This window comes from Phlebotomus papatasi, chromosome 1 (assembly GCF_024763615.1).
Source record: "Phlebotomus papatasi isolate M1 chromosome 1, Ppap_2.1, whole genome shotgun sequence".
NCBI classification, from domain to species: domain Eukaryota; kingdom Metazoa; phylum Arthropoda; class Insecta; order Diptera; family Psychodidae; genus Phlebotomus; species Phlebotomus papatasi.
In genome coordinates, this window is record NC_077222.1 from 60,684,962 (window position 1) to 60,811,640 (window position 126,679).

The 126,679-nt window shown below is 33.8% G+C and overlaps 5 protein-coding genes across 7 annotated transcripts in view; 1 reads left to right on the forward strand and 4 right to left on the reverse strand.

Annotated features, from left to right (window-relative positions):
* The first annotated feature begins 468 nt into the window (after positions 1 to 468).
* LOC129809555 (protein AF-9) lies at positions 469 to 13,871 on the forward strand. 2 transcript variants are annotated; one of them, XM_055859480.1, is made up of 5 exons: positions 469 to 1,008; positions 1,334 to 1,531; positions 1,602 to 2,665; positions 6,071 to 6,557; positions 12,615 to 13,871. In XM_055859480.1, exons 2-5 carry the CDS (start codon positions 1,351 to 1,353, stop codon positions 13,013 to 13,015), a joined length of 2,133 nt encoding a protein of 710 aa, XP_055715455.1. In that variant the 5' UTR covers positions 469 to 1,008; positions 1,334 to 1,350; the 3' UTR covers positions 13,016 to 13,871. The 2 variants fall into 2 exon arrangements, with proteins under 2 accessions (XP_055715455.1, XP_055715456.1); XM_055859481.1 differs by having other exon boundaries at positions 6,074 to 6,557.
* Positions 13,872 to 32,889: 19,018 nt separating this feature from the next.
* On the reverse strand, positions 32,890 to 72,629 carry LOC129809548 (uncharacterized). Its single transcript, XM_055859471.1, has 5 exons — positions 72,252 to 72,629; positions 51,232 to 54,037; positions 50,977 to 51,160; positions 38,954 to 45,460; positions 32,890 to 35,158 (listed from the first exon to the last, which is right to left on the reverse strand). Exons 2-5 carry the CDS (start codon positions 54,029 to 54,031, stop codon positions 33,118 to 33,120), a joined length of 11,532 nt encoding a protein of 3,843 aa, XP_055715446.1. The 5' UTR covers positions 54,032 to 54,037; positions 72,252 to 72,629; the 3' UTR covers positions 32,890 to 33,117.
* Positions 72,630 to 76,880: 4,251 nt separating this feature from the next.
* Positions 76,881 to 113,021, reverse strand: LOC129809559 (uncharacterized). 2 transcript variants are annotated; one of them, XM_055859486.1, is made up of 7 exons: positions 112,824 to 113,003; positions 90,954 to 91,100; positions 90,258 to 90,818; positions 86,582 to 86,730; positions 85,533 to 85,780; positions 80,524 to 80,745; positions 76,881 to 78,255 (listed from the first exon to the last, which is right to left on the reverse strand). In XM_055859486.1, the coding sequence occupies exons 3-7, from the start codon at positions 90,725 to 90,727 to the stop codon at positions 77,422 to 77,424; spliced, it is 1,923 nt and encodes a 640-aa protein (XP_055715461.1). In that variant the 5' UTR covers positions 90,728 to 90,818; positions 90,954 to 91,100; positions 112,824 to 113,003; the 3' UTR covers positions 76,881 to 77,421. The 2 variants fall into 2 exon arrangements, with proteins under 2 accessions (XP_055715461.1, XP_055715460.1); XM_055859485.1 differs by having other exon boundaries at positions 90,258 to 91,100; positions 112,824 to 113,021.
* Positions 113,022 to 119,408: 6,387 nt separating this feature from the next.
* On the reverse strand, positions 119,409 to 120,940 carry LOC129809565 (ras-related protein Rab-18-B). Its single transcript, XM_055859492.1, has 4 exons — positions 120,726 to 120,940; positions 120,486 to 120,623; positions 120,069 to 120,366; positions 119,409 to 120,002 (listed from the first exon to the last, which is right to left on the reverse strand). The coding sequence occupies exons 1-4, from the start codon at positions 120,791 to 120,793 to the stop codon at positions 119,892 to 119,894; spliced, it is 615 nt and encodes a 204-aa protein (XP_055715467.1). The 5' UTR covers positions 120,794 to 120,940; the 3' UTR covers positions 119,409 to 119,891.
* A 4,902-nt stretch (positions 120,941 to 125,842) lies between these two features.
* Positions 125,843 to 126,679, reverse strand: part of LOC129809550 (serine-rich adhesin for platelets) — a 34,198-nt gene continuing 33,361 nt past the window's right edge. Inside the window, 1 exon segment of the mRNA XM_055859473.1 lies at positions 125,843 to 126,667. The gene's annotated coding sequence lies outside the window, so the exon portion shown is untranslated.

Here is a 126,679-nt window from a genome sequence, read left to right on the forward strand (position 1 = left end):
GCGCGCGCATATTGTTGCAAAACTTTGAAAAAAGTTGTGCCAAAAATCGAAAAAAAAAATTTAAAAATACTTAAGCACGAGCCACATTCATATAATATATCCTAAAATAAAACACTAGTTTTATGGATTTAAGATGAAGCTGCTAGAAAAAAACGTGGCAATGGAAAAAATAAGGGTGTTGTGTTATCAGTGTTATCATACCATTTCTCAACGGCTCAATTTTGAAAATTTTCCAAAAATTTTCTAGTGAAATTATCTGCCAAGGCCTACGGCCTACTCCGCCTACTCTATCAGATAGGCGAAAATCTAAATTTATGAAATTTCATAGTTCAAAAATAAAAATGGACAAAAATTGATTTTTTTCCTATGTCAAACCCGCTTATTTAAAATTATATTTTAAATCTTGAGTTTACAATATTGAACGATTAATCATAGGACATGTCTACTGGAAATTTCCCGTTCCGATTTAGTCGAATGAGTTTTTGTTGGGTTGTTATACAGGAGCAAAAACATCCTCCAAATATTGCCTTTTTCACGTATTTTTACCCAAATAGAAGCTACAAGATGCCCCCAAAGTACATTGTTGTCCACCCACTGAGCCATCCACCCAATTGGCCATGAGAACTGTCGACTACCTGAGTGATTATATGTGTGTCAAAGTTTTTATAGTTCAAAATAGTTGGGCTACTATTTTGATGCAAATGTGCGTTCGCGGAGCTGTCAGAAGGAAAATTTTGTGAAATTTAGCGCAAAAATGTAGAATTATCCGGGTTAAAATGTATTTTACAGTGGACATTGTCTAACTGTGTGCAAGTGAAAAAGTTAAAAAGACGATAAGAAGCATTAATTTGGGTGGATTTTGTGGCAATATTGCGGAAATTTGTGGTTATAAGCCTCCCCTTTGGGCTTGAACTTGACACAAATTTTCCATGGAAAAGAGATGCTCTTTCCCATGAAATTCTCGTGAAATCACATGCAGTGCGGTTTACCAAGTGATTGCCGGATACCGTAAGATTGCACAAAATTCTATCATTGATAAAAATTCACAATTTTTCCTTATTGTTGCCTCCTGCATAAACAAACAAATATTGCTTCATTCTGTTTTTCATTTATTTTGATTTTGTGTTCAGGGACTCCTCTACTTCACTCAATACTTTTCCATTTGTGGAATATTTTCTTTCCCCCAAAAAAAGAATAATAATTTGGTACCAATTATTGCTGTACCCCCCAAGGGAATTAAACAATATTGAATGTAAACTGAGTGGGTCAGGGAGGTTCCCGGGGGATAAATGGAAAGAGTGAGAAAGCAGTAAGCATAATAAAATTTTCACAGGAAAAACCAAGTGAGAAATGTCAGTGAAAGTTCTCTTTGAAATTGGACACGATTCGTCCCTGAAGCCTAAGCCAACTCCCGAGGGTTTTACCCACGACTGGGAACTCTTTGTTAGGGGATGCGATAATCACGATATCAGCCACTTTGTGGACAAGGTGGTCTTCAATCTGCATGAGTCATTTCCAAAGCCAAAAAGAGGTAAAAACACAGCCGGAATGAACTTTTTTTCAGCATCAGGGAAATTGAATTTCCCATTTTGTTTTTGCAGTTATTAAGGAGCCACCTTACTCTGTAAAAGAGTCAGGATATGCAGGATTTGTCCTCTCTATTGACATATACGTTAAGAATCGCGAAGAGCCCAAAAAGATCACATTCTCATACGATCTCGATCTCCAGTCGACGGGTCCTATGATCCAGCGTAAACAGTCTGAAAAGTATATCTTTACAAATCCCTCTGAAGAATTCAGGAGGAAATTGCTGAAAGGTGGTGGTGTATTGTTGGCAAATACCACAAGTAATTTGGATGATAAAAGTAGGGATTTTGAGGAACGTGCCAAGGGTAAAATGAGTGCAATTGGGGTGAATGACACAGTGAAGAAGCACAAAATGCGTCCAGAAGATCCCTTTACGAATCTCTTTGGAACACCCATTACCAAATCTTCAACAAAAGTATCACCGGATCCAAAGAGCAAAGCCTCACCAAATCGCATCAGTAAGCCACCACAGCCACAGATTGGGGGTAAATCAGCTGGTGAGAAGGCTCCGGGTGCCAAGGAAAAAGGCGACAAGGAATCCAAATCGAAGCACAGCAAACACAGTAGTCCGTATCGGGAGAAAAGTAGCGATGCAAAGGAATCCCGGAAGGGTGAGGAAAAGTATGAAAAACGGGAGGAGAAGAAGAAAGACAAGAATCATTCAAAGGATCGAGATAAGAGCAAGGAGAAGTCAGTTAAAAGGCCCACCAGTCCCAAAAGGAGCCCCAAAAGGCCAAGTCCGAGTCGCAGTAGCTCGGCTAGCAAGACAGAGGACAAGAGCCAGGTGCCACCGGTGGTTGCCAATGAGAAGAGTGGCAGCAGCAAGAAGATGAAGAAGGAGAAAAAAGAGAAGAGTCATGAGAAGGATAGGGATCGAAAGGAGCACAAGAAAGACACTGTGAGTGCAGAGAAGGTCACAACGACGAAGGCAGTGAGTGAGAAAAGTGATTTGGGCAAGAGTGTCAAGGAGGTGAGTCAGGGACCAAAGGAACTCAATGTACGAGAGAAACTCAAAGACATCATCAAGACACCGCCAGAGATCACAGTCACTGCAGAAGTCCCCAAAGCTCAGACACAGGTAAGCATTTTGAAATTTTTTTTTCATGCGATCGGTTCTGACCGATTGGAACCGATTCAAAAATTTTCTCGAACTAAAATATATTTCGATTTGACCTTCAGAGACACAAAATGGGTTTTTTTTTAATTCATGAATGGACGAAATGTTCACCTGGAAGGGAATTCTGTAACAGTATGACAGTGTCATATGACAAATTTGAGAATTTTTATGTGATAAATTCGGGAAAAAATGAAAATCAGATTTACATCACTTACTAAGAGCCTCATAGAGCTCCTTGCAGTGTCTATTTTTGATGCTCATTAGCCTTCAATGTTGTCCTATTCCAAAATTTATCACGAAAATTTGTCTCATGACTTTGCCATATCGTTACAGAATTCCCCTACTGGACCATTATTGCTAATATTTTTCACTATTTTGGTGGAAAGGAAGGGGAGGAGGGAGAGGGAAAAGAAGAACAAACATCTAGAAATTAAAAATCACCGAGACCGAAAGTTGATATCACTCTTTGTAAAATAACAAAAATAGAGGAACCTAGAGTAGGGTAGAGTAACCACTTATCGCCACTTTTAGGAAAAACTGAAATTAATTTAATTAGGGGAGACTGGGGCAAAAAGTCACAAAACGGATATTTTATTTTTTTACAAGCTACTCGAGCGCTTCAAAAATTTCTAATTAGCTCAGTTTTATAGGAAATTTACCGCTCTACAATTTTGTGAAAGTAATTTTGCTTTATTTTGTAAGGAAATACGTTTATCGAGCCAATTTCTAAAAGGTAATTTTGTGACTATTCTCAAAAATGCTGGGGCAAATAGTACCAGACATTGGGTATTATCATTACAGGCTTCGGTAAATTTGAAAAAATACTTAGAGGACATATTTTCATAGAAAATTTATTCATCTACAGTTTTTTAAAACACCGTTTTCTCTGCGAGAAAAGTGAGAAAACGAGAAAAGCGCTTTTCAAGCTATTTTAGAAAAAACACACAAAATTTGCTTCGCATTTTTGTTACTTTTTACCCCAAGTGCCCTTTTTTAATAAAAGGATTTCTGGAGAAAAGAATAGAGAAGTGGGTCACTGGCGAGGTGACACCAGAGTTGAGTTGAAAATTTCAAAATCCGACGATATCGTCCTAAATAAAAAAAAAACGAGTTTTACTGGTTTCAAATTTTCTTTAAAAAAGCATTTTTTTTTCATAAAAAATGCTCCCAGTGTGTAGAGGATTAAACACAATTAATTTTCTGATAAAAATTGCTTACCGTTTATTTCCGGTTCAGAACCGATTGAAACTGGTTCAGAATTAGTTGTTAGGCCATTGCCAGGCTTTAGAATTCGTCAGTTAAATCAGCATTTGTCGTAACTTCATTTTTGCGATTTTGAGATATATCATTGTCAAAGACAATGGATATAGGGGAAACTGGGGCACCACCAAACACGGGGTACCACCAAACACTGCGATTTTTTAATCGGATATTGGATATCAGATGATAAGACCGATAGGAATTTATAGGCATTATAGGGATGTTTGTCCACTGAAGGAATGGTCGAGATAGTCCAAGTAGTTTAGAAATAAAAATTACTGTTTGGTGGTACCCCGTGTTTGGTGGTGCCCCAGTTTCCCTATACATATTTGGAATCGGTGTAATTTTGTTTATTAAACGCACTTGAGAAAAAGAAACTTTTATAAGCTGAATAAAAATTATTTTAAACAATAATTATCGTAAGTGCCCTTAATTAATAAAAAAATGTATCAGAATTTGTTGTAACTTCCATTTTTGGTGAAGTTACGATAACTTTTCATACAAAATTTTCTCTAATCAGCATTTGTCGTAACTTCTTTTGCTCACTAGCGTGGCTTGTAATTTGCAGCAAAATTGTAATATTTCTCAATAAAACGTTCATAAACTTTTTCAAATATCCAAAGACAGCGCTAATCATGCGATATTAAATCTTTTTAATTCAATATTTGGAAGAAAAAAGTGAGAAAAAATCTTTGCCCATCTGTCATTAATTCAAAACAAAACAAGCAACGCAACACACAAAATTTATTCAATAAAACTTATGAAATAAAAGCTTTTTGGGTTATGGCTAAAAAATTAATTGCCTAATTTAGTCAAATAAAGGCTCTTATTAACACTGGAATAATTTAAACAGATATAATGCATTTTAGAAAATTGACCTAACTTCCAAAATCTCCATACCTTGGAAGTTACGACTTTATAAACGATGGAAGTTACAACAAAATATTATTGTGTTTCATCGAATATATATCTCAATATTTCAGCTTTTGAATAATTTTATAAAGATTTTCTTGAGTCAACTTACACTTTATTAGTGCCACTTTTATTATTTTGACTCAAAAGTATAGCATTCGGGGCTCATTTTTAAGGAAAATAAAGCTGAATTGAAAATTTCGTCTCCTGAAAAATTGTCAAAAGGAAGTTACGACAAATGTTGATTTAACTGACGAATTATACGGACAAACAACGAAACGTCAAAAAACGCAAAACTTCAGATTTTCAAAATTCTACCAAAATACGTCCCCTTAGGGCCCTTAGGGCCCATATAGACTCAGGCTGATCCTCGAGAATATTTAGCATACGAAATCTGGCAGCAAAGGATCCGGTAAAGGAATTTTACGCAAAGGAGTTCTAATTGATGATCCTAAGCCCACATTGTTTGATAATTTGGGATAGACCTTTACTGCTGACTTTTACAGAGTAAATATTCTCGAGGATCAGCCTGAGTCTATTTTGGCTTTTAGGGGGTAAGGAGTCGGATTATATACATATAACACAAAATTGAGGGATTATAATGCTCTCTCTGTGAAAATCGAGCAGAAAAAAGTCCCCTTTCTTAAATATTTTTGCATTAGTGAGTTTCCAGAATAATTTATGGCAAAAAACAAACGATCAGTAAAAAATTCTAAATGGGCAGTAAAAAATTAAAAATGAGCACTAAAATATCTAATTATGGTCGGTAAAAAACTTAAATCTTTTCAAAGATGGGCCTAATCATAGTTTGCGAAATTCATAACACCATATTTCTAGCTCCATTTGATCGAAAATAATCCCCAGCGCACAATAACTTTTGTTTGTAGACATGTTTTCAAAATTTACCATGAGAGTGAGCGAGATGACTAGATCTATCTAGATGCCACTCACTCTCATTGAAATGTCAAAAAGATGTTTACAAAACAAAAGTTATTGTGCGTTTAGGCATAATGGTTCTAAATAAAATATTAAAACTTTCTAAAATTATATAAATATAAAGTTCATAGAACAAATGCTAAGAGCTAGGGGCGCTAAAATTAAAAAAAAAAGAACTTATAAAATATAACTACAATTTATAATATTTTTGCAATTATTTACACAAATTTCAAATTTCAATATTTAATTTATCATTAGCAGGAAAGGCGAGTGGAGAAGCACGAGAAAGAGAGTGAGCGAAAGCACAAACACAAGAAAAAGGACAAAAGTGGGAGTAGCAAGGAGAAGAAGAAAGATAAAGGTGGCTCAAGTTCAAAGTCGCGAGACGATGTCAACTCCACACCCACAAAATCTTCTTCCAAAGCTTCCCAAGAGAGTGCAAAGCCTCATCCGGCTTTTACTGGCCAGGATACTGGAAAGAAGACCACAACTCCACTGGACAAATTGTACAATGAGTTGGGAGAAGGAGGAACCAGTGATTCGGACATGGATAGTCCAACGTCGGAGAAAACTGATGTAACGGCAACAGGGATTCATGAGAATTCCAATAGTAGTGCTCAAGATGTAACAGCTCCCAAACCTGAAGAGATAAAGAGCACAAAGAAAAGGGGAGAGAAGAAGTCCAGTGCTGAGAAAAAGAAGAAACGCAATCGAGAGGATGGAAGTGAGAATCCAAACACTACAGGTAAGTTTTGTTGTATTTACTTTAATTATTTTGAATGAAGTAATTTTGAAGAAAATCATATTTCTAGTAAAACATTTTTAGTAAAAAAAATATAAAAATGAATTGAGAATGGTTCAAATACTAAGAACTTCAAAATGATCCAGAACTTTAAACTTCAAACAATCCAAAGAATTTTCATTAAAAAACGATTTTATTAGCGACAAAGGAAAAATCTATGCTAGATCAGCTTATTGTAGCTGAGATTCTTAACGTGAGCAAACTCGGATTGCATGCAAATTCGATATGGAACTAAAGATGAGAGATATTACAGCAATTTGGAATCAAATTTCTGAAAAATTGCAAACATTTAATTAGATCAAAATATCTAGGATATAAAGGAACTAACAGAAAGGTGATAGTGGTGGAATATAGACCAGAACTTTCTCTAGGGGAATGTTGGCATGGTTCGCACAGAGTGAACCTTCAAACAACGCAAATTTTCTCTTTGTTTACAAAGAGCTAGTTCGTCATTTCTTAGCCATAAGACAGATAATTATTACTAAGCTCATGAGACGAGATGAGAAATGGTAAGTCAGCTCTTTGCAAACAAGGAGAAATTTCACATCGTTTGAAGGTTCACTCTGTGCGGACCATGCCTACATTCCCCTATAATTTTGCCCCAAAACTTGATCTTATCGATTGCTCTGTTGCCGAGATAATTCAATTTATTTGTTATGGAACACGCTTTTTGACCCCAGTGGGCATTTTGTCCATGTGATGAACTACAACAACATCGAAGAATGATTAAATTTTATAAGGATTTTTTTTAAACCATATTTTAAAAATAACGTAGTCGAGTAAAAGCGGTCATATCAGCACCTGCGTACTTTCGCAGCATTATTGTGGGAAAAAATCATGTTTTTTACACTAAAACGACAAAGTCGGAACGATGGCATAATCTGAGGAAAAAAATAACGTCTGGACGAAATATAGATATACAGTGGTGGCCAAAATTATAAGATCACCTTTGATAAGCCTGCTTTTTTACCTTTTGTAATTTTTTATTCCAATGCGTTGAAATAATTTTGATGTAGAAATGTTCAAGTAATATCTATTCATCGAATAATTGTTGTTTTGGCCATTAGAGATCTCTATTTTGACATATAGTACGTGAATAGTGATAATGTGTTCGGACAATAAAATAGGACCACTGGAATAAACTCAAATTTATTTCAATTATTTAAAAAATAACAAAATTTTAGTGTAATGTCAATAATCATTTAGTGTCTTGACAATTAATTGTACAAGTTTGGATAAAGAAAACTATGAGAAATTTTATCTATAACATGGTGTTCTTTTTTTTTTGCCTCGCGTTCCTTTATTTACTTGGAGGTAGTAACAGCGGTCTGGACAATCTTTATTTATTTATTTGCCTGGGGAACCCTAGTTTTTTTTTTTTAAACTTTTTTGTTGTATGAATATTTTTTCTTGATATGCATTATTATTTGTTAATTCTTTCTCTATTCTGCAAGCTGACTTCTGTTTCGGGGAGATAACTTATTTTGCAACTGCGATCTCCTTTTCTGGGCCAGCTGGGGGTGATCTGTTTGGAATGTTTTTTTTTTTTTCCAAGCCTTCAGCTAACGGGTTCGATCTGTTGAACTTAAGATGAAGTTCTCTACCTTCACCCGCAAATCCTCTCTGGAGTCTCTCTTCCTCGGCTTCACCGAGGTCTCTCTCCCCGTGAAAGGTTAAATTGTAAAGTGTGGATCTGCAAAACTGAAGGTGGGCAGGTCGTTCCTGGGACCATCTACTTGCGGGTCTGGTGGGATGGTCGTGGAGCGGAGCCTCCCTGATGCATTTTCTTTTTTTTCATAGGCAATATTTTTTTTTTGTTTTTTCTCTGCGTTTTTTTTTCCAAATGGCTTACAGCTCAGTAAGAGCTAGCTATTTTTAACCTCTCACAATGCTGCAAAGCAGTGCAGTTTCAACGGAGCAAGATCTTCTGTTTTATTTTTTCTCTTTTACCTTGGAATTTTGTGTATTCAGAAAAGAAAAAAGTTCAAACATGTTTTTACATGACTGGCATATACAACCTGAGAAAGAGCTTTTCCACCGTTTTGCTCTGGAGGTTGGTCACCAACGCTAAGACGGCGGTGGACGCTAAGAATTGCACGGGATCTCAGTGAAACGAAACTGTACTTCGAAAAGCATTGTTGATGAATAAATTTATCTATCTAAAAAAAAAAAAAAAAAAAAAAAAAAAATAAAAAAAAAAAAAAACGGAGCAAATATAGAACTTTCTTGTTGGAGGCTCTATTAGATTTTTGATGCTACGAAAACATATGGAATGATCGTGAATATCATAGCTGACTACATTAAATTACGAAAAACAATAATCCATAACACAATATGGTGTTTACGTAAACATAATGCCCAACGCACAATCGCTTTTGTTTGTAAACATGTTTTCAAAATTTTCTATAAGTGTGAGTGAGACAACTAGATCTATATCTCACTCACTCTCATTGAAATGTCAAAAACATGTTTACAAAACAAATGTTGTTGTGCGCTGGGCATAAGACTCGGAATTTTGGCGGTCATTGGTTCCACGGGCCATTAGTATAAAGAAAACAACAACAATTCAGGATTTTCAAATAGTTCAATGTGTCGAAATCAGTCTAGCACGTCATCGTAAGGTTTTCTATAGGATTTTTTTTTCTAATTTGAGAGGACATTTAAAATGTCCTCTCAAATTAGGGAAAAATGGTCTGCCTTTGAATGCGGCAGCCTTTGAATGTTCCAATTTTTCTCTTATTTTTCAAAGCAAAAAATTTTGTGAAAAAAATTTGTGAACAATAGTTAATGCTATTAACTATTTTCGATTAACTTCGATTAACAAAATGGAATTTTATGGCGCTGGCACACCTTTTCAATTGAGTGAAATTCAATCGATTGAAATTTTACCTCTTACTCTTTCAAACTGAGATCAGATACAGCTGTCTCTTTCTGTCAAATGAAATTTAAAATTGAAATTGAAAATGAAATTGAAATTTCAATTTTCATTTGACAGAAAGAGACAAGCATATCTTATTTCAGTTTGAAAGAGTAATAGGTTAAAATTTCAATCGATTGAATTTCACTAAATTAAAAAGGTGTGTCAGCGCCATAGTTTTGAGAAATAAGAGAAAAATTGAAGCATCCAGAGGCTGTCGCATTCAAAGACAGGCAACTTTCCCCTAATTGAGTTTATGTAATATAAAAATTGGTTTTTCAACTGTGGCTCCTCTATCGTCGGTCGTACTAAGTTCGAATATTCTAGAAAGTTGTAGGGCGTTGCGAGACCTTTAATTTGCGCTCTCACACTTCAAAATTGGTCAAATAGAGCTGAAGATATGGCGTTTTGAATTTCGTGTATTTGACCCCTTATATATCCGGTTCTATTTTAAGAACAGCGGACCTACGCCACTTTTTGGAAACTTTATAGCCTAGACTGCAACACTCTAAAATTTGATCAAAATGCTCAACGGTGTTTTTGAGGAAAATGAGTTTGAATTTTGACGCAATCGCAGTGCAACCTGTGGTGACTTTTGGAACTTCCATCTTTCTTCCATGTTAATTACAACCGAAGATAGAGGCCGGTCAGTTTTCGAACTCTGACCCCTTATAGCTCAGGTCAGGGGTTATCGATCGACTTAAGTATTTTTTGTTTGATAGGTATAATCTGTGACTACAACATACTAAAATTTGAGCTTGATGCACAATGAAGTTTTTGAGTTATTTAACTTAGAAAATTGAAAAAAAATCTTTATAATAGCGCCCCTAACGGTGGGTTTATGAACTTGCGATGTTAGAAGGGGAAGTGGCATTTCTTATGGCCAGTTATGGCCATTTAAAAAAAATTATGAACCCTTTTAGCTGGAGTCAGAAGGGTCACGGACTTTAAATTTGGTATTGATCGAAAGCTCTAAGGCCCAGCTATAACATACTAAAATTTGAGCCCGATCGTTGCCATAGGGACAGAGCTATTGTGAAAAGAAAAAGGGGGGTCTTCAAAATGGCAGAAGGAGGGGTGGGGGGTGGGGGGTCAATGCACCATGTTGCAATTTTCACCCGATATATAACCTTTGCTGAAAAGCGCAAGTCGATATCTCTCTTAGTTTAGAACATATAAGCTCCAAAGAGCGGCCGCACGGACGGACGGACGGACGGCAACGGTTTTTAGCCATTCATATACAGTAGACTCTCTCTCAATTGGACATTTGGGGCAAAATGTCATCCGGTTTATCGATAGATTTGGGCGTCAAAGCCTTTGTAAATTCCACAAAAAGCGTTCAAATATAAAGAATCACGAGAGAGGATAATTAACACGAGGCTGGAGGAAGGTATGTCGCTGTGGTGCGAGTTACATAAAAAAGATCAAGAATGGGTCGATCAAGAAAGATATAACGTACTGTCAGATGAATACAAAATCCTATGGACGCCTTGGATGCCGAGGTATTTGAAAAGAGGAATGGCAACAAAAATACTTGCAAAATACAGATGTGAAAATGGGGAAAGGGCATTAGAGAGATGGAGGAGTGAGAGGGAGAAAAAATGCGTATTTTGTAACATAGGCCTTGACGATCTAAGACACATCTTAGTAGGGTGCTGTAGAGATATAAAAGGTAGGGAAGATAGGAGTGAAATTTTGTGTGAGGATGGAAGAGGAATAGATTATCTGAAAAAATTAGAGATTGCCAGAAATACCAATGTTGACAATAATGTATAAACAATGTATTTACAAAGGTCCAAAATGGACGCAAATAAAGAATTATTATTATAAAGAATCACGATAAAATAGGAAGAACTACAGCGAATTTGAGCAAATTAGCTTCATAATTAAACGTGAAAGGAGAATGGTCAAAACTATATGGGCGCTGGTCCCGGAATCGCCACAAACGAGAGTAGGCGCATTTTGTAGGTACTAATATAAGATTAAAAAATTGCCGGAACCCAGAACGATAAACGCTGGTAAAAAAGCGTTTATCCTTCCGAAATATCGCTGTTTTGACAACGAATTACTTAAGAACGGCTAAAGCGATCTTGATTAAATTCGGTATAGGGTCAGTGTATTACTAAAACTTTTTATTTATGCATACCGCCCCCTCCCCCGACCCTCCATTCTTGTAGCCCCTGAGCTAATTACATTATACAATGAGGATATGTTTTTATCTTTCACGTACCAACAGATCTTAATGAGGCGAAAAATGAAATATAAAAAATCTGGAAAATGATTGTTAACGTTATTACTTATGCATTTTTTTTTCATTCAATCAAGCTCGATCAAAAAGTTCTTCGTGAAGATTGTTGAAAATACCTCTTCTCAGAAAGGAGTTCTAAAGTAAAATGTTCTCATTTTGTATGGGGGCTATCAAAATGGAGAGTGGGGGATGGGGGTGGTATGCATAAATAAAAAGTTTAAGTAATACACTGACCCTATACTGAATTTCATCAAGATCGCTTAAGCAGTTCTTGCGTAATTTGTTGTCAAAATAGTGATTTATCGCAAGGATAGAGGCTTTTTACAAGGACTCCCAGCGTTTATCATCCTGGATTCTGAGATTTTTTTTATTCTTATACCAGTATCTGCAAAATGCGCCTACTCTCATCTCTGGATAAAGATGAATCGGTGCCCATATATACTTTTGACCATTCTTCCTTCTAAGAAACTGTTTTTATGCTCTAGAACTTTTTCTCCATGGTTTAGAACATTGGTCTCAGAACAAAAGTTGTTACTTATACTAATGTGTATCCAATGACATAGGTCCCATTCGTGACGATTCCGGGATCGGATTTGACCATTCTCCTTTGTAAACAAAATTTTTTACCCGATTGAAAAAGAGCCGATTGAGTAAGAGTGTACTATATTCGTGAACAGGAAGTGGCCAAATACATTTTGGCAAAGTTTGGGACCGATCGGAGGACATGAGATTTTGTTAGGATTATAGTAGGGGAGATTGTTAAGAATCTCACCTAATACTTACTAAGAAATAGATGTAAAAATAATTAAATTAGCTAAAACCGGTTCGCAATTAGGTGGCAAGGATAGTCCAGCAATCAGCAAGATGGACCCTCCAACTAAGATTCCCAGACGCAGTGGTGATGATCTGTACAAAAATGGCGATGCAGGCACACCAAACTTCCCAGGTACACCGGCCGATGAAGGATCATCCTATCGGTCTGGTAGTGCAACTTCCGGAGGCAGCATATCCAGCACTGGAGCTAATCCACCGCTCTCCATGGACTACATGTCTGAACTGAAGGATCTGCAGCACAAGATTATGACACTGCAGGACAACAATGAGCTGCAGCAGGTGGTGGAGATGATTGCGGCAACTGGTCAGTATGAGATAACCAGTAAGACCTTTGACTTTGACCTGTGTGCCCTTGATAAGGACACAGTGCAGAGATTGCAGGAATTCTTTGCCACGTCGTGACGTACAGAAATTAATTCCTTCGGCGGAGACTGAACATCTCCCATGAGAATTCTCCAAAACTCATTTCATTTTCTGTTTTTTTTTTGCCCTTAACTCTCGAGACATAATGTTTGTAAAACTGATATTTTTTGTCTTGTGTGTTTGTGAATATTTTATTTGGCAACTTTTTTTTTAAATCTTTTTTTTTAAACTTTAGCATCACCTCTATTTATCACCATTTTCATGCACCTTATTTTTTTATTTTTTTGGTAAGCAAAAAAAGAAAATTACGAAAGTAATTTTTATGGTAGAAAAGTTTATTCTGAAGACAAATGTAGCATTTTGCGGTAGAAAAAAAATTCATCTAATTCAGGGTACAATTCTGCGTAGAGAAATTTTTTATGCCTTTTTGTGAATTGCATTTTTTTTGTATTTGCAGTTAACATAATTACAAAATGAATATTGAAAATATCGCTGATGAATAAAATGATTGCAAGAGGCAGGTTAATTGTAAAATTGGAAGGACATAAGGAGGTTTCACGAAACTAAAATGTTTCATTAACTTTGTGAAGTAGTTTCGTTTCTTTGAAATTGAAATATTTAAAATTTACTAAAAATTGTCACTTCCATGCTCCTTCAGTGCTTTCATACAAATCAATGAAATATTCTAAATAAAATAGCAATATTTTTCTTGTATTGCCAAAAATATGTAAATGCTTCATCTCACAATTTTTTTTTGAAACAAAAATTATATATGTGCTTGAAATTGCTCCCAACCAACAATTGTATTGTCAAAAGTTTGATTTATGTTTATAATTATTTTTGTGAAATAAATTAGAAAAAAAAGATTACAAATAGTTGATAAAAGATCTTCAAAGGCCCTTATTTTTTATTTGGGATTTAGCAAAAAAATAAAAGACAAAAGGTTATGCTGCTCAGAAAAATGATCTTGGAACATAATTTGAAATTGACAAAACCTAATTTCTCAAATATTTTTTTGAATTTTTCCCAACTTAGGGAAAAAAGTTACAGAATTTTCAGGAGTTTGACAACAAGGAGAAGGGATAATAATTCTGTTACACAGTATTATGGAATATTCCGTATTTACAAAGAGAAAAACGTTCTCTTTTTCAAATAAAGTTGAAACGGTTGGCAAAGCGTCCGAGGCTTTGTGAGCTGCTCGAACTCCCTAGAATACTGTGAAAAAAGAGGCTGCGATTAGCTTTTTTTCGTCAAAACTTTAACACTTTTTGGGTGTAAAAATATATCAACATTTTTAATGTTAATTTTACACCTTTTAAGGGTAAAATCAACATGAAAGAAGGGTAACTTTAACCCATAATACACCTAAAAAGGGTAATATTTACACCGTTTTCGGATCAATACTGCAGGGTAAAATTAACATTTCCGGAATGTTATTTTGACTTTTTCGGATTTCTCTCAGTGAAGGAGCTCTGCCTTATATTTCTTTTCGGATTTTTTTTTGGATTCTTATACAAGATTAATTTGTCTCTAAATTACCACAAAACCATCTTAAAGTCGAAAATTGTGCAAGAGGGTATTTTAAAAGAGATGGCAAAGCGTCCCAGCTTTGCGGAATGCTCGTACTCACGAGATAGAGCTCACCGCGAATTAGTTTTTTTGCATAATCTTTTGGTATCACTGATCTACTAGAGATCAAATTGAATCAAATTCAATAATTCAAAATGACGAATTTTCCGGTCATAGGTATGTTTGGGCGAAATGTTCGCCTGGACTAGCTCTAAAATATATCCAAAAATCATTGAAAAAACTTGGGCCAATTTTGAGAAAAAACCGAAAAAATATTATTTTGAGGAAATATTAATTGTTGGGGATATAAATTATTCAAAAATCGGTACTCAATCGGTTCATTACCGATGCAGCCGGGTTCGAAATTTCAATACCTTCCTAAAAAATCCAAATTTAACCAAATCGGTTGAAAAATGAGCTTTCCAAAGTGTTTGACCTTTGACCTTCAATAATGCAAAATGGCGAATTTTCCGGTCATAGGTATGTTTGGGCGAAATGTTCACCTGGCTAGCTTTAAAACATATCCGAAAATCACTGAAAAAGCTTGGTCCAATTTTGAAAAAAAAAAACCAAGAAACATGGTTTTTGAAGGGGATAGACGGGGAGTGGGGAGGGGAAAAAAACGTCGAGAGATTTTGTTTTTTATTGGGGGTCATCGAAGACTGGAAGTCGATATCTCTTACCGTTTAAGCTCCAGAACTGTGACAAGCTGAAAAAAAAGACGATTATATAACTGCTCTCTCTTTGAGTTCGAGCAGTAAAAATAATTAATATTTTAATTAATATAATTTAAACAAATCGGTTCAAAATTAGGCTCTTTGACCTTGAATAATTCAAGATGGCGATTTTTTCGGTGATAGGTGTCAAAGGACGAAATGTTCAGCTGGACTACCTCCAAAACATATCCGAAAATAATTGAAATCGCTATAGCCAATTTTTTGTAATCTTAGAAAAACCTCATTTTTGACCTATTTTTGGGGGATAGGGAACGCATCAAAGGGGAGGGGGAAAACTAAAGAGGTTGGTTTCGAGGTAAGGTCATTTGAGGAGGGGTCATCGAAGACCGAAAGTTGATATCTCTTACCGTTTGAATTTTATATGGGTCAAAAGACTGAAAATGTTTAGTTAAATTAAGCGACATTTTACAAATAAGACGCAAAATTATGAAAGACAAAAAATAGCGACAAGATTTTATTAAATTTTCAACAAAAAATGTGGTCATAAAACGGATTTTTCTGATCTGATATTAGATTATTTTGGTAAAATTTGACAATTTTTTAGATAATTTAAATTTATAAACCAACTTACAGATTAGTTTGTTTAGAGAAAATTATGGGCATAAAGAATTTTTCCTACACAAATGTACGCAAGTTTCTTCAATATGAACATAAATTTATCTAGCGTGTAGAGCCCATTAGTCTTCAAAAAAGTTATTGAATAACTTTTAACATTTAACAGCTTGCAAACGGGATAATCCAATAATGCGCTTGATAATAGTAAATTTGGGGAATATTATCGTTTTTGTATTTTTTTAATCTTATAATAAAAAGAATTTGTTTTCAAAAATTTGTCAATTTTTCAAAGGATATCCTAAAAGAAAACTCCTTGACTTTCCTTCGAAACTTGGATATTTTAAAATATGTTTTTGTGTATCAGAAATTTAATCTACAATTTTAGAAATTAATCCAAAAAGAAAAAAAGACGTTAGGTAGAAATTATGGGCATAATCACATTGACAATAAAATGCTCGCCGTAGCCTCACCGTATTTCGTTAATTTACGCATTTTCATTGCAATTCTTACGCAAATTTTCCATTACCGCATTACCTTATCTCATACTCGGTGGCACTAGGTGAAAATAATATAAGAAAATTGAAGAAATAATAATGAAGAAACGAAAATACGATAAACGGTGAGCAAAACAAACTGTATGATCAATTTCTCCCTACAGTTTGTTTTGCTCACCGTTTATCGGATTTTCGTTTTATTTCTTCAATTTTCTTATATTATTTTCACCTAGTGCCACCGAGTATGAGATAAGGTAATATGGTAATCGAGAATTTGCGTAAGAATTGCAATGAAAATGCGTAAATTAACGAAATACGGTGAGCATTTTACTGTCAATGTGATTCTACCCTAAAGGAGAAACTCTTTAAATATGTACCGTAATATTTATATTTATTTTATTTTTTAGAATTATATAGAAAAAATAGATTTTACAATTAGAAGAATTCTTTTGTAATCATTTTCCAAATTTTCTACTTAATTCCCGAAAGTTTTAAATTTTATAAAGTTTTAAATCTTTTTAGATCGGGAAAACTTCATTAAATCAAAATTTTTATACCTTTCACCAAGGTATTGCATTGTATTCCATTCTTTTGCACCACTACACTGGCAAAAATAAAAGGCTCAAATTGATTCAAATTTGATCTTTTTGCAAATGATGGATCAAATTAACATATTGTATTATGAAAAATGTGCATTCAAAGTTTGACATTTGATCCATCCTTTGCAAAAGGATCAAATTTGGATCAATTTGATCTTTTTATTTTTACCAGTAACACAAATTAAAATTGATTTTTTTGATTATCAAAATCACCAAAATAAATAGAGTACGATTAATGTCCAACGCACAATAACTTTTGTTTGTAAACATGTTTTTGAAGTTGCCTATGTGAGTGAGCGAGATGACTAGATCGAGATTACATTCACTCTCATTGAAATGTCAAAAACATGTTTACAAAACAAAAGTTATTGTGCGTTGAGCATAATGCTCAGCACACAATAATTTTTATTTGTTAACATGTTTTCAAAATTACCCATGAGAGAGAGCGAGATAACTAGATCTCGGTTTCATTCACTCTCACTGAATTGTTAAAAACATGTTTACAAAATAAAAGTTTTTGTGCGTTGGGCATAAAACACACAATACGTTGAATAAGAAAGGGAAATTTGATTTTATGAAATTTTATTCGTGTGACAATGGGTACTATGCACAGAAATCAGCTGGTTTATTAATTCGATGATAAATAAGAATACCTACGCACAGAAACCAGCTTATTATTTATAAATACGCTGTTAAAATCTTAATTTTGAACTAATAAGTGCTCCTAATGTCCTAATGTAAATACCTTGACATTTTATTAACTAATTTTTGATTTATAAACATGCTCTTCGAAAAAAATTTCTTAGCCCTATTATCGTCAGATTAAGTAGGAATAACATTTAAGATTGATAAATTTCATGCAGTAAAGCAAATTATGTTTTCTAATGCAGTTTTACTTGAACGTGTTGGAAGCAAACAAATCATTTTCGACGAAACACCTTAAGAAAATATAAATTTTAAAGTGTAACAAAAAGAGACCTACTGATTTACTTAAAATAACTTTTGAACGTCATTTTCTGTGTGAGCATAGATTTTCTAATAAATCAATTAATAAATCTAATTAAACAGCTCGTTTTTGTGCATAGTGCCCAAAGACAAATATTAAAATTATGAATGAAATCTACCTGTAACTTGTAACTAAAATATTACTCTCCAAATTGGTATCACTTGCAGCAAAATGTGTAGCTTAACCTTTTGTCTTCTATGCATAAAAATTTTCATCATCATCAGGAATGGTTATGCCAAAATAAGAGGTTGTGTTAGAACTAATTTTAAAAACATAGCACTTGAGGTCAAAAAGGTCACAAATCCATAAACTCATTATCTGGATGTGATTTATATCAAGTACTGAGATTTTTAAGTTAAAGCATTTTCTACACTTTGATTCGTCTATAATTGTCTATGGATTTAACTCTTTCGTCACTTTTGGGACTCTGAATACCCAAAGCAGCATATGAATGTTCTGTGAAAAACAATGTTTTTTAATTATTCAGAACTGATAAAAATCCTATTCTTGTGGATGATTACAAACTATAAGGATGCCCAAATGTAAGATATTTTTTGCAGGACCTCAATTATTTTCTGAGCTTAGATATTTTTGATTAAAAAATGGTGAAATTGGCTTGCAGCATAAGCTGCGGTCCGGAAAGAGTTAAAATTTAAAAGTTTTAATACATCTTAACTCTTTCGTCTCTTTTGGGACTCTGAGTACCCAAAGCAGCATATGAATATTCAGTGAAAAACAATGTTTTTTTTAATTATTTAGGACTGATAAAATTCCGATTCTTGTGGATGATTACAAACTATAAGGATGTCCAAATATAAGATATGTTTTGTAGGACCTCAATTAGTTCCTGAGCTTAAATATTTTTGATTAAAAAATGGCGCATTTGTCTTGCAGCATATGCTGCGGTCCGGAAAGAGTTAATTATAGCGCATTATTCTCTATAATCTTTTGATAAAGAGATTTCTATATTTTATGGAGTTCCAGTCAAAATTCCAAAAACCAAGATCCCGAAAACCCAAATCCTGTAGGCCAAAAGCCGAAAAGTCAAGATCCCGAACGAGTCTAATTTTCGAAAGGTCGAAATCCTTTTTTAAAGCGCTTTAGTTAAATTCAACTTAGAAATTTAATGTTTTCTGAATTGCGAGAAGAAAATACAAATCATCTTTTAGACCACTTAATGAAAAATTTGCTGTATTATTTTAAGGTTAGCAGACTAACGCAACCTCATATTTTAAAATTGAAACATAGGAGTAAGTTTTCTCTTTGATTGTCCATGTCTTCGAATAATGTGAATTTCTTTTATTTTTCCAAAGAGACTTACACATAAATATTATCAACAATTGATAATAAGCTTAACTAATATTTAATAGAAATGTGTAAGTCTCTTAAGAAAACTAAAAGAAAATTCACGTTATTCGAAGGCATGAACATTCGAAGGGAGTGTACTTTCCCCTACGTATTAATCAAATAGGAGAATTGAGGGAAAGTTTGAGATTTTAATGTCACTATTTTTACTTTAAAAGTTTTTCTTTTTGTATTTTTAGATGTTTATTTATACTAAATTTTTAGTCTGAGAATTCCAGTAAAATGATGTCTTATAGAAAAATGCTCTCTTCAGGCTATTTTTTATATCAATTTTATTTAATCAATTATTTCTGTAAAATTAATGTAGTAAAATGGTTGGTAGGTATAAATGAATTTACTAATTTTGTAATTAATTATCCTTCTCAATGACATCAAATTTATAAAGTTTGGTAAAATGTAGCTTTTAAATTTCTGTATTCACAGAAGGGCAATTTATTGGACTAATTTTATGTAGAATTGGGCCTATTTATACTGATCAGTGTAACAATTTCAATGAACAAGGTTATGAGAAAAAAAGGAGCATTTAGATTTATTTCATTTGATTAAAAATTTTTTTGAGACTGGATTATGTCGATTTTTTTTATTGCTAAATTAATTGTATATCCACAAAAATATTCTAACTATAGGCCTCTCCCCTCTAAGAAAATCATATATTTGTAATTTAGTGAACAACTTCAATTGTGAATTGTATCACAAGAAAAAAAAAACTAGTAACCAATAATTTTAAGAGATGAAGAAATACATCCAAGTCAGAGTATATTGATAGATGTAGATGACAAAAAAAACAACTATTTTATCGAAATAACTGAGATAGAGAGGATAATTTATTTGTAACATTAAGAAAACAAACAAATATTCATACACGATCAAATATTTAAGTACGTAGTACAAAAGTTGTGTGTACTAATAATTCTAGTTCATTGCAATTAAATTTCACCATTTTTTTTCTATGTCGAAAAGATAAATATTTAAATGATTATTTATGAATTCTTTTTGGTACAAAAGATACACTTTTTTGAGTATCTTGCTTAAAATATTATGCATGCCCCATTTTTTTTATTATATTGAAATGTGACGAAATTTTTAGCCCCTTTACGTATGCCTCTATGGAAATTTCCTTAATTGGATTTATTGCTGGTTATTTTACTTTAATGCTGTTCGTACATACATTTTAATTATAAATAATAACTACTGTAAAAATAATAAAATATACCTGATATTTGCAAATGTTGTGTTTGATTTTTTTCGAAATTGTTTCAATTTGAAAGGTTTTAGTTCTCACTCCCTTCTAACTTTAGGGGGAAGTGGGGCAGCTTTCTATTTTTAAATGAAACTTAACCTTTCTGTGTTATCACACTTGCACATTAAAATTTTAATATGATTCACATTAATTGTCGCTGGTGAGAGTCCAAATGTGTAATTTGTGTGCTTGAATCTTTTTATAGTCAAAATTTGCTCTATTTGTTGATAAAAAGGTAGACTTGGCCCACAAAATTTGATATAAATTGATTTATAGCATTAATGCGAAAAATAATGCGATTTTCTCTTTAATTTTTTAATGTGAAAAATCTTTATGCTTTCGGTAAATTTAAACTTATTTTTGCAGGCCAAGTCCACTTCTTTATCAATAAATAGAAAAACCCCAAATATTAAGTGACTCAAAGACACAAATAACATATTTAGACGCTCACAAGCGACAATTAATGTGAATCACATTAAAATTTTAATGTGCAAGTGTGATAACGCCGTTATTATGATACAATTTAACTCAGGAAATCAATTGCGAAGTTAAATTACTTCATGATAAGGCTCAATGCTCAATTCCATTTAACAATAAAATAAAAAAAAGTGGAATTTCAAAGTTACCCTACTCCAAAAGTACCCTACTACCCTGTATACTGCACCAGAGATAAGAAGAAATCATGATCTTTGAGTAAAAATCAATCAGGTGGGTCAATTAATGAAAAAAAAAACATCTATAAAGTACATTTATGTAGCCGATGTAGTCTTACAAAGAATTTAAAAGTAAGTATAGATATGCTTTTAAATTTAAGATCTTAATTTGAAGTCTGCTATTCACTACCTTTAAGTCACATTCTCCAACCAAACTGTATTACCAAAGTAAGAAAACATTAGGTTTAACCCTTTAACCCTTTAAGGACGATTGGGTCACCGCTGACCCAAAAATGAGATTTGTCCTACGATCTTCTAAAGTTATGCTTTGCTCTAAAAAGTGATTTTTTCTGACCCCCGATTTTTGACCTTCTCGTCCTTAAAGGGTTAAGGACAATTGGAACACCGGTGTCCCATATAGAAAATATTTTTTCCTGACTACCTAAAGTTATTCTTATGTCTGTACATAATTGTAAAGTAGAAAGTTGAAAGAATCTAGAATATTTTTTGCAAGTCTGTAGCTATTTGCAATGTAGTAAATATTTAAGCTCAAAAATGGCGAATTTTTAAATTCTCAAATTCATAATTGAATTTATTTATTTTTTATACTTCGAATTTTTTTTAAGCAAAACCCTTTTGGCAATAAAAACTACAGTACTCATACGTAATATTTTTCATTAAAGCGAAAAATTTTATTCATTGGTACTGTCAGAAAAATTACTTAAATTTTTGGGCTATTTTTGTCCCTATCGTTCATAGAAGCACAAAATACACCGAATCAAACTCTGTTGGACTTTCCAAGGTTAGATGTAAGGCTTATCATTGATTATGTTTCTCAGTTTAATTTTTATTGTTGATTTTCAGCCCGTAAAAAGTGTTTCGTCGTTAAAGGGTTAACCATTGCTTTGAGGAAAGCATGAAATGCAAGCCGAATGCCTTGGATTTGGAACAAATCGTTCTTTTCTAAACTTATTTCTAGTATTGTTGTCAGATTAGTCATACCGGTCAATGTATAATAAATCCAATGATAAATATTGACTAAAAGCACCATTTTATGTAGTCTGTGTGAATGTCATCACGAAATATTGCGAATTACGGTTCTTATGACTCCAGCACACCTTTTAGATCAGGAAAATTTCATGAACTCGAAATTCGAATCCCTTTCTTTCTCACATGTTTTGCATATGACCATCTCATTCTTTCGCATACCAAATTCGATTGAGCTAAATTGAATTTGGAGTGATGTTTAAAAGAAGAAGAAGAGTACAAGAGACTGAGATAGACATATTCAAAGCATGTGAGAAAGAAAGAAATTCGAATTTCGACTTCATGAAATTTTCCTTATCTAAAAGGTGTGCCGGAGCCATTAGAGCAGATTTTCGATTTTTGAAAAATGTGAAGCCTTTCTTTTTTTTAGGTCAATTTTTTGTCAATTTTGTTAATTTTCATATATTAAATCCAGTTATGTTCCTTAATGAAATGGATGATAAAATAAATATCAAGGGAGTCTTCTTGATGTTTTTAGTCTCAATGTCTGCGCCTTTAGGGGAATGTTGGCATGGTTCGCACAGAGTGAACCTTCAAACAACGCAAATTTTCTCTTGAAAGAAAATTTAGTTAGGGAATACATCTAAAGTGCGTATCATTACCATAAGGTCACACTTTGCAGAACTCAAAATTTTTTTCTGTATTCGTTTTATTTAAATTTTTTCTGCAAAATACTTTGAATTGAATTAATTGACAATAGATTATTGTAATTTTTTGACACTGCAACGGCTCTCCCATATTTCCATTGAAGAAATGCTGATTTTTATGGTTTTCCAGTGTATCAAAACCATCAAAACCATAAGGTCACTTGTCAATAATCAGATTTTCTTCTATATGTATATATTTTTTTTATTTTTTTCCACAAAATACTTTGATTGGATCCTATTTATGATAATTTTTTGACAGTGAAACATCTTTCTTAAATTTGAATTGAGAAAATATCAATTTTATACGTTTTTGATGAAATTTGAATGAAATTTTAATGTTTTGTGACCATTACTTACTTAGGTAGCTGCAACGTCCCTTTAAGATACCGGGCCTCTCGCACTAACCTCCTCCAATCCTGGATATGTTTTCTGAGGTTGTGAGTTATTCACGTGAGAAATTCACGGCTCTGACATTATCTTTAGTAAGCGTTTTGTGACGTTTTTGCAAGAACTAACATGTAAATTATTAGGTGTTGTAAGTGATTCACATGATATTTTTTGTGAAAGCTTTACGAAATACTTAAATACAACGAGCAATCTAAAAACCGTGAATTTCTTAAAAAAAAACTCACGCATCTCAGAATTCATACCCTGTGGTCCACAGGCTGTGGACTCTCCCTCAGCTCGCTCCAGAAACTTAGCATAGGTCGCTGTCGAAAAGTCCATCCTATCGGAGGATTCTTTCGAGTTTTTGTATAACAATCTTGCTTTTACGAGGAGGAGTTATCAGCCCCTCGCCCAACCATCTCTAGAAGGACCAGTACTCTGAAAAAAATGTCTTGTTAAACGAATAAATGGATTTTGATGAAATTTTGTCAAAAGGATGTTTGTTCAAGGATGAACATATGGATACACAAAATTCAAATATTTTAAGAAATTGTTCAATGTTCATTAAAGCCCACTTCAAGCACATGTTAATGGTGTAGGGACTTTATCATCAAAATTTACAGCGAATCCCGACACATCCTGTGAGGGAACTATCATCAAACAAGTCCTTAAGACTAAAAAGGCAGAAAACCTTCATCTTCCTTCTCAGAATGTTGACAGGATCCGTTGAAAGACTGAACTATTAGAATTGAATATTGAATATTGCTGAGTGATTGCAATGCCCAAGGATGGGGCATGTTATTTCCCTTACTATAAGGACCAAAGGAACGGGACTAGTCTCAATATATTTTGTATATCATTAATTAATAGGACAATAGTCTCGTCCTTTAAGGACCCATAGTTTCCTTAATATATCAAAATCACTTTGTGCAATTTGCTCTTAAAAACCTCTAAATTTATCGATGTTTGACTTGAAATTTCGAGGACTTCTAGAATGAATCCTGGAATAAAATTTGTATCAGAGTACTTCTGAGACCTTTAATTCCAAGGATTCATCCATAAAATCCTAATCATCTTTACAATTTAGCTAATATTAAAGGAAAAAGTTATAATGTTTTCCAAATCATAAGAGCAAAATTGTACATTTTAAGGCTAAATTTAACACATTTACAAAGGTAAATTGTAATTTTGACCTATGGCAAACTATTTTTGAAATATTCAAAAATATGTTTGCTAAATCAAAATTATAAAATAATCAATAGTTTAAGAACTATTGAAGATTAAAAATGTCTTAATTTCCCATCAGTAATTGGGTCACCCGGCAATGGTGAAAAGCGACACCGGGAAGTGAAAACAAAGTATGCAATCAGTCAGCAAAAATTTTAGTAAATAAGAGAATTATGTCATTAAAATTGCATATTTAGGTTTGGGTCATATTTTGATATTGAATGCTTGAAGTGGGATATCAAATTTTGTATAAAAGCTTTAAAATTTTTCCTAATAAATCAGACTAAAGCCAGCAATCAACAAGGTGTTTCACTACCGGCAACAGAGTACAGCGGCATTACTCTTAGAAAGAACAAGTGCCTTAATGACTTTGCAGGGCTTTTTTCTCACCATCCAGGGCCTTCCTGATCATCGGCACTTGCGTGCCTAAATAATCAACGGCCCAGCTCCAATTGCCTCCAGTGGCAATTTTAGAGTCGGCTTTCAGAGAGATTCCTAGTGAATTTTTTGCTGAGATCCTGCATTGAGGCTCCCCATAGTCGAGTTGCGTGCAGATTTTTCTGCCCTTCCCCAGGGAGGCAACTGATTGTTGCCTATAACAGGTGGCATTTCTGCCCTATACCTGAGGCCTTTGGCCAACCATTAGAGGCTGTCGAAGGACGCCGGGGACAACTCAACCAAGATCAGCAGACTAGGAAGCTCCTGGAGCTACTCGAAAAGCAGGGAATTGTTCTGAGCTATTCGGAATAATTTCCTCCTCTAGCCTGAGCTCTGCTCAAGGCGGAGCTTGGACAATGTTATTTACCAATTTGAGAAAACTTTTTCTTGCATTTTATATGGAAAAATACCCTTTTGACAAACTTTTAACAAGATGCAGTTGGCCGCCAATTTGACAAAACTTTTCCATATTCTGTATAAAAGAACATCCTTTTTACAAGTTTGTCTTGTTAATTTGACAAAAGATTTTTTTCAGAGTAGGTGAATTCTGTAACGATATGACATTGTCATAAGACAAATTTTCGTAATATATTCGGTAGTAAGACAATATTAAAGCAGGGTGAGTATAAAATGGTCATTGCAAGGAGCCCTATGAAGCTCTTAGTAATTGACATGAAACTGGTTTATGATTAATTTTTCATAATTTACCACATAATTTTTTTTAATTTGTCATATGAGATTGTCATACTGTTACAGAATTCCTCCTACAGATCCATTGTTCGTTAGCTTCAAGTTCGTGACTTCTTACCGGGGTTGGTTACCCAATCTTCTACCACTCACCTGAGTGTATCAGGACCTACCAGGCATCTACCGATCTACCCCGGTTGGAAGTAAACATAGGAAACAAGGGGAATAGGCTATGTATCGCATTACTCTCCTATTTAGACCAATGAGAACATTAGGGGTCAGAATATTGGAAACTAATCTTGTGATAGAAGAAAAAAATTCAAAAAAAACCATAACTAAACAAAGTGATAACTTTAAACAAAGCCAAAGTCACTTTTTCATGTTTATTTTCTCTCTTACAGTATTTTTCACTCATACAATGCTGTGTTTTTTCTTCATTATATAATTTGATTTATTGCAAAACATACACTTTATTTTGGTAAAATTGGTAGAAATATTTTTATCATCATTAAATCTAGCATCAATAATTCTATTTCTTTTTGTCTCATACTCACCAAATAAATATCTGTTAATTGTCCTTTTTTTCAATCAGAAAAAAACTTATATGTGTGTATTTAATTTTCAACTACATATAACCATTTATTTTTTTTCTTAATTTTCTCTTATAGTTTTTTTTTAAATCAAGTATGAATAGCTTTGCGATTGATACTTTCGAAGAAAATATTATTTCTATGTACAAAAAAATTAGAGACAATCGTAAAACGTATTTTTTCATATTTTCTACATTTTTTTCTTTCGCTAGAAATTATCATCTAAAATAGTCAATACTACTAATATATTTATTTAATGTTTTTTTTTTACTCTTAAATCTTCTCAGTTGGTACCTTTTTTTTACTTACAAATTCCTCCTATCTTGGTTTCTATCCACGAAAAAAAAATAATTGCAAACAAGAGGCAGGAAATTAAATGATATCAAATTTATAATGATAAATCAGTGCATTTTTATATATCTTTTCTTTTTACCTAAAATCATGATTATGGCAGTTTCCTTCTAGTCTAACCGATTATCTCACTACGCACTCCCGTTCATTTGTTAATTCTTTTTTTTTTGTTATATTTCTTACATTTTTCTTCCCCCTAAAACTATCACAAATTAAAGATTTAATTATACACCACTTTCATTTGCAGTTTTTTTTAAATTTATTTATACAAATGGCCTTTTTATCGATATAATCTATATACTTTTATTTAGAGAATTCCATTTTCTATGCAATGTAAATTTCACTCAATCCTTGCCCTATCATTTAATATTGATGACGAATAACATTGTTTTTCTTTATATTAATTACAATATGTATTAATATTGATTAATATTCATTATTCTATACAGAGAGTGTATTACACAAGAGACAGTCAAACACGTAAAAGTGTTTATCAATCATTAAAATCCTTTACACTTACAATATTCTTATTACCGCAATTTTGAACTTAACATTATACTCAAATATTTAATATAACGCTTGAAATGTATCTGTTTAATATTGTGAATTAGAGGATAGGCTAAGCATATTGAAACATTACATTGGTGATCTTCTGTCTTGACATATTTCATGTTTTAAGTATAATAAAAGTCTGTCTATTGGGAATAAGTATTTACGATCATCACAAAGTACTTTAGTTGTTGTATATTCTTAATGGTTTAAACAAGAGTCTTATGAGAAATTTAAAAAAATTGGCTTTTGAAAATTTATGGCTTTAAAAAGGGAGAAACATAAAGGCTTTTATCTAAAAAAAAGATCAAGATTCAAGAATATGTTTGATAAATTAGACCTTTTTATTGACTCATTTTTGAGTTTAAAAAATTAATTGAAAACACTATCCCAACCTAATTATTATATCGATTTTATCCCATAAAATATTTTATCCACAATGTGTTACTTTATTGGATAAAGCATGAAAGCACTCATGGCCTTGGCCAATGAAAGAACAGGATGGAACCAAAATATTTAATGAGATTAAATACATATTTTATTTCATGTGAATAATGCTTTACACATATCTTCAACTTCAAATCTTTTGGTCTTCAATGGTTGATTCGCATTTTGTGGTAGATAACTGTAATACATGTACACGTACAGTGCCTGCTCTCTAATCCGAATCGCCGTAATCCGGACGAGTTATCGACGGTTACATTTGAAATCATTTTGAGGTTATGTAATGCACGAGTATTCAGCAATGAAAATGAATTATCCTGTGATGTTTTTGTTTAATAAATGAAGTATAATAGCATAGAATTCTCTAATTATGTCTTTTTAAACTTTTTTAAAACTTTTATTCTAATTCTAGAAAAAAACCTTGTATTATATTTTCGAGACGTTGAACAAATTCAAAAAATTCATCCGGATTACGAAGCGGACATCTGTCATATTGTCTCCCAATCATCCGGATTACGAAGCGGGCACTGTATGTATTTTTTTCTTTAATTTTATGCTTTTTTTTACATCTAGAGGTCAAGCGGTAAGAGATATAGGCTTTCGATCTTAGATGAACCCCCTTCAATTGACAATACTTTTATTAATTTCCGCAAATAGATATGGAGAGGTAAGTCAACATTGAAAACGCTATTTATTCACATATTTCCAAAGGAAAATGGAGGCTGGTAATTTAGACATACAAAACTATAGTGGATCTAAATAAAATTATCGCTAGGTCTAGCTTCCTTTAGAAATTTCGTTTTTTTAACTAAATACGGACCATTTCTTTTAATGTCCCGATCCATGGTACCATTCTCTTATTGTGATTTAATTAAATTATTCAATTGAAAACCTGTGGTATAAATGAGACCAAAAGTGACAGGGCAAAGACTAATTAGGAAGTAGCTTCACTTTCTATCCGGCTTTATACCGTCTTGCATCTAGTAACAAACGAATTTTATTAACTTTACATCTATTCTGCTATAAATAATGAATTTTAATGAAAAACGATTAAGCTTGACGATAGCGGCAAGAGTATAACGCTCAGTGACCTTCTGATGAAAACTTTAATGTCCTAGACACAACTACGACTTAAGTCGAATAATTGACCTATTAATGTTAGATCATACGCCAAATATTAGTGCAAATATAAATAAATTGAATAATTACTCTACCGGTCGAATTGAGGAACCGGTCGACTTGAGGGCACTTTACCTTATGCACCTGACAGAATTATGCACATACAATTATGCTTGTTTGCCTACCATTGGGAGTCAATTTATGAAATAATTTGTGAAATACGCCTGAATTTTTAAATATTCATTCATTTTAAATATTCGTAAAATTTTAATAGGCCAGACTTAATCTGTGGAAGGAAGTCTTTCCACCAGATTTTGTCGAACTAAGGGAAGGCCTTCCTCCTGGTGGTGACCAAGACTGGAAGACATGGAAGTCTCTCAATCGTTTGAGAAGCGGTCTAGCGCGTTCGAGAGACAACAGGCAGCGATGGGGTTTCTCCAATTGTGACGTCTTTTGTGACTGTGGGGTGATCCAAACCACCCCCCATTTGTGTGTTTGTCCGTTGTCCCCTGCTCCTTGTGGAGCAGAAGATTTGATGTCGGCAAGTCCGCTTGCCATTGACGTGGCCCGTTTCTCGGCAAGCATACTTAATGTTTTTTTTTAAGCCTCGACACGATTAATAACTAACAGTCCTATAAAATACTCGCTTAACAGTCGTCTTCACCACCCTCAGAGGTTCTGGTCTTGAAAGAGCGGGAATTTTGCCAAAGCAGAGCCTTTGTTGTTTATGGCGGGTTTTATTGCTTTTACAATTCTATCAATTTATTGAAGAACTCTGACCAAAAGGTACTGTTTGTTAATGTCTTTCTTTTAAACAGTTGAATCTTTTTATTCTGACTACTTTTACTCCGCGCGGAATTTGTTCTACGGCCGATTTATTCAAGAGAAATCTCCTGCGGGTATTCAAATTTTGTCGATGCATAATGTTATTTCGCGCGAGTTTTTCGGTCCCGAAAATGTTCATAAACCCGGGACTGAGTGTGCATTTTGGGGAATTTTAAAAATTATTTTATAAAGGAGCTTCCAATAGTAGGTTATTCATATCAAATTCTTTCAATCCGTTTTCACTTAAGCCTGAACTCCCTATGATCAAAATAATGATTGGAATACATTTCCATCAATTTCCCACTAAGCCAGGTCTCTTGGCTTAATTCGTACGTCCATCTAGGACATAATACTGACTTCAGACCTAAGAGCCTAAATAGACTCAGGCTGATCCTCGAGAATATTTAGCCTATAAAATTTGGCAGTAAAGGATTAGATAAAGGAAATTTATGCTAAGGACTTCTAATCGATGATCCTGAGCCCTCAGTGTATGAAAATTTGGGATAAATTTTTACTGTCAAATTTTACAGGCTAAATATTCTCGAGGATCAGCCTGAGTCTATTTGGGCCCTGAGGCTTAAGCATATGGCTTAACGGCTCTAATTTCTTACCAATAACGATTTTTTTGGCAAAATTTAACTTACGATTGGTCTATTAAACATCCTATAACCTATTAGGTTCGCAAAAAGCAATACAATTGCTCGCTATTTAATATTCTTAAACTTTCGGAAACTGGACTAAACCTCTTGTCTGAAGACCGCTTAAAGCCGGCTTCAAACCTGAGACTCATGCCAGTTCCTCGCTAAGATGGCTTTGTTGGTGACTCAGAATGAGCCAAGAACCTTTTTAAACATAAATTGAGACTAGTGCTTAAATTCTGACAACATTGGAATCTGGCAGGCTGTCTAATAAACAAAGTGCATTTTCAAACGTTTATGTTCAAAATTATTTCTGTCTCGAGTATGGTGGAAAAATTTCACTTTGTGCTTTTTGGCATAAGTGTTTTTCGTTCAAAACATACCACTTCCTGATCTGAACACCGCAAAATTCTTTTTTGATCTCCGAAATGACTGAATTATCCTTCACCGTTTCACTGCAAGGGTGCGTCATCGATAAACCACTAACAAAGCACTAAACCTTCGTTTCAACGAGGACTTAGGTAGGTTTCCAAACTTTTGGGCTTGGCCACAACCCGATCTTTTCAGACTATGACTTGAGCTGGCTATACATTAGACATAATTTATTGAAATATTTCTTTTTAATATCAAATATTGACAAGGATTGCCTCCACATTGCAAAATTTATTGACATACATAAATGTTTCAATATTGAAGAAAATTGTCCAGTATATTTGCAAATATTGAAATATTTGTTTCAATATGGAACATTTTATTCAATATTTTATTTCATTATTTTGAATGGATACAAACTAGGCCAAATTATGTCAATAAAAAATTTCAAAGTCACATTGAAATAAAATTTTAAAGTAATTCTAAATATCAAATCGATTTGATATTTCCTTCAATATTTTTTAATTGTCAGGAATCCTCGTCCTTCAGAATATCACAGAACTGCTGGATTTTCCTTGATCATGAATGAAAACACATCCAAGATAAAAATACAAGTCAAGACACATCTCTCCGGCTTCCTCCAGAAAATCCCAGATTTTTGGAATTTGGTTATATATTTTGTTCAATCTCCTCAAGAACCAAACTTGGTCAGCACTAATCATCTGCTTCCTCCAGAAAATCTTACAACTTCTGGGATTTTCTTGAATATTATGCCCAAAACACTTCAGATACTTGCTGTGGTCAGAGTATTCCTGGAGCTTCCTCTAGGAAATCCCAGATCTTCTTGTTCATTATGCCCAAAGCACTTCAGATACATTTTGTGGTCAGAGGATTCTTGGAGCTTCCTCCAAGAAATCCCAGATCTTCTGGGATTTCTTTTTGAATATTATGTCAAAAACCAGTCAGATACGTTCGGTGGTCAGAGGATTCCTGGAGTTTCCTCCAGGAAATCCCAGATCTTCTGGGATTTCTTGTTCATTATGCCCAAAGCACTTCATATAAGTATAATTTTATGATGCGAATTGGAATCCTACAGAGGGAACGAAGGCTTGTGGCTGTGGCCATCCAGTCCTTTTGCTCGCGATGGTAAACTCTCCTACGGTATGATATGAAGCATGATCCTGAAAGTCTGTGAGAATTCAAGTTATTAATTCTATTTGGCTTTTGTTTCCAATCTGAAGTATTTTGACATAATATACAAGAAAATCCCAGAAGATCTGGGATTTCCTGGAGGAAGCTTCAGGAATCTTCTGACCACCAAATGTATCTGAAGTGCTTTGGGCATAATGAACAAGAAAATCCCAGAAGATCTGAGATTTCTAGAGGAAGCTCCAGGAATCCTCTGACTACAGAATGTATCTGAAGTGCTTTGGGCATAATGAACAAGAAAATCCCAGAAGATCTGGGATTTCTGGAGGAAGCTGGAGAAATCTTCTGACCAACTTGGTAATTTTTGGGTGTTCTTCACAAAATACGGAAGAAAATCCCAGAAGATCTGTGAATCCCTGACTAGACTGGTGTTTTTTATATTGAAGTTTTAATATTGAAGTCAATTTGTTCAGTGTGTAGGCAATTATTGCAATATTGGTTTCAATATTCGCTTCAATATTGAAGTTTCTTTTCAATGTCACTTTGAAATGCAATCATTTCATTAATTTGTCTAATGTGTAGACAGCTTTAAGCGCTAAGACGCGGCTATAAGTCTCTAGTCTGAAGCCCGTGTAAGTCTAAAGAAATCAGACATTTATACCCTACCCTAGACACACTTACGACTTAAGCCGAGAGACAGCTTAATGTAATTATAATTAAAATAATGCTAAATAATTAAATTCCCATCAGTTTTCCACTAACTAAGCCGTTTCTCGGCTTAAGTATTAACTCGTATTAGTCAGAAATTGATGGAAATGTAATCTGATCATTATTTTGATTACAATTACGTTAAGCCGTCTCTCGGTTTAAGTCGTACGTGTGTCCAGGGTATTGCATTAAAGACTTTTGTCACCACATGCAAATCAATCTCTAAAGACCAAATAAAGACTAATAGTTTAAAGATTCGTGTTAGAATTGACGGAATTCTTATATTTTACACAGTTCTGAATTCCCAAACTGTGAAAAAAGTGAAAACAGTGCCATATTCAGAGGTAAATTAATAGTAAATAAATTTACCATTGCCTTTGTTGTGAAGTTATAGAACATTACAAGAAGGAAAGAAAATGTTGTTTTGGGCAAAATTCAGACAAGAATATCACTTAGACTTAATATAATGGGAATTTTGAAGAAAAAAATCAGTCCTAAAAATTAAAAGATGAACACATTTGTACAAGTCTATGCATTTACCCAAAAAAAATGTAGATCCATTGAGTTAAATTTCTTCTCAAAGAAGTCACAAGTTAAAGTTTTTTTTTGTGATTCAACTTACCCCAATACCTCGAGTCACACTTTTATTACTAAACACAAAATATTTCTTTGTAACTGAACACTAGTGCACTGTTTCAATACTTTTGCCTGTCACTGTAGGTGTAATTGGACGATGTTGGATGTCCTATGAGGAAGATTTTTTCTTGTTATTTCCACTGGAGGCCTCTTTTACACTGCACTCTTCTGTCTTCTTGCCCTTAGCATGTGCCAGGAGAGTGACAAGTTTCTTGTGAGAATCCCCAACTATCCATCCATGTTGCTGAAGTACTTCTCCACCTTCCTGCGAAAGTTCATCGTCATCGTCATCGCGACTATTGTTGATTCTTCCGAATTCATCATCACTCGACGATGACCAGTAGTACAGCATCTCCGAGGCCACCCTTTTACTCCTTGCCATCGGTCGTGATTGTGATGCTTGCGATGATTCAGGGAATTTAACCTTTTTTGACTTACGTCCACCAGATTCACCATCGGACGTTGTCCCCCGGATGGCAGATTCTCTCCGTTTGCCGGCACTCCGAACGGGAATGTCCCTTTCGGGTGATGGAGACGGTTCAGTAGCTCTGAAGGCTATCGTCTGACGACGTTTCTTGATTTTAGCCGGTCTAGGTGGTGGATCTTTTGTCTTCTGTGATGTCTCGACATCACTTCCACCTGCAATTCGTACAACTTTCTTACTTCCCCGTGCCTTCTTGTACTCAAGCCCTAGAGCACGACGAACATCCCAAGTTTCTGCGCCAGCTTCTTCACTCTCCTTTGAATCATCCAGTGAACGCATCGTCTGACTCTTCAGACTCTCTCGTCGTCTTTGATTGCGTAGTGCCCGTTGGCTTGATTTCAGCTCCTTCTCCTGAATCAAAGCAATGATGTCCTTTGTCGTTTGAAATTCTTCGTACTCATCAGAACTCCATGTTTCAGCTAAGATCTTTTGTTTACCGACTGCACACTTTCTCTGAGACTTCCTCTTTCCAATCCCAATGATCTCCTCAATCTGCTCCAAGGACATTCCCCATTCAGCCTCAAACTTGGCCAATTCTCGGGATTTCCTATTGGCAGCTGAACGTCGTGTTTCAGCCGAAGTTGATGACTTTTTCTGTCGTCCCTTTGATTCCACATTGGATTCATTGTCAGGTTCATTTGAGGACTTCTGAAGTTCTTGAGATCCTTCGCTTTTGCCCTCATTGTTCCCATCACTCTTTAAACTGTCAAATAATTTGTCCAATTCCTGCTTCTGCAGAAATGGTCTCTTTGTTGTTTCTCCTTCCGTCGAAGGAGTTTTAGTGTCCGTTGGTGGTCGATTTTTCTGAGCATTCTTAAATATTCTACCCATAATGAGAGATTTCTTTTGTACAGGATCAGGTAGTTTTTTCGTCTTTTTCACACTACTCGGTGTTGTTGGCAATTTTGGTGATGGTGATGCACTTTCAGAATCACTATCATCACTCAAATTGGAATTATAATTGAAATCATCTCGATCTGAGAAACTCGTCGATGACATTTGACTAGCATTGTCTTCCAATTCGGCCTTCTTATTGACCCCCTTCTCAGCTCCTGTCACTTCAGTTGATTTTGAATCACCTTCAACATTCTGCGATGATTCCAATTCTAGATTTGTCCTGAAGAATGTTCTCTTTGACAATGGTAAAATTGGTGCATCAACAGAATCTTTAGATTCTTCAAATTCATACACATCTAGAGGATTTTTCTCCGAACCCTTTTCACTTTTATCCTTTTCTGTTGTGACTTTGCTCTCCTTACTCGGTGCTTTCTTCTTTGACTTAAAACCCAATTTATTTCCAACATCGTCTTTTGTTTTCCTGGATTTCACCGCCTTAGGCGGAATTTCATTTTTCACTTCAACTACTGAAGGAGATTCCTCCGGAGAATTGGGATAATCCTTAGGTTTCTCAGATTCTACTTCATCAGTTGTGACGGTGTTCTGTTTAGAAATACCCGGAATGTCAGTACTTAAAGCAATATCAGCTAGAGCGGCTAATTTAGAGTTAACATGAGGATTTCGCACAAGAGCTTGTTGCAAATCTAGACCATTTGTGGGAATGGACACCTTAAAATTGTCATAACCTTTCATAGCTCCTTTCGTGCGAATTTTGGAGATGGAAGAGCATTGAGAAGATGTCGTTGAATGTATTGGAGATCCAGAAGATCTGAAAATTACACACGATCATTTATAAGTTGCTGATTTAGGGACACTTTGGTACCCATAAATTAAATTCTGATAGGGAAAGCTAGGGTAAATGTCCTAATTTAAAACCATTTCCAGACGTTTAAACTTTGACAGAAGATTCAATATGTTAAGTTCAGTTTTTTTCTGAATACAATTACACAAATTTGCTCCTTGATTTTTCTGGAATGCTACTGTTTAGTGAATTTTTTTTTAATAATTTGAAAACTTCCTAAATACAAGAAAAATACGCGAGCGTAAAATGCTTCTATTGGAAACAAATTAATCCAAAATGGAGACAAGGGAAATTTTCTAATTGGAGACAAACAGTGTAAGTGAAACCGCGACGAAAGGCTTCCAAAACCTTGTTGAGTTGCTCTTGAGTGCAGGATTTGTTCTTATTCCTGGTCTTTTCTCCTTTCCTATCTAAAACAATAAGAAAATCTTTCCAAAAAAAATCATATTTCCGGGGTTTCCTATTGAAGCATTTGCAGACACTTCAGAAAAACCCATTTTGTTCACGAAATAGGTAATTATTTCATTTAAAAACTTCACGTATAGTCATTCGAGGAGAGATGGAACACCTTTTTTATATTCAATATTGCGGATACGTTTTGAATGCGAGACTAAGACGAATCTCACTGGTTTATCACTTGAAGACTCTAAATTTAAGATATCAATATTAGAAAAGCCTAGATGAAAATAGTCCATTCGAAAAATATGATTTAAAAAAAAGTTGCATTTTGAGGCACTCAAAAAAAGTGCGCGTGAGATGGAACACCCCTAATTTTAGCAAAATATTTCTGGTTTATTTTATTAATTTGGAATAGGAGGGAAGTGATTTTAGACATGAACACTATTTCATTGAATTTATTTGAGTTTATTTTATTTTTTCAGAATAAATGATTTTTTTTGTGGAATGTGTGGCTCATATACTTCGATGGCAATTTCGCTGAGTGTATAAAGTCAGTCTTACCAGAAATTTAGGGAAAATAATTTCTAAGATTTACTTGAAAAGGTTTTGAAGAACATTGACCAAAATTCACACCGGAAATGTTGCCAAAACTATTAAGTTCCATCTCTCCTCAACCCCCAAATACACGCGTTCTTATGGCGAAATAAAAATTTTTGGCCATTTTTCAGACGTCCAAAAAATTCAATTTGAATTTTCTCGTACAATTTTAAAGGTAGAAAGCTGTAACTTGGGGGTTTTCTTTAGAATGTTGAAGGGCACAAATAGACCAAATGAAGTGGAGATTGTGCATAGGGTGTAGGCAGGAAGCGAAGTGGTCCATCTCTCCCACTGTTCCATCTCTCCTCGAATGACTATAGCTATACAGTTAACAATAAAGATTAACACTTAATTTAACTAAAATTAGCCAGAAATGTGACATTAAATGTTAAACAAAACGAATAAACAACAGTCACTTTGTTGTGTTTTTCATTGGAAAACATGGTCGAACGCTGAAAAATTCAATGGTGAAAAGGTACACTTTTAATTTTTCTAAGAAATTAACAAATCAAAATTTGTGAATATGAATGGATTTTCGCTTTATTTGGAGCAAAATAATAATGGTATAGAAAATATATAAATATAGTAATTTAGTACTGTATTTATCATGAAAACAATGACGTTTCCATTTGGAGTAGCGAAAAATTTCCATTTGGAGCAGGTTTTGAATTAGCTTAATTTACCCTAATGTAATTTGGGACAGAATGCATACAAGGTACATAAATTGAACTGTAACTACATTCAGATTGCTGTAACTTTCATAGTACACGTTGCAGCGTCTTCATATTTTGCATAATGATTGTTCTTTTAATTATGGTTACAAAAGACTATCAAAAGAAGAAGAACTTAAAAATGATGCCTTGACAGTTCTATATTTAACTATAAAGTTCTAAGTGCGTATCATTAGAGACCTTCAATATCTAAATGCGATTACATTTTTCATGTTTCGATATATAACTTGTTACAGGAATACTGGCAGCGTTGAGAAACGCTATGGTGATAAACTAAAAAAAAAATGGTTCTTAAAGTGACGAAGAGAATTGAATGAAATTTGCATTTTGGCTGCAGACAAATAGTCCGTGAAATAGCTTCGCTTGGCCGTTAGAGGCTAGTTGTCGAACATCGGTTGCTTTAGTTTAGGAAAGTTTAGTTTAGTTTAGTTAGGAAAGAGGTTATACGATAATTTGGAAGTTTGAATAACCACCGGAAGTTGAGGACCATTGATTTTTACGCTATAAACTTCTGTTATAGCAAATTATCGTTTTATGAAGTACATGGTTACTGGTGACATAGCATCTAGATTCCATCAGAATGTTACTTTGGACGAGTGGAATTATAAGGTTGTCAATGACTTTAAATACCTAGGATCGTTACTGACGACGGGTAATGAATTCGGAATAGAGGTTAACGAGAGACTTACGGCAGGGAGTAGAAGTTACTTTGCATCGATATTTCGATCAAGGAACGTCTTGCGGCCAACAAAGATCAAAATATTCAGAACCATACTGAAGTCAGTCATAACGTATGGTTTGGAAATAGTCTCGTTGAGCCGCAAAGAAGAAAGAAAGATACTGATCTTTGAGAGACGGATCATATGACGAATTTATGGGCTTTTCAAGGAGGAAAAGATTGAAATGTCTCGGTCATATTTGCCATACGAAAGAGGAGATAATGCCCAAGAAACTGTTGAGCAAAATCCGGTAGGGTCAAGCAGGATGGGGTGTCTCGTTACGAGATGAAAAAATATAGTCGACTATGTTCTCAAAACCCTGTGAGTACTGCGACGCTGGCTTTCTTTAGATCGTGCGGAACGGCGAGGTGTTGTGTAGGAGGCCTTGTCTCTTAAAGATTATCTCTCAAATTATTGTTTTCCACTGAAGTTGTTCACTGTGGCGACAAAATGAATGCCATTTTGTATTGGTAAATTATCCTGGAAAAAGTTCTGAAGCCGTTGGCAAATAAAAATGTCTTATAAGATAGATAACTGGATGTTCCAATAAAATTCGGAACTGTTTCAGAAATCGTGCGCGAAATGAGATAAGACAAAAAGTTACGTTTCCTTGTCCATGCCGAGCGCATAATAACTTCCAGGGTTACATAATGAAAATTCGCTAGACTTCTCGGTATGAGGCATTTTGTTAAGCGAGGTCAGAACTAAAAACTACCAAAGGATCAATAAACTGAATCGTGAATGGACTTGATTTTGGAAACTCACATTCAGGCAGCATGCGCTACGTTCATCGGTAGACTTAGAGCCGTATCCTGTACCACAGGTGATTCCAACGGAATTTTCAAATAGATTCTCAAACATTGAAATCTTTCTGTCTTTTTGAACGTTCACGCTAATAAAATTCATTTTGAAATAAAAGAAATGCAGTGCTTTATAAAGTTGCAAAAACACAAAACATTTGTTGAACCTTGAAAAGTAGTTTCTTTTCTAAACAGTTTTTACAGTTCTCAAGTGCTTCTGTATTATCGAATTTTCTTTGTGTTGGTTCCTGTCTCGACTGTTTTCAGAGTCCTTGCTGCGTTCTAAAATCACCAAACAGTCGTGACATGAACCAAGAGAAAGAAAAGTCGACTAAGAAGCACTCAGAACAGTAAAGTACTAAAAAAAAAAGAAAGAAACAAGTTCATTTTTCATTGGAATACAACTATTTCCTCAAAGTGTCCAAAATTGCAAGCTGTCCCAAATTACAAGCACTTTCCCTATGAAGCTTCATTACTCTAAAATAGATAATGCAAGAAATTTGAAGTCAAACTAACCTTTCAGATAAGTGCTTGTCATTGTAAAGCTTTCTTCCTTGGTCCATTGAGTCATTTCCATCTTTGAGAACAGCAGAATCACTTTCAATGGCCTTGTTACTTCCTGGTCGATCGAGAATTGTTTGTGCATAATTTTCACTCTCACTGGCATCCTGTGAAGAAGGAAAACTGTCTCCCATATCAGAAAATGAATCTGAATATGATCTTCCAGTTAGACTTGGTTCCTTTGGATTAGTTCCACTAATTGGTGGTGTACTGTCAATCAATTTATCATTGTAGTACAGAGTATTTGATGTCGATGAAGCACCATTGAGGAATTTCTCTGCTGTTGCCAGAAAACCCGAAAGTTGATTATTTACAGATGATGCTGTATCTTCAAAGATACCTTTGGATTGAGCAAACTTGGTAGGCCTTGAAAACATTGGATTGGAATCTGATGATATATCACTGAACTGATTTATGTCAATTTTCGGATAGGCATGTTTAGGGCTACTTCTGCGATGTGACATTGGAGACTTGACACAATATACAGCACTGTGACTTCCACCAAAACAATTTGTAGGTTGCTCATTAGATTTCGGCGTGAGCGATTTATTCTCCGATTGTGCACCAATTCTATTGGAACCTTTTAGCATGTTGCAGCATTCGTAGAATAATTTTTCCTCTTGACTGAGATTGAGACGTGGTGTACCTGGATTGTGAGATCGCACAGGAGATGGATAGCGTTCCATTGAGGGTGGTACTTGTACCTGTTCCGGGGATGATATTGGTTCAATGCCCGTCTGAACGGGACTTCGTGGGAAGATCTTAGCTTCCTCAACTTCAGTTGATTTTTCAGTCACTTCTGCCTCTTTTTTATCCTCTGCCACCGGTGTCTTGGTCACATTCTCCACATTCTGTGACTCATTCTCCTTCTCCTCCACCATTCGATTTTTCTGGGCATCGAGGAATTCCTGTTCAGACAACTTGGCAATATGTGTAATGGTCATTTTGTGCTTTGTAAGACGATCTTGACGCGAAAAGTGCTTCTTGCATATATCACAGAAGAATGTTGCAGGTTCGCCTTCAGTCACCACAGTCTTAGTGACTTTGGGTTTCTTGGATTTATACAGTACCGATCGTCGCATTTTTCTTTTCTTCGCCACAGCAGATACTTTCTGTGATCCAATTTTTCCTGCACCGGCCGTAATGCCAGAGTCCATTGAGGCACTTGTGAAGACACTCATGACATCCTCCAAATCCATGTCTACTGGTTCAACATTCAGATCTTCTTGCAGTTCCTTTTGACAATTTGGAGGTACTGCATTGTTTGGACTCTCACTCGGAGTTTCTGCTACTGGAAGGGTATCAGTGACATTTGTAAATTCATCAGTAGTGAGAATTCTATTATTGAGACTCTTGGCAATTTCAGCCAAACAAGTATCATCATCTGAATCCGATTGTGTTCCAGATTCTCTAATTTTATCCACGAGTTTTGCCACTGTCTCTGAATGTTCACCATTTTTCTTTTCACTGTCATTCGGGATGGGAACTTTAATGTCACTCGGAGGAGAAAGAATTGGAAAGTCTGTTACCGGGTTACCTTTAAGTTCATCAAAAGGATCAGGTACTGAGGATGTAAGTGCTTGAAGACGTGAAGGTTTTAGAATAAATTTAGGTTTTGTTGCTGATGATGTAGGTGCTTTTGTATTTGATTCGGGTGGATTCTTTGGCAATGACACAACTCGACTAACCCAATCAAGAGGTTTCCCGGATTTTTCAATCTCAACTCTCTGAGCATCCACATTTTTCTGTGCATTCATGTCCATTGCTGCTAGAAGAGTCAAAGAATCTGCCACACGATTGTTCACTTCTTCTAGTGAGACTTTGCTCCTCTCTCTTTCAGCCTCACTTTGAGGGATTATCTCTTCTTTACTCAATTCTTCTTTTGGAGGTGATTTCTTGATCATTTGTGGCTCCTTTTTCTTCTTTCGACTCGAAGAACTCTTAGACGTTGTCGATGATAGCCTAGAAGAATCACCCTCTGAACTTTCTTCACCTCTATCTTCAAGCTTTCTCAGTAAATTGCTCGTTACAGAATCCTTCTTTTCTTTGGAAATTGTTTTGGCTTTGGTGGCCTCAACAATTGCTGCTCGAGATAATTTCTTGGGTTTACTGGGAACATCAATAGGTACTTTTTCTTCCGGATCTATGGCAGGTGTTTGAAATTGACTTTCAAGCTTCTTTGCATCAACTTTCGGAGTTGTAATATCAGTTATCGCCTGTTTTGAAGCTTTTTTCTTAGTTGGAACAACTGATGCCGTTTCCACACTGCTTACTTTATTTGCAGCTTTTCTTTTTGTTGTTGTCACCATTTCTATGGCATTTGAAACCAAAAGTTCATCTCCATTTGAATTTGCATCACAGGACAGATCATGTAGAATTTTTAATTCATCGATACGAGATTTATCTACTTCTTTAAAGCTCTCGAGAAGTTGATCAGCAATAATAGCTGCTAATTCATTTTTTCTCTTCTTCCTTGGCTTTTGAACTACTTTAGACTTTTCTTCTGTCACCTGTGATTTAACGAATTCATCTGGTTTCGTTGAATCTTCAGATTCTTCTGATTTTTGTGCTACAGACGCATCATCTGAATCTTTAACAATTTCTGGTTCTTTAGGTTCTTCAGGAACCGTTAGACATAGTGAATCAACATTTTCAGGCTTTTTACTCCTAACGGTCTTTTGTATTTTTGCTTTTTTCGTTTTAGGCTTTTGAATGACATCTGGTTTCTCAATGTTGACAGCTTCTTCTGCCTCTGGCGGTTTAGGCAAGTCAACTTCAACCGATTTTTCAGTGTCATTTTTATTCTGAGAAGGCTCATCAGGTTTCTCCTTTTGTTCATCAATTTCCAACTCTTTAGTTTGGATATTCTTTTTCCCTTTAAGGACCTTTTTCGCCTTTTGAGAACCAACTGTTGTAACTTTACCTTTCTTCTTGATGGGGACTTGTAAATTCTCAGGCGTTTCCATTAGCATTGATGTGTTTTCCTCGACTGTTAAATGCTTTTGAGATTCATCTTTTTCTTCAGATACCTTTGATATCTCTTCTATAAGAATTTCTGATTTCTGAACTCTTCCTTTTCTCTTAGTTACTTTGACTACGTCTGCTGTGTTCTCTTCTGTCGTGGTTTCTTTGACAATTACTTCCGGTGTTTCTGGTTCTGATTTTTTCTTAGGGCGAAAAACTTTTCTCTGTACCTTTGAAGTCTTGGGAATACTTTCTACGGTGACTTCTGATTTCTCTTTCTTTTGAACATTCTCAACAATTTCCGACTCAACAGAATCTGCCAAATTTTCTTTTGATACCTTTGCAGGTTGTCTTTTTCGTTTTGGTGTTTGAGTTTTTTCTACCACTATCGGTTTTTCCTGTAGATCTTTAGCAGGTTCAGACTTGTCAATTTCAGGCGTTTTAGTTTCTTCTAAATCTTCCAATTTTTCAGGTATACTTGTCGGAGTAGTAGCTAATTTGCCTTTCTTTTTGGATTTCTGAACTTTTTTCGGTGTTGATTTAGTTGAATTGTCTTCAGAAACTGTATCAGGTTTCTCTTCCTGTTTTCCAGTTTGTACAGATTCATCTACTGATACAGAGATTTCAACTGGTTTTGGAGAACTAACAGTTTTTCCCACTTTTTTCGATTTCTGACCCTTTTCTGCAGATGCGGGAACTTTGAGGATATCCTCAATTATAAGTTCAGGCATTAGATTCTTATTGGAGAGTTCGATTTTTTCAGTGACTTCAGTATTTACAGTAACACTTTCTTTAACCTCAACCTTGCCTTTCTTTTTCGGTTTTTGGGTTTTCTTGGCAATTGGAGTATCATTTGGCTTATCTGTTTCAACTACTTCAGGGCTTTCAATTGCTTTAGGCTGTTTTCGTCCTGCAATAGCTCTTTTACCTTTCTTTTTAGGAGGATTGTCTGCACTTTTTTGTGCATCAGAAATATCAGAAATACTTTCTGTCGTTTTCTCGGACTCTGCGGTTTCTATTTTTGTTTTAGATGCTTCTGGTTTAAGAGATGTCTCAATTTCTTGAGGTGTTTCCTTGGAAATTTCAGACGTTTCAGCTATGCCTTTTTTAGTTTTCTTTGCCGATTTTTGAGGTGGTGCTTTCTTCTTGGTTTTGGTTACTTTTTTCAGTGGTTCTGTCTTATCATTTGTCTCGATAACTTCATCTTTCTCCAGTTTTTCAGGCTGTTCCTTGAGAGAAAGGGCTATTTTCTGTGCTTTAGTCATCTTTTGAGATTTCTTTCCCTTAACTTGTTTCTCTACTTTCTTGACGTTATCTTTCACATTTACTGGATCACTTTCAATGACATTCTCTTTGTCACAATTTTTCTCTTCATTTTCCATTTGTGGCTTTTCATCTGAATCTTTTTCTGCATTGGAACTTTGTTCATTTACCTCATTGGATTTTTCCACTTGAACGATACCTTTCTCAGTAACTTTTTCAGTGACTTCTGACACCTTTTCTGACAATATTTCTTCATTGTTGCTTTGCAGTATATTTTCAGTGAGAGATATTTTACTTGCACTTTCTGGTGCAACCTCAAAATCTTTGTCTTTTGTTGGAGTTTTACTCTGATGTACCGTGGTATTTTGCATCATTGGCACAGATCCTTCACTCTTCTCCAAAGTCACTTGAGACACATTTTCAACATTATTGTTATCACTTTTGCCCTCTTTTGCTGAATTTTCAAACACTACACTTGATTTAATTTCAGCAGATGAGTCTTCCTTAGTGGTTTTGGTAACTTTTGACGCGGAATTTTGTGCCTTAGCTCGTGGTTTTCTCGTCTGTTTCGGCCTTACTGTCTTCACTGGAACTTGAGGAATTTGAATGATGGGACTAGTACGTTTAACTAATAATTCTGGTCGTGGTTGCTTGAGAATTTCTGCACTTCGTGTAAGACTGTGAAGTTCACTACTTCGTGGTTGATTCAATATCTCACTACTAATCGCTTTTACTGGTGCCAGAGTACTTGATGTTGGACTTAATATTGCAGCACTACGAGTCTGTGGCAAAATTTCCATAGACGACGACGACTTAGGAAGAAGATCAATTTGACGTGGTGAATTTATAATTTCGGAAGTCCTTATGGTGCTAGGGGAATTTGTTCTGGCTGATTTTGCACTTAAATCCATAACAACATTGCAATCAATTTCATTGGGATGAAGGCGACTTCCTAAATGCGACGGAACTGTTGGGATCTTCAGAATTGGCGGATGTTTCACCAAACAAATTGGCTGTGAATTATCCAATTCTTCCGTGGATTTTCTAACAGTCAAATTTAAAGGTGCATCAATCACTTCTTCGACAGGAGGCACTGCAACGGGAACTGGAGGGTTTACAACAATTTCAGGAATACTTGTAGTAGATGTAACTTCTTTTGCTACATTTGTAGATTCTTTTTCTGGAGATTGCACTAAAGAAACTGATTGAATCTCAGTAGCTTTGACAATTTTTTCTCCAAGTTTGAGATCCTTCTGAGAAATTTGAATGTCTTTTGTTTTGAGAGTGAGATCTTTTTCTGTTGCCTTAGAATCATTTTTAGTAGATAGGGATTCTTGTTGTTGTTGATTTCCAACGTCTTCCTTACTCTCTGGAGGATTTTCCGTCTCTCCTGGCGGTTTAGCGAGAATACTGGTAGTGGAATTATCCAGGAATGGTATACCCAATTTTTCTTGAAGTTTATCCGTTAGACGAGCGATACAATCTGTCAATTTTCGAATTCTTCTCTTTCCCGGTGTTGTACTAGTAGGCGATGTCAATGGAGCATTTTCTTCAATTTTCTGCTGAGTCGGAGTCTCAAATGCTTTTGTCTGCACTGAAATGGCAGGAGGAGTTGATGCAATATCAATATTTTCTCTAATCTTTTCCTCAGCATCAACAGCAGCAGAAGCACGATCTATGATAGAATCCATAATACATTTTATCTCGACAAGATCGTCTTGGTCGCTCGTTTTCGTTTCTTCTAAAAAAGGCTTCTCAGTCTTATTTGGTGTACTTGTTTTCTTCACATTATCCACCTTCTGCACCAATTTCACTTTCTTTGCCTTACCATTTTTCTGAATATTCTCAGAATTTTCTCCCTGTTTAGCAATTCTCTTTGATACTGGCGATACTGAAGACTCTTTAGTAGGGGATTTAACAACTTTAACAGGCGTTGATGGTGAATTCTTAATAGGACTCTTTGATGGAGATTTTGAAAATTTACTTGACAAATTCTTTGCAATTGCCTTAGGACCTTTCTTAATGGGTGTTGTTAAATGTTTCGTCTTATTTCTTGTTGTTACACCCTCGGGAACAGCTTCATCACTATTAGTATTGGGTGATTCCGATGATCGTGTCACTCTCTTAGGAATAACAATTTTCCTCATACTAGATGTATTTCCACTTCTTGTTGTCCTCTCCGGTTGCTGAAGATGCTTCGATATTTTCTTATTTCCCTCTGACTTATTCTTTGACCTGGAAAATAAGATGGAAAAGGTGTTAAAAAGGAAATTGATTACTTTATATATCAAATGCCACGACACATTCTGCAGTAAGTGAAATAATTGAAATTGTCAATGCAGGGGGAAGTGGGGCACTTTTAATGTGAGAATGAAGTTTTTACTTTGAACTTTTTCTTGTATTATGGATACAATGGATAAAAATAAAATTTCTTGCTAATTGCCACTATAACATAATTAACTTTAATGGACCATTTCCACTGACAAATTTTTCAACAAATTTCTCAGAAAATTTTCAACTCCATATGAAAAAAGGGTGCTATTATGAGAAAAAGTTCAATTTAGTTGAACTTTTTCGCATAAAAACTTAAAAATAATAATTGGGAACAGTTTTCCAGACTGTTCCTATGGGGAACAGCGCCATCCATTGAATGAAACTTGTTTTCATTTCACAGTGGAGGTGTTTTTAGATGAAATTCAAGTAAATTTTGGTTCTTTGATGGTGAAAATAGTGCGTGCAGTGAGAATATATCCATGTATTGGGAATACAATATGCTCAGAACTTTGATTTACGGGAAAGGCGGGCAAAGTGTTACAAGTTCGTCGGAAAACAGTGTTGCTGTTTTAAAGTGGTAATGGTATCAATTATCCATCATAATCTCTTTTCCTGCTTCAATTTGCGCACCAAACGATTAAAGATATCCTCTAGCAGTGATTTCATGAAGGTTTCGGTTCAAGCATTTTTACCCAGAAGATAAATCAAAACAAATAAATGTCAACGTAATGTTCGTATTCAAAACTGGGCTTTCTTGCGAGTTTTCATGTGAATTGGGAATTACAAAAATCTGAAAATTTTTTCGATGGAAATAGCCCATAAGCATAAAAACTTCTAATAATTCCTAAAATGGAAAATTAAAATAACACGACATATTTTTTCAGAGGTACTCTTTGTGGGGTATCCAGGGGTATGACATTTCTTATATTTCCCTTATGTTTCTAGCATGTCGAAAAAACTTTGGAGTTTATTCGGTGTTTTCTGTTATAATGGAATGAATTAGCAAAAAAATACAAATAGAAAATAAAAGCCAATTTAATATGGAATGGGCAACCGAAAACCCCAAATTGACAACCTACGTGATTTCGAAGATATCTCGTGAAATGCGTACGAAAACAGGGAAAAAGTTACAATAAAACCGGTCGCATTTTTTAGAGCAAATGTCACCTCCCTGGGGGTATCTATGAAATGGTTTAGGGTACATTTGAAAGGCACTTAAAAACTCGAAAGGCAGGATAGAACATAGTGTAAAGAATTTAATAAGTCCGTATTAACAAAAAAAAGCTATTAAAATACCCTTTAGACGATTTTTTTTGAGATCATATTTCTTGCGTAAAATACCGCTGGTAAAAATTATTTTTTCCTAGGTGTTTCACAAGGAGTTCACAAGCAGCTAACACGCTGCCAAAAAAAATGTAAACAACATTTCTTTGTGCTTTCGTTTTTGTATTTCTATGATACTTTCCGATTCTTATGTGCAAATGTGAAGGAGAGCGAGGAAGAAATGTAAGTGAAGCCTGCGGGCAAGGAGGACACGTTTGCGGAACGTATTTGCAGTGATCCTGTAAACGTAAAGTACTTATGACAGGACTAGGAATCAGGAGGACAAAATTCTCGTCAAGGAAGGATGAGAAAAGTTTCAGTCAGAAATCCGCGAAGCTGTCAACAAGTATAATGTACACGGTAAAAACTTTTGGACACTGACCAAAATATTGGAACAAGTTTTCATTGGAACAGATTTTTCTGCAATCAATTTGCACCTAGAGAAGATATTTGTTTGTTCCAAAAAGTTTTCTTTACAGTTTTGCTACGAAATATAGTTACAATTTTGTTAGAGTTTTCTTTTGGAACCGTTTTGATACGGTGGAATGTTTACAAATTTGAGTTGATTTCGTTTTTTACCAAATTTGTTCCTGAAAGTTGGAATAGAATTTGTTTCACTCGGCTGTTTTGTTCCCATTGTCAGGAATAAATTGGTACATTTTATTTATAACAATATTATTCATCTGTAACATATTTGTTCCAAAAATTTTCGGTGTCCGTGGACGAGGTAATTTTTGGAACGAAATTGTTACTCATATGGGTAATCTTTTTGTTCCCATTGTCGGGAGCAAATTCGTGTCAGTGATTTTGTCTTGCAGTTAAGGCTTATACTTCAGTCGAGATGGATTTCGGTGGCGAAAGTTAATAAGGAACATCAAATAAAAATCAACTTGAGAGTGTTTTATACAGACGCGTGCATGAGGAAATCATATGCGAGTTCTGGCAGCAGGAGAGGAAGGGAATCTCGAATTAAAAAAGTGAAACCATATAGCACGAAAATTGCCACGGATTTGGCGTCCTCTTCGCTTCAGTGACGGGTGATTGAGTGTGAGAGGAGGGATACGATTTTATAGACGAGCTTTTTATTGGAACAAATTCGTTACTAATATTGTGTATCTTTTTGTTTCTCCTAGAAGATACAAATTTATTCCAAAAAATTTCGGTGTCCGTGGACGAGCTACTTTTTGGAACAAATTCGTTACTAATATTGATTACCTTTTTGAGTCTCGTAAAATGAACAAGATTGTGCCAAAAATTATGGTGTCCGTGGACGAGCTAATTTTTGGAACAAATTCGTTACTAATATAAATATAAATATCGAATGTTTATATAATATATAAACATTAGAATTAAAGAAAAGCTCACGAACAGGAGGATGTCAAAGTCATTCGCAGGGGACAAAGTCACCTGCTCTTACGGTACGTCTACTCAAGGAACTTTACTCATTTTACTGCTCAAACTCCATAGAGAGAGAGCAGTATATAATTCCTAGATTTTGAATTATGGTTTATAAAATGATCAAAGTTTTTAGATCGATTAAATATTTTGGCCCATCAACACTGTTTTGCGTGCTTCCAGAGGAGTAAATTGGAAGCTTTTTTATGAAAAAAGTTCAAGAGTGTTGAGCTTTTGTTTTCCGTGCTATAAATTTTATGAATTTTTTCAAATTTGCATTCAAAATAAATTTTTCGATAACTACAGCAGATCTTATAACTTTTTTCATATGCTTAAAAACACTTCCAATTAAATTTTCGGAATTTTCCGGAAGCAAAAAGCTATCTCGAGTAAGATAGCTTTTTGCCATTTTGGGCATTATTGCAGTTGATTTTCAATGAATTTGATGAAATTGCGATACAAAATATAACTTTTTTAATATTATTTTTGTTAGATATTTAAAATTTTATCTCAATATTATTTAAATTTTAGAAGATTACCTCAAAATAAGTCCCTGGAGCACGTAAAATAATTTTTTTAATAGAACTTCGCAATATTATACAGGAATCGTATGTATATAAAAAGTAGAGATTGATTGAAGCAGAAAAATATAAATTGGCGTATTTTATGATAGTTTTTATAAAATAATTGTGATTCTAGTTTCAATTACAGCTTCTGGACTACAATTTTGTATGTTTCTGGTTCTTGACGAAATATTTCTAATACCGATCGCATTTTCAGACAATCTTGCTGAATATTTTGTCTGGAAGTAAAGTATAGGGATATATACATCCTGCAAAAAACATCCTTGATTAATAATTCAGTGATTCCCGATGGTTCAGAGATGAAAAACCATTTCACAAAATTGAACATTTCACCCTTCAACAGAAAATGACCATTTGAAATTCAAAATATTTGGACGTGTTCGGGAAGTTTCTTGCACTTTTGCAGAGGGCTCTAGTATAGCAAATTTAGCACTTGCTCGTGGGAATTCCCGTGAGAATTACGTCTGTTTGAACGGTAACGGTTTTTCTAAATCAAAAGTTAAAAAGGCTCTAGAGAGCGTATTTCTCATCTCATATTGTCATTTTTGGGATAGTTAGAAAGGCCTTGGATTTTGGCACAAGTCTTAAGCGGTTTCAATCGGTTATGAAACGGTAATTAACCGGTTATGAACAAATAAGTAATTTTTGTCCGAAAATCAATTTTAATTATTCTTCAGTCTTTTTGGGATTTTTTTTTGGGATTGCAATCGATTACAAAGCTGTAAACGACAAATGATGTGAACATACTTCTGAGGTAGGGGAAATGCTCAGAATTTTGTCCAGTTTCTTATTTTGGACACTTTGAGGATAACATTGGACACTAAAAATAAATTGATTAAAATGATGGATTTTTATTCCAATATTTGATGAATAATGAATTCTATCTAAATATTTGTTCTTTTTGGAAAATTTCAACACTAAATACGTTAAATTTTGAATATGATTTAAGTTGAAATTGCTTTGTTGAAAATTCAGTGTGAGCAATTGCTTACGAGAAATATGACAGAACTTCGTGTTTACTTCAGTCTTATTTAGTTTTGGTGAAGTACTAACAAAGTTTGTTCGCTGTTTTTGAGTGATATTATTGAATATTCATTGAATATTGTGTTGATTCACGTTACTGATGATTTGTACATTTGACCTGAAGTGAGATTTGCCTTGTGAATTATATTTTTCGTGTGAAAAATGGGAAATTTTTTAAGACATTCACCAGAGAGGTGATGATTCTTATTTTGGACAGGTGTTTTTCTCACGAAATTTCGTGAAGTTTTAGCTTTTGTGATGACTAGGTTGGACAAATGCCTGGAGAAACAAAGGAGCATCATCTCTACGAAAGAGATGTAGCGAGAAATGCCTTGAAAGGCCCCTGGAAAGGCCAGGGAATGAGCGAATCTGCACGTACTTGGAGTATCGAAGTCAACTCACTTTAATGAATGATATGGAAAGTTTCCGGGCTTCTGTGACATTCTACGTTTCCCTTACATGAACAGGAAGAGGACTTGGTAAGATTGGTTCATGAAATGAAGAACAATGGGCATCCTATTGAGGCGGATTAGCTGTCCAAATTTACAGCCAAGTTGGCCAAATTAATAAACAAGTTGTCCAAAATAAGAGCCAAGGTCACCTCTACATATCAATTCATTTTTAAACGTATTAAAACTAATTTTAATAAAAATAAGACAATAAATAGCTTGCTAAGTTTCTAAACAACCCTTCTGAAAAGAGAGTAACAAGAAATGTCAATTAGTATAGAAAATATCGCACTTCAAACTTGGAACTTCGATGCTTATAAGCAGACTGTCCAAAATTATGAGCACTTCCCCTATAGCATCTAAGTTACGAATTCGAGCATTTCGAAAAGCATGCGGGACGCATTGCCATCTTTTTTCTATAATAATATTTAATGCATATTAACCCTTTATCCTCTGAAGCACTTTTTTTCGGGATCAGAATTGCAGTTTCAGACTGTTTTTTTTTTAGGAAAATTGTTTTTAAATCCTAAAATCCAAGAACTAGGATCATCCATTCATCACTAATTGCGTAGGTAATCATTTCTCCATTAAATTATAATGTGGTTCAGATTAATTCAGAAGTATAGGCGAAAAATGCATTTTAAAGGTACTTCATTTCAAAGGTGCCCAACTTTCCCCTATCACAAGAATTCTTAAAACTCACCTCAGGAGCAATCCTGATGACTTTGCTGCCAATATTGATGTTCTGGTATTACGTTTTGTATACTTATTCGCTGTGGCAGTTGCTATCAATTTCCTCCGGCGCATTGGGATGGGTTTGACAGGATGAACACTTCGAGATGAACGCTTAGCTGGTAGATTTGCCAGCATTCGTTGAATAGAGTCCGCTATATAGATTGAAATTTTTCATTTAATTATGAATTAGGTGCAATTTCAATATTGATAGTAATAAACTCACCGTCACTTGGACGAGTTCTTGGTGTTTGGGGTGATTGTTTTCTTGGTGTGGTAATGGCACGATTTTCTGGTGTTTTAGGCGGTTTTGGTGACCTTAGGCATCCAAATCTGAGTAATTTGGCATTTGCCCTACGACGTCTCGAACGATTGCCATAGTATCGATGTCTCAAGCGTCTCTTTGCAATCAACCATGCATAGTCACCAACACAATCGAGCATGTGCCGATAGAGATCCATCATACCTGTGCACTCTTTTTTGCACTTTGTGCACACTGTCACATCTGTCGACTTATTGGACATCCGTGAACTTGAGTCCGTGTCAAAACTATCACATTTTGTCGATATTGTACATGATGTTGTACTATCCATGGAATCTTCAACAGTACCACTGTTGTTGTCATCACTGCTCACTTGACGCATAAATTCTGTTTTTCGTCGTAAGGCCTTGGTGGGAATGAAGAAATGCTTATACAGCTCTCCCTCGATGAGTTCACGGCCAACTATTTCGTAATGTGTTGAGTACACGTGAGGATGTCGGGTGGTCTTGTGCTCCTCCAGAGACTTGATTGTCTCAAATTTAGCACCACACCCAAAGCACACGTAACACCGTGGTCTCGCCCACTCACCACTCAGTACCACTTCATGACACCTCCGTTGTTTCTCACCACTACCGCTCCTTTGCAGATTCAGTGTTGCCACAAATTTATCCTCTTCCCTCGTCATCCCTTCGTCGGCAACGCCAATTGATGGAGATGCTAATGCATCCACTGAATCCTCAATGCACTCCACTACTTCTGCCTTGATCAGTCTTTGGTCATTTTGCTCCAGGACAATCTGGGGCAATAGTCTGGTGTCAAGTATTGTATTAAGTTGTTCAATGGTCTTTCTCTTTTCCTCACGAGCCACATCACCAGTCACAATTGCCTGATGATTCTCCCCGTGAGCATCACTACTGCTCCTTTGGACAATCTCATGCTTTGTGCGCATTGTTAGCTGTGTCCACATATCCAATTTGGATAAATCCCTCAGTCCCGATGTCTGTTGCTTTATCTTCTTAACAATCTTCCCACCCTCATTCACATACTTGTACTTTTTCACAAAATCCCACTTCCATTTCCACGAGTTTTTCGTGATGGTACGCTTACTTTTGTTGGGTGATACACACTCCGTGCCATACTGTTCGGCCGTTAGGAGAGTGGGAAAGGCCGTAATGGCACTGAGTGATGTGGCCTCATGAATTTCATTGTCAGTCATGTATGAACTCCTCACGACTGTACTGGGAACAGCAGGAACAGCTTCAGTGAATCGTGTATGGACACTCGGTGCCTCTGGATCATTCCCAATTTTTCCATCGAGGTAGCAACTGAGATTTTTTCTCACATTCACACTTACCGTTTCGTAAAAGTCATCATCGAAAGTACTACTAAGTGTTTCTTTGCCACTTGATAACTTTCCACTGGTATTCCCACTAAATTCACCACTATCATTGGCACCTACTGCACTACCACCAGCCGTAGCTGTACGAACACTCTTTGAACGACTCACTCGACCACAACTACTACCCGTCTCTGATGTCCCACGGGATTCCACCTGTGGACGTCCCTTGCTTCCTTTTCGTGTACGTGGTGATCGATTTTGTGCTACACCAAGTCGACTCAGCATTGGTTCTTCATTTCGCAACAATTGATGCTTTTTATTCATCTTTGACAGGCGCGTTATCATCTTACGTCCCTGATGATTCCCATTTTCTCCCTTAGACACCACTGTTTTCGTCGTAGTTACTTTGGAAATGGAACTGGCTAGAATACTGTCATCAAAGTCACCATCATTCAAACTTGTCGCCTTCCGAACGCCACCTTTCGGAAGAATATTGTGAACACTTTCACGATGTTTCTGCAATGCTTCACTCATTGGCCATCGAATATTGCATTCACGACAACCAAAATATCGATCACCATGCTTATCAATCATATGATGAAAGAGTCTCACTAGATCCGTCGCAAAACCAGAAAATGTCTTGGTGTTGTTGCAAAAAGAACACCCAACAAAATCTGACGGTGTTGTATTGATCATATTGCGTGCACTCGAACGACGCCCTGCTGCTGATCTATGAAGTCTATCTGCATGCTTTGAGCGAATTTCACGTGTGGCAAAGGAGCGATCGCAGTATAGGCAAAGAAATCTATTTCCACCATTTGCTGTCTCACCCTTACTTCCCTTCCCGTTACTCGTGAGTGTCTCCACAACATCATCTGACAGCCGATGAAGTGGCAAACTGCAGCGAATATGCAAATCTTTAGTCACACCACCCGAAGCACAATTATCTAAATCACATTTCTGCTTTCTCATTAGATTTGATATTGACACATTATCATCTGTATCACCATCGGAATCCTCCTCATCACTCGTTTCACTTTCATCTTCTTCACTACTTTCAACACTCCTCTCTTCTTCTTCCTCCTCATTGTCCTCTCCATCTGGAGATACTTTCTGCTGCACACCTTTCTCTACCACCATCGATGGCACACTTTTCACAGATGACTCTTCGGGCATCACTTGAACACATCCTTTCACACTACGTCCTCCTCTTGACTTTGTCGTCCACCCTGAATCCTCACTCCCATCGCCACAGCTTTCATCTTTTTCCAGGGCTGGTGCATTTCTACCGCCCCGATTCAAACCACTCGCTACTACAGTCTTTGTCACGGCACCACCTTCCTTCTTCTTTGGTCGTGCTCGCGGTGATCGTGTGGCAGATGAACATGCAGAAGTGTCATCTTTGCCCGAAACACGATGAACCATTGTATGCTGAAAAGATATTTAAAAAAAAATCCAACATCATTCCAACGAATTTTTGGCGAATTTATTAGCTTATGAATATTATTGTTTATTTTTATGTCTTAACCCTTTAAGGACGATTGGAACACCGGTGTCCCATAAAGTAAATTATTTTTCCTGACTACCTAAAGTTATTTTTTCCTTATGTTTGTACGTAATTGCAAAGTATAAGGTTAAAGGAATCTAGGATATTTTTTGCAAGTCTCCACCTATTTGCTATAATTGTAAATTTTTAAGCTAAAAAATGACGATTTATTAAATTCTCAAATTCATAATTGATTTCATTTATTTTATATACCTCCAATTTTTTTTAAGCAAAACCGTTTTAGAACAAGAAACTACAATACTCAAACATAATAGGGGAAGGTTTTGAAGCTTCTTAAAAAAGGAGTCCAAGATTTAAGATTTTTTACTGAATGCCACACACACCGAATCAATTATATCACTATATAAAAAAATCTCTTATTGGGTTCATAATTCTGCCTCACAAAATTCCTGGAAGTTCTTGGATTTTCCTCTACAGGAAAATGAAAATGTAGCGGCATTTTTTACGAAGGTGTCCTGGTTTACTCAGGTTCGTACCACTTTTTCCCACCTCCGTAGGCCTCATTTTCCCCGAAAACCGGACACAAAAAATTTGGGCATCATTACTTAGATGGAATTTTCGTCTACTTGTTTTCACCATTTGTAGCAGGTATCACGTATTGAAAATTAATTTTAAGCTATTTTTCTAACACATGTTTTTTGACACTCGGAAAACCATTTTTTCCCTGCATTCTGACAATCAGTTAAGAGCTTGGTTAGGTATGATTTTCGTAATCACACCTAATGTAATCCTCAGATTTTCTCTAGTATCTCCAATGGGTCTTACAGAATATATTTCGGACGTAACTGATTTCAAAAATGACCAGCCACCAATTTAAAGTGAAAAGTGGAAAGTTCCACTGTAAAGCAAGGAAAATTGAATGAGAAATACGCAAAATACATCGAAGTGGCAGTTAAAGAATCACATCTACTATAAGCAGACTAATTTCATCACTGTACAAATCAGAAAGTAGTAATCACACCTATTGTAATCCTTGTTTTTTCTCTAACATCTCGAATCTGTCTTACAGAACATGTTTTGAACATCAGTGATTCTTAGAATTACCAGTGATTAATTTAAAGTAAAATGTGAAAAATTCCGCTTTGAAAACAAAGAAAATTGGATGAAAAATTCTCAAAACGCACCGCATGGGCAATGAAAGAATCACACCTACCATAAGCAGATTCAGGCTTAATGTTTAATTTGACAGAAGTGAAATAAAAACATCTAATGAAGTCTCATTTTGATGGGGAAGTGCGTGTTTTCCCTCGAGATTTTAGTGAAAATTGTTTAATATCTAAATTTTCTTTTGAATTTATTCAGTGGAATCTCTGATGAGTCAAATATCTCGAGCAGAGTGCACAGTGTGACCCAAAACAGTGAGGAATTCTCAAATTCGATGGTCAATAATTTTGTCAGATGTTTTTACGAAGCTACAAAATTCAATTTTCCTGAGCTGCAAGGGTGATAATTTTTATGAATTTTCCTCCACTCACAAAAACGACCCCCTTCAAGCACAAGATTTTCACGGTAAATATTAACCCTAATAAACCCTCTATAATTTGGAATAGTTGCTTTTCGAAAAGACACTTGCAGTGTGCGAAATTGCACACATCAGAATTACGATTTTCGGCCCATTTTTTATTTTTGCCTTTTGAACCCAGGAAAAAAGGCCTAGGCTTCCACGTTTGTCAGGAAATGTGAGATGTAGGACTAGCTTTTAGATTATATGTCCACGGATGAAATTCATTTAGTAACTTGGAAAAAAATCAACTTTTACGAAGCTGCAACATTACGAAGGTGCAAAACCTTCCCCTATTTTTCATTAAAGCGAAAAATATTATAAATTGGTATTGCCAGAAAAATTACTTAAATTTTTAGGCTATTTTTGTCCCTATAGCTCATAGAGGTAAAAAATACACCGAATCAGACTCTGTTGGACTTTCCAAGGTTAGATGTAATACTTATTATTGATTATGTTTCTCAGTTTAATTTTTATTGTTGATTTTCAGTCCGTAAAGTGTCTCGTCGTTAAAGGGTTAAGCCACGAAAAAATCGCTCATCTTTTAAAAATAAATTAAATCGCGTTTCTGGCAACGGGCCGTAGGATAAAATGGGCTAGTTTGGAATCATGTTTATTTTGGAATTTTAAGATTTTCTTACTGTTGCAGATGTTCAGAGAGAAAAAGGAAATCACGGACAAGTACAAGACTATACATTCAAGAGTACTTCTTCGTCGTTTTTTCCTATAGTCATCGGAAACTGTTCAAATTAGACAATTCAAACAATTCCAAATTAGACATGATTCCAACTTATCCCATCTTATCCTAGCTATATGTGGGGCCTCGAGTGGGTCAGTGGATAGAGTAGTAGCTCTATGACTGCGAGGTCTGGGGTTCAAAGCTGAGCAGCAGCAGAAAAAGATTTCTCATGCCATATCGGCTTTGAATTCGTCCAGTGAATGAATAAATAGTATTGTCAATGATGCATATTGGCAAAAAAGTGAACCGCCTAAACAATAGAGGCTGGTACGAGAACGAGTTTCGACATGAAAGCGGTACTTCAGTCGATACAAATATTCGCTGTCACTGATCCCAAACACACACCGAGAAGGGATGCTGTGATATAGTAACGGCACTGACTGCTCACAGAGCTGTGATATAGAGCGGCTACCCGTATCGGGGGATAAGATAGAGCAGGAGTGGGGAAGCATAAGGGGCCCAATTGGTGGCCTGGATGCATCGGAATATCCGAAATGGAGAACTGACCCCTGGCAAAATCTTATCTTATCTATCCTAGCTAGAGTTGAATTTAATGTAGGGCAGTAGTGATTACAGGTAGGGCGATAGTAAAAATGTTGCTTGATCTATTTTGATCAATCTATTTCAGTCGCACTTTACTTGAATGTGAATGAATGAGACAATATTCCAACAAAATGAAGAAAGAGAATAGTTTGAGTTCTTTAAATCCAGCCAATTTATTTCTAGGTTTTTGATGATCCCTAGGTACTTATGATTTTGCTATTGAGATAAAATTTTACCGAACAGGACAACGTGTAATTTCACGTGTAATTTTCGCAGAAGTTTTTTTTAAAGTAAATTGCTGCATGCTTTTGCTTCACAGTATTAGCAAGGTTTTTCATGGAAGTTCTTTAAGCCATGCAAATCTGCTATATTATAATTTTTTCGATCAGTTGATAAAAACTTTCTTCTTGTCTTTTTGGATAATTTTTCGGTTGCTAAAGCCTAACTCCTTAAAGACATTGATTTTTCCTTATCTTTGTTAGTCAAAATTTTCCCCCATGATATTTAACTAAAATTAAATAAATCTTTTTGAATCAAGCTATAGTAAATTTGGAATTGTTTAGATGTAACACAGGTAATTTAGCAGGAGATTAATTTCTTTGCATATCATACTATGAACAAATTGTTTACTTAGCATCTTAGTTTATCATTTTTTAAGGTAGGGCGTTTGAGTTTAAAGGTAGTTCATTACCCATCAATGCTCCCCTGGGCTACGACCCTACTTGGGCGTAGAATACCACTGAATGGTGAAGGACATTTATTTGGTAAATAGATGTATCTATAAACAGCTCTTAGTAAAAAGGTGACAAAAATTAAAGAAATGGTCTATTTTAGGATATACAGGTATATGTTAAAGATTCTTGATATATCAGAACAAAATAGTTTGACCTCTTCTATAAATAATTTTACATCTTTTTTTTTAAAGAATAAATTTTGTGTGGAGTTGAAGACTTTAGAGAATGTGGAAGGCTGAGAATAGTTATGATGGTTCAGATTGATAGAGTACATTACAATGGTTAATCTAAAGGTATATCGGACCTTGTTATTTCATTATCCCCGCATAGTTATCAAATTTGTGTTAAGATGATGAAGTTTCTTATAGAATGCTAAGAAAGGCATGATGAGAAATAATAGAGGTGGTGCAGGATGAAAGAGTACTTCATCTTAGTAAAATTATTGATATATCACATTATCTTATCATTGCCCGTATATTAATTACCTATAAAATTTGTACGAAAAACTGTGAAATTTATATGGGAATTATATGAAAGGGTAGAGAAGAATGGGAGAATCGGTGTAGTGTAAGTAATACGAGTTTGCTATCCTACACTGCACTGAGAAAATTAGGATGGTAAAATTCACCACCCTCCATTCAAGATTTTAATAGCCGAATAGTAAAAAAAAACACCCAGAAAATGGAATATTATCGAACAGACAAAATTTGTAGAACATATTATACATATACATGCTTGTTTATTCTACGGATAATAAATTCTAATAACCGAATGGGTAATTCTACGTCCTCCTTTAGATTTTACTTCAAGTCTCCTCTAGATTCTAATATCTGGGTAGTAGATTTTACTAGACGTGTATTAGAATGCACAATCTTAGAATTGTTAGACCACTATGGATGGAGACTCCCTTTGATAGTTGATATCATCTACATTCCAAGCCATTGTGGTGCGTGAAAAAAATTTTTTTTGCCAAAATTTGAACACGGGACAAATAGTGACGGTCGAGCATCTTCCGATTCCGATTGCGCCTCGAATTTCTATAGCCTATACAAAGCATATCGTGAACCATTGTATAGCAAACTAAGATATTACAAGATGGCATTCTAACAGCAGGGTGGTACATTTTACTGTACTTAAGTTAAATTCTAATATCTGGTTAGTAAAATTTACTATCCGGCTAGTAAAATCTACTATTTGGATAGTAAAATCTAGGAGAACTTGAGGCTAAATCTAAAGGAGAATAGTGAAATTTCCCATTCTGCTATTAGAAACTAATGTTCAAGATAGTAGATTCTAAAGTAAAATGTCTATGGAGGATGATATTTTTTACTAGGGGGATCAGTGGATAGAGTAGTGTCTTGGATTCGAACCTAGGCAGCTGCAGATTTTACAGCTGTTGTATTAGTCTCGAATGCGTCCAGTGAATGAATGGAAAAGTAATGCCAATCCATCGACAATGAACCGCCTAAAAAAGGGAGGCTGGTATAGAAAATAAGTTTCGTCATACAGAGTTCAATCGAATACAAATACACATTCATTGCCTAGATCCACAAACCTAGGCTGGTCTATCGTGATATAAAGCGGTTTATGTGTGTATTAAAACAGAACGCACACAGAGCACTGTGATATATAGTAGAGCGGTCTTCAGGCTAGAGGTTTAGCCCAGTTCCTGAAGGTCTAAAAATTCGAAATGGCGACCAATTTCATTGCTTTTTGAGAGCCTAATAGGTTACTTAACTTTAATAATCTAATCCTAAGTTAAATTTTTCCAAAAAATCGTGATTGATAAGAAATTAGAGCAGTTAAGCCATTTGGTTAAGTCTTAGGTCTGTAGCCCGTATATATTTACCGCCTTATACGGGCTTCAGACCTAAGGCTTAGCTATCTGGCTTAACTCCTCTAATTCCTCATGAAGCATGATTTCTTATGAAATTGTTGTTTAGGATTGAAGATTAAGGGCAAATGATTCATTAGATTTTGAAAAATCAATAAAATTGCTTATTATTAAGATTTTTCAGACCTTCGGGAACTGGGTTAAACCTCCAGTCTGAAGCCGGCCTTAGGGGGTTAAGATAAAGCAGGAGAACGAATAGTGTATATTGGGCCTAAATAAATGGCCTGGGTGCAGCGGTTCCGAAAAGAATACCTGAGCCATAGATAAATCAAATAAAATCTTCTACTAAGGGGGGTCTGTGGTGCAATCGGTAAGAGCGTTCGGCTCTTAGACGATGTGATCACCGACTCAACTGTCATAGTTGTGAGTTTGAGTCCTGTCCTGACCGGTGTAAAGGAAGCGTCTGAAGGGACATATTTCTTATGCACATCGTAAACCAAATAGAAAATCGTAAACTGAACAAACAATGCACAAAACCTTTTGAGGCTATAGAATTAAAAGATATGATTTGTGAAAAATACCATCTAAATTGTTCTAGGTGTATATACTATAACTCAATAGAAAATTTTACCCCAATATCTGCTACTATTTAGGGGTTAGACATTAAATTTCTCAGTGAAACAGATATGCTTGATAAATATTCCTATGTACTAGATATGTACGTATACCGAGCTACATATATTTATATCCTCAGATTTAACTCTTACGATTGGAGCATCGGTCTCTCAAAAAATTTCCTACGACCTTCTAAGGCTATGTTATATTCAAAAAAGTCTTTCTGATCCTCAAATTTTAACTTTGTCGTCCTTAAAGGTTTAAGAGAGAATTGTATTTTTTGACGTAAAATAAACATTGAAAAGGAAAACGTCTAACTTTTATTTACATTTGGATTATTATTAATATAATTATAAGAAGTTGAAAATAGTTTCATTTAGTGTGGAGTATTTGCATTTTTTCAAATACTCAGCATAAATATATGTATATCTCATGAAAACACTGCGTATTCATCTATTTTTCAAGTATCAATAATACATAAAGTGAGACGTTAAACTAAATTGGACCCCTTTAAAATGACTTTCAAGTAACAGATGGTAATATATACAAATTTGAACTTTATTGTATATTTGCCATATCCCTAGATTAAAGATAACGCCTTTCCTAAGCCCCACGATATTGGGGTAAACTTTTTACAGTATAGGGGTAACTGGCGTTTCCCAAATGCTTTTATATCTTTTATTTGTGATATCATATTAAGCAATAATAGGTATAAGCAGTTTGTTGAAATCAATAATGACATAAAAATTGTTTTAAAATATTCATTATTTAAGTATTTCTGTAGCATTCAATAGTTAGTAAAATATAATTATAATATTTATAAATAGGATTTCACAATACGAATATCGTAAGCTAACCGTCTGTTTAAAATTCTTTCGACAAGATGTCATCTGCAACTCATTTTCATTGCATTTCAGGAAAAAAAAGAAATTCACTTTTGCATATTGAAAATCGTATAAAATAAATTTTTATGTCACTGACGTTGCGGTAGAAAATTCTTTTCACCACATTTCATTATTTTTTTTTTATTTAATGGAAAATAAATTTAGGCAACTTTCAGGTTTATAGCATTATGTTGTTGCAACAAAAAATTACAAAAAAAAATATTGAGCCCATATGTAATGAAAATTACTGGACTCATCGTACCGTATTTGTTGTCAACCCTCGTATGTTTATCTAATTTGGACAATGTGGAACTCATATTAATATGCGCATAAAATTATGTATAAGCTGAACTTGGTTTTATGAAGTTATTTGGAATTCATTGTGTTGAATTTAAATCTCATTAATGGATATCAACATAGCTGAGTATGGGAATATTCGGCAAGGCTGTATTATTTTCAGTTGGGTTAACCTTTTGCTGACCTCTTGACCTAAACTCAGAGTTTATTCCTCGGATTTAGCGTAAAGACTACCTTCATCCCTGAAATGCATCATCTGAGGTCAAATGAAATTTACTTATTGCAACCACAGTGAAACATTTGACTTTCTGGCAGAAAGAATTGAGATAGTTAAAATTGGATTTTTCGGAAAACAGCATAGTGATGGCATTTGGATTTGATTGTTGTTAGAGTCACACCACTTGAGCCATATTTGTCCAAATGCGTGTTGAATGTGGAGTATGTGAGGGGATTGAAGGGAATTTTGGGAACAAAAGCAATATCTAATGAGAAATGCTTGCAAGAGTGAACTCTATGCTTCATCTCTGTGTGAAAATAATAGAACCCAGTCTCGAGTGAGACAGGCAGCTGGTGGTCCCAGCAAGAGGTAGAGAGACAGAAAACGACACCATCGTTTGCCCACCATTCTGTGAACAACACCCATAGCACACCATCCGGGGGTATGGGTGAGAGAGTGGTGAAAGAAATGTTCAGGCGAGGGAGGAATATGGTGTTTTGTACCCCAGAACACAATGGAGTTTTGTGAGGACTCCCATACACGTTGAGAGAGCGAGAGAAGGATCGATATAAAACAATTTGTGGCTTAAAAGTTATCCACATCCATATCAAACAACCCCCCAAAAATATGCGGAAAAGAGTAGGATTTGCACTGTTTGCGCCTGAATTATGCTCGCACCACTAATCACTATGAAGTATTTTGAAAATCATAACATCGACAGATATGTTTGTTTCAAGTACAATAAGATTTCACCACACGCCAAACATTCGAAAACCATTGGAAGCTTATGTTGACTTTTATTGAGATACGAAACAATCATTGAGTCATTTGATAAGATTAAACGATTGGTTTACCTTATGCTTTTCCCCATTCTTCCGCAATCTAACTTGTTCTCACCACTAATTTCAAGTACATTTTGAGGACAGTAGATTATACTGAAATGGGTATACTGAGAAAATGAAAAGAGTATCATGATGTGATTACCATTTAATAATGTAACACTTCTAATTACTCGTTGCCCTTTCTCAAAGTATTCTTTTCTTGTGGCTCTGTTCTTTTCTACTCTCACCGTTCTATTCAATTATCTTTTGGTGTCTCTTACACTAAATTAATTTTCTTTCTATAAGTTACTTAACTGATTTTGCTCCTTGTTTAGTACAATTTGGGACGGTGACTTTTTTTTTTAATTTTTCACGATTTCAATTAGGACGAGAAAGGGTATGTATTATTTGAACTTTGCAGATTTTTTTCTTTATGTAATCATTTTAAATTTGTTTTTAAGTTGACATTTTTTCCTTTTTAAGAACCGCTGCTCCCAGGTCATTTACTTCAGTACATTATGCATTAACATTTTTTCGGTTTTATCTTAATTCAACTGGTTCTGGATCAGTGGCAGTAAATATGAATTTGTATTGACTGAAATTTTAATGTTAAAACCGTTTTTGAACCAACATCTTTTGTTTAGGGGGTGCTTTCTTTATTTAGGCATTATTTTTATTCACTCATTGAATTTATTTAACTTGAAGTAGAAACCTCGCAGTCTTAGAGACACTACTTCAATTTTAGGTTACATTGTTACTCTACTGATTTTGGAAGCACTGTATGACATAAATTTTCCCTTACCATTCTTTACTATTGCTTTCATCTACAACAAATTTTCGATACGTTTTATGCAATATCGTATTGAATAGTGAGAACATTGCAAGGTTTTTTAAAATTTCTTTGTATTTTGTATTTATCAAAACATAAAGAAAAAAAATTTTAATTTTTGATCTTTAATTAGAAACTTGCACTCTTCACTAAGCCATTTTCATTCTCTGACATAGACGACTTTCAGAAAAAATGAGCGATCGTCTTTGCGTCTGACCTTCAAAAGTGTTAAAGGTCAAATGGTTAAAGATATCGACTTGGTGTATTCAACTTTAAATGAATTAAAGAAACAATCTCTATACAATGCGAGCGGTATAATAAAACTTACCATAAACTATTCCAAATCTACAAATAAGTATGTTTAGATTTAGAAAAGTTGCAGTACCCTTGTGGTTACTTGTTTATGGTTATATTACAGTTTGTAAAATTACAGTACTTAAAAGATTCTATTTAGACAATTGCCGTTTTGGCCATAATTATTAAAGTTGATTTAAATGGTTATCTCCCGACAGCCTGCACAATGCACTCTACATGTTAGTGGAGTTCCATTGAAACAGGGGGGAAGTTCAAGTATCTCGGAGTGTCGAGTGGTAGGATGGCCGTAGAACTCTCGTCGCGAATCGGTCAAGTTTACTCAATAATGAGGAAGCTTGACAGAAGCGTGGTGGGAAGGCCAAGCTTAATCTATTGGCTAAATTATCGGTTTTCAACACTGTGTTCATTCCTATTCTCACGTATAGTTATGAGATTTGGGTAATGACCGAAAGTATAAGATGGCGAGTACAAGTTGCCAAAATGAGGTAACTGCGAGCGGTTAAGGGAATCATTCGTCGAGATCGAGTGAGAACGTAACCGTTTATGAGGAGTTAAGAGTCAAGAAGTTGCTTGGTCATTTTCAGTGCATGAATGAGGAAAGATTCCCCAGAAAAGTTATGTACGCCGTGTAAGCCATTGTGAGGAGGCGTCGACCTCGGGGGAAATCTAGGACAAGTTGCACCAAATTCAGATGAATCAAATTCAAGATCTTGCTTTAAAGCGCCTTAGGATAGACCGCGAAAATCTTTTTGAAGTGGCGGAGGATCGACAAGCGTGGGCTATTAAACTGGATGCCATCATGGGTCCGCGAGATCAATAGGGATAAGCAGTTGTACTTTATTCATTATGCCATCAAGAAAAAGTCAAGGATTTTAGAGTTTCGAGCTACACGGTTTTATACAGCCGATATCCTAATGCTACTTATGAAACATAAAAGCATTAGACAAACCTTATCATTTTTTCATAAATTATGCGCGAAGTAAAAGCTTGCTGGCTAAATTTAATCCCGGTCTCCCCTACGTAGTACAAAAAGTAGGATAAGTAGTTTTGTATAATTTTATTAACAAAGCCTGCAATAAAGTTATATGAGTTATACTAATAATCTATTAATCTATTTTTTCATTAATGGTGCCAAGTTCATCTATTTATTTCAGTTATTTACTTCACAACCTTTTTCAAGAATTTGCCCTTTTTTATATTAAAACTACCTGAAGAATGTTTTCATCGCAATTGCCAATGATAATTTCAATTATATTCAAATGATATTCAACAATATTTTTAACATAAAACAATAGGTCTCAAACACAATTTTTCTAAGAGTTATTTTCTCTTATAATTAAATTGTAAATGCAATGGTGAATTTGCTAATTTTGATAAAATTGTCTTGAGTATTCTGTGTACAGTGTAGTACATTTTGAAATTAATTGTGATCTTTTTTGTCTTTAAAAAATACGCAACATTGTCTGTATAGGGAAGGTTTAAAAAAAATTAAGAATTTTGTTTATCTCAAGTTACATTATAGGTATACTAAAAAAATGAGAAAGAAACAGCTAAATTACGATTTTGATCAATAAAAATAGTAGAAATGTATATAAACAAAACAAAATGAAAACCACGAAACAAAGAGTTGGTCGTTTACAAAAGAGTCGTTCGTATGGTTTTTGCTCGATTGTGTGACCCTGTCTTGCGTTTCAAGACATCTCCAAATTGTATTTTTGTGTTGTTCATTGAGATATTTGAAGACTTTTAGGTGTCTCTCTGTTAAAAGTGAATGGTAAAAGAAATGGAGATACTTTAGCCCAATTTCATTTCAGTAGCGACTATTTCGAATGTCGTCATGAGGCCTGGAATAATACGGTATTATTGCCTCTATTCAAGTAATTATTGATTTCCAAAAGAAAATAAAGTAATATAGTTTTAATTAGGAAATTGTAGTTCATCAACAAACCTTCAAAATTAGTTTTACTTTGTCTGAGTTAAATTGATAGAACACCAACCCCCTATAGCATTTGCACCAAATATATTTAACTCATGCACCAAAATTGATTAGGCCTTACAAATCCTATTGAATTGAAGCACCCCACGGATAAATGATCCACCCTGCATTGGAAATGTGCAGAACAGCGTAGTGTGAATATTGAGAATATTTTCCAGAAATTTAATTTTACACATTTTACATTCATTTTGATACGTTCAAGGAAATAAAGAAAGCAACTCATTACAATTAGAATTGTGAGCTTCTGCACTGGGTCATATAATTCTCATTTCATCTCTTTACTTTCCATATGTGTCCACCTCAGATGGTAGATGAGATTGAAAGCCAATGTTAAACAGTTTTGCATGTGGAATATGGCTGGTTCTCGGTTGAGGCGTAGTCGCTTCGTGTATGTTTTATTATTATAAACTTTACTTCAGCACCATCACTTTAGAAGCTGACGATTTTATGTGGTTGTGTGCATTTTGACTGTGTTTTCTTGAGAGTGCGATGAAATGATTATTGAGGACACGCAGCATATAGTTTCATCACCGCAGTGGTGCATTTGCTACTTTTTCTTCTTCCACATCATTTTTTTTTGCCCTCTTTGGCCCTTCCAGGCACATCCTTAGGGACTTTGAACCATTTCAAGGAGATCTTAACTATACGGATGATTGTTATGTAGCAATTTGGTATGGAATTTTGTGGGTTTAGCAGTAAATCATTCTCAAGAAATTTGTATTTCTTGTATACATATTACAGTGTATACTGAGAATTCTCGTATAACGAATTGAAATCTTGTGATTAGGCAAAATAATTGTAGAAAACATTGTCATGGGATCCTGTTTTAAGGTAATTAGGGGAAACTGGGGCACCACCAAACACGGGGTAGTACCAAACACTGCGATTTTTTAATCAGATATTTGAATTCTAAGGACAAGACCTATAGGAATTTATAGGTACTATAGGGATGCTTGTCTACTGAAGAAATGGTTGAGATAATCTAAGTAGTTAAGAAATAAAAATTAGTGTTTGGCACTACCCCGTGTTTGGTGGTACCAAAGTTTCCCTTAATTATTAAATCGAATTTTAAAGCAAACTGATGTTGAATTAATTTTTTTTCCACTATCTCTTCCTGATCCTAGTTCTATTCCTCTCTCCATTCCAAACTTCATTAGGGGAATACTCTAACAATATGACAATGTCATGTGACAAATTTTTGTCGTTAGACTCGGTAGCAGGACGGCAATAAAGGCCGGTGACAAGCAGCTCTATCATGCTCTCAGTTATTCATACAAATTATACTTTAAAATAGTTTTGCCGAATTTACTACATAAAAAAATTGGATTTGTCATATGACATTATCATACTCTTACAGAATTTCCCTATAGAGAATAAAACAAATTGTACTTTTCTGAAGAGACAAGTATAGCCCATTTTTTTCTAAGGATCAAGTGAATCAAGTGAAGCAAATTCAAAAATTGAAATCAAATCGAATTTCCTCAATTCATGTTTTTTTATCCTTTGTTCTTCAATGTGTAAATAAAATTTTGTTATTATTTTTCAGGCCAGGATGAATTTTTTTTATTAAGAATTGTGGTAATTCAGTGTTTACTAATTGCAAAGATACATTTACATCATTGGTGAAAAGCTCAAATCTGTGACTTTCTTTTAGTAAGTACTTCTTGTTCTTTCGTTTTTTTTTGTCCGACCACTGATGATTGCTAAAAAACTCAGATTGTAAAAAATCTGCCAACAGTGTTCTTCCATAAAACGAAGAGGATATTATTCTTATTTTTTTGGTGGATCTCACATTAGTAGCTACCAATTTCTTAACGAGTTAACAATTAAAATTGTGTGAAGTGCCTCAATGTAGTTAGCTACTGCACTTATAGGAGTACAAGGCTATATTGAAAACCAAAGATGCACACTCATTATATTCTATTTGAAGAAATATCATCCTATCAAAAGCAACTTTAGTTTTTTTCTACTTGATTTTAATTTCACACAAATCATTTAAGAAACTCGTATTGCAAGACTTCACTTTTCTAAACCAATATTAAAAATTACAAACAATATTGAAGTATAAATCTTTTTTGATAATAGGAAGTTTATGTTTCAGGTACATCTTTAAAATCAGAAGAATTTCATGAAATCAAAATTCATATCTCATTCTTACTCAAATAAAAAAAGCGTTTTATACATGTCTCTTCACTCTTTCGCACTCAAAATTAGATTAAACTAAATTAATTTGTTGTAATGTTTAAAATGAGAAGAAGAGTGCAAAATCGTGTAATAGATATATCGTCGATCTTATCAGCAACTGTTCCAACTGCATTTGCTGGTTCAAGACGATATGTACACCGTTTGAGGAAGAAAGGGTTGTGTTTTTTGATTGCACGAAAGTTTTCTAAACTAATAGGTATGCTGGAAGTTAAAAATGCTTTTCAAAATAGTACAAAAACGATTTCGGAAGTCAAGGTGAACATTCCAGTTTCTCGTTGATCCTAAAAGCGCACACGTAATATGTTTTTTTTTTATGCAACCATGTTTTAGAAATTGTATAATAAAGGTAGGTGAATACTAGAACTAAGCACTGCTCTCTTTCTTTGTAAAATGTCAAAAATATTTTTACAAAACACAGTTCGTAGATTTATTTGACGTATAAAATGGGTAATGAAATAACTTACGCAATTACTTAAACCGCAATCTACCCCCTACCCCTCGTTCATCTTACTGTTCTCAAAACTCAAAGGTACGCACAGTCATTTCGTAAATTTAATTCTCTTCAAAAAAATGAGCGTTCTCTGTATACAGGGAACGCCTTAATTTTGACATAATATCGCAAAACAGTTACGAGGGTAGAAAAATTCCTCTTTTGAGGCCACTTGCCGGGGGTAGCTCTTCACTATGTTTACAATTTGCTTAGTAGATTTGGGAACATTATTTCAGTTGAAACATGGTTTCTAACTAATTTTTTGTCCTAATTAGTTCTTCAAAATTATTTCAATGCCTCAGGTGCACCATTTAGATCGATAAAATCTTATGAAATCAAAATTTGCGTCCCTCTCTTTTTCAAAAGATTTACATAACTCTATCACACTCTTTAAGGCTCAAAATTAGACTGACCTAATTTAATTTGATGTGATGTTCAAAAGAAGAAGAGTGTGAAAGAGTACGAAGGACATATGCAAAAGTTTTAAGAAAAAAAAAGATATGAATTTTGATTTTATGAAATTTTCCTGATCTAAAAGGTGTGTTGGAGCCATAAGTGATTCTTAATAGTGAAGTTGCGTTACATATTCTAAGTGCCGTGTCAGACTCTCGTTATAAACAGGGACACCGGCCTTAAGATATTTACAAATCTCAATTAAATTTGAATGAAGTTGATGCTTATCAGTGAATCTCTATGAAGTGCCTAAATAATGTTTGCCTATCAAATGATCGACTCCTTTAAATTCTTGTACATTATACGCCGCTGATGTTGCGATTTTTATACAGTAGTAAGTCGTAAATCCATTATGAATGCATTAAAATCAAAGACTAGATAGAATATGGCAATACAGCAATGTATTCTTATCTCGAACTGTAAAGTCGTTATTATTAAAATTTTATTGCGATTCACAATAATTGTCACTATTAATTTGTTTTTAAATGTGTAATTCGTGCCTTTAAATCACTAAATATTGAGGGTTTGTTTTATTTATTGATAAAAATATGGACTTGAACCGCAAAAATGGGTGTAAATGCACTTAAAGCATAAATAATATGGTTTGACATAAAAAATTAATGAAAATCGCAGTATAATTCTTTAATGTGGAATTAAATTTATTCTTTAAGTCAATTTAAACTAATTTTTGCGAGTCAAGTCCAGCCTTTTAACAATAAACAGATCACATTCTAAATATTAAGTAATTACAGCAATTAAAGAGAATCTTATTAAAATTTTGATGAACATACGTGATATCAGGGTTATGCCCTAGACAGACTTACAGGCTAAGCCGAGAGATGGCTTAATGGGAAACTGATGGGGATGTAGTCTATTCATTATTTTAATTGTATTTCCGTTAAGCCCTCCCTTGGTTTAAGTCGTATAGGTGTGTCCAGCACATTGTGCTGCGTTTTTCCCATACGAAGTGACGACGATTCGATTTCAACTTCTATTCTAGTTTCCCCCTCCCCTACTTATTATTTTACGAATATATGGATGTCGAAAAATCAAGTCCGATAATAAAAAGCAAAGACATTGCATATCTCCCAATGAGTAAAATAGGGCAATTTGAAATGATTTCCAAATTGGAGCTTTAGAGATTTCCTCTCTGTCTCTCATGGGCTAGGGGAGAAGGAAGACCACGAAATAGAAAAGAAGAAGACTAACAAGAAAAGAAAACAGTGAGGAAATCTCAAAATTTCATATTTGGAATTTATTCTAAATTACTCTGTGGCAGCCAAAATCCTGAAAGCCAAAATTTCGAAAGCCAAAATCCCGAAAAGGCCAAAATCCCGAACGCCAAAAACCCGAAAAGGCCAAAATCTCGAAAGCCAAAATCCCGAATGTTCAAAATCGTGAAAGGGATAAAATTATATGGAGGAAAATGTTTAGAATAATTTCCCAAGACACAGATGATTTCCCTTTGCCTCCAGCAAGCGCGGGTGCAATCGTGGGAGTAGTAGCTATGACACATTCAAGAATTCGAGATTTTGACTTTCGGGATTTTGGCTTTCGGGATTTTGGCTTTCGAGATTTTGGCTTCTGGAATTTTGACCGGGACACTAAATTTTACCCCAGGTCACCCCATAGTCGAAGCCGAAAATTTGTTTCCATACCATATTCCGTTATTCAATTTGACTTGAATGATTCCAATTGTGTGATTGTTTTAATGATTCAAGTTAGTATTCTGTGATTCTAGATTACTCCATTTTGTCATTCTAGTTATCCCAATATGTTCAAATTGGTTGAGTTTCAGACGATAATGAATAGCTCGCAATCAAATTTCGTTTGTTTTTGAGGGAAATTAAACTTTTCTGATCACGATAGTCGAACATTGTCAAAGTGACAATAATGGGGAAATATATGGTTTTCTGTTATTCTATTTGATTCTAGTGGTTTTTTTTATTCTACGGATTCTAGAATGGATTTCATTACAGATTCTATCAGAACTTTATGAGTGATTTCATGAATTCAATAGGCTTTAGTAGAAAAATGTATTTGTATTCCCAACTTGAGTACAGTAGACTCTCTCAAATTCGGGCATATGGGACCGAAATGTCAGCCGAATTAGACAGAAATTCGGGCGACAAACTTTTTGAAATGTAACGATTTTTTTTATTCACTTGCATATAGATATTGAGTTTACACACTCAATTATAACGTAAATTGCATGAAAATCCCTCAATAATGCAAAATCACATCAAAACTAAGACAAACCATGCCAAATTTGAGCATATTTGATTCATTTGATAATCATAAAACTTGAAAAATGACAACAAACTTTTTTCAAATGTAACCGCTGCCCGAATTAAAAAGTAGCCCGATCTTAAAAGAGCCGAATTTGCGAGAGTTTACTGTAATTCCTAGATCATCTTTCACTTTTCGCGTAAAACCAAAAAAATTAGACTTTTTTTTTAATAAATATCTTAAGGTTAGGGGATGTTATTGTTGATATAATTGGGTTGTACGATAGTTAGTAACAATAATTATTTAAACGAGACATGAAGGTATGCTACAAATTACAATTAACTTATGTAGACCACAACAAAGATTAATTGTTAGAGTGGCTGCCCTATCAAACCTACCGGTTTACAACTGGCCCAGGATGGGCGTGGTGGGTAGGGAATTGAAGTGAAATATTTTGAGGTATTTCCTGATATTTTATTTATAATATTCAAACAAAAATTTAAAATTTAAATTTTCTAGGTTTGAGAACTAGAAATACTATTGAGGATTGAATTTTATAAAAAGTACGAATAGTAAATTAAAAATAGAAAAACTGTTCTTAATAAAATTGATCTAAACGCAACACTAGGTTCGAGTTTGGAACTTTCGTATGGACAACGCATTGTGTGTAGCATATTTTTCGAAATGAAATGTTTTTGAATATAAAAGAACTTCCATTGTTCACGATAAGTTCACGAATGACCTGACCACATAAAAGCTTGTCATCAGTTGTTGTTATCTGCGGTATGAAAATTTTTAATTGAAATTTTTTAGTGAGACTTTTTTCGTTCCACAAATTTTTTGTCCTCTTGAAAAATACCACAAAAAAGGGCCTAGTAAGGGAGCAGCTACCCTTTCCCGTACCCCTCTACTACGTGGGTGGCTCTGAGATTTGTGTCCCATTTAATTCTTCACCGACAAGGGAATTTCTTTGACACCATCAACCCCTTTTTCTCTAATGATTTTCCCGTCCTTCACTTAAGCTCGACTCCACTCGCAACATCGAGTCCATCGGAGACTCTTTTCCATTTGCTTCCGAGGCGCATAAAGAGACCCATACATTTCATCACTTTCACGGATCTATCCCGCGAAAATTGACCCAAAAAAACCGACTCAGGTGAATTTTCTGACGAAATGCATCCCTTTTCTGGCAATCGCGCGGTGTTTATGTTGGAGAAAACAACAATTTATTCTATTTACTCCACATTTCTTGCATCCCCATTCGCGACTCGAGAAATACATCGACATTTTTATTTTGTGTGTCTGCTGCCTCGTTCGGGGTTTCGGGAGAAGCTGTCGCGAAGAAAAACACAATTTTACCCTATTTAGCCACTTACCACAGAAGGAAAATGTATCAATAGGTCATCGCTGATGCCTCTGCAACACTTTAACAATGTTTTTTTTGCGTGGATTTGTCTTTATTGGCGATTTTCACTGTGATTTTTCCATAACAATACACTATCACTAAAAACTTCAATCCGGGGCAGGGAGACGGTGAAAATCATTCACTGAGATCCCGCACCTTCACTTTTCCCCATACATCATATCCACCGTGGACCACTGTGGCTTTTTTACGACGGGGAAACAAGAAAATTTTATCAATTCAATGAAGAAAAAGCACAATTTACAATTTTTTTTTTAGAAAAAAGGAATTTCTCGGGAGTGCAATTGTCAAAAAGTTTACTGACATTTTGATTTGCGGCTGACTTTGCGTTGTTCTTTCTGGAAATCGACATTACGACACTCGACGCCACTGGAAATCGAAAAGTCTTCTCAAAAGGGCTTGGAAAGCATTTTGAATTTTTGTATTTTCAACGGACAGAAAACGTGGTCATGCGATGGGGATATGGGAAGAAAAATTCTAAAATTACAGATTAGCGATTACTGAAAAATATTTTATTTACTTTTATGACTGGCTTGAGCAATGAGCAACATCATCAACAGTACATTGTATTTTGTTAGCGCCTAATATATTGGTTTTGTGGGTAATGTCAGGTAATGCAATGTAGTAAACAACTCACAAAGTTACTTTGAGTATAGAACACTCGCTTAATTTATCTGATTTATCTTCATCAATATACAAACATTACACAATAATTCATTAATATATTTTACTGAAATGTTACCTATCAACATATACAATCATTTAAATAGCACGAAGTCGTGTTGAAAATTGCTGATTTTAAGATTTAAAAATTATAGATAGTCTCTTTTCAAAACTACTTGTTTATAGATTTAACTTTATTGAATAAATTATGTGTGCTTCACTATTTATTTTTAATATTTGCACCGATGTTTAATTGAATAGACTCCGTCTGTATTTTTACACCACTCACATCTCCTTTTTCATTTCTAATACGAACTTCAGACCTAAAGCTTAAGCGGTCTTCAGACTAGAGATTTAGCCCAGTTCCTTAAACTCTCAGAATCCTAAATGGCAACAAGTTTCATTGCTTTTTCAGAATCTAATAGGTCATTCGTTCTTAGTAATCCAATCTTAAGTTAAATTTTCCGAAATATCTTGATTGATAAGAAATTTTAAAAGTTAGGCCATATGGCTGAAGCCCGTAAGCTCGTAACACTTAAAGTGTTTTATGTGCTTCACGACTTACGACTTAAGCCGAGATACGGCTTAACGTAATTATAATCAAAATAATGATTTGTCTAAATTCCTATCAGCTTCCCACTAACTATAAGCCGTTTTTCGTCTATAAGGGCAGAATCACATTGACAGTAAAATGGTCAACGTATTTCATTAATTTTACGCATTTTCATTGCAATTCTTACGCACATTCTCGAATACCGTGTTACCTTATCTCATACTTGGTGGCACTAGGTGAAAATAATATAAGAAAATTGAAGAAATGAAACGAAAATTCGATAAACAGCGAGCAAGAAAAAAACTGTACGAGAAATTAATCATACGATTTTTTTTGCTCACCGTTTATCGCATTTTCGTTTTATTTCTTCAATTTTCTTATTTTATTTTCACCTAATGGCACCGAGTATGAGATAAGGTAATACGGTAATGGAAAATTTGCGTAAGAATTGCAATGAAAATGCGTAAATTAATGAAATACAGTGAGGCTACGGCGAGCATTTCACTGTCAATGTGATTCTGCCCTAAGTCGAGAGACTGGGATTAGTCAGAAACTGATGGAAATGTAATCTGATCATTATTTTGATTACAATTCCGTTAAGCCGATCTTCAGCTTAAGTCGTATGTGTATCCAACACATTATTTTCTTATCAAATTTTTGGAGAAAATTTACTGAACTAAACCTCTAATCTGAACACCGCTTAAGAGTCCAAATGAATAAAAGCAGGACTGAAGGTAATATTGTTTAATTTTTAATACATAATATTATATAATAGTAGCACAAAATGCCATTCTCTTTTCTAGTGATTTGTAAAAAAATAATTCAATTTGTAGATATGCTATTGGTAAAATTTAAATTTTGTATCATGCCAAGTTTTACATTTGTTTTTTGTGATGTATGTTGTCTTAACCAATTACTCCTTGTTTTACCTATTTTGTTTGTCCTGAAGCATATCAAAAACTAGGCAAATCAAAGTATTAATAAAAATAAATATTATTTTTTATTATATTGTTAATAATCTTTTGGGGGCGTGGCATATTTTTCTATGAGCGGTTCTCTTCGAGTCTCTCGAAACATTAAAATATTGGGTGTTGGAGTGATTTATTCAGTGTATATTATTATCCCTAGCCCCTAGTAACCTTTTATAAAATACCTATTTCAAATTAAAGCATACACTGAGAGAAATCCAAAAAAGTTAAAATAACATTCCGGAATTGTTTATTTTACCCTGCATTATTGATCCGAAATCGGTGTAAATATTATGCTTTTTAGGTGTATTAGGGGTTAAACTTACCCTTTTTAATGTTAATTTTACCCTTAAAAAGGTGTAAAATTAACATTAAAAATGTTGATATATTTTTACACCTAAAAAGTGTTAAAGTTCTGAGGAAAAAAAGTTACTCGCACCCTCTTTTTTTTCTCAGTGTAGTAACCGAAATTGCAGTATTTTGGAGATAGTTTTTAACTTTATCAATCGGGTTGTGCCGTGCAGGCCCGTTCTTTCCAGGACTGATATCACTTCCCGTGGTTCCAATAAAAGAGGTGTGGCCTAATGTTACTTATAGGCGGAGCTGATCTTCAAGATTGAAAAAAAATCTAGCAAGAAAATAAATAAAACAAGTTTTAAGTGATCTTTTTAGTGAATTTCTATACTCTTCCTTTAATATTTGACACACTTATATTTGGCGCTTGTATTTGGATGCACAATTTATTTAGGGAAAATGAGATGAATTGTAAAGGGGCAGCACCAAACAGTTTCATATTTTCATTAGGACAAGACTCATTAAAGGAGATCGGGGCAGTTAGTCAGCAAATGACTTCGCCTATAATTTGTGTAAACATGTTTCAATTAGACTAATAAATTTTTAAATAAATAAGGAAGGTGTTAATTATTCTGAATGAATAGCAGTTTGTTTGATATTCTTTTACAAAGAAGTTTTGATAAGCGGACAAATGGATCTTGTTAAAATTTCGTCAAAAGAATGTTGTCTACCAATTTAACAACATTTTTTCTTACATTTCATATGGAAAATCATACTTTTGATACACTTTCAACAAGATCCATAGTTTGCCACAGAATTGACAAAACTTTTCCATTTTCTGTAAGATGGAAGAATGTCTTTTGACAAACTTTTCTTATTTTGATAATTTTTTTTTTCAGAATAGAGAAATCATCATGTGAAATGTGGTTACGGGAAAATAGAGAGTTTTTCATTTCATATGCAATTAATTATTACAAAAGTTACAAACTAAATCAATTTTTTAATGATTAATGTATGTTACTGACCAGACTTAACTAAACTAAACTAACTTTAACTTACCAAATCCGTTTAGAAAACAATTTAATTTTTTACTATTCATATTTTTCCAATCTTTTTAATTTACTGTATTTAGAATTTTTTTTAAATATTCAATCGCAATTATTGCAGAGTCTTTTTTGAAGTAGATTTTTAATATAATTTTTAAAATAATGAAAAATCTTCAAAATTACTTGCAAAGATGAATATGCAAAACTGCCCCAGGAAGTATTCAAATCTACCCCTATAACACGGCAAAAACTTTTGGACACTGACCAAAATATTGGAACAAGTTTTCCTCGGAACGAATTTTTTTGGAATTGATTTGTACCTAGAGAAGATAATTGTTTGTTCGAAAAAGTTTTCTTTACAGTTTTGCTACGAAATAGCTACAATTTTGTTAGCGTTTTCTTTTGGAACCGTTTTGATACAGTGGAATGTCTACAAATTTGAGTTGATTTCGTTTTATACAAATTTGTTCCCGAAATTTGGAATAGAATTTGTTGCATTCGGCTGTTTTGTTCCCATTGTTAGGAATAAATTGGTACATTTTCTTTATAACAATATTATTCCTACATCTGTAACCAAAATTCATATGACCTGCTTATAGTGCTCTTGGTTCAGTGTCTATGACTACTACAAGTAAAGTGGCTTACTCTCAAGAGGCTGAAGAGCATTAACAGGAATTTTAACACAAAATTCTCATTGTAAGCCCTTTATATACATATGCTTTAATTTAAAGTCATATAGTCTTGGTTTTATAAGGCGGCTACTTTGCTTTTTGAAGAGACTATTTACCAGCATCCTGATTCATCTGAAATTATAAACTGTTATCCAAGGATAAAATATAGGATAGGGAAGACTGGGACAGATTTAGCAAGGGGCAGAATTATATAGAGGGATATTCTAGTTTGCCTTAAAACGACTATTGAGCAAACAGCTTCCTGCCTATTCATTGAAATATTTATCGGTTTAAAAAAAATCATTTGCTAGATAATTGTGCCCCGTTCTCCCTTAATGCAAGATTTTTCTAAAATTTTCTGTATTCTCAAAAAATAAATTTATTGTGTTTAAAGTATAACTTTTTCTTAACCATTTTAATTTTCTAAAAGTTTGGCACTCTTTTGTTTAGTATAAATGTTTTTGACTTTTTGCACTTTAAATTAATTTACAGAATTTGTTGAATTGGAAAAAAATAGAGCTCAACAGGTGAGATTGTTTTAAGAAGTTCTATAAGATTCATCAATTATTTCAACACGACTCCGCATGAACTTGGGGTTATAAATTTTTCAGTTAATCTCATTTTATTTTCAATTAGACAATTTAGTACCATTAAGTTAGGAATAAATCCATTTCTGTCCTTTTAACACATCTACACTTGATGTTGCGGAAAAAGAACCTCTTTTTGATTAAAACTTTATCATATATGACTGTCACCATCGTAATAAATTTTATGTAGTCACTCAGAAGAGTGACTCTGCGCTCGTCTCGTTCCGAGTATAAAACACTAAATTTATTGACATTGGGAAATGTATTTTCCACCGCTCTCTGAGCAATAATTTGTCATTTTAACTATCATATCTTGGGGTATTTTCTCCTGTGTATGGGCCTTATGATAATGAGGTATAATGATTGCGCAGGGAGGATGATACCGATGGCGTCTCACATCTCGATGATGCTGAATTTTCCGTCACAAAGGCGCGACACAGGAGTCCCAGGCCCAGAAATACAATTGGTGTCCCTAGAAGGGAGCAAATGAACTCTCCAGAGATCTCTGGTGACCAAATCAAAATGGCAATTGTTGAGGTCTTGGAGATCTTGAAAACTGACCAGAAAATGCCCACAAGTGGTAAAGTAGACGTTACAACGGTCACTGTGAAGACAGCCGATTCGGCAACGGTCAGGAAATTCACAAAACACACCGTAAAGATTATATAAACTCCAATCAGGAGAATACTGTATATCTGGCACTGGCCACAATCACCGGAAATCTTAGTTTCTAGCACAAAATGGGGCAATTTAGCATCTGTTCCATTCCTGCTTTTATCATGGTGCTTCTTCTTCTGCAAAAGTGTTTTGCTCTTGTGCCAATGTCGCTCCGTGTTAATCTTGTGAGCTGTATGATTGACTCCAGCCACTGTGTGCTTCGGTGTGGCCACATGAAAGATTCTGTGAAAATCCTCAGGATCTATCTCATGAGACTGCCCTCGGGCCACATTGAGTTTCGTGTGATTGAGTGAGGATGGGGCTGCAGTGGTCTCCGCACTCCTTGGCCTGCGCAACTTTTGGACGGTTCTGTTGTATTGTGGACTATCCGGAACTAAATTGGACAATAAGTCTACATCTTCCTGGTTACTTCTCACATCAGGTACTCGATTGTATATATTGAGGTGGCACAAAAGAGTGTTTTCGGTGTCAGACACGTGGCGACTGAAGGATTTAATCTGCGAGGAAAAAAAAAGTTTAATGTCGCATTAAATTTTAATATAAATTTCAAATTCAATTAAGTGTCACCACTTTGTTGTACCAGAAATCTCATCCATTAAGCTGGGATTCTTTTTATTGCTATAAAGCTCTCTATAAAAACTTCTTGCATATTTTACCTGAGTTGAATTGCATTATATATTATTCATTGAAAGTGTTACACGGGAATATCGAAAGTTCTCAGTCCAAAACATTAATTAAAGTTATTGGACATTGTTAGTGCTTAAATCCAGAAACAGAAAAAGAGTGGGACAGAGAAGAACAGTAAATTACTCGTTCCTTCGCGGAACTGTAATAATTATTTTGATTGTATTTTGCGAAGATGGACTATTGATAGGGGAAAGTACTCTTCCTACGAATGATGTGAATTTTCTTTTATTTTTCTTAAGGAACTTATACCGGCTTCAGACTGGAGGTTTAGACCAGTTCACGAAAGCTTCAAAAATTTAAATAACAAACAATTTTGTTGATTTCTCAAAATCTAATGGACAATTTGCCCTTAATATCCCATCAGAAGCAACAATTTCCTCAAAAATCTTGCCTGATAAAGAATTAGAGGATTTAAGCCTTATGGCTAAGCCTCAGGTCTGAAGCCCGTATTACTCTTTTCTATTAAATGTTAGTTGGTTTATTATCAAGTATTGATAATTATGTTAATTATGTTAAGTCTCTTAGGAAAAATAAAACGAATTCACATCATTCGAAGGCATGAACGTTCGAAAGTAAAGTACTTTACTCCTATTTTTTTGTTTTATGAGTTTTTTCGTTTGACTGTTTCCGTCCCATGGTCAAACGATATGTGAGATCAACTTGGGGTTTTGTGTTAGGACCCAAATATACTCAGGACGGTTTTCGAAGATATTTCGTCTGTAAAGTTTATCAGTAAAGATCTATACCAAATAGTCATACTGCAAAATTTTACAGGTTAAAGTATTCTTAAAGATTAGCCTGGGTCTATTTGGGTTCATATCCTCATCCTATCGAACTTCTTTAAAATTGTATAATATTGTTTTCATGCTCAATTTAGATAAAAAAAATCCCTAATAAAATTTCATTGATGTTGATCTCCCGCCAAAAAATGTTACTTGTTTAAATGATTTACCTTAAACGCCTTGAACATGAAATCTCACACGAAACGGAAGCTTCTCATAAATCCCCAGATAAGCTGCTTGGGAAACTCGTTTTTTTTGTAAAAGAAGGAATAAATATTTGCCCAGGATTTTCTTTAATATTTCATATCCCTTGTCAAGAATATTTTAAAATTGCAATATTCTTGTTGTAACGGATGAACATTTTACGTAAGTTACTCAGACGTATCCTTAATTATTCATAATTTCATTCAGTACAGAAGCGTGTCAGAAGAACACTTTTGTACTTTGATAAGTTCATTGAATTAAATAATAATGACGATGTGAAAAAGGGGCCAAATTAAAACAAAATTTGAGTTTTAACTTTCGACTTTTCCAAAACAAAAATCTAATGTAATACTTTTTTTTTCATATAAAGCGTATTACATGAAATTAACTATTTAATTTTATAAAATATTTCTATCCCATAACGTTTTCTGATTCTGCAGAAATTAAAGCTGTGCTAAGGTGTCAAAGCTTACAATGCTTTAATTTAGTAAATTTAGGAACACAAGGACATATAATGTTTAATGAATATTAAATATTCGGTTACATTTAATTAAAATTTCAACTACTTTAATTTATGGATAAACTCAAATTTAAAAATCTCTTAGAATTTTCATAAAACAAAAATAATTTTAGCTTAGCAATTTCTTAAAGAGTATACATCGAGTCGATAGAAGTCTGGAAGAAAATATTTCCATAAGAAAAATTTACAAAGTTTCTGTATTTGTTCAAGATATATTTTCTCCCATAAATCTAACAATTTACATTTTCACAAAAATATGGAAAACTCCGTAGAAATGTAAAAGGAAGAATTCTTCGATATATCATAAATTATTCAAAGAATAGGGTGTTTGGGAAAAGATGAAAACAGAATAGAAGTTATTTTTATGAAAACTTTCATGAAATCCTGCAAGAAGTCTTACATAAGTGTACAAAGTTTTCATTTACTTAGGGAGGGAGAAAGGAATTCAACTGATTCAAATAACTTCTTGCTGGACTTTAACTAATTTCAATAGCTTGTAATCCATGAAGTTTTAGTTTTGAACAATCCAATAAGAGAGTAATTGGAAATCCAGAAAAGAGGAATAAACTTACCCGACCAGCAGCTGGAAAAATATCAATCCAGCCAAATGCCACGATGAAGACAAAGCTTAGGGCATGGATCCAAACAATCATATGAAGTGGATGGATTCTCTGACGACTTGGTGGCTTCTTAATTGGCGTTGGGGTCAGTAGTGGTTCAGAATTGGCCACAATCCTTGACACTGTCCTCAACAGATGAGTCGGTGTTGTTGACGTGACGCTGGATTTGCCACTCTGTAAAGAGAAAGGAAATCAAGATAATTCTCCATGTAAATAGACAATGGGTTCAATTTCCTTGTTCTATCCCATATAGTCTCTAAAAGCTTTGCAAGGAGGATACGTTAATTGGGAAGGGATAGAATTAAATTAGCATCATTTCGATCTATTATTCCAATTGAGGGTCATCCTGGTTAGATTCTTATTCTCTATAGGACGACATGTTTAAAATTATTGATGGGCTTTTGTGATAGGAAAAGGAAATCGCATTATATTACATCCCCCACATGGAGAACGTAAAAGGAAAATGAATGCCCATGAAATTCTATTCATTTAGGATGACTCGTTCATTTTTCTGCGTTCAATACAGAAGATTTATTGTGGATTATCAAAACCATTTATTGAACCTACTTTATTTCTATACATTTATTTTATTGCTGGGAACTCTATGATCCCATGGAGAGACATTCTTTGATACAATTTGCTCAATATGAAGCTTACGGAAAGTTTTTGTCGGAGTGTATTATGTTTTTCTTAATCGAAAAACTTAACAGTGAATTGGAGGCCAGACGGAGGATACCAATTTCACCTAATCAAGGTATCTCTTTAACCCTTTAAGGACGATTGGAACACCGGTGTCCCATAAAGAAAATAATTTTTCCTGACTATATGAAATTATTTTTTTTCTTATGTTTGTACGTATTTGCAAAGTAGAAGGTAGAAGGAATCTAGGATATTTTTTGCAAGTCTCCAACTATTTGCTATATAGTAAATATTTAACCTTTGTAAATGACGAATTTTTAAATTCTCATATTGAAAAATTATTTTAATTATTTTTTATACTTCTAATTTTTTTCAAGCCAAACTGTTTTGGAAAAAGAAACTACAATATTTATACGTAATATTTTTCATTAGACTGAAAATTATTATTCATTGGTATTGTCAGAAAATTGATTTAAATTTTTGGGCTATTTTTGTCCCTATCGCTCGTAGAGGTAAAAAATGCATCGAATAAGAATCTTTTGGATTTTCCAAAGTCAGATGTAAAACGTTTTATTGATTTTGTTTATCGGTTAAATTTTTATTGTTGATATTCGGTCCGTAAAAAGTGTCACGTCGTTAAAGGGTTAAAAGATTGACTATGTCTTAATGTTTAATTGTTTCGGAAGATATTCCTCCTTTCAATTATACTCTTTTATTCTAGGAAAACATTTTTGGTCCGTAAATTAGTAAATTTGTTAAGTACAAAATTCAATATTGGTAAATAAAGAAATCCATCTTGGTCAGTAAGAAAAAGAAAATGGTTCATACCTCTTTGTCAATTTTCCCCACGTTAAAAGTATTTAACTATTTACCAATTTTCATTTTTACCGACTGTTTTACTAAAACACTGCCTAATCTACTGCAGCGTTTTTCCTTGTTTCACAGCAAAAAAGAATTTACTCCTATTATACAGTGTATAATTTTTTACATCATTTTTAGTTATTTATAAAGTTTAAGAAAAGTGTTTAATTTTAAATTTTTTAATTAAAAAGGTTTTTAATTTTCTTTATTTAAGAATTATTATTACTTATTTGGAATTTTTGTTACTGGGATTTTTTTCCTTATTAGATTTGTGCATTTCTCTTATTTTATTTTCAATTTTTTTTCTTAAACTTTGGGTTCTTCTAATGCGAGACACTTGCATATGATGCTCACGTCTTCGCAAAATACTTATCTCTATAGAAAACCACGTTTTAAATGGAAATTCCCCACTTTTTTCACATTTTTTTGCTGAAAATTCAAAAACTTTGGTTGAAATACACAAAATTTCACACAAAGTACCATTATGTTATGTATATTTCAACAATTTTAAATAACATATTGAAAATTATTTATTAATACAAAATTTTATATACTTTTATTTTAACAATTTAATTGCAATTTGAATTGAATAAAAGTCAGTAAGGTCGAAAGAATACCTTGGCACTTTAAAAGCTTTAAGAAGTTTAAGAACCTATTGTCACCCTATTTTGTGTCATTTGGAACACAAAGTTTAAACACCTTTAAATTTAAACAGGATGAGGTCAATTATTGAAAAAAAGCGTAATATTAGGGTAACCGTACCAAATTTCGGCATAGTTGAATGTAAGCACCAAAGTCTTAAGTTTGAAATGTAATATTTTTAATACAAATTGATTTTTTTGTTACTTCTTTTGTAAGGAGTGTTGAATGGGATCTTGCAAATAGTTCATCGTCTTTGTTTTTTTCTAAAAATTATTCTTGATACATTTTAAAATGAATAAAATATAAATATAGCTTTGGATAATGTTTCGACCAATTTGGTTCTCATAGTTCCTTGCATTTCCGGAATTTTTAAAAAGTATTTTTCACATTATCTAGATCGTTAAAGCAACATTTTTTTGTTGTTTTTTTTTGCATTGTAAAATCTCTAGATTATGTATGGCAAAACTAAAAATTCATGGAAATTTGAGGAACAAAAGAAGTGGTCGGAATTGCAAGCTAGACGAAATTTAATACAGTTATCCTACTTGCACTTTATTAGATACATTAATTATATTTCAATATATTTATGAAATTACCCATAGGTGTTCCCTGTCGAACAAGTGTTGCTTGGACCCTATATTACTGTAAGTTATTTGGGATTAGAATTAATGAAAATAAGAACAATTATCTTTTAATTTCATTGATCAATTGCAGGGCAGGCGATTTCATCTGAATGGTTAAATACGGATTAGTTTATAGGATATAAAAATTCGTATTTATTTATAATTTGAAAAAGTAGAACGAATATAAATTATTTTCAGACCTTGTAGGACTTTACACAAAAATATAATTGACAAAGGATTTCATTAAAGTATTTTGATGCTATTTTTTATAAGTTCGGAAATTTAAGATATTGTCATAATTTTCTTTACAAATTGCGCTCAATTTTGATATTTTTAATTTGTGAACATAATATTTTTCGTAGTGGTAAGCAATTTAAATATATTCTAAAAAATTATTATTACAATGAAATTGCCAATTTGAAAGCATAACAATGTTATTCTATTTTTGCCTTTTTTTGGTTATTTAGCTTTAAGCGCGCTTTTAGGATATATATATTTTTTTGAAGTTTCGAAATTAACTCATTCAGTCAATGAACTAGAAATACTTCAAGAGAAAACCGGGGAAGAATTAGCCACGTATAGCATTTTTGTACATTTTTGTACCGGGGTACAATTAGCCAGGGGCAGAAGTAGACAGTGGATTTTTCTCGGTTCCCTTAAAATGTACCTTGAGCAAAGTATTTTTTAATGAAAGTAGGAACACATCCCCATATTCCCAGAAATATTTATAACTCTGATCCTGTTATCCTACAATTTAGAAGCATTTTTATAAAATGGGTATAAAATTGTAGTTTTGATGTTACAGTTTTTGGACCAGCATTTGGTTTTCTGAGTTTCTAGTCAAGGTTTCATAGTTTTACCTCGTTTCTGGTTTCATAAACCTAATTAAAATATATTTTTCACTTGGATAATAATTATCCAATTTTTTATATAAGATGAAAAACACTGAAACAGCCCTCGGGGCAGTTGTAGCTACTCTTCCGTGGCCGGATAAAACTATCAATGATTTTTCACTAATACATGGATAATTGTTAGATGAAAGAGTACTATTGATATTCCAAGCAATATTGCCATTCGGATGAAAAATTTGTGAAATAGATTTTTTCAGGATATTTTCATCATTTTTGCCGCAATTACAAAAATGTCATAAAAAAGTCGGCTAAAGTCTTTTTCATTAGGTTTAAGTTACATATTTAGTATCAGTGGGCTTCAGTGGATCAAGTGAAATAACACTTGGTATTTCCAGTTTTAAAATTTCGTCTGGAAAACTGGTGGCAAATAGCACCCCGAAAGTGGCTAAATCTACCCAGGCCGGGGCAGGTGTAGCCAATGTGTCATACTTTTTTCATTATCCTCTCTAGAAAAAGCCAAGGATTTGAGAGCTCTGAACTATACGGTTTTATACAGCCAATATCTTAATGCTACTTATGAAACAAAAAAACATTAGACAAACTTTATCATTTTTTCACAAATCATGCGCGAAAAAAAAGCTTAATTTGCTGGCTAATTCTACCCCTGTCTCCCCTATATAGTGGGATGTTATAGTTTGTCTTAGAAGTAATATTGAGGAAACTACTGTTCATTCGTAGTTCCCTTCCTATTCATTGAAATTTTTATCAGCCTGATATAAACATTTTTTTACAAATTATACGCAATGAAAAATTTAATATGCTGGTTAATTCTACCCCGGTCTTCCCTACTCCTTTAGATTTTATCTCGTTCCTTTCAATGAAATGAGAAAAATGTTCAGAAAATGAAAGTGCACCTTCGTTTCCAAACTGTCTCACCCTCCCCTAATTCATCAGTATTTTTCATTATTATTTTTAATATTAAATATTTTAATTTGCTCCATATAATAATATTAAAAATTTAAAACAATCTCAAATTTACCGTAAAATAGATTTTTTGAATTGAAAATTTTCTATATTCATTGAAGAGAACTTGAATAAGAAATTGCTATTCAAGATTTATTGGGGTGGAAATAGTTTGCTATTAAATTTAAGTTCTATTTGTTCCTCTTCAAGATCGCTTTGTTGAATAAACTTTTTATTGAAGAGATATGTGTATATGTGCGGAAACTGTTTTGTGAAGTTTAAATATTCTATATACTTCATTCTATACCAAAGTGTATAGAAAATTTAGCAAAACTTTTGCATCAGCACAGCTTTACTAAAACATTTCAATTAGCTAACATACCTTTGGTACAGAGACGACAAGTCCCTCAAGGAGAACTACGTGAAAGGCCCAGACGAAAATGGCAATCACGTAGAAGAGTGTCCATACCGCACGTCCCTGCCAACCGACAGAAGCAGTAGTTTCTTCTCCAGGTGTAACGGTAACATCACTCCCACGACACCGGAACTCGTCGCACAGTCCATAATCCACAGAGATAAAGAGCCCAACAACAGCGGTTGTTGCAGAGAAAATTCGTTGCAATCCCATCACTGGTATTGTGTGGGTGATGAAAAAATACGACATGTGCAAAAAAAGTTATATACATATATATAGAAGAAGAATATGATAAAATTGTTTACATCTCTCTGCCTAGGGCGAATAATACCACTGGGTAGATTTGAGGGATTTGCCAAAAGCATAATGGTAAATATTCCTTATACCTTATAGAATTGAGCTGGGAAAAATAATAGATTTTCCTGGGTGAATTTCCCATGAAGAAAATCTTTGTGAATCGAGGAAAAAAAGGGCTCGTTCATCTTCGGCCTAAGCCAATTCTTATATTCCACACACCCATCTTCCCATAAATTTTATTTATACATGGTAATCGTTAGATAATTAGACAAGAAGCAATTAAGAAAATTTCTTACACCCTTCCTACTCCACTATATAGCATCTTTTATGTATACCAACATAGCAAAATTCATTATGATCAATTGATTTTTACAGAGAATCTTTCGCCTAATACCATGTAAAAGATATTTATCTCCAACTTACAATGATTCACGATTATTAGCAAAGCCTTTTGTATCTTGATACAGAACATTAGCCAAAAAAAATCTTTCTTTTCAACATAATGTAAGCTCTAGATATAAAACATGCTTCAGGGAGAAAATTGATCAAGGAGCAAGGAAGAATTTTGCTGGAATTGCTGAGGATAGGGAAATTCTCCCAATGAAGTGCAATTTTAAATTACTTTTCTATGCGAGACATATTGCTCCCAGATAATTTTCTCAATCGAGGAAGTTTCGATGACGAAGCGATGGGAAATTGCTAAAATTTATGTTACTCACCCTTTCGACAGAAGAAAAAGTAAAAGATGAGAGAAAAGACGAGAGCACCTCCCTTTAGAGGATCTTGAAGATGGCACGGGACTCGCTGGTAGCAGCTGACAGTGAAGAGGATGACACTTATTCCAAAGGACAGAACGATGGGGAGCAACCTGAGAGTTACAGTGTAAAGTATATAAAGAAAAATTGAATGAAATTTTCAACAAGGAAAGACATTTGTTAAAGAATTGCGTACACCACTATATTTTACTACTTCCAACAAAGTAATTGGATTGAAAGCTAATTTAGACAATTATTTTTATTAGGAGAAATTAAGAGCTTTGGAATGTCTAACTAAAATAAAAATAACTAAATATCTTTTACAAGAAGTGAGGTGTATTTATTTGAATCCAATATGGATAGAACATTTAATAAAACATTATGTTGTATTCTTCGTTTTCGTAGAGAAAATACTCAGTATCCTGTATCACAAAGGATTTTCCTTTATTTTTTTCCAATTATTCAAAGAAATTTAGTAAAAAATCAATAACTTCTCTTTTCATCCCAATTAGAGTTTAAGTTAAGGATTTATTTACAGAAGAAAATAAAGTTCTAACATTTGAATTTCTCAACTTTTAAGAGCTTGCATTAAAGCTTAATTTTGAATTAAGTTCAAATTTCTCACTAAAATTTCTTTTTTTTTTCATTTTATTCTGTTTAAGTGGCGAAGGATGAGTTGAAAACTTCATAAACTAATTTTACTATTTTCCCTGTTTTATACTGTTTCCATCTCGAGAAAAATGATGAGTACCTTCAGTTTTTATGGTAACGTATTTTTGCTGCGGAATAAAAACAAATTGCTGAGAATGTAATTATACACTATTTTCTACCTTATTCTTCCCATCAGAGCGTTCTTTTCAGTCACGAATGGCCCTGGAAACTGTTCTTAATTTTTAGTTATGACGCTTCCAAATTATAAAAATTTAGCCAAATTCAATAGAAAATCACAAAAATTTTCCAAAATTCTATTTTTTCTCTATGTAATCGGAACTTTGCGCATTATATTGTGTGACAAAATTTAGGTTTTTGTGGGTGTCTTTGACAAGAGTACCAAAATTTGTTAGAGGGTCATTTAATGATCTCAAATCTGAAATCCGTTTGTCCGAGTCATGTCTACATTTTTTTTAAAATATGCGTTTTAATTTTATTGCTATTTTCTAAAATTCAAAAATTTATATCGTCGGTTGTAATATTCCGATGGTATTTAAGCTAAAACGACGAGCAATTTCATCCTCTACAACACTTATAAACATCAAAACTCTAAAATTTAAACTCAAAAATATATTTTTTTAAAGATTTTTTGAAAAAGTACAATCTAAAATGTGCATATTTCTATATTTTTTCAATCTTCTAATAATTCTCCTACTTAAATAGGACATTTTATATTTTATAGAGTGAGGGTCAGGAGGGCATTTTACCTTATTTTTAGTTTTTTCTCAAAATGAGCTCAAGTTTCTTTCAATTATTCGAGAGCCTAATTTTCAACGGATTAGTTGAAATTTTATTTCTTTTAAAGATCTTTGAATTCTGAACCCAACTGCATCATACAGTAACATGCAAGTAAAGAAAAATAACTCAATATTAGAAATAGGGGAAAGTACTCTCCCTTCGAACGTTCATGCCTTCGAATAATTTGAATTTTCTTTTATTTTCCTAATAGACTTATACATAATTATCTTGTAATTATCAAATTGATGATAATCTAAGTCTCTTAGGAAAACTTAAAGAAAATAAGCATTATTCGAAGGCATGAACGTTCGAAGGGAGAGTAATTTCCCCTACTGTTTTTCGCGTTTTTGCAATTTTCCGACTCATAAAAATTTTAAAAGTAACAGATATCGACTTCCAGTCTTCGGTGACCCTTATAAAATTACATAATCTCGAAATTCATCTTTTTATTAAACCCCCTCCTTCCCCAATCATTCGTTCTTTATCCCCCTAAAATACGTGAACCACCCTTGGAGGGTCTAATTTTCAACAGATTTGGTTTAGATTTTTTGGAAAAGTATTGAAATTTCGAACCCAGTCAGCCTTCATCGGTAATAAATCGGTTAATTATCGATAATTGAATAATTTGTTTTGAATTTTTTTTACTTGAACTTAGTTCCCGAGCTAGAGGTCAGACGGTAAGAGATATCGATTTTCCGTCTTCGATGTCCTCCCCAAAAGTGGACATTATCTCGGATGATCTTTTTCCTTTTTCCCCTCACTCTCTTCCAACCCATTCGAATATGTTTTAGAGGTAGTCCAGATGAACATTTCATCCAAACATACCTATGATCGGGAAAATCTCCATTTTCAATTACTGAATGTTAAAGTTAAATCACTTTGGAGGGGGGGGGGTAAAATTTTTCAAATACAGTGGATGAATTTGGATTTTTAGAAATATTTTGGTATTTAGAAAGATCTTGGTATTTCTTATCCGGCTATATCAGTCCTGATCGGTAACGAATTGATCAAGTAATTATAATTGATTCATTTTTCTCGAATCTCTTTTTATTTAGAATTCTTATTCTCTTATTTTATTCACAATTATTAGCAAATTTCCTAGTTCAGAATTGTTTTTCGATTTGTGAATGAATTCAATCGTTAATAAATCGGTATACACGATTAAAGAACATGCAAAAAGATAATTTATGGATAGCTTCTATTTCGTGAGCTCGAACAATCCACAAAGCTGGGATAATAATATTAATCTTTTAATATTAATCTTCATTTAATAGATTCAATAATCGCATAAATCTTTGAAAAGTTCTATTGAAAAATATTGTATGCCCAAAATTCTGTCATAGATTTTAAGTTCTTTTGTACAGGCTTTTAATGTAAAATTGCTAAACTAATTTAGGTTCTTTACAGGAAAGATTAACAAGTATCACCCTGGATTATTCACAATTAGATTGTCAAAATTATCTAAATTCCCTCTTTATATCAAAGCTTAGTTTAAGAATCTTTTAATCTTTTAATAGTGAACACTTATGCTTTGTTTTCTATTTCATGACTCTCCATTATATTTGAAAAGATGGGATGTCTGGTAAGAAATTGCTTTCAAAATTCAAACAATAAATTAAAGAAAAAAACAGAGTTATTAAATTAAACGAAAAAACCAAACCAACAAATAAACATGTGAATTTGAGAAGGAATAACATCATGAAATTTTAATATATTATTTATCCTATACATAAAACAGTCAATTAAATACACTTTTATGACAAAATTGTTTGATAAATAAAAAAGTCGAAAACAGCGTTGTAATGCAAATTGACATTATGATGAATTATTTGGAATATGGGAAGGGAATAATTTTCAAATATCCATGACAATAATTCAATTCAAGAATATAAAACAGATTATTGAGATTATTTATAAAAGACACCAAAATGGGGAGCATTTTAGAGGAGTAATAGGAAATCAATATATATGTATAAATGGGGGTCGAGAAAAGCCATAAAACTCTTTCTAATATTAGACTATATTGTAGCCAATAAATATTCAATAGACACGTAAAGAAGCCTATAGGAACATAAAATTTTGCAGCCATAAACTTTTCCACCTAATAGGGTACACCTCCCCAAAAGTTAATACATTCCCTTGATTGTATTAAAGTCTTAAATTAAATTAATGAAAACTCCATGGTACTCACCTTTTCCATGGCACAGGTGGTCTGTAGAAGGGTACCTTCCATTTGCTGGTACTTCCGAGTATGACGGATGTCCCAACAAAGACCAACGCCACAGTGAAGGAGATAAAGAGAATGGCTCCAAAGATATTAAATCGTTCACCATTGAGTCTTAATTGTTCATAGTAGAGTGGCAGGAGGATGATGAGTGCGAGAGTGGACAGGAGAAGACCACTTCCGTATCCAAAGAGTTTTAGTGTAGAATGGAGACCAGTAAATTCCGATATAGGATTCGTTTCCTCCATCTCTGTGCGAATTGACGCTGAGTCCATGAGTTGTGGACTGAATGCAATGTGCATTCCTTCATTTTCCGAAACCTGCTCCAATTCCTCCTCATCATCGGCATCGTCTTCCTCCAAATCCGACGATGACACTCCAATTACATCATCTTGATCCGACAGTATTGATGATTCTTCACCGTATCGCTCCGTCATCGTTCCTCCGTTCTTGCTGTTCGTACTCCCAGATCTTGGAAAGGATGGTTTTTGGAGGGATTTCAGCTGAAGATGAAAATTCTCCGTTGTTCTATCAGATACACAAAAGAATGTGATGCGATACGAGAAAGTGAAGGCAAGCGTAAATTATGCAAAATATTCTCCACTTCCAGCTTTTAAGATTGAAAATTTTACTTTTCACTTTTTTTTTTTAATTAATAACCACCTTCCTGGTTCTTCACGCTTGTACACTGAATCTGTACAGCATTCTCGAAGCTTTTCTTGGTGTTTTGAACTTGATGAGAAGTTGATTGACGGCGGTATTTGTTTTATTATTCACAGAAGAGGAATGAAGTGTAATTTCGTGTAAATTCTGAAAATGCGAATATGAGGAAAAATGTATGAACGTAAATGAGTGCATGTAAGAGGCTTTCAGGAATAAAATGCTTATGGGTGGTCAGAGTTTTAGTATATATATAGGTCCGCAGGGTGTGTACGACACATTTTTTTGCTTTACTACACCCAACTACACCCCCATTTCATCTCACACCAAATGTCGTCCGCACTTGTACCATAAGTTCACAAAATGAAACCCCACACTTAAATGGGATGTTAAATGAAGTGGGTGGTCTTGGTGGTGGATTTAAAAGCACCGACTTTCACGGTGCTTTTCCCTCTGTACCACCAACATTTTTAAAATAACATTCCAAGGAGCACCACCATCCTTAATATAGCCCGAAACCAAATGATGAAAAGCAAAATTGAGCTTTTTTTATCCATGCGGAAAAGACCCAGGAATAGGACATAGGCAAAGGTTTTTTTTAAAGGCTTTGGAAGAGAGTGTTTGAATTCACATCAAGACACTACTTATGTCCAGTAATAATACAGTAATAATAGCTTTTAAAGTATATTCCGAAAGGCATTGAATATCATATATGTGTCATACTGACTTATGCTTAAATAGTTTTATATTCAATCATGTGCAAAAGTTGAAAAGTTTGTTTTGGTTCTAGAAAAATTTTATTATAAAATGCAATACAATTATTAAAAAAATGTTATTCCCACTTTAAACAAATAACTACAGGTAGATTTGAGTTTTAACCACTATTTTACCTCAATATTACGTAATTTTTACTGTTTTTTACTATTGGACAAAAGGGCAAAGAGATAAAATTAGTATTTCGTATGTTTTGCTTAGAGGGTTTATGTAATTTCGTCGATTTAAGGAAGTCGATGTACAGGAAAGTGGGCCAGTACTAAACATGGGGTAGTTGTAAACACTGCGATTTTCTTTTAATTTAATAAATGCATATTATACACCGAGAAAAATTTGGATGGTATTTTCTACAAATCGTGTCTTTAAATTCTACTATCTCAAAAGATAGTAGAAAATACCATCCGCCATAGAAACTTTCCTTTAGAATCTACCATCTTGACATTTTAAAATTTACTATCCTATGGATAGTAAATTATAATAGCCGGATGGTAAAATCTACTATCCTCATTTAGATTTTACCTTGACCTCTCTTAGATTCTAATATCCGGGAAGTAAATTTTACTGGCCGCATATTTGATGTTAAAATTTAACTGGAAGACAGTAAATTTTAACGGAGGATAGTAATTTGGATTGAAATTACTATCCAAGCCAGTAAAATTTGCCATCCTGCTGTTAGAATGTCATTTTGGAATATCGTGGGTGCCGATGCAACGGTTCCCGATATGCTTTGAATATATTATAGCAATTCGTGGCGCAGCTGGAAGATGCAGGACTGTCATCACAAAGGTCGCGTGTTCAAATCTCGGCGCAGTCGTCAATTTTCACGCACCAAAATGGCTTGAAATACAGAGAATATCATCCAAGAAGGGCCCCAAGCCCTCAAACAATCAATGGCCAAAAATCAATGAAAATAAGGAAAAATAAATTTTTCCGACATTTTTCATTCTAATATCCGGCTAGTAAAATTTACTATCCTGCCAGTAAAATTTACCATCCAGCTAGTAAAATCTAATATCCAGGGATGTTAGAATTTACCATCCGGCTATTAGAATTTACTATCCATGCAATAGATTCAACAATTTTTGACAGTCCAATTTAATATCGCGTTTGCTGGGTGACTTTTTTACTATCCGGCCATTAGAATTTTGTATGGAGGATGGTAAATTTTACCATCCACATTTTTCTCGGTGTACTTCCAGAGAATGTGACCTACAGAAAACCTTGTTTACTGAAGAAATGGTCGACATAAGTGTAAGTAGTGACTGAACATGTGACTCAAAGAGAATCTTTTGGCAGTAATCTCAGGGTATTCTACATGAAGAGACAAGAAATGTTTTTTTCGATAACCATATGATCGGACATTGTTTAAAGTTGGCTCAACGACCCTCTACGTAGAACAATTATCTGATTTTACACTACAAAGAACGTCAGATCATATGGTCGTTGAAGAAAAACTTTCTTGTTTCATCATGTGGAGCACCCTGAGATTAGTGCGAAAAGAATTTTGGCACTAATCCTCTTTGAGTCAACCTAAAGCTGATCATCGGCAACTGACGTCTAACGGCCAAGCGAAGCAACTCATTTATCCAAGCATAACTTTTTTTGGACATTGATGAAATCTTTGAAATTTAGAAATTTTGAAGGCCTGTGAAAGAGGTCACCCTAAGATGAAAACACTTTTCTTGTCTTGTCCAGAGCTTTCGGTCCCGATGTGGACCTTCTTCAGTGTTATTTAGGCGACCATTGAAGAAGATCTACATCGGTAGCGAAAGCTCTGGGCAAGAGGAAAAAAGTGTTTTCATTTTTTTTTCATCATAATTGATTATAGAAGTCCTTTTCGGATATTTCTCTCATGGTTTTTGGTCACATTTGGCCCTTCAGGTTTTGAAGGGCTCTAAAAAATCATTTGAACCTTACTGGTCAAATATAGAGCAATAGCGTCATTAGATTCTACATGAAGTAGAAGCATTAAAAAACATACCTAGCACTGTACTTCATCACTAAAAATTATACACTACATTTTTTGGCCTGTAAACGGTCATCCTGGACTTAAGAAATGTTCACCAAATTTTATTTACACCCTGACAAACAAATAAAAAAACACATGCACTGAGGAAACTCGATTATACATTTCAATTTTTAAATTTTTTTGGATGCTATATTTATAAGATTAATTTTGATTAATTTATCAAATGACCGCAAAATCATATTGAAGTGGAAAATTGCTCAAAAAAGGTATATTAAAAAAAATCATTAATATATATTAATTAATTTAATTTGACCAAATCTGTTGAAAATTAGCCCCTTTGATCTTGATTTAACCGTGAAAGCTGTCGATGTTTTAATGTTCAGCTGGACTAACTACAAAACATATCCGAAAATCATTGAAATTGCTTTGGCCGATTCGTGATAAGTCGAAAAGTCGTGTTTTGGGACGGGATGAAAGGGTTGGGGTTGATTTGGGTAAGTTAGTTCGCTGGAGAATGTTGACTTGTGCGGGGTTTACCGAAGACCGGAAAACAATATCTCTTACCGTTTAGCAGTCAGGGGGTAGATTGTGTAAAAATCGTGAACGTTCACTTATGAAATATTTACAAGTGAATGATTCACCGCTTGCGTTCGATAGAAAAGTGATTATGAATGAGTAAGTGAACGAGCTTTGGTGAAAAACTGCTAGAGTGAATTAAAACCAGTGATAAGCCCAGATAAGCTTATGGTAGCTGAGATTTTTTACAGGTGACCTCGAAGTACGTGCAACTCGGGATGCGTGCAATTCGGAATGCGTGAAAATTCAATTGTGAGTTGAATTTTTGATACTAAAGAATCGCGTCGAGCCAATTTTATCTGTTTCGTCCGCCGAGTACAGTTTGCTCGATGCGATTCTCTACCTCCAAAATTCAACTCACAATCGAATTTTCACGCATTCCGAATTGGAAACACTCCGAGGCCGCCTGTAAAGAACCTCAGCTATCATAAGCTTATCTGGGCTTATTACTGGTTTTATCTTATAATGTCATTTTATTGAAATTAATTATTTTTATATATAATCTATTTTTCGAAAAATGAAAGAAAATGGGAATTGAGCTGTTTCGTACAACAGTGCAACTTTTTTAAATATCCTGATTTGATCGGCCTTAACATAATTCTTTTGTAATTTACAATTTTTATTACATTTCAACTTTATTAGATTTATTAGATATAAATTTAACGTTTAATTGAAAATGCGATTATATACATTTTAGGTGTAATATTGATAAGAAATAAATTGAATTATTGCAGGACGTATAGCTGTATGTTGTTAAACAATAATGATGTAATCTACGTTTTAATCATGCAATATTATTTATTTTTCTCCAACAGAGATGAGATTCGTTCATTTATCGCGATTTTACATTATTTAAAAATTAATCAGTCTATCACAATGGTCAGAGAAAGGGTGTATGCTTCTACAGTGCTTATTTTATTCATCATTAGATGAATTGTTATGAATTAAAGTTAATAAACATTCAACAACGGTATTTTATTTAGGGGAAAACAACAGATATGCATAATTAATGTTTTCTTTAATAATATTTGAAACAAATTTGTATACACGAACATAACATTTAAATTTAAATTCGAAATGAATATCATATGTGAAATTGTCATGTAGTCATCTGCTGAAAACAATTTTTGGAATAATGTATATATTCTTCTGTATATAAAGAGGAGAATGAAGAGATTTGGGATACTTTTTTGTGTGGTTTTATTTTAAGTATGCTGAAGAGATTGTAAAATGAATTGAAAATTCTTCCAGTCTGTGGCATTCTCTTGTTGTACACTGACTTCATCAAAAACTCTGTAGGATTCCGGAAAATATTGGAGTAATTTTATGAAAAACTTAATGGCATTATATACTAAATTGCTTTTTTTGTGAACCACATTGGAACAATAGAGTGGCTTGGTGTATAAAATTATTATCTTTTAAATTCACTTGTTCATTCAAATTTTAAAGCAATTTATGTTAATTGTCGCTTAATATTAAGTCATAAGTTTGATTTGAATCTTTGAATTGCACAACAGAATTTGATCTGTTATTTGATAAAAAGGTGATTCTCGTTTATTAACAAAATCACTGTAATTTATTTGAAATTTTACCAAAATGTTTACTGATTGCTATAATAATTTCAAATAAATCAGACTAAGAAAAATGTTTCAAAATAAAATCTATAATCTTAATATGAAAGACAATGTAAATTTTATAGGGCAATAACAAATAAATAAATAAATAAATAAATAAAAATATTGAGAAAAATCATGAGGTGAACAAATATGATGAACGAGGGAACCATCATCATGATTTTCAACCGTTTATCCCTTTAACCGCTTATTAAAGTCGTGAAGTTTTCATTCAAATCCATTCTGGTATTGCAAATTTCAAATAAACGCGAATTTTTTTTCTTAGAACTGCCCCATTTTTGTACAAATTTGCCCCACATTGGGAGACTTTTATGTCTTATGTGACTCGAGTAAAATCTTTTTCTCCGCATTATGTATTTTTATTAACCCTAAACTCAACTGTAACTCACAGGATGTATAGTATACTAAGTTTTAGTTGTTTTTATCATTTCTTCCTAAAACGTTCTCAAAATCCAATTTATTTTTCATGGGTGAAACTACCCCTACCTCCGCTTCATATTGATTCCACTTTCATTAAGTTATATAAAATTAACTTTAGGGTAAATTAGCAAACTTGCGGCTATATATATATATAAGTCATTATGGTATTTGGTAAGATTAAACATCCACAAGATCAATATAATTATAAATCGTAAGAAAATGTAACGCACCAGACTGCAACTCTTAGAAATCATCTTGCTCCTTCTTTTACGTCTAACTCTTGGCCTTTGTAAAATAGATAATACCTAAATGTATATAAAGTATACCATATCATCGTTTCGCTTAAAAGTTTCTATATATTTTCTGTAGAAATACAACGTTTGATGGGGGTTTGTGGGAGGATTGAGGTCCATATATCAGAAAATTGAAAAATCGTTCTATGCTCTATGGCATTTTTCGTTCCTTTCGTGAAGCACGTAAGCGAGTTCTTATAGCAAGAAGACATTGCGGAATGAGAATAAAATTGGCGGCGGAAAAGTTTCGCGGGATGCTGATGAAGAAATCCAAAAAAAAAACTCAACCAAAGTAGAATTTCTCATCAGCAATAATTCCTCAATGTAGAAAGAAAATCAATTAAGTTGAATCTGAGTACGAAAGAGTTTTACGAAGACCCAAATGGTACAACTTCGTTGGCTGTTAAAATCATTTTTCATTCGCCAAACGACCCACCAAATTGCGAGACAGCGCACAAAAGTTAGAGAATGGGTTTGGACACAGTGTCGCCAGAATCACAAGTCTCTGCGAGCTTTTAGTGATTGTGTAAGAACTTATATTTCCCATGGCATCATCAGAGAATATGGAACATGAGTGGAATGGGACAAAAAGGTACCAGATTTTCACCCCTTTTCTGATTCTCCTACGATCATTCATAAAAGTAGATGGAGGAATGAGAACCATCGTGCGGCATCGAATAACAATGATGCCATGATGTATAATATGTATGTCAGGAACAGAGACAATATACCAACTCTTGAGCCTCTTGGGGGATGTACGAGGAGCGCAGTTTGAAAGAATATTTGGTTTGAGAGAAAAGCGTGAATAATTCAATCAATATTTATATACTTGATGGCACTGTAGCATCGTCGCCCTCATGAGCTTTATGAGCCCTTCTTCAATGAGGCGTCGATGTGGAAGAGAGATGGAAGTTCAAAAGGTGACTTCCTCTAATCATCACCCTTTATCCTCGCTCATTGAACCAAATTCATGGCCAAAGTTTCCTACAGTGCCTATATTTATCTCCCCATGCCCTCCTAAACATTTCTCCAGTATTCATTTCCAAAAATTTGTTGCCCACATGCTCCTCTTTAACCCATCATAGTAAGAAACTTATACCCCAACGGGCACCCCAGGGAGACGAAAAGATCAAGAGCTGAATGGATGCCATTTAACCATTAATCTTTTACACCTACCACCCGCATTCGCACACATATTTTCCCAAGGGAACAATACATAACACACAGCTTCAGCCAGTGACGAAAAAAAAATATATATCAAAAAGTATTTCCACAGTTTAACACACAAATCCACCCTCTGAATTTAGTATCGTCTGTCACTTTTCAATATTCCATTGAATTGATGGCCTATTCAGGGGGCATAGTATAGAAGCATTGGCGCAGTGCGGACATCACAATGAATTAAATCAGGGTGCACCCGGAAAGATTTAATGCTAATCAATTTTTTGAAAATATTGTCAAATACTCACACTACGTGAAAAGAATGATGTGATTTATTTAAATTAGAATAATTTTCAGTTACAATCTCAATTATTAGTTTTCCTTATGGATATAAATAATAAATATTGGTTAAAATTCATAAAGAATTTAAGTATAGGCTTGACATAAATACTTATTGTATTAAAATATCTGCTGCCGTTTTCGTAAAATTACTTAGACATTTTAGTTTCGTTTTGAAAAGATTTCAATTTTTACAGCAATTCATACACTGAGAAAAAAAGGGTGCGATTAACATTTTTTCCTCAGAACTTTAACACTTTTCTGGTGTAAAATATATCAACATTTTTTAATGTTAATTTTACACCTTATTGAGGGTAAAATTAACATGAAAAAGGATACCTTTAACCCCTAATACACCTCAAAAGGGTAATATTTACACCGATTTCGGATCAACAATGCAGGGTAAAATTAACATATCCGGAATGTTATTTCAACTTTTTCGGATTTCTCTCAGTGTAGAGAATTTCATAAAGTTTCTGAATGCGGCTTTATTTTAAAAAGTTTGCTCTGAAAATTTTGCGGAATTCCAGATTTTCCGAAATCTAAAACTAGACTAGGGTCGGATGAACGTCTGTTGGACAGGGAACCCCTATTGACACTTTTGTCAAAATGTTGAAAATTATTGAATGTATCTAGTAAAATATAAGTAATATAACGTTTTTTCTGTAATATACCTTTCACTATATATAAACAGAGATGTTCAAATTTCACATTCCAAATAGTACAGAATAGGGTGTCAATAGGTGCTAACACGAGTTCTTAAAGTGTCAATAGACGTTCCTTTCACCCTATTATATTTAAGTCTAAAATTCAACTTTTAAAGGGAGAGGTGTAAACTCGGACAGCTCTATTATTAATGTTTCAGTAATACAAGACAATTATTATACTTTCAATTTTTAAAACTATTTTAACTTACTTAATCATTGAAAATCTTCTGTTTAACGCAATTTTTAAATTATTTACAGTAAAATTGTGGGCAAAAAGTTTGCAAATTGTGCCAAGTGATTTTCAGTTTTTATCTCATAACTCTTGCAGGGCTAACTTAGTAAATATAACATTTTTTGGGGATGTAGATTTAACGTTTTTGCATATAATTATACTATCTTTTTATACTACTGTAGGTAGACTTGCAATAGTCTTGTACGGAGCCGACGATTCACTTATTGTATGGTAGAATTTAGTAATTCAGAATTTTGAAATAAATAACTGTTTTAAATGGGCAAAAAGAAGAAACCACGTTTGCACTTCTTTGTGATCTTTCTGCCCATTTAAAACACTGAGTATATTTCAAAATTCTCAATTATAAATCACTCCGATTTACTCTATTTTACCCATTTTGCCGATTATATCCTAGCAAGGACAATTTTGTAGAAAATAAGGCCCATTCGACAATTGTTAACCCAGTTGACGGCCAAACCCACCAATCCCAATCCTTCATTTCTATGACACACCCAATATATCATCCCTAGGCGGGTCCTGAAGGTTGCTGGGGCTTATTTTTCGAGTCATCTGTCCCTGTACTTCAGTGAGTAAGCATCAGTCGCCATGGGCAGTTCACTCCGAGGAAATTGAAAGATGGGTGGCACGGGTGGCACTTTCACTTGCCCATTTTCCCTTAATAAATTATATTATTATTTCACTGTGCCCCATTTAGGCTCACAAATTCAGAAGTGGGATCCCGAGTTCCCAAAAGTGGATCACGAAAGGAACGATTGAATTAAATTTTAAACTTGTTTAAATTATGTAACGACCTATACGATTAATGATTCGGGATTTTTTGCCGTCTTGCCCGATGAAGTCGGTTGTGAAGTCGGCGGCAGCCGCAGATGATAAAAGAGAAATAAAATTATTATTATTATTATTGTTGTAGTGAGATTTTATATATTAGAATTTTACTAATAATAAGAGTGACATTATTATTACATTGTACACAGCTCAAGTAATGACAATTAAACGAAAATTAAGCAAGAGGATATTTTTTTATAATAATAACTTATTAGAAAAATCCTGAATTAACTAACGCATTGTGCCCACTTTGAGAAATTTGAGTTCGATCTCCAGAAATTTTAAACTCTGTTTTCTTATCTTTGGGCACTAACTGGGTCAAGTGGTAGAGACCACGCTCTATGATGCAAGTGTCCCGGGTTCGAATTCAAATCCCCTTTAGGTCACCAGGAATTTCTCTGGCGTTAATGGTATTCGAATTGCATCCAGTGAGCTTCACTGCACCTGATTCCACGGGCATGGGACTGACAACCTCATTATGGAATGTTGTGCCAGCATTATTATTATTTATTATTATTATTTTATCTTTTGGATGAAAACGAATAGAACATAATAATTATTTACATTTGGGTGTGTGTACAGTTTGGAGTCAATCTTGCTCCAACATTGTATCTTACTAGTTAAAAGTTCGACTTGAAATACATATTAATTTATTATTATAAGGAAAAACACTGAAATGTAATTTTTGTGTGCTTCTACCTCAAAACACAAACATCGTAAGAGAATATGGAGCAAAATGAAACAAAACAGATATTTTATTATATTAAGAGTTCCCAGAAGTTCAGAAAGATTTCAAATTAACACATTTCATATGAAATTTACCGCCCTAACTTTGCTGAAAATCATTTTCTTCTATCTCTAGAGAAATTTGCTTTTCAAAACACATTTCAAAAGCTTATTTTTCAAAAGTTCTCAAAAATATTTACATTTTGATAACTTGGTTCATTTTTTATTAATGTGCTTTTCAAGTCATTTTAATGAATTTGCTCTTAGCATAAAAGTCGTGAGGTTTATGGCCTCTGCACATTAGAGAACTTTATGTCTATATTTGATAGTTTTTCTAGGCAATTTACGTGAATATGGACATAAATTTTTCTATCGTGTAGAAGCCAGTAGGGTCAAAATAGATTCAGGTTGATCCTCGAGTAGCCTATAAAATTTGGCAATAAAGATTTATCCCATCTCGTGATACACCAAGGTGATTCACCACCGTGATCCGACCATTGCTTAGAAGCCCTTTGCAAAAATTTCTTTATCTAACTTTTATCTAACCTAAAATATCCTAAATAACCTAAAATATCAAGACTTAATTGGAAAAAATCGTAAAGCCAAAAAATGGCAAAGTGGTACCTTTTCAGCACATTAAATTGGCTATTACAGTGTGAAAATTTAATTTTAAAAATGTGTTTTTATATATTAAGCACATGATTTAAAGAAATAAAAAGCCATTTATAAGAATCCGACAGAACGAATTCAACTTATTACGAGGTCCTAATCGAAAAGTGTTTTACATTCATATAGTGGAAAATATACTTAAGAAAGGCCGAGCCATTATCAATCACGATGGTGACTGTATCCATTTTATTAACGGTAAAGCATCTTGGTCCTCAAAGAGTACGATATTATCATTATTACTTGAGAATAAAAAAACATTTATTCAACACATTAAGCCGACCACGCTCTTACTAAAACAGATTGTATTGCATTGGAATTCTGGTAAAATAAAATAATATAGACAGAATTTTATATAAATTGGTGAAAGGGAAGCTAACTCACTAAAAGGAGTAGTTAGTAAATTAATGTCTCTCTGACTGTGAACTCCCGGGTTTTAATTTGGGTAGCTGCGGATTTTTTCAGTTGTAGGGTAAAGGCTCATAATTTTGTACAGTCTGCTTATAAGCATCGATGTTCCAAGTTTGAAGTGCGATATTTTCAATACTAATTGATTTTTTTGTTACTTTCTTTTCAGAAGGATTGCTTAGAAACTCGGCTAGCTATTTGTCGTGTTCTTTTACTAAAATTAGTTTTAATACGTTTAAAAATGAATAGATATGTAGAGGTGAATTTGACTCTTATTTTGGACAACTTGGTTATTAATTTGGACAACTTAGTTGTAAATTTGGACAGCTAAGCCGCCTTAACAGGATGCCCATTGTTCTTCATTTCATGAACCAATCTTACCAACTCCTCTTCCTGTTCATGTAAGGGAAACGTAGAATGTCACAAGAAGCCCGGAAACTTTCCATGTCATTCATTAAAGTGAGTTGACTTCGGTACTCAAAGTACGTGCAGATTCGCTCATTCCCTGTCCTTTCCGGGAGCCTTTCAAGGCTTTTCTCACTACATCTCATTCGTAGAGATGATGCTCCTTTGTTTCTCCAGGCATTTGTCTAACCTAGTCATCACAAAAGCTAAAACTTCACGAAATTTCGTGAGAAAAACACCTGTCCAAAATAAGGAGTATCACCTCACTGGTGAATGTCTTCCCATTTTTCACACGAAAAACCTAATTCACAAGGCAAATCTCACTTCAGGGCAAATGTACAAATCACCAATAACGTGAATTAACACGTTATTCAATGAATATTCAATAATATCACTCAAAAAAAGCGAAGAAACATTGTTAGTACTTCACCACAGCTAAATAAGACTGAAGTAAATATGAAGTTCTGTTATATTTCTCGTAAGCAATTGCTCACACTGAATTTTCAACAAAGCAATTTCAACTCAAATCATATTCAAAATTTAACGTATTTACTGTTAAAATCTTACAAAAAGAACAAATATTTAGATAAAATTCATTATTCATCAAATATTGAAATAAAAATCCATAATTTTAATCAATTTATTTTTAGTGTCCAATTTTATCCTCAAAGTGTCCAAAATAAGAAACTGGTCAAAATTATGAGCCTTTTCCCTATTTAGTATTGAATTATGATGTTATTCGTGTTACTATTCCAAAGAAAAATGAGAAAGGAGAATTTTTTCCTCTGAACATTTTTTTAGCACATTACTGTTTTCAAGTGTTTCTACTATAATCCACTTTTCTCTGGATTGGTTCCTGTTACGACTGTTCCGTGGTATAAGAACACAACGAGGACTGGGGAAAACAGTCGAGACAAATCCTACACAAAATCAAAAGATTCCCCCTTTCAATTAGAATGGCATCATAATGGGCACAAATTAGTGACATGTATACAGTAGATCCGAAAGGCTTAAGCCGACCTGTAGACAAATCATGTATTTTCTATGAATAAATAAATAGATAAGACATTACCGTATCTTACAGTAGAATACATTAGATTTATGAGAGCAATGGTGATTGTGAAGGGTAGATAAATTCACTTCCTATTTTGCTTTACTTTTCGGCTTTTTTCTATTTAAATTTATTAGTAAAACTTATCGAAAAGTATTAAAATTCAATAAACAAGGTTTATATTATTTTACTTTTTATAAAAATAAAATTCGATATTTAAATACTAAAAACATTGAAAGTAGATGGCATGAACTCAGAGAAAAATAAATATTTGTTAAACCAATAGTACATTTTAATATAATTTTTAGATTTTATAATAATGATTTTATAATTGAAAATTGAATCAACATTTCACTTTCTCTGCTTTATTTAAAAAATAAAATTAATTTAAATGAAAGAACCAAATATAACAACTTGTTGATTCAGGAGTTGCAGAATAAATTGGTTATTAAGCTAAAGGTGTTCTATATCACCTAATATAGAACAGATTGTTTAGATTTAGATGAATCATGAATCTAAGCAAATTCTATTTCGATTATTTCCATAAAACCAAAGTGTAGTTTTCTGCTGTTTTATGAAAGTGAAATACTATAAAAATATTTTTAGAAACTATCTCTCGCTGTAAAGCTTCACCCCTTGCATGTGAAACAAGCGATAGGGAAAATAAGCGGAAAGTAGAGAGACAGATTTTTCATATTTTCTATCGTGTTCCGCTCCCATAAGTGCTTTATTGGTTCAATTATTATTATCAACCGTCAATAAAAAAAAAATACTACATCTCTTCTCTTCTGTTTCCAATTCCTCGGTGGCTTATTCAATATGTGGGCAGAAATGCTAGAAGCGTTAGTAATTAAATTCTGCGCGCGAAAATGTTTGCAGAAGTAATTACATTACAGTACATAGCACCGCTTGAACTATGTTAGTTTTATGGATTCGAAGCAGACGACACATTGCCTAACTATATTTGAAATTTGACGATGGGATGTGCATTTGATTCAATTTTCTTGTCATTTAAGTATATTAGGTTGGGGGTGGTGGGTGGCAAAAAAAAATGGGCGAATAAAAAGAAAACAGTGATTGATTTTTTCTCTCTCTGTGTCAAGACTTAAATTCAATTCCAATGTCTTATATAGGGGGTGGTATCTCTTTCAGACAGACGACAACGACAGAGAAAGACCAAAGAGCTTCACAATATTTTATTATGGTGCGTCCTACCCAGCGTGGGTGGTTAGGGAATGTGCTATATACATAAAAATTCATTGTAGGGGATTTTCATGTATTTTTATTGTGGTGGAATTTGCGCGCGGAGAAAATCGAAAGTTGAAAAAGCTCAACGAGGCATCAAAAGTGCTTTATTGTATATATGCACATATATATATAAATTTAGCTTCAAGGGAGTATACACAGAAGTTTAAGAGGGTAGGTGAAGAAAAAAAGCGGATGTTTAGTAAATTGGGAATGAGAAATATGAAAAGCGGCAATAATTTATTGACTCTCTATCTCTTCCAATTCACCTCATCTCGATGAATCACACTGGAAAAGCACCACCGATGGCAATTTCGCAGCGGAACTCAGAAGGAATTTGCAAAATGCAATCATACATCAATAAAGTACAGAGGAAGTTTAAAATTAGAAAATACGTTTTCTGCAAATAATACAAGCTTGTGAGAGGAAGCACAATAATCTTGTGTCAGATATAATTTTTCTACCTTTATTTATTATGTACATTTATTCCCGGGAACCTTTTTATTTAACACTGCGTGCCCTCGGAAGAGAGAAACCCGAGGACGAGTACCTGCCTGGAATTATGGCAAAGAGATACTGATGAATACCAAAAGCTGCTCACTATAATGGCTTATTGACTGAATTCACTGAATTTCTCATTTCTTGGAACTTTTCCAATCAAATTGAAATTTCTCCAAATGATTTATTAGTTAGGATTTAGGATAGATTTTCAATAAATATTTGTTATTCATCTCATAGATTTATGAACATCGTAAAATTTTCTCTTATAAAATTGTATTGAAACTTTAAAATATTATTTTATTAGATAGAAATATGCAAATTTAAATATGAATTTTAAGTACTAAAAGAAATGGCAACGTATAAAAAACTTTGAGAATTACTTAAGCACGAGATTTTAGCTTAAAAATTATTTTCCCATTGTATAATTAAAGTCGTATAATTAATATCATATAGTATAAATAATATCTTCTTTTCAAAAGAATCAAACGACTTTCAGTCATCATAGATCTAGTTTACGGGTTTCAAGCTGTAGAATCCACATTTCATTAGTTAAATCAGCATATCGTGACTTATTTTTTGTGATTTTTAGGTATCTAGGGTAAGTGTGCCAAATTCCGGCCAGCTTGCAATTTCGGCCACCTTTTTTGTTCCTCGAATTTCCACGAACTTTTAGATTTTACGTACTCTAGAGAGTATACAATGCAAAAGAATAACAAAAAATGTAGCTTCGACAAACGAGATGACGTGAAAAAGGCATTGGAATAATTCCCGAAGGGCAAGGAACTATGAGAATGAAGGTGGCCGAAATAGGGCACCAAAGCAATGTCTATATTTTTATTCATTTTAAAATGTATTAAGAATGATTTTAGAGAAAATAAAGATGATAAACTCTTTACAAGGTTCCAAGCAACACTCTTGCAAAAGAAAGAATAAAAAAAATCAATTTGTATTTCAAATATTACATTTCAAACTTAAGACTTTGACGATTGCATGCAATTGAGCCGAAATTTGGCACACTTTCCCTACACATTCGGAATATTCGTAATTATGTTTAAAAACTCACTTTATATATAAAAATTTTATAACCCTATTAAAAACATTTAAAAATAAAAGGGGTGGCAAATCGTACCAGGCCTTCCGAAGTGCTCGAAATCGTGACTTAGATGCTATACCTGAAAAATACTTTAGCGGTTCTTAACCGATTTAAACCGAATCATAAATTATTCAATAGATTCCACAAAATAGTTTTGAGAGTAATAAAAATTATTTTCGGACAAAAATTACTTATCGCTTCATAAAATCGGTACATTACCGGTTCACAATCGATTTGAACCTATTTATAAATCACTCAAACTGTCGGTTATGAATCTGTTTATTACCGGTTTATAAACCGATTGAAATCGGTTCAGGCTCGTCGAGAATTCAAAGACCTTTTCAACGAGCCAAATATGATACCATTCGATTAAGAAATACGCTCTCTAGAGCCTTTTTAACTTATGACGTTGAAAAATCGTTATTAGGAATAATTTCGTATAAGGACGAAATGTCCACCTGAGTGTTTTCTATAACATAACCAAATGTTGATATGTTGCATTTTGAAAATTGCCATAAATTGAAAAATCCCCCTATATTGAAGTTACGGTTTTACAAATCGCTCTTTGGAAATTACAAGGGGTCAACTGACTTTTTGCGATTTTGAGATTCTAATTCACTTAAAAAGACAATTTAATAATATAATATAAGATTTTCAGATAAATCATTAAATTTCGTTATTAGAAAAGTTTTTCAAAATTTTAATCTTTTTGATTACTTGCATAATTTTGCAAGTAATAATAATTTGGCACAAAATATATTCATTGTTTAAATTTTTGTGAAGCAGGGGACTAACTCAAGCAAGTTGATCCATTTTCATTCTAATTTAAGCAAAATTTGCACATCATTTAGAATGACAAGGAGCTAACTCATTAAAAAACATATTTTGAAAGGTAAAAATATAAAAGTTTCGATGTTTATATTAGTGCTCATACAAATAGAAAAGAAATAAATTGTTTTGTTCAGTCATTAAATTGAGATACTTATTTACACAAAGTTGAATCTTTCATGCTATCTCCTGAAAAATAACCGAAAGTTAGTCGGCCCCTTGTAATTTCCAAGGAGCGAAATGATGGAAGTTACGATAAAATCATTCTTTGTTGATTTGACTTAACTTACATTTATTTTTTTTTATTTTTTTTATTCTTTATTTATTCTTTATTTCGACTCAAAAGTATGGTACCCCGGACCCATTTTTAAGAAAAATGAAACTGAACCAGATTAATTAAATATTTCGTTTTATGTAAAGTTTTCAAAAGGAAGTTACGACAAATGCTGACAACTGACAATTTCTCCAGTGAGTGAATTGAAATTATTTCAAAAGGTTTTTAAATATCCCTGAAAAGTCTCTGAACCTTTTCTATCTAAGAATCGTAAATTTTATTGTTTTCCTCAAAACTAAATTGTGTTTCGTCCATGATATTTTGGGCTATCTTTCAGATGATTCATAAATCGTTTAATTTGTTTGCTAACAAGTAATCATAAAAATAATAACGCTGTTTGCGGAATGCTCGAACTCTTCCATGAATTGAATTGACAAATAATGTGAAACTTGGGATATACTATCATCTATCTCACGAGTTTGAGCATTCTGCAAAGCTGGGATATTTTAGCAGCCCTTTTCATTTGAAATTCAATTGTGATACTGCTACACTATCCTGAAAGCAGATTTGGAAATGATTTATGAAGTTATGAACTGACACACAAGGAAAAAAATAACACAATGTAAAAAGCTTTATAAAAGACTAGAATTTTCGTACACATTGCCTAATATCATGTCAAGTTGATCCATTAAATAATTTTATTCATCCAAAAATTGATGTCAAACTAATTCTTAGCTCATGACATGAGACTGATGAGTTCGACCACTTCGTGAAACTGGGACGATGTACCACCCCTTATATGACCTATTTTATCTGAATGGAACCACTTCCAATTGGATCTAATTCTTAAAGAATGATAATTGAATTTGAATCTGAAATTCAATTTTATTTGCTTTGTGCTACAGTGGGCAAATTATGAGATCGTTACGAATCTGTTGAATTCCATTGTGACTCGGTTGATATGATTTTGGATAGTGAAGTGGAGAAGACGTCGAGTAATCCACAATTTCATGAGTACAAAGTACAATGTATTGCTGCATTTGCTGCATGTCTATATTTTTATTCATTTTAAAATGTATTAGGAATTATTTTTTTAGAAAACAAAAATGATAAACCATCTACAAGGATCAATGACTACTCCTTAAAAAGAAGTAACAAAAAAATCAATTTGAATTAAAAATATTACATTTCAAACGACTTTGGCACTTGCATGCAAATGCAATTATGTCGAAATTTGGTACACTTATCCTAGACTTAGACCTTATTTGTTGCATAGTTTTTATTATTATGTTCTGTTATGTTACAAACTCTTGCTATTATTTTAATACAAATAGCCTCTAATCCTTGATCCTAAACTCTCACTATATGATAGTTTGTTCTGATGCTTGAACGCCATATATTACCGGCTAAATTCAGAAGTTTTTTTTAGAAGTTTTGTATTTCTAATTCACACCTTTCAATGCGGTTCTCTGGATCAGTGTAATGTGCTGAAAACACCTACAACTAAAATCCAGAGACGACTAGGCTCCACTGGTAAAAAATAAAATAATCAAATTGATCCAAATTTGATCCTTTTGCAAAGGATGGATCAAATTAACATGTTCTATTCGGATAAATGAGGCGTTCGGAGCAAAAAAAACTCTAAGTCGTATGCATTTCCGTATTAAAATAGCGTTTTTTTTTTGCTCTGAGCTCCTCAAATGTGCATTCAACTTTTGAAATTTGATCCATCCTTTGCAAAATGATCAAATTTGGATCAATTTGATCCTTTTATTTTTACCAGTGTCGTACATAGCCAAGTCAGTTCCTAATCACACTACAAACCTTAGCGTTTACTGGCATACACAAATTATTAATTTTGAGAGTTTTATGGAGATATTTCAAATGAAATGTAATAATAATCCTTTAAAAATGAAGTTACTTGTAAACTTACTTCACAAATGATTTATAATAATTATATATAATTAACATCAAGAATTATTCAATAGTATCGTGCAAACAAGAGGACTTCCATCTCACAAATTATTGTAATTAACAATAATTTACGTGAATTGAGATATCAATTTAGAAATAGTTTCATTTTCAATTGAGTACATATGCATTTCAATAAAAAATATCTGCATAAGAACCATCAAAAGTTATATGTTTTGTGAGCGACAATAAATGCTAAGTTGTGTTTGTAGTGCATCAGGTACTGACTTAAACCTTGAACAAGTTTTATTGTATTTGGACTATTAGTCGTAACTGTGTCATCATATATAAATCTGAGGATTAAGAGGATTAACCCTATTATTGTGGGCACACTTAAAAGTAGAGCCTGAATAACAAGGCGAAAAAAGCGATTTTTTATTGCCTTAAGATAAACTTATCTATGAATATTTAGGGAAAGTGGGGCACCTCTGAATTAGGGCAGTTTTGCAATTGGGCTTTTCATCCTATATTTAAATGGAATTGAGCCTTATAATGATGTATTTTAGCTGCACAAATGGTTCGTAAAGTTAAATTGTATCATGGTAAGGACCAGTTTCATTTAAAGATTGGAGAAACAAGTACTATTTTAAAGTTACCAAACTGTAAAGGCGCTACACTGAAGTATTTTCAGTTCATCATATTTCCCGTTAATTAGGAAGCGTTTCGAAGAGGCGCTCCAGTGACTTATTAATTAATCCATCATTTTGTAATCAAAAATATTTGAGCACTTTAAAAATGTATAAACGTATAACAAAAAAATAAAGAAACTTCAAAAAAATGAGAAAAGTATTTAATTTTCGGGATCCTAATTAGGAAATTAGGAAACTAAATTAGGTAATTAAACAGTTCAACTTCTCAAGTAATTTATGTTTTGAAGCCGCTTTTCATAGTTACGACCTTCTCTATATCCGGCTCTTAGCACTTGCTATTAAGTTATGTTATTCGGTGGAGTTTTGTTAACCTGGGAATCCTGTTTTAATTGCAAAGATTTTCTAGAGTTAAATTTTATTGCCACCCGGTTTATCGCATTTTTTAAAGTTTTTCTACAATTTTATGGAATTGTTTTTTTTTCTTTAAATTATTTATTGCACTTTCAGTGAAAGTAAAACTTTAGTAGGGGGAAGTGGGGTTAATGTAGTCCTGGGGCTGGATTGTTATACGACTTTTTCGCATGTTTCTAAAGGAATCTGGGCCTTACAATTATTTTTTTTAGGGTAAATGACCTTATTCAAGACCATTTTCAGACGCTTTAACTTTGACAGAAGATTCAACACATTAAGTTCATATTTTTTCTTAAGAGAATTACGTAAATTTGCTCCTTGACTCTTGTAGAATGTTACTGTTTAGTGAAAATTCATTAGATATAATTTGAAAACTTCTTAAATACAAGAAAAATACGCAAGCGTAAAATGCTCCTATTGGAAGCAAATTAATCCAAATGGAGACAAGGGAAAGTTTCTAATTGGAGACAAACAGTGTAACTGAAACCGCGACGAAAGGCTTCCAAAACCTTGTTCAGTTGCTCTTGAATTCAGGATTTGTTCTTATTCCTGATCTTTTCTCCTTTCCTATCTAAAACAATAAGAAAATCTCTCCAAAAAAATCATATTTCGAGGGTTTCCTATTGAAGCATTTGCAGACACTTTAAAAAAAAACCCTTTTTGTTCACGAAATAGGTAATTATTTCATTTGAAAACTTCACGTGCCGTTAGCAATAAAGATTAGCACTTAATTTAACTAAAATTAGCCAGAAATGTGACATTAAATATTAAACAAAACGAATAAACAACAGTCACTTTATTGTGTTTTTCATTGGAAAACATGGTCGATCGATGAAAAATCCAATGGTGAAAAGGTACAATATTTATTTTTCTGAGAAATTAACAAATTAAAATTTGTGAATATGAATGGATTTTTGCTTTATTTGGAGCAAAATTAACTAAATAATGAAACTGTGGTATAGAAAATATATAAATATAGTAATTTAGTACTGTATTTGCCATGAAAACAGTGATGTTTCCTTTTGGAGTAGCGATAAAATTCCATTTGGAGCAGGTTTTGAATTAGCTTAATTTACCCTAGTTCCACAATTGTTTTGTAGAGCTAAATTACACTGCGTTAAAACAAAATTTCCTTTAGAAATATGCGGAAAAGTCGTGTATCAATGTAGCCCCATAGCTCAAATTAGCCCCACTTCCCCCTATATTACTAAATTTTCTTAGAGTGTATTTTTATCGATACTATTGAACTTGCATTGTCACTGTTCAAATCCTGTTTTAATCTAATTCAAGGATTCTATAGAAATCAATCAAAAAGCTATTGGGAAGCCCCTATAAGCTTGCAAATTCGTCTTGGAAAATGCGTGGGGAGAGGACCAAATGCAAAAAAGCAAAATACGGAAAGCCACTTAATCTCCCCGCCCGCTGGTAATATTATTTTTCTTCTGAGGACTCTCCCTGCCTTTCCCATTCTCCTTATAGGAAAATTTATTATTCGGCGCCGGTCTTCTCGTCCAACAAGGGGATTGGCCCTCCAGTATACGCATTGAGCATCTTTGTAGTTTATCTATGTGTCGTTGACCAGAATGCAAATGAGAATTTTAATTAGAAAATCCTATTTGTCTATTTGGGTGTTTCCTGTGTTAACACTGGTATTTTCAGCTGATGGAAAAGTATACACTACGGGTACATTAAATAGATGCCACAGAATTCGCTGAGATGGGGGTGAAAAACCCCATAAGGTGAAAAATTGCAGAGTGTAGCTCTACAAGAGCACAGAGGGAATATTTGAATGAGTTTTGAACAAAAAGTACTAAACAACCCCAAGACTGGACTTGTGGGTGGATATAGTGCGGAGAGTGGTATGGGATATCGAAGAGTATACAACAAAAGACTGTATGTCAGCATCCGCCCATTCGCCCAGATAGCAAAACTCTATATAAGGGTATAGGGAAAAAAAACCGTCCTATCCAACTCTTGAGGATTTCTCCATCGTCCCATGTTGTGTTCGGTCGAACATTGGGAATTGTTCCCTTCCTTCTAGTGTCCCATTTATTTTTTTTTCTTGAAGATGTCACAAAAAAGTTAAGGCATTTTACAGTGGGTATATATGGGCTTTTTCTCTCTTATCGGTTCACCTCCTTCCCAATAAAAATCACCCAATGCTCTTAGAAACACGAGCAAACCCCCGTTTTCTCATGAGTTTATCCGGAGTGAAAGACTCTGTAAGACACATTCCATATCATCCATTTGGAGCACCAACAACGTTCTTCATCGCTTGTCTCTACTCATCCCCCGCAATCCGGAATGCAAATCAACTTGAAAATTAAGTGCTAAGACAGGGCATGAAATTTTATCACATAAGTTGACTTTCGAATACGTGAAACTATTACAAAACCTTCGCACTGCTGATTATTAAATAATAATCTCACAGGGATTTATTTCTACATGAATTTGTAATCAATATTAAACAGTGAAACAACAGCGCGATATGAGAATTTTGTAGATGGGGTGTGTAGGTTGATGTGCGATGATACTTTTTCCACCCAGAATTGGGAGATGAAAATGAATAAATGAATTCAATTATTCTAGTACAGATACATATGATGGTCTATATTGCAGAGGGAATTATTGTTGTAATAATACCAAATGAAAGTAAATAGAGGTATATTGCAAAACATTTTAGTCACCAGGATATTCCTAAATAACAATTTCAAGAGTAATTTCAAGGTATATTTACAAAATGAAATACTCACACTGATCGATTAATTGGGCGGAAGTGGTTGAAATGTGAAAATCACCCAGAGAAGAGGAAGAGAGAAAATACAAGAGTTGCACTTCACTTAAAAAGATGCACAGAGAACAAACCACAGTGTATTCATAAGTTGTCACGATTCCCAAGGAAGCCACTACTGAAGCGACCGTCTGAGTACATTCGACTCATGATGTGTACTGGGAGGACGTGAGCCAGGAGCAGAAGCTCAGAGTTCCGTAATGGGAGCATTATTTACAGAGGCGCCACGGTGCGTCTCTCCAGAGGGTGCTGACGTTCACGGGGGTTGGGGAATATGCCTTTCATTCTGTGTGTGTATACAAGAAATGGAAGCCTGCGCACTAGATCTCGTTCACATGCTCCTCTCTATCGCAGCATCCGCGCCCCATTCTCACACCTCATGCTGCGTAAGGCACCCCCTCAGGCCCACCCATTCAATCCCCAACCCCGAGGGCGCAGCGTCATGTATACAAGCCACAAATAAACCGTGATCGGTGAGCAGTTTCGTGTATAGATGTACGGGGAGTTGTTTAGATCAAAATGATTATTGCTCCGAGGGTATTTCTATACCCATTGCAAACTCTTTGCGTCCTCCCTCTGTATTGCTCACCTAGGATTGCTTCCTTAGAGGCCTCCCGGAGACACATCAAACAGAAGCCAGTGATAAGTTTGTTTGACTTTGTGGAAGCTATGATTTTTTCATTGTAAATTTCGTTTGTTTGCAAACATAAATTAGATTTAAATAAAATATACACATTTTGTTCTAAAATAACACTAAAACAGTAATCCTGAGAATTAACTTCCATTAGGGTGGAGTAAATACTTTTGGGCACTTTAATATTTTATAATAATACACTCTTAGAAAAAATTAGTTAGGAGAAGCTCATATGCAGTTATTAGAACTATAAAATATAGTAAATATAGACCCAACTTCATATGTAGTTCGGGTAACTAAATGAAATAGTTGACCAGAATTAGTTGAATAACCCTACGTAACTCTTGCAAAAGTTGACAGAACTATATAAAAATATAGGCTTATGTATTTATATTGGTAGTTATGACTAAATGAAATTCGTTACTGATATTAGTTGCAATTATCAATTTCATTTAATTAACACAACCATGTAATATTTTGTGAAATCTATATGAAATAATTGCCATAACTTATCTACCTAAATATTGCCTTTCGTTCTTATTACTAATAAAATTGTTATGAAAAAAATATTTTATGATTATTGTAACCATTTTAAATTAATATGGCAATAATATCCCATTCTACTATTATACATTAGTAATCATGTCTAAACTTTTCTAAGAGTGTAATAATAATATGATTATTATTAATAATCATGTCCATAATAATTCTGAAACAACATATAATAGGAGTATACTGGAACTTATCCCAAACGAGATTCCTAAGCATGCATTACAAGGGGTAATTCATATTGAGAAACCCTCGTCAGTTGTCCGAGAAACGCTTCGCGAAACCCGAGAAACCCACTTTTTGCATCACGAAACCCGAGAAACCCAAGAATTGCATCACGAAACCCGAGAAACCCAATTTCTGCATCGCGAAACCCGAGAAAGCCGAGAAACCCTTGTCAGAAAAAATGGGAATGAGTTACCCCTTGATGCATTATTATCTTTACAAGTTCAATTTTTGTGAGTTCACTTCTCCGTGGCGTCAGGTTCAGTTAACTCTTTAAGGACGATTGGAACACCATCACCGCTGTCCCAAAAAAAATCATCTGGCTTTCTAAAGTTATGTCTTGCTCTAAGAAATCAGAAAAAATTACTTTTTCTGGCCCCCATTTTTTGAACTTTAGGTTAGACTCACTGTATATAATTCTATTCAAACCGATACGTGCCTGGCAAACCTAAACCTTAAAATCCCGAAAGGGCCATAATCTCGAAATCTGAATCTCGAACGGTCAAATTGGGTAAAACGGGTAAAACAGCTTTTGCTAGGTAAGTAAATAAGTAAATTTCGTAAATTTAGTAAGAAAAAAATTTGTACTGCTAAGTAAATTAACAATTAGTAAATTAGTGGGAGTAGCTATTATAAATTATAACTCTTATCAAATCCGGATTTTAGTTTTCAGAATCTTGGCGTTTGGGATTATAGTTTTCGGGATTTTGACCAAGAGTCAATTCAAACACTTTTACTGCTAGAATAGTTCCTGATAACATAATGGGTTTTAGAGTTCGAGAAGACTTCCTGAAAATTTTTGTGTTTTGCATTGAAAAATTAGGGTATTTTTGCAAAAAATCGGACAGTACTTAGAGTCGGACATACCGATAGTCTGAGTATAAAAGAGGGCTTCACACACAAATAAATATAAATTTTAGCTTTTTTTAAGTATTCACCGGTATTCACTTTTGCAAAAATTACCATAATCACTGTTATAAAAGTATCCAGCACTCTCCGTTACTTTGCTATAAAAAGAGTTTTAAATAAATAAATAAATTCGAAATGACTGATTTTGTTTCAAAATTTTGTTAGGTTTTAGAAAGGCCTACGATAGGACTTATACATTCTAAAAGACTAAAAAATCTTGCAAAGAAATTCGGAATAGAATTAAATGAAACATTCTCAGCTAAAATAATTTAATATTTCAAAAATCCGCCGTTACCAAAATGTTCTATATAGTAAAAGAATTTAAAACTATCATTTTGTTTATCCACCATCGACTGATGTTTATTTTTTAATGTTTTACAATTAGAAATAAAACAATATACAGTAGTCTTGTAGTTCCACACTACAAAGTTTTGAAAATCAGAAAATATAATGATCACTAATATATTCCGTCATAAAATAATAAGAGATTAAAGTATCGCTTTCAAATTAGTTTATTTTCAAAAATTATGAGTTATACAAAGTTACAATGTTAGATGAGACCTAGTTAAAAGGCGTAAAAGACAAATTGTTTGCATATGTTTTCATAAATCGAGATAGATCATATTACAGCGGGAAGAACTCGATTTTGGTGACTAATGTCCAACGCACAACAACTTTTGTTTGTAAACATGTTTTCAAAATTCCCTATAAGAGAGAAAGAGATGACTAGATCTCTGTTTCATTCACTCTCATTGAAATGCCAAAAACATGTTTACAAAACAAAATTTATTGTGTGCTGGACATAATAATCTTTCAAATCGGATGTTTAATTGAGTTCGTGTACACGATAGAAGACCGTTCTCGTGAAACACGATAGAAGACCGTTCTCGTGAACTGTAAAATTGCAGTAGTTGTGATTATAAAAAAATAACAACTAAACAGTACTATTAATTACTTTGATATATTCTGTTGTTCAAATTACTTGTATCTTGAGAACAGGAGTTATCTAAATCGATTTAGAAACACGCCTCAGATACAAACTTTATTTGTCAATACTCCTAACACTATAATTAAAGAAATAAATTTTTTTATATATATTTCCTATTTCTCCGTTTACCGCTTTGGATTATTTTATAGCTTGATTCTTTAGAGATCGATAACCAATTACACTCTTTCGTCTGCAGAAAATGTTAAATTTCAATTCCTTTGCGAAATTGATCAGATATAGTACATTGCTCTCCCTAAGCAGCCAGATAAGTGAGTTTGGGCAATAAAAAAGGGGATATCTCACATGAGGAAAAACAGACATCGAAATACAAGACGCAGAAAAAAACTCCATAATAAAATAGATCCATCATCCTCCTAAATGGAATATACAGCATCCTCAGGAGCTTTTTACATCTTACAGACAGCCCCGGGGAGAATGTCAAGGCAAATGCAATAAAAAAAGGGAGCTTCATATCCAAGAATTGGGTGAGAAGAGATAAACTGAAAAGCATCGTGATCTGAGAGACGAAAAAAAAACTAACTTATACTTGGTCTTGTGTCTTTTTGGTCTCATTTCGCATCATTTCACCCTCAACAACTCATATAAATGAGCCGCCTCTGCCCACTTCTATCTTCCTCATTCACCACCAAAAGTGGTACTATAAGTCTCTCCGGGAAAAGTAATGGACATGGAGCTACATTTCGACGCCTTTCTACCCCATTCCATCCGATAAACATATCCAAGTATTTTCTGTGGATACACACTTCGAAAAAGGGTGATTTGTAAGCCTCAAATATCCTTTCCAATCCATCCCATTTACCAAGAATGTGCAAAATTTCATGAAAATTATATCAGTTGCAACATTTCATTAACATTTTCTTGGATGTTATTTCAACATTTTACGTTATGAAGAAATCTTGTAAAGCGGATAAATATTAAAATTCACTTTTAATTCAGTATTATGTGTTAAAATTTGGTTAATTCTAATTTCGTTAGGTATTTCTTTCATTCTTTCCATTTTCAAATGATATTTGATATGAATAAGGAAGTTAATAATTTTATAAAAATTCTAAACATTTGAAAGACACCCAAGAAGCATTTCATGACCAGAGGCAAGAAATTAGATCATGATGATTAATTTTGTGCCATTTAAATACTTTTCATGTTACGTCAGCAAAATAACTGAAATGTTGCTAGCAGGCCAACAATGAGAATTAATGAAAGTTTAGTGACGAAATTCTGACGTTATTGTGACCTTTACTTATGTAGTGTATGTGCAATGTACTGTACGCTCTTAACACACTTACGGATTTTGGCTAATCCGTCTCTCAGCTTGAGCCGAGAAACGGCTTAGTGAGTGGGAAATTGATGTAAATTTAATCAAAGCATTACATAGATTATAATTACGTTAGTCCGTCTCTCGGCTTATGTCATAAGCATGTTTAGGGCATTACAGCCATCAGGATGAGAGACAAAGAGTGATCATTGAATTTTAAACACAGAAAAAATATTTCCTTTAAGGTTATCTTTATTCTTTGTCTTTTTCACGTTTTAACTCGTTTCTGTAAGCAGTTTTTCACTGTTCGGAAGGTCGTAAGCAACACAAAGATGACTATAGGATGCCAGGGTGTATCGTTATAAAAAATAAAATAAACGAAAACCGAAATGACTTCAAATTAAATATCGTGAGGAAACAATTTTTTGGTAAGTGCAATTACGAAAATATTACCTTATCTTCCTTTCACTTTTCTGCGAAAAATTCAGAATCGCGACTCTAATTTCATTCCGGCTACCTTTAGTGTGTGTTGTATCAAATTACTTAATTTTTAAAATATACTTCATTTAGAAAAAAATCTTAAGTAAATTCGTTAATCAGCTATGTCATTTTTGATTAGCAAAATGTAAGAATTGATAAAGTTTCTTGTAAAATTTAAGAGAAAAATTGAGTTTTTACTTCGGAAACCTCTCATATATTGTAGATTAAATAAATTTTCTTAGGAAAAGTTTCATAAAATTTATATTGAACAAGTCCTAAATTTTCATTTCTAGTGCTGTAGTTTTTAGAAAGAATTATACCAAACAACGAGTTAATTAAACACCAACCTCAGATATAACGTAAAAATTACTTGGATGGGGTTACCTCAAAGTAAATATTACTTACTTACCTTTTTGGGTGGCTGAGACATTCCCTGTCCTTTCAGGTTAATTGTTTAATAACTTTCTGGGAATTCTTTCAGCTGGCATTCGTCAAAGTAAATTTGGTCGGTTGGATCAGCAACTACAAACCGCATTTGTTTTGTGTCTGCATTTGTTGCAAACGCCAAGCAGCGATATTTACGATTCACGCAAGCACAAAGAAAATGCAGTTAGAACAGTACACTCAGTCCCGGGATTATGCACATTTTCGGGACCGAAAAAAAAACGCGCGAAATGGCATTATGCATCGAGCAATTTGCATACCCACAGGGGCTTTCTTTTGAATAAATCGGCCGTAGAGCGAAATTCGCGCGGAGTAAAAGTAGTTCAAACAAAAAGATTCAACTGTTTAATAAAAATGCATTAACAAACAGTACTTTTTGGCTAGAGTTCTTCAATAAATGGTTAGAATATTAAAAAAAAACTACGTTAATAAAAGAAAATAAAGTCTTATTCTGAGAAAGTAGCAAATTTTTTTCAAATTTCCCGCGTCGCACAAAGTATACATTCAGGCGTATTTCAAAAATGATTTCATAAATTGACTCCCAATGGTAGGCAAACTTACATAAGTGTATGTGCATAATTCAGTCAGGTGCATAATCTCGAAGGACTTAATGCCGGGACTAAGTGTATTTACAACGCACGCAGACACAAAGAAAATGCAGTTAGAACAGTAGCTCATCCAACACACGTATTGTAATGTAAAATTTACGTTTTCTTTACGTCAAGTCTTTAATTTGGTCAGAAAATGTTTTTTGGGGTTTAGAGAGGAAAGCGTGTTACATTCGGACGACGCAAGTTTCGGACAATTGTTTTTTATTTCTAGGGTTCTAAGTGGATTGCACCCATATGTCTTATCTGGAAATTTGAGGCATTGAACTAGCTATTACAACATAATATAATGAGCAAAGTTCATTTGACACATTAATAAAAATATTTATTCGAAGCTTGAGTCATCCGAAGGTAGCGCGCTTTTCTCCTACTTAACGTCAAATATCCTTTATATTTCATCAGAAATAAAGATGATTTCATTCTAAAGGAAATTATTACATTCCAAATATAAAATTTATTTACAGAATTTATTGATATTTTTTTAGATCCTTTTTTTCTAGTGGTAGTTTTCAAATGAGATTCTATACTATGGTTATAGGGATTCACATCAATTACTCTCATTATCTTTTATCCTTTCCCCGGGTGGTTCTTATCCAATGAAGGAGCTTTTGTGCAGAGTATTATACACACTGGAGACACCGTAATTAATATTATTGAATTAATTATGCAGGTATATGTGTACATCTTGTTGACTCCCTTGCCTTTGTGACTATAACCATACTATATAAATGAATCTCATGTTAATTGCATAAATAATGTAAAAACGGAGATAAAATAAATGAAGATGTTTCCCTTGAAAAATTACACCAACTTTTGTGATATATAAGCGCTGAAATATTAATGCTTTTTCCTTTCACGGGAAAAGTGTCAACACTCTCCTCGTCACAAATTTTCCATGTACTTCCTGAGCACGACACTTACAGCAATGAACAGAAGCTCGAACAAAATGACTGTGATCTATCTTCTTCTCTCAGATTTACCGTATCACTCCTCGGATTTCTGTCCCACAGTCCATCCGTCTCCATAATCTGCAACGGAAATTAATCATATCATGTGTCGTCCATGCACAGAAGTAGACATTCTAATTTTCTTACTTTGCGAACCACTTCCTCAAATGCTGATTTTACTCCCTCACTCGTTTTTGCTGATGTCTCCACAAAGAGGGTCCTGTGCTTCTTGGCAAATTTAAATCCATCATCCCGACTCATTTCTCGATTTGGTTGATCTATTTTATTGCCCACAACCATCTTGGCCATACTGGGACGAGTACCATAGATTTCCAGCTCATTGAGCCACAAATCCAATTTCTGGAAGGTATTTTTCTTTGTTACATCGTACACAAGAATTGCTCCTTGGGCGTCTCTGTAGTAACTGGGTGTTAATGTGCGAAATCTGGACAATGAAAATTAATGATGCCAAATTCAGTCAGGGACTACATAAGGACCTATGTTTCCAGACAAATCACGTACAGTGAGGATTTTCTTTGCTCGAACTAGACACTGATGACTTACCTCTCCTGACCAGCTGTATCCCAAATGGCCAATTTAACATTCACTCCATCTATGTTAACTATCTTTGTTTTGAAGTCTACACCTATTGTTATGGACTGGTCAGCATCAAAATTATCCTCCACGAACCGGAGCATTAAACTAAAAAAAAAATTGATTACGCATAAATTAGTAATAATTTGCGTCTTAATATTGAGCGAAAAATTTGCCTGGAAAAATAATTGATTTGAGTTGTAATATTACCTTGACTTTCCTACACCACTCTCACCAATAATAAGTATTTTAAACGTAGCTAGAATATCATCACCCATTTTTGATAATTTTTTTTTTTTGTAAAGGGATTCAAGTGTAACCAATAATCTTTTACAATTAAAACGACTTTTTTCACAATGTTTATAAAATTCAGCTATTGTCAGAATATGTAACTGACGTCAGCCAACAGCTGCCTTGTGCGATTAACCCCGAGAAATCTCGAAAAAGCATGTTCGAACATGAATGATATCACTGAAAAATTCCCGCCAAAACTTCGCCCAAAGAGAATTGATGCCATGCTGCAACGAAGAAACATAAATAAAACACTCATGAAACATTGAAAAACTTTGTTCAATTTAAAAAATAATAATAGTAGGGGAAAGTGCCCATGCTTGATACTGTAAAATGATTTTCAAGGTTTGTGATTATTTTCTGATTACCACACAAACCGAAGCGATTCTTCCACTATGACAAAAAAATGTCTCACTTATTAGGTTCATAATCCCACCTCAAATAGTTCCTGAGAAACCTTAGATTTTTCTCAAGAAGAAAATGGAAATTCAGTGGCGATTTTTATACAAGTTGGGTCCATGGCCTTCCTGTATAATAATTGATTCGACAATTCGCAGGCCCATTTTCACTGTAAAAAATTCACCGGATACAAAAAATTGCACATCAATATTTAGACGGAACTCTAATCCTAATCTATTTGCTTAAATCGTTTGTAAGACTGGTTATTAGTTTTAAAATCACTTTTATGTAATTTTTCTAAGCCATGTTTTTATGACATTAGGGCGCTAGCGAAAACCATTTTTTCACTTTGAGTCCATGAAAATGTCACTCTGCAACCTTAAAATTCAGGCAACAGGGTTGAAGGCTATGTCAATTATCGATAAAATTGGCGGATTACAATAGGTGTAATTATGAAAGAATCACATCTAATGATAGAGTTGCCACATTAAAATTATCATTCATGGACCCTTCTTAAAATATAGGATGGACACAAGTAGAATTTATGAATTTGTTACCACCCTCAAAAACAGTGTCCCCAAGTATAAAAATATTTTTACATAAATATTAATACTGATGACCCCTCTATGTGCCTATGATAGTAGTTTTCCTGAACAGCGACATTAATTAAGAAATACTTATGAAATATCATGTATCGAAATTACAGTTTTGGACCCATTTTTGATTTTTGCTTCCTGAAACTAGGAAAAAAGAGCTGGGATCCTAATTTTTTTTAGGAATTGTGAGTCTTAGGACCAGCTATTAAAATATATTACTATGAGTCACAATTATTGATTAACCTAGGAAAAAAATAGTTATTATCAAGCTGGGATCGTATCAAGCATGGGCACTTCCCCCTACAATAGTTTTTTGACTTTACCTCTTCAATTTTGAGATAAACCTTGAGTCCATATAATCATATAAGTGCTTAATATTATTCTTACCTACTATTACTAACTTATTACATACACAGAAAAAAATATTTCACAAAATTGTTCGTAAATGTTTGTGAATTCCTTATATGGAGAGTTACAAAATGCTGGAAAATTGTATAAACCACAGAAAAGTTCGTAAAATTTTGTGATTTTTCACAAACATTGTTCGTATCATCATCAATTGACATGCATTTTTTTCTTGTACAAACATTTGTTCATTAAATGTTTGTAAACATACAGAAAATGTTTGAATTAATTTGTCATTTTACATTTTCTGTATGTTTACAAACATTTATGAATAAATGTTTGTAAAAGTACAAACAATGCTAGTCAAGCGGATGTTACGAACAATGTTTGTGAAAAAAGTACAAACTTTTTTTGTGGGTTATACGATTTACGGGCATTTCGTAAGTCCCAACTTTTAATAATTCACAAACATTTACGAATAAATTTACGAAATATTTTTTTTCTGTGTACTTACTCTGACCTAATAATGACTCATTCTGTGAAATCAAAAGTGGTAAAAATGCTCCCAATTAGAATATTAAAATGTGTAGTTTCATTACAGCCCCATTTTGTACTTGAGAACGTGCTTGAGAGTATACTTGCTCAGGGATATGAATTTATAAATAAATAATAATAATATATAGTTTTTTTCGTCACAATTTAGTCAAAAATATTAATCAAAATACAGATAGAAAACCTTTTAAAATAACTAAAATAAAATAAAAATTTAAATAATAGGATTACAAAAATTATACTTTAGTAGAGTAATAATTATAACGTATATACTTACATAATCCACATAATATTTAAAATATTATTTTCTACTTTTCGTAATCTGACTATCAGGCAACCCTGTATCAGCTAGCCCTGTAGGCTTAGGATCGTGACTAACTTAGACATTGTGATATCTTTAAAAGCTTAATGATTTTAATTTTTACAGTTAAAGTAAATGTTATTACATTTCACGTTTAAAGATAATTTTGCATTTTAAAATTGAAGATATTAAAATGCTCAGAGAATTTGGGTCCGATGTTCAAGGAGATCACCGCGGGCCTAAATAAACAAAGGAATATTTAGTCATTTTGCTACTCTAAGTTTGTGCACGTTTTGTGTGACGGTATAAGTCTTATTGGAATATCCACTCCCTCTCACCAAATTGTTTGCGTGCCCAAAGCCTTATAGATCCTTCGGCGGCACCATTTGAAATAAAATATTGGAGAGAGCCCAATAGTTGTTTTGGCAGCAAAAAAACTTATTTCAATCAAATTCCATAATTACATAAATGTATCGAGCTTTTGAAATCTTGCTTAATCCTTTAAGGACGAGAGGGTCAAAAATTGGGACTGGGAAAAACAGTCGAGACAGGAACCAACACAAAGAAAAGTCGATAATGCAGAAGCACATGAGAAAAGTAAAGTACTAAAAAAACATGTTCATTTTTCATTGGTGTCACAAAATATTTAGCTCATCTTAAAAATATTTTTATCCAAAAAAGAGCCTTTATTGGCTTCAGAGATCTTGTTGAATCATATGAATTTATTAAAGAGCCCATAATCTTTCAATTTGGATTAAAAATGGATTTGTGGCGATTTTTTTAAGCAAACGTTGCACTAACTTTAAAATTAAGAAAAACCAAGATGTTTTTTGGCAGAACTTTGAGGAAGCTTTCGGTAATCTTTTCTCAAAATAATCTTATAATTTCGCCTTAGAAAAGTTTTTGGGCAATCCCCCAAGTTTTTCACGTGTGTCCTTCTCTTCTAAAAAAACGGTTTAGCATTCAATTTTCGGTGAATTCTTGAAATAAACCTTGGCTGAAAAGCATTTGAGACTCGTAAGGAGCATTGTCATTTAATTGATCAATCTCCCGGTATTTTCTTAAAAAAACTGTTTTCTTGATGTGTTGTAGTAAATTTTCATCTTACGAAATCCATACCTATCGCAATTGAAGGAGCGAAAGAGGGGCTTATCTTGAATCATGGCTTCCACTATTCCTCAAGTCCAACATCACAATCATAATGTTTAAGGCTAACTTTTGCATAGAGGATATATACTGTCCTATTTTCTTTCTAAATAAATTGAAATTGAAAATAATTAAGTGGATTATGTTTAAATTTGGTATTCTCCTAATTAAAATTCGTATTTTTTATACAATTTCCACCAAGAAAAGACCATTTGAAAATGTTTTAAACTTTATAGAAATTTATGTGGAAACATTCTCGTTTTTACTTAATAATTCTAAGATCATAAAAAGCGAAATTAATATGGATTAGGGGAAACTGGGGCACCACCAAACACGGGGTACCACCAAACACTGTGATTTTTTAATCAGATATTCGACTTCTAAGGACAAGACCTATAGGAATTTATAGGTACTATAGGGATGCTTGTCTACTGAAGAAATGGTTGAGATCAGGGGGGTGACATTAGTTCTGAAAAATGCGACCGGTTTTAGTGTAAATTTCTCCCTGTTTTCGTACACATTTCACAAGATATCTCCAAAACTACGCAGGTTGCCAATTTGTAGTTTTCGGTTGCCTCTTCGTTATTAAATTGGCTTTTATTTTGTATTTGTATTTTTTGCTAATTCATTCCACACTGATAGAAAACAGCTAATAAACCCAAGAGTTTTTTCGGCACGCTAGAAACATATGGGAAGCATAGGAAATGTCATGCCCGTGGTTGAGATAGTCCAAGTAGTTAAGAAATAAAAATTAGTGTTTGGTGCTACCCCGTGTTTGGTGGTGCCCCAGTTTCCCCTAATAGCGAATTTTAAATAAAAAGCCCAGTAGATAACTTTCGAAGATAATTTTAAAGCATAATTGAAGCTTTCTAGTCTAATTTCCTTAAAAAAAACGAGTTTATCAGGTATCTGTACTACTTAAAATTAAGGCAAAAATGCAATTTCTTCAAAGGAAAGCTGTACAGATACATAAGAACATTTTTGTAGATTTATCTAAATCCGAACAATTCTTAAAATTGGTGAAGAAATGGATAAAAGAAAACAATTCAATTGTGATTTTCTTCTCTAAGTTTAAAGGTTTTTGGTGTCCTATTGAAGGATTTTATTTACTTTGTCGATTAAATTGCATTAATTTTTTTTTTGTTTGGAAGACCTTCATTTTTCTCTACCCCTTACCTTCTCATTATTAACAAGAATATTTCTTAAAACATTACTTATGGTGCTATTCCAATGATAAAGTGACCATGTTTTTTTTTTAGCACATTACTGTTCTCAAGTACTAAAAAATACAATGTCTGTTCCCATACGTCATTTCAAGGAAAATAATGAGTAGAGAATATTAATGCTGCTCGCCATCTTTTCACCACTGAGCATTCACGGGAAAACTCATGGAAAACCTTGGAAAACCCGCGGTTGAGAATAAAGTTGCCAACTCCCGACCATCCATAAGCTTTCACCCGGTCACAATGCCATCTGACATTAATTGAAAATAACATGTGGGAACAGTCATGGTCTTTTTAGTACTTGAGAACAGTAATGTGCTAAAAAAAACATGCTCATTTTTTCATTGGAATAGCACCATTACTCCCCAAATTTTCCTCAAACGTAAGCTTTTTTTTTAAGTGAGGGAGTATCAATGCCCAACTTACTATAATAAAATAGTTATTCCAGCTGAAACAATAATAAAACACAATACGTATGTAGATCTCATTTGAGGAATTTTTATTGAGTATTTTAAATAAATTTGGCTGTTAATTTAATATCTTGCTAAGAAATATTTACAATATCATTTTTTATATATTCACTAAACTAGTAAAGTACACGTTCTCTCTACTTCAATCACCTACAATTAAGGCAAAATATTGTATAATCTGGACACATCTAAAGTTTCAAAGATTCCTAATGCTTTTAGTTATTTTCATTGAAATATTTTGAGATGAACTTTCTTGCAATTATCTTCAAATTCTTCTTCAATAATATATTTCTTTTTTTTTGTTGTATAATTGATGCATTTCTGTAATAGGCCTATTAGAACAATTTAATTGTTTCTTCACATTACTTTTCTTTATGAGTTCCATAATATCGTATAGAATTTAATATTCGATGCTGTAGTTGTTTTTTCTCCATAGAATATTTTAAAAATCTGTCAAAGACTTTTAGTGAAATTTGTCTTTCGAAAAAACATGTCTAACTATTAGCAAAAATTCTCTTCAATGTTTGATTAAAATTGGTAAGAGACTAAACTCTATTGGTAATTTCACTATATCATCGTACCATTTCAAATGTAATTTTCAATGGAAAAAATGTAGAAATTTAGAATTGTTGAATGTGAGTTGGATGATGAAAATTGATCTAACTATAAATTTTTCTAAAATGTTCCAGATCTCATAATAACGATACTCTAAAAATTTTTCATCAACGGTGATTTTTTTCGTTTGTCATGACCGAACTGTAATATTCCTCCACCAAACGTTTCGCCACGTGTAGCTTCTTGCTCTTGGTCATCAGCACCATTTCTTTAGGTTTTTTTTTTA

What these genes read in the sequence shown, in the direction of transcription:
- LOC129809555 (XM_055859480.1), top strand. Translation starts at nt 1,351, where the DNA reads ATGTCAGTGAAAGTTCTCTTTGAAATTGGACACGATTCGTCCCTGAAG. An exon ending in ATTTCCAAAGCCAAAAAGAG is followed by an intron (nt 1,532 to 1,601) that starts GTAAAAACACAG and finishes TTGTTTTTGCAG; the next exon opens with TTATTAAGGAGCCACCTTAC. An exon ending in TCCCCAAAGCTCAGACACAG is followed by an intron (nt 2,666 to 6,070) that starts GTAAGCATTTTG and finishes ATTTATCATTAG; the next exon opens with CAGGAAAGGCGAGTGGAGAA.
- LOC129809548 (XM_055859471.1), bottom strand. Translation starts at nt 54,031, where the DNA reads ATGGTTCATCGTGTTTCGGGCAAAGATGACACTTCTGCATGTTCATCT. An exon ending in AAGAACTCGTCCAAGTGACG is followed by an intron (nt 51,161 to 51,231) that starts GTGAGTTTATTA and finishes CAATCTATATAG; the next exon opens with CGGACTCTATTCAACGAATG. An exon ending in GACAAGCACTTATCTGAAAG is followed by an intron (nt 35,159 to 38,953) that starts GTTAGTTTGACT and finishes TGTAATTTTCAG; the next exon opens with ATCTTCTGGATCTCCAATAC.
- LOC129809559 (XM_055859485.1), bottom strand. Translation starts at nt 90,727, where the DNA reads ATGACGGAGCGATACGGTGAAGAATCATCAATACTGTCGGATCAAGAT. An exon ending in CCACCTGTGCCATGGAAAAG is followed by an intron (nt 86,731 to 90,257) that starts GTGAGTACCATG and finishes TGTAACTCTCAG; the next exon opens with GTTGCTCCCCATCGTTCTGT. An exon ending in TTTTTCCAGCTGCTGGTCGG is followed by an intron (nt 78,256 to 80,523) that starts GTAAGTTTATTC and finishes TTTTCCTCGCAG; the next exon opens with ATTAAATCCTTCAGTCGCCA.
- LOC129809565 (XM_055859492.1), bottom strand. Translation starts at nt 120,793, where the DNA reads ATGGGTGATGATATTCTAGCTACGTTTAAAATACTTATTATTGGTGAG. An exon ending in AGTGGTGTAGGAAAGTCAAG is followed by an intron (nt 120,624 to 120,725) that starts GTAATATTACAA and finishes TTTTTTTTTTAG; the next exon opens with TTTAATGCTCCGGTTCGTGG. An exon ending in TTGAGGAAGTGGTTCGCAAA is followed by an intron (nt 120,003 to 120,068) that starts GTAAGAAAATTA and finishes TTTCCGTTGCAG; the next exon opens with ATTATGGAGACGGATGGACT.